Source organism: Phocoena phocoena, chromosome 15, assembly GCF_963924675.1.
Source record: "Phocoena phocoena chromosome 15, mPhoPho1.1, whole genome shotgun sequence".
Lineage (NCBI taxonomy): Eukaryota > Metazoa > Chordata > Mammalia > Artiodactyla > Phocoenidae > Phocoena > Phocoena phocoena.
Window position 1 is genome coordinate 37,417,227 of NC_089233.1, and position 117,722 is coordinate 37,534,948.

The window sequence follows — 117,722 nt, forward strand, 5'->3', positions numbered from 1 at the left end:
GGGGGGTGGGCCTCCCCAGGGGTGGGCTCTGGGGGGTGACAGGGGGAGCATGGAGGAGATCAGAGTTGGGGGCATGTGTGTGTGGGGGGGGACTGTCTTCTGCAGCCCTGGTGACAGCTGAGTAAAGGAAAGACCTATCCACCGAGGACATGGCCTGTGTCCCATGGCACTCATCTTCCAGGACAGGCACAGCCACCCTACCAGCCATCTCAGAGAGAGAGAGATGCTCCTGTCCCTGGACTGTTGGTCCATATTCTCCAAACTACCTGGAGTTCAGGGTCCCTGTAATATCTGGGACAGTGTGAACAGAAGGACAGAGGACACAGCCAGTGCAGGACCCTCAGGGTCTCCACCAGGCATGCTCCAAGCGCTGTTCTCGTGAAGAGAAGAGATGAAGAGGCTCTGCTGTGTTGGTAGGGGAGCTCATTCCGTGTGAGTGTAACATGTGCTCCAGGCCGTCTCCATCTTTCCGAATCTAGCCCAGTGAGGTCAGTAAGGATCCTCCACCCAGGATACCTGCTTCCGGCCAAGATGGGGTTACAGGGGGCATGTGCAACACCCGCACTGTAGGCAGCTAGACGCTGGGGAAAGTACACGAAATAGCGGTTTCAGACATTGGGCAAGGGGCAGCGTGGGACCGCCCCTGAGAGAAGGGCAAAGGGTGAGGCGAGAGCCACAGTGACCACAGCGCACCTGGAGGCAGCTGTGAGGGGGTGGGGAGCCCCAGGCGGCCAGAACTCTTGAGGTCGCGAGCCAGGGAGGAGACACCTGCACACAGTGAGTTCCAGAGGCCCCTGGAGGGGTCCCCTGGGGCCCTGCCAGTGCTTGAGAGGAAAGCGTCAACACCAGGAACGAGGTCAGGGACAAGAACCATCTGAGGGGAGCAGGCAGAGGATTCTGGGTGCTCACACAGGCCTGGGAACGTCTCATGGTCCCCCAGCTGATTGGAGAAACCTCGTGATACCTGGCTCTGGCCAAGTCCCATCAACTTAGCAGTGGAGTGAAGTTAGCACAAGAGTGACCGCTTCTCCAGACCCACCCTGACAAAGTTGACGAGCAAGCCTCAGAAGGATCTGGCAGATTCCAAATGACTTAATGGCATTCAGGAACACAGCCCCAAACGTTTGAAGTAACATAGCAAAATCCAGCCACCAACCATAGAGTGTGCACAAGGTCTGGCGTCCAATCAAACACTACTAGGCACGGTCACAAAAAGATGAATTCTGTATGACTCTCCTTGCATGAGGTCCTTAGAGATGTCAAATTCATAGAGACAGAAAGTAGAAAGTTGGGTGCCAGGGCTTGGGAAGGGGGAGGGGGGTTGTTTAGTGGGGATGGAGTTTCAGTTTTACAAGATGAAAAGAGTTCTGGAGATTGGTTTACCACAATGTGAATGTACTTTACTGAACTGTACACTGAAAAATGGTTAAGATGGTCAAGTTTATGTTATATGTATTTTGACACAATTTAAAAAAATAAGTTTTTAAAAATTACCAGGCATGAAAAGAAATTTTATGAAAAGATGACCTATAACCAGAAAAAAAGTCAGTCACTCTAAACAGATCCAGAAATGATGGAGTTCACAGGCAGGGATGCTGAAAAAGCTGTTACAAGTATGTTCAGGTAGAGGAAACGTGAGTGTGATGAGAAAAATGGAAGCTGTAAAAAGACCTGAATGAAACATCTAGACACAAACGATAAAATCTCTACATTGAAAACAATACACCCTAGATGGAGTTATTGACGGATTACACACAGAGGAAAAGAACAGTAAAATTGAAGACATACTAATAGAAACCGTCCAAAATGAAACACAGAGAGAAAAAGCCAGGAAAAAATTAACAGAATCACCTGGGAGTATTGAACAGTCTCTCATAAATTATCTGGGGCCCCAGAAGGAGAGGAGGAGGAATAAACTAAAATGATATTTGGGGAATTAATGGCCCTGAACTTTCCATATTTGATGAAACTATAACCAGAGATCTAACCATCTCAATGAATCCCAAATAGAATAAACCTAAAGAAAAACATGCCAAAGCACGCCGTGTATTGCTGAAAGCCAGTGAGAGAGAGAGAAGATTAAAAACATCCCCAGGAGGAAAAACACAGTACACAGAAACAAAGACAGGGGAATTCCCCGGTGGTGCAGTGGTTAAGAATCCGCCTGTCAATGTAGGGGACACGGGTTTGATCCCTGGTCTGGGAAGATCCCACATGATGCAGAGCAACTAAGCCTGTGCACCACAACTACTGAGCCTGCATTCTAGAGCCCACAAGCCACAACTACTGAGCCCACGTGCTCTGCAGCAAAAGAAGCCATCGCAATGAGAAGCCCACACACTGCAACGAAGAGTAGGCCCCACTCGTCGCAACTAGAGAAAGCCTGTGAGCAGCAACGAAGACCCAAAGTAGCCAAAAAAAAAAAAAAAATCTGAGGGGGAGTCATCGTTAAATCAGTAAAGAAAAAAAGAAAAGAGAAAAAGAGACTATGTACATTGAGTTATTTAACCAGAGTAAATATCGTTCAAAAAAGGAATGTGAAACAAAGTTTTTCAGTCAAACAATGGCCGAGAGACTCTATTGCCAGTGTACCTGCACTTCGAGAAATGTAAAAGGATGTTCTGGAGACAATAGGATGTGATAGCTGAGGAAAACTCTACAGCTGGACAAAGTAAGACAAGCTCTGGAAATGGAAATGCCTGAATAAGAAGACATTTTTTTTTCTCATTTAAAAAACATTTAAAGGATAAAAGTTACTATTTTAAAGCAACAACTGAAACAGTGTACCGTGTGGTTTATAGCGTACTTGGAGGTAAAGTATGTGACCACAGTAACACAAAAGATCTGCAGACATTTAAAGCCTATTGTTATGAAGCGAAGTTGTATGTGAAGTTGTATAATCATTTAAAAGTAACTAAAATTTTATTTTTTTTTTTTGCAATACGCGGGCCTCTCACTGCTGTGGCCTCTCCCGTCGTGGAGCACAGGCTCCGGACGCGCAGGCTCAGCGGCCATGGCTCACGGGCCCAGCCGCTGCCGCGGCATGTGGGATCTTCCCGGACCGGGGCACGAACCCATGTCCCCTGCATCGGCAGGCGGACCCTCAACCACTGCGCCACCAGGGAAGCCCCTAAAATTTTATTTTTTAGAGCAGTTTTAGGTTTACAGACAGTTGAGCAGAGAGTACAGAGTTCCGATACACCCGCCCCCACAATTTTCCCATCATGAACATCTTGTGTTAGTGAGGTATATTGTTATCATTGATGAGTTGGTATTTTTTAAATATTTATTTTATTTACTTATTTAGGCTGTGCCAGGTCTTACTTACGGCATGCGGGGTCTTTAGTTGTGGCATGCGAACTCTTAGCTGTGGCTTGTGGGATCTAGCTCCCGACCAGGGAAACTTGGGCCCCCTGCATTGGGAGCACAGAGTCTTACCCACTGGACCACCAGGGAAGTCAGTCCTGATGAGTCAGTATTGATACATTATTATTAACTAACATCCACAGTAGACATTAGGGTTCGCTCTTGGTGTTGTATATTTTATGGGTTTTGACAAATGCATAATGACATGTGTCCACCATTACAGTATCATACAGAAGCGTTTCACTGCACTAAAAAACCATCTGTGCTCCCCCGATTCATCTTTCTCTCCTGAACCCTTTGCAACCCCTGATCTTTTTATTGTCTCCATAGTTTTGCCTTTTCCAGAATGTCTTAGAGTTGGAATCATATGTATGCAGTCTTTTCAGATGGGCTCCATTCACTAAGCAGTATACATTTAAGGTCTTTTCATGGCTTGATAGTGCATTTCTTTTTTATTTTTGAATTTTATTTTATTTTTTATACAGCAGGTTCTTATTAGTCAATATATGTCAATCCCAATCTCCCAATTCATCCCACCACCACCACCATCCCCCGCATTTCTTTTTATCACCGAATATTCCACTGTCGAGATGGTCCACAATTTGCTTATCCATTCACCTACTGAAGACCCTTTGCTTGCTTCCAGTTTTTGGCAATTATGAATAAACCTGCTATAAACATCTGTGTGCAGGTTTTTGTGTGGACATAAGTTTTCAACTCCCTTGCGAAAATGAATACCTAGGAGCGTGATTGCTGGATCGTAGGGTGAGAAACTGCTAAACTGTCTTCCAGAGTAGCTGTTCCATTTTGCATTCCCACCAGTAATGAACAAGAGTTCCTGTTGCTTCACATCCTCGCCAGCATTTGGTGTTGTCAGTGTTTTTGATTTTTAGCCATCCTAATAGGTGTGTAGTGGTAGCTCATTGTTGCTCTAATTTGCAGTTTCTTAATGACGTATGATGTTGAGCATCTTTTCATGTGCTCATTTGCCATCTCTATATCTCCTTTGGTGAAGTGTCTGGTTAGGTTTTTTGCCTATTTTTGTATTTGGATTGCCTGCTTTGTTATTGTTGAGTTTTAAGAATTCTTTGTGTATTTGGATAACAGTCCTTTACGTGACTCATGTTTCGCAAAGATTTTCTCCCATTCTGTGGCTTGTCTTTTCATTCTTTTTTTTTTTTTTTTTTTTTTTTTTTTATGCGTTACGCAGGCCTCTCACTGTTGTGGCCTCTCCCGTTGCGGAGGACAGGCTCCGGACGCGCAGGCTCAGCGGCCATGGCTCACGGGCCCAGCCGCTCCGCGGCATGTGGGATCTTCCCAGACCGGGGCACGAACCCGTGTCCCCTGCATCGGCAGGCGGACTCTCAACCACTGCGCCACCAGGGAAGCCCCTTGTCTTTTCATTCTTATAATTGTGTCTCTTACAGAGCAGAAGTTTATAATTTTTATGAAGTCCAACTTATCCATTTTTTTCCTTCATGGATCTTGCCTTTGGTATTGCATCTTAAAACTCATCACCAAACCCGAGGTCATCTAGATTTTTCTCCTATGTTATCTTCTAGAAGTTTTATATTTTTTCATTTCACATTTAGGTCTATGATCCATTTTGAATTAATTTTGGTGGAAGGTCAGTGTTAAGATTCATTTTTTGCATGTGGACGAGCAATGTTGAGCACCATTTGTTGAAAAGCTTGTCTTTTCTCCATTGAATTGCCTTTGCTCCTTTGTCAAAGATCAGATGACTGTTCTATATGAGTCTATTTTGGGGGTCTCTATCCTATTCCATTGACCTATTTGTCTATTCTCTCATCAATATTATCATAGCTTTATAGTAAGTCTTGAAGTTGGGTAGTGTCCGTCCTTTAACTGTGTTCTTTTTCTTCAATATCATGTTGGCTATTTCGTGTCTTTTGCTTTTCCACGTAAACTTTATTTATATTTTTAAACTTTTTTAAAAAATTATTTATTTATTTAACTTATTTTATTTTTGGCTGCACTGGGTCTTCATTGCTGCATGTGGGTTTTCTCTAGTTACGGCGAGTGGGGGCTACTCTTTGTTGCGGTGCATGGGCTTCTCATTGCGGTGGTTTCTCTTGTTGAGGAGCATGGGCTCTAGGCGTGCAGGCTTCAGTAGTTGTGGCTCACTGGCTCTAGAGCACAGGCTCAGTAGTTGTGGTGCACAGGCTTAGTTGCTCCACGGCATGTGAGATCTTCCCAGACCAGGGCTCGAACCCATGCCCCCTGCATTGGCAGGCGGATTCTTAACCACTGCGCCACCAGGGAAGCCTCCACGTAAACTTTAGAATCAGTCTGTTAACATTCACAAAATAGCTTGTTGGGATTTGGATTGGGATTGTGCTGGACCTATGATCAAGCTGGGAATGTTCGGCATCTTAATAACACTGTCTTCCTATCCATGAACATGGATATCTCTCCATTTATTTAGACGCCTGATTTCTTTCATCAGAACTGTGTTGTTTTCCTCATATAGATCTTGTACATACTTTGTTAGAGTATTCCTAAGTACTTAATTTTGGGAAGTGTTAATGTAAATGGCATTGTGTTTTTAATTTCAAATTCCAATTCTTCACTTCTGGTATATAGAAATATATAAAATATAACAACTGACTCTGTAATATTAACCTACCCTGCAACCTTGTTACAATACCATATTAGTTCTAGGAATTTGTTTGTTGTCTATTTTTTGGGATTTTTCTAAATGGACAGTCATGGCATCTTCAAACAGAGAAAATTTTATGTCTTCTTCCCAATCTGTACACCTTTTGTTTCCTTTTCTTATCACATCATTGAGGACTCCAGTAAGATATTGACTGGAAGTTCTTCATTTCTGTTACAGTGTTCTTAATTTCTAGCATTTCCTTTTGGTTCTTCCTTAGAGTTTTCATCTCTCTGATTACATTACCCATCTGTTCTTGCATAGTGTTCACTCTTTCCATTAGAGCCCTTAGCATATTATCATAGTTATTTTAAGTTCTCAGTCTGATAGTTGCCAATCTCTGCCTTATCTGAGTCTGGTTTTATTACTTGCTTTATCTTTTCAGACTGTTTTCCTTGCTTTTAGCATGTCTTGTGATTTTTTTGGTGGAAACTGGCTACAGTGTACTGGCTAATAGGAGCCGAGACAAATAGGTCTTTAGTGTGAGGATTTGTGTTTACCTGGCTGGAGTTGGAGTGTGTTGACTGTTTGTGAGGCTTCAAATTCCTCTGGTGTCCTGGTCCTTTCTCTTCTGTTGCCTTTGGTTTCCCTAGAAGCTCCTCCTTAAATAGAGCTTATGTCCACAGCCCTCTCAGTTGTGATCCAGTGTTATTATGCTGGAGCCCTGTTGATTGGGTGGGGGAAAGGTTCAATAATCCCATGAGTAAGTCTCAGTTTTTTAGTGGGCTTACAGGAAGGCTGGAGGGGACTGAGTGGCCTACCTGTCCTTCCCCAGGTCTGGTGAAGTGGTTTTCCTTGAGGGCAGGCTTCTGTCACAGACAACAGAAAGCTCTGGGTGCATTTCTAGTTGATTATTTCCACTCTCCCTGCTTGAAACCTGAAGGCTTTTTTTCTTGGATCTTCTCTCTGAGAGCCTGGTGCAGCTCCTGCAGGAAACTCTCATCAAAGTGCAAGCACGCCCAGGACTGGTGCCCCAGGAAGTTTTAACGCCCAAGCTCCCAGGCTCAGTGTCCAGCAGCCACTCTGCACGTGTTCTCAGGCTCTGAAGCTTCTGCTCAGTGGGAGCTTCTCTGTAATCATCTGCCTGTCCAGTGTGGGGACAGAGGTTTGCCCTGTGACCTGGATTCTCCCATGGGACTTCACTTGGCCTTCAGTTTGCTCTTCACTTCCTTGTTGTGAGGATGAAAATCATGACTTCCAAACTCTTTATGTGTCAGAGCAGAAACCGGAAGTCTATAGATGTATATTTTTCTGAGATAACGCTAATATACAACAGAATTCACAGACTGTGAGACTCCAGTTCAATGAAGTGTGACGATTGTAACACCTGTGTGACCACCACCCAAAACAAGACATATCACCTGGAAGGTTTCCTCACGTCTCCTTCTAGTCAAGACCCTCCTCCACCCTCAGAGGCAGCCGCTGTCATGATTTTTGTCACTGTAGGTTAGTTTTGCTGATTCTAACCCTGCACATGGAAGTGTCACATGTGCCGTGTGGATGTCCTCTGCTCAGCGGAATGATGCTGAGTTCCACCCAGGTGGTTGTGTGCATGTGGAACTGACTCCGTTCTGTGGGTGAGAAGAACTCCATGGTACTGAAGATACTCTCCTGTTTTGTATAGAAGCTTCATTGTGTCAACACCCCCGTTTCACATAAACCCATCGTGAATTAAGTTTTGTGTCTGATGTAAATGGGGCCCCAGTTTCACTTCTTCCCACACGCTTATCTTATCAGCCCAGCACCATTGATTGAAAAGGCCACCCGTTCCCCATTCAATATCAGTGACATCATGGTCGTTAATCAAGTGGTCCTGCAGTTCTGGGATCTATATCTACTCTGTTCTGTTCCTTTTATCTTTGTGTGCATCCTTCCCCAATGCATGGTCTTGGTTATTACAGCTCTAGAGTATGTCTTGATGTTGGAGAGGATGAGTGAGCCATCTTTGTCTTTTTCCTCTAAATTTTCCTGGCTATCCCAGGTCCTTTCCATTTTCATATTAACTTTAGAATCAGACTGTCAATCTCTGCAAGAGGTAGGGCCGCTGGCATATTGATTTGGATTGCATGAGGCTATAAATCAAAATGGATATAATTGATATCTTAACAATCCAGAAACATGACACATCTCTCTTTAGGGCTCTTAAAATGTCTCTCGGTGACGTTTTGTACTTTTTGTTGTATTGACTTTGCACACCTTTCTTTAAATGTATCATTAGTGGGTTTTGTTTTTTTAAAAAATTCTATAGGAAATTGTTTTGTGTTTTTTATTTTCCAATTACTGGTGGATGATATTTAGAAATACAGTAATTTTTGCATATTGATTTTGTGCCTCACAGCCTCGCTGAATTCATTTATTCTGGTGTTTGCAGAAGATTTTTGTTTTTCTATGCATGTGATCGTGTCACCCACAAATAAAGTGGATTTATTTCTGCCGCGAGCTCAGCTCCGTCCGGAGTCCTGCAGTTTCCCGCGTGTCCACCAGAGGGAGCGCCTGGCTTGAAAAGCAGAGGCCCCGTAGCACCTGCCGGGCAGGGCTGGACAGATGCTGGGACAGGAGGGACTCGACGCCCGGCCACCCCTTACCTGCCCACTGGGTCGCGGTCGCAGAGTGGAGGTCCGACTGCAGCTGCGGCCCTGGCCTGGGACCTCCGAGGAGCAGGCGGCACTGCGCGTGGGCGTGGGAGGTGGACAGCTGGACCTGGAGTTCTGGGGTCTGCAGACTCTTCTACGTGTGACCTTGGCCTCAGTTCCCACGGGGAGAGGATGATGAGCTGGGCCGGACCCAGGGCTGCTGCAGTGGTTCTTCCTCCAGGCCCAGCCTGTGGTCTGTGCCCTCCCTGCCAGGAAGGGTCATGGGTCAAGGGTCAGAGGGCGGGAGGGCAGGAGAGCCTGGGATGTGGGTCAGTTAGGGTGGCCAAAGCCCTCACTCAGTTCACCACACCACCTGCAGTCAGGTACTGGCCGACCAAAGGTCCTTCAGGTTGTCCTGGGGGCAGGGTGGGGTTAGGACCAGGATGCCAGGGAGTCAGGGAGTCCCCATCCTCTGCCTCGCACGCCTGGGCTCGCCTGGCATGCCCCCCCAGGCCGTGGGGACACAGCATGTCTGGCCAATTAGGGCTGCCCCCTGGGCCGGGTATTCCTGGCTGGTGGTCTCTGCGGGACAGTGGGGGAGGCTCTGGGGTAGGGGACAGGCTGTAGGGAAATGGGGGCAGCAGCCCTGTGCTGTGGAGTCACCCAGATACAAGTCCACACATGGGACCCCAGGCACCGACTCACAGCATGGATTGCACACTGAGCCCTTGGTGACTTACTACAAAGATGCAATAACCATGGGAGCGTGGTATTAATGGAGGGTAATGTACAGATCAATAGAACAGTAGCCCAGAAAAAGACCCACACGTACATGGTCACTTGTTTTCAAGAGAGGGTAAGTGTGGCCTTCTTAACAAATGTTTCTGGAACAACTGTGTCACCTGTGTGGGAGAAGACAAGAGACTTGATGCTCGACTTGTAATTCATTCCAAATGGATCTTACACTTAAATGTAGAAATTAAAACTGTAAAACACCCAGAAGAAACCATAGCAGAAAATCCTCATGACCTGAAGGAAGGCAGAGGGGACTCAAAAACCACTGAAAGAAACAAAAAATTGGTAAATGGGACTTTGCCAAAATTTAAAACTTACACTTAGAGTGACACTGTTAAGAAAATGAAAGTACAATCCCCTAACTGGAGAAAAATATCTGTAATGCACGTATCTGATAAAGGACTTGTATCCAGATTTAGAAAGAAAGGAGGGAGGGAAGAGAACTCTTACAACCCTCTGAGACAACGCCCAACATGATTTAAATGGGCAACAGCTTGTGTAGATACTTCCTCAAAGATGAACCACGACCAAGAAACACCTGCTCACTCATCGGCAAAGTGCAGATGGAAGGAGACGCTGCCACACACCCTCTGAAATGCTGGAAAGTCACGGGCTCTGCCCACAGTCTCCCCCACCTTCCTCTGAGCCGTGCAGTCCAAAGCCTGGGCTGGGCAGATTTGGGTGGGAGTTGTGCTCGCCCGAGAGGGGGTCACGCTGCAGAGAAGAGGCGAGGGTGCTGCTGAGCGAAAAGGCTTGTGCTCGGGAGAGGGTAACGGGTGGGAGATGGTGACACGTGAGCACTACCCAAACAAGTTGAGGGATTAGGGACTGGAACCGGGTTTCACCTGCCAGAGAGGGCTGCCGGTAGGTGAGGGGATTGCAGTAAACCCCGCAGTGTGGAACTGGGACTGGGGAGAGCTGGTGGTTTCAATATAGATACTGAACTGTGGATGTGAGGTGTAGGAGCCCGTGTGTGCTCACGTGTCAGCCCGTGTGTGCATTCCCTAGCTATATCCTGGGAAACCCCAAGAGCCTCAGCGTCACCCGTCACAAGGTTCGGTTTCTAAGCACCATTTGCCCCCGAGGCGCTGGGCTCCCTGGAGAAGTGACGGGAGGGGCCTGGAATCCTCTTGTTCAGGGAAACATTCAAAGAGAGCTGAGACCTCCACAAAAAGACTTGAACAGCACCGTTCACAGCAGCTCCATGTTCATGCCCCCGACAGGAAACAGCAAGAAGTCCCCCCGCAGGTGCGAGATGAACATCCTGAGGTGCAGTCCTGCTACCCAAGTGCAGACGAGGCAGGACAACCCACCGTTCACGAGTGTGTGGAACCACCTCCCTGGGCACCAGGTGCCGCCTGGGTCACCCTAGGACTGAGTGGGACCGTGAGACTAAGGGCTAAGGGGCCGCACAGGGCATGCACTCTGTTGATGAAGTCAGTTCCCATGGGGTGCCGTCCAGGCTGGACGTGAGCAGCTGAGGGACGGGATGGGGACCCGAGGGAGCCAGCTTCTCGCCTGGGTGGGGGGTTCCAAGTCAGCAGGGGTGGAGGCTGGAGTGACCCCTGTGCTGGTGCATCCAAGGTGGAGACGTGAGTCTGAAGCCGAGTGTAGCTTCACGTAGATGCAGGTGGATGCATATAAAGGTACCACGGCTACGAGGATACACACCAGTCGGTATACACACAGCCTGGCTCTGTCAGCCGTGGGGGCCTGAGGGCAATGACACCCCAAGAGCAACGAGCACATCCTGTGCCCGGATCTGGGTCTCTAAGTCCTGCAGTAAAGGGAACTGGTCTCCTCGGAGAAATGATGCTGGCACAGATTCTGGGACTGAGGCAGGAAATACACCAAATGAGCCTGGAGACTCTGTCCCAGCCCAGAGGGGCCCAGGGAGATGAGACAATTAAATGTCACGTGGGGCCCGGATGGGGGTCTGGGACAGACAGAGGACACTAGGGGAAAAGTAAGGAAATGTGAATAAACTATGGACTTTAGTTAATATAAGGCATCATATTGGTTCATCATTATAACAAATGACTCATACCAATGGAAGATGTTAACAAGAGAGGAAGGGACTTCCCTGGTGGTCCAGCGGTTAAGACTCCGTGCTCCCAGGGGGCCTGGTTTCGATCCTTGGTCAGGGAACTACTAGATCCCACAGGCATGCCACAACTAAGAGTTCGCATGCCATAACTAAGGAGCCCTTGAGCTGCAACTAAAGAGCCTGCCTGCTGCAGCTAAGACCCAGCAAAACCAAATAAAACAAAAACAAAACAAGAGAGGAGCTTGGATGAGGAGTACACGGGTGCATCTACACTAACTTTGAAATTTTTCTATAAATCTAAACTTGTTCTAAAAAATCACATTAAAAAAAAAAAGAAATACAGAATACAGTTTGAGGCCCAGACTGAGCCCAGTGGAGATAGCTCAGGCCCTGTGACTGGAGTCTCTGTGCCAGCTCGCCCCCCTGCCCAGTGTCCCTGTCCCCCCACCTGTCCCCAGGTCCTGTTGTCTCCATCACAGATCAGTCAGGCACAGCACCAGCTGCCCAGCTGCCCTTCCTAACCGTCCTCTGTGGGCCAGGGCCTGATAACAGAGCTGATTAGGGCCTCTGGGAGGGGCCAGGACTTTCCCAGCTCCCAGCCTGGCTCCTAAGCACACGCTTGTGGGTCCCTCTGAGATCTTCTAGGTCAGCCACCCCCTCTTAGGTGGGGGGAAACAGAATCACGGGGTAGGGTGGAGAACTGCCTGATGATCCACAGGGTGGGGGAGGGGGGCACAGACTTGTCTGCTTCCCGCCAGCACCAGGCCTGGAGCCGCGGCTAAAAAGCGCATGCTCCACGTTTGACCCGGTGACAAATACACATAAGGATGACACCACTTCTGTGTACGGGGCCTGCGCTGAGCCTGTGAGGACCACACACCTGGGAGGGTGGCCTTGGGGGAGGGGACCTGTCCCTATCAGCCAAGCACGGGGTGGGGGAGGGAGGAATCAGAGCCCAGGCTGCCCCTCCTAGGGCCCAGGAGGCCTGGGGTCACCCTGTGTGGAGGGTGGGGGCAGGTCTGGAAAGACCCAGGTCCTCTGACTCTGGGACCCCCAGTGCCATCCCTGGGTCCCACTTCAGGGCCCTCACCTGTCCCGGCTCAATTCACTCCAGCACTGGGGACCCCACTCCCCACCTGCACCCCATCACATATGTGGGGGGCAAAAGGATGGCCCCTCCAAGATGTCCTCATACTAATGCCCAGAACCTGTGATCCTGCCAGTTTACAGGGCTTCGCAGATGTGCTTCTGGTGATGAGATGGGAGGTTACCCTGGGTTACCTGATGGGCCCAATGTCATCATGTGAGTCCTTAAAAATCACAGACTCTTCCCCAGCTGTGGTCAGAGGAGCCAGGAAGAAGGCCGCAGTGTCAGAGAGCTGCACCACGTGGCTTTGAAGATGGCAGAGGAGCCAGGAGCCCAGGAACGCAGTGCCTCCAGAGGCTGCAAAAGTGAGGAAACACATTCTCCCCTGGAGCCGCCAGGAAGAGCACAAGCTGCTGACACTTGACTTTAGCCCAGAAGACCCATGTCAGACACGTGACCTCCAGAACCATAGGGTAATAAACGTGTCGGTACACGACAAAGTTTGGTAAGTCCTTCCAGAGGCCATGGGAAAGGAGCACACCACACTCCCCGCAGGGCTTCCCACCTGCAGGGTTCAGGCCTGCTGCCTGGAAGAAGCGCCACAGGCACCCATGGTGTAATCTGGGTGGGGTGGGGGAGGTGGCAGCACAAACTGAAAATGCAGGGCCCCTTGTTAAAATGATTCCAGATCCCAAAATGGTGACAGCAGAGCAGTGAGTGGGCACGAGGCCTTCTGAGTGTGGGGCCCCAGGTGGTAGCACAGCCCACGGGCCAATGAGGCCATCCTGGCACTGTTGTGTGGTCCCCTGGACATGGTCTCTGTGACATGGTGCTGTTTCTGTCCCCATTTGAAGGCAAGCAGGCGGAGGCACAGGGAGGGGCATCCTGGTCCCAGCGATGCCCTCCTGGCCTGGGGGGGGGTCTCCTGCAGCCCATAAGCCCGGGGGCCCGGAGTGCAGGGCCCTGAGCACCCAGGTGCCATCCCCTAGGGAGGATGCTGGTTCAGCTTGGCCCCTCTCTGGGGTAGAAGCGCCTCCCAGCCCTGCCGCCCCTTTCCAAGGCCCAGGGTGCCCCCGACGTAGAGAACCCACAAAGCGGGGATGCTGCTTGCCTCAGATCTTGCTCCAGTTAGGAGCTTCCTCCAGGAGGCCACCATCTGCCCATCCTGGTGGGGAGCAGCCTGGACGCCGGGAGGGGGGCTGGGGCTGGGGCTGTGCCATGACCCTCTCCTTCTCCCTCCCCCAGGCTTCATCCTGCTGTGACTCGGTCTCTACTAAGTGACCCTGGGATCCTCCAGGGCAACAGCAGCCTCTTCCAGCCATAGAAGAGCTGCAAGGGCTCACTCAGGATGGGGAACCCGGGGGCCCTCAGCACCCACCTTGCCCGATGGACCCTGGCCCTCCCTACTCTTTGTCCCAACATTCCGGGAGCCCATCTGCAGGGACCTTTGTCTCCAGCCCTCAGCACCCCAGGCTCTTTCTCCTGCCACCACCCCCTGCAGTGACTGATCCTCCTCCATCTGGCTGGGCAGGGTTCTGGTGATCAGATCCATCAAGGGCCATCTGCACAGAGGTGGATCCTGAGACAGCAGAGCCCTGGGGCCTGAGTTTGGTTGGGGTCTGTGAGGGCACAGGGCCAAGAAGGAGGGCAGGAGGGGTCTGGAGAGGGCCAGGTGCCCCTCCCCCTGCCCTGTGGTCACCCTCGAAGGCCTGCCAGCAGCGGGAGCATCAGCGTGCTTGCCTGGTCACTCCGAGGCCCTCACGTTCTCCCACCAAACTGTGCAGCCATGGCTGTCAGTGGGCGCGTTCCGACCCAGATGAGAGGATGCTGCAGGAGACGCAGCCAGTGTGGAGGGGGGGCAGGGAGTAGATTTAGAGCCTAGGCCTGGGATCCTGGTGTGGCAGGAGCTTGCCTTCAAGACTAGACAGGGGGGACTTCCCTGGTGGTGCAGTGGTTAAGAATCTGCCTGCCAATGCAGGGGACACTGGTTTGAGTCCTGGTCCGGGAAGATCCCACATGCCGCAGAACAACTAAGCCCGTGTGCCACAACTACTGAGCCTGTGCTCTAGAGGCTGCGAGCCACAACTACTGAGCCCATGTGCCACAACTACTGAAACCCACACACCTAGAGCCCGTGCTCCACAACAAGAGAAGCCACTGCAATGAGAAGCTCGCACACTGCAATGAAGAGTAGCCCCCTCTCGTCGCAACTAGAGAAAGCCCACACACAGCAATGAAGACCCAACACAGCCAACAATAAATAAACTTATTAAAAAAAAAGACTAGACGGGGGCTGCGCATGCAGAGAATGAATTCATGTGCTGGCTTCTGCCTGGGGACCTCAGACACTCAAAAGAGCATCACTCTCACCATTAAAAGAAAACAAAAAGTCAGACAAACTGCAAGCTCACAGCTTTTCTTGAAGCCTCAGGAACTGGGGCTGCAGGGCAAGCAACCAACCTGAAATCCAAGGCAAGAGAGAGACAGCACGGGGCTTGCTCTCTGGGAAGTGACAAAGAAGAACCCAAGAGCCCAAGAGCTGGCTCTTTGAAAAGAAGCAAAGTGGATTAAACGTCATCCAGACTATACTAGAAAAACAGAGAGAAGACACAAACCCCAACGCCCGGAAGCAAAGAGGGGCGTCATTGCAGACCTGCGACATGTCCAGCCAATAATAAACATTGTCAATAATCCGTACCCAGAAATTTGAATTGAACTAAGTCCTTGAGAGATACAAACTACCACAAAAACACTTAAGAAGAAATAGATACACTCAGTAGTCCTATGTCTATTTTTAAAATTGAATTTCTAGCCCCCCCCCCAACTGCCCAAACAAAACTTCAAACCCAGGTGGTTTCACTGGTAAATCTACCAAACATTTAAGGCAGAAATAACATCAAACCTACATAATTTATTCCAGAAAATAGAAGAGGAAGAAACGTTTCCCAAATGATTTGATAAGGTCAGGACTACTCTGTCTACCAAAATTAGACAAAGACGTTATAGAAAGGAAACTACAGACCAATATCCCTTATCAACATAGATACAAGAATTAAACAAAATATTAGCAAATTGAATGCAGAGAAATACAAGGGAGATAATACATCATGACCAAGAGGAGTTTTGATAAGAAAACCAGAGACATTATAAGAAAAGAAAACCACAGACCAGCATCTGTCCTATAAAGAGACACCAAAATAATTAATACAATTTTAGCAAATTGAGTTCTTAAGAATATAAAAAGAATGACAGATCATGGCCAAGTACAATTCATTGCAGGAAAATAAGGTTAGTTTAACATGTGAAAATCAATCAAGGTAACTCACCATATTAACAAACTAAAACAACAAAAGTATTATTGCTTCCTTAGATGCAGAGAAAGAATTTTACAAAGTTCAACACCCATTTGTGGCGAACAGAAATTCTCAGCAAACTAATCTCAACAGTGCGCTCTAGTTAAAATGAGCGGAACTGGAGAAAGCCTGAAATAGACGTACACAAGGCCAGGTGATTTGTGAGAAAGATAACAAGGTAATTCAGTGGGTAAAAGGATGGTTTTTTCAAAAATGTGTTAAAACAGCTAGACACCTTGATGGGAAAATCAGAGCCTGGGTCTGACCTAATATCATACACAACTCAGAGACTCAGAGATGTCCACAGCCAGACAGAGCATTGCTCACACCCCAGACAAACTGCAAATCAACACACTTTCTTGATCCCATTAGAGACCCGAGGTTACAGGGCAAACAGCTGACACAAAATCTGGAGGGGGCAGGGCTGAGCACTTGGTCACCTGGGACGGATTCTGCTATAGCCAGGGACAGGCAGGCCCCAGAGCCAGGTTGGTGTCCTGGGTGGGGACAGGGCAAGGCTCCCTTAGGGCACAGGAGGAGCCACTTGGGTGGCGGAGCCGGGGGTCCAGGATGCCATAGGGTGAGGAGGTGGGCTGGAGGCCCTGGGTGACGAGCAGGCCCAGGGGAGAGTAAGGAAGTGGGGTCGATGGACGGACAGGGACAGTGGTGCTGGGTCTGGTGGGGGAGTGTCCAGGGAAGGCTGGTACTGGCCTCTCCTGTCATCTCCTCTTTACTTCCCTCTGCCTGTCCCTCTGCTGATGGCACTCAGATCACCAGATAACAAGGTTCCACTGATGGCAGAGTTAACTGTTCGGATAACACCCAGAGATGACTGTTGTCCGACTTCGCAGAGGAATCGGGTCTGCCATCTGGGGCGGGGGTTGCAGGGCCCCTTCCTGGCCAGAGGGACTCGGGCACTGGGTCTGAGTCATCCACTTCCTCCCTCTGGATTGGATGACCAGCATCCCTCCCCTGACCCTGTCCTGCTCTGTGAGGATAAGAGGCAGGGAGAGAGGGCTGGGCAAAAGCAGCTGGACACGCCAAGGTGAGAACCCCCAGTGGGAGCCCGACACCTGGGTGTCACCGTGGAGCAGGATGGCTGAGCCTCAGATCCGGAGCACTGAGGTTCCAGACCCTCTGGCCTGGACAGAGCCCCTGATCACCGGGGCCCCCGACTCCACCTACACCCCACAACCTGCACCCCATACCCTGCAGACCCCACACCCTGCAGACCCCGCACCCCACAGACACCCCACCCCACAGAACCCACACCCCACAGACCCCCAGCCAAGCTCCAGCTGCCCCTCCGCGCTCCTTCCAGATGCTCCATCTGCCGGTGCTGGCGCTGCCCCTCCTGGTGAGCCTGGTCCATGCGGCCGCTGGTGAGTCCTGACCCTGGGCCCGTTCTGTCTCTGTCCACTCACCCCACCCCCCACAAGCCCAGGGATGGGTGGGTGAGTTCAGAGAAGCCCAGGGTGGTGCTGGCACAGGGAAGGGCTGAGCCCGATGGCTGGGTCGTGTCGTGTCCTGAAGGCACTTCCTGCCCCAGCCTCAGACCAGGCCCTGCAGCGAGCAGGCATCGTAGGGGGACGGGAGGCCCCTGGGAGCAAGTGGCCCTGGCAGGTGAGCCTGAGATTCAGCACCCAGTACTGGAAACACATCTGCGGGGGCTCCCTGATCCACCCCTGGTGGGTGCTGACCGCGGCCCACTGCGTCGGACCGTGAGTCTCCACAGGGCCTGGCGGGTTGGGGTGGGCCTGGGGCTCTACTCACGCTCCTGGGTGTCCCGGAGGTGGCTCAGCCCCTGAGTAGGTGGCCCTCTCTCTCCCCAGGCAAGTCCAAGACCCCGCAGTCCTCAGGGTGCAGCTGCGGGAGCAGCACCTCTATTACCAGGACGAGCTGTTGCCCATCAGCAGGGTCATCCCCCACCCCAACTACTACATAGCTCAGAACGGGGCGGACATCGCCCTGCTGGAGCTTGGGGACCCCGTGAACATCTCCAGCCACGTCCATCCGGTCACCCTGCCCCCTGCCTCGGAGACCTTTCGCCCGGGGACTCGGTGCTGGGTGACAGGCTGGGGCAACTTGAATAGTGGACGTGAGTGTCAGGGACCGCTGGAGGGGGACTTGGGCACATCACGGCTCCACCACCTGGGGTTTCCTCTGGGGAACAGGGTCCCAGCCGGCCGGCTCAGGGCGGTGATCCCACACTCTCCTGATGCAGCATCCTTCCTCTCCTCTCACCCCCAGAACCCCTGCCACCGCCATTTCCCCTGAAGCAGGTGAAGGTCCCCGTCGTGGAAAACAGCATCTGTGACATGAAATACCACACTGGCCTGTACACAGGGGACAACATCCCGATCGTCCGGGACGACATGCTCTGTGCCGGGAATAGCAAGAGGGACTCCTGCCAGGTGGGTCTCGCGTCCCCCTGCAGCCCCCAGCCGCCCAGGCCTCACAGCCACCGCTGACCCCTCCCCTCCCCAGGGCGACTCCGGAGGGCCCCTGGTCTGCAAGGTGAATGGCACCTGGCTGCAGGCGGGTGTGGTCAGCTGGGGCGACGGCTGTGCTCAGCCCAACCGGCCAGGCATCTACACCCGCATCACCCGCTACTTGGACTGGATCCACCAGTACGTCCCCGAGGAGGCCTGAGCCCGGTCCCCAGGGTTGCCACCTGGGTCAGCGGAGAAGCCAGTCCCCTCCTGTCCCCACACCGCTGCTTCCTGCTGAGGCGGCATCCTTCCCCACCTTCCCTGGCCCCCTGCCCTGAGCACCCCCTGTTGACGCTCCTGCCCCGAGCCCAGGGAGCGGGCAGTGGGCACTAACGCTCATTAAAGATCATGGAAAGCAGACGTGGTCGTCGCTGTGTTTCTGGCTGTGGGTGTCGCTGAGGGAGAGGGAAGGGTCCAGGGCCCAGCCAGGTTCAGCCACCGTCTCTGTGGGTCCCTGGGCCCTGAGCACCTGCCTTGCTGTGGGGATGGCCCTCACCCTGCTCCTTGTGCCCAGGGCTGACTTCTCTGCACACTGGCTTGTGTCTCTTTTTGGTGAGTGGCATTGTGGTTTCGGGACAGATAAAGAAACACGGGCCATTTAGATGATTCTTGGGGTACCAGGTACCCAGCAATGGGGTCAAGGGCCGGAGCATCACCCCCCTCAGCCAGGTCCCTCCATTTCGCTTTTGCAGCCTGTCCCCTCCTCTAGCGCCACCCCACCCATCCCAAGACCAACAACCAGGACTACCCAGCCCAGGGGATGGCCCCCGGGGAGGGCTGGCAGGCAATCCCCGGCATGCGAGGCTGAGGATGGGGACTCCCCGACTCCCTCTGCCTCCAGGATGACCTGGAGGGCCTCTAGTTGGCCAGGGGCCAGGTCTTGACTGCAGGCAGTGTGGTGAACTGGATAGGGGCTGTGCTCCACATCCTTGTTTCTACACAGAAACAAGTCAACTGTCCCATCCTCCTGTCCTCTAACCCTTGACCTATGACCCCTCTCTAGCAGGGAGATTGCAGGCCAGAGGCTGGGCCTGGGGGAAGAACCACTGCCGCAGCCCTGGGTCCGGCCCAGGTCAGCATATTCTCCCTGTGGGAACTGAGGCCAAGGTCACATGCAGGAGAGTCTGCAGACCCCATCACTCCAGGTCCAGCTGTGCCCCGCCCCCAAGCCCACACCAGGGCCGCCCACTCTGGGAAGCCCTGCAGTTCCAGAAGCCTCTACCAGAGGGAGCCCTGGCACCTCCTGTGAGGGGCTGAGCAGGTGGGGAGTGGGGGAGGGGCTGGGCAGGTGGGGAGTGGGGGAGGGGCTGGGCAGGTGGGGAGTGGGGGAGGGGCTGGCTGCAGCCCTGGGTCCTATGCTGGGGACTCACTGCCCACCCGTGTCAGAGCAAATAGGTCCCGGCCTCAGCCAGGTAGAGCCCTGGATGGCACCTCCCACCACCTAGGCCAGCCCAGAGGTGGCTGAAGAGCGTCAGGAAGCCTGCCGTCCCAGTGTCGCTGGGCTCCTGCTTTGCTGCATGGAGAGAAGGGCTTGGACCCTAACCTGAAGCCAGCTCTGCGTTGGGCACAGCCCCCCACTGTGTTCACAGCCACGGTCTGTGAACTTGTGGAGGATCACAAGTTCTATCCTGACCCGGCCCCCTTCTGTACCTGCTCTCACGGGGAAGGGGTGGGGGGGGTGGGGGTCTGTGCACTAGGGCTGTGGCCGAGAAGCCAGCAGGGCATGGGGCAGGTCTAGGGTCAGAGCCTTCAGGTAGGGAGACAGCAGAGAGGGGGGTGGCCCCTGCAACCCCAGGTGACTGCCCAGCTGGGAAGCACTCCCACGGGGACCTGGCCCCTGCTCCCACAGCACCCATTCCTGCTGGAAGCCCTGGCAGAAACTTATTCCTAATTGGATCAGACCTTGTTTCTCCAGTGTGTGAATGATATCACATGGTTCTGGCTGCCAAGATGAGCTCTACTTTTCCAGGGAAGGAGGGCTTTCTATCTGCAATCTGCCCAAGTGGGGGTGGGGGGGGAGCCTGCAGGAGGGCTTTGTGGAGCCCCATGCCGCTGCTGGTGGTGGAGGCATCACCCAGGTTGGCCCTCACCAAGGCCATGGGCTTGCCACCTACCCACGTGAGGGACCGATTCTGACAGTGGAAATCCAACGCATTTCTTAAATAAGTTAATATTTATTCCACTCTGCTTTGCCCCCCTCCCCTCCCCTTGGCTTGAGAAGCCGAGTTTTCTGCATCGGATTATTGCAAATGTTTAACCTGAATTTATAACAGAAACAAAATGAAACAAGGGGGCATCAGCTGAAACTCTCGGCCCAAGCCCCACGGGCAGTGAGGGTCTTATTGCATGGTCCCCACTCCCTGGTGACCAGCTGTTTCCCAGAGACCGGATTCAAGGGCATTCTCCAGAATCCTGAGGGGGACAGAGCGGTGGGCAGTGGGTATTGGAGGGGGGATGAGACAGCAATGAGCAGTGGAGACAAATGGATGAGAACTCAAACTGTGAGCAACGTGAAGCGTGACCACGGTGGCCTTGGGGATGAAGCTGGAGGGCATAAACGGCCCTAAGCATGTATAAAAATAAGCAGATGTGAGAATGGGGCTCTGCTAGGTGGCCTCTGCCTTTCTACTTTTGGTGTTCTCTGGTCCTTGTCCCTTGGACATAGCTCTCGTTATGGGACTGCTGACCAGGCTACTGGCACGTCCTGGGACCATGGCAGCAAACTCAGAAATCCCAAACTTTAACTGAGGCTTCGGGCTGTGGGTTCCCCCTGCTCCACTTTGCCCACAATAGCATCTGCCTCCTTCTCCCTGGGCTGACATCCTTCTGGCACCTTTGCCTTCAGTGGGGCCGGACCCTTGGTCCACGCGTAACCCTGCCTGGGCCACCACCCTGCTGGGTGCACCCCAACCCCAGTGCCAAAGCCTGTGGGCACTGCACCCCGAGCTACACGGGCTTGTCCACACTGTCACCCAGGACTGGGGTGGACCCTTTCTTCGGTGGGCTCTCAGGGACTGTGAGGTGCAGCCCCCACCCCTCCTCTGGGGTGTCTCCCGAGGCCACTGGAGGCTCCGTCTGCTGGGGTTCGGGAGGTGCCGTGATGCCTGAGGAGGAAGGCCTGGGCTCTGGGGCGACACCATGGCTACCATCCAAGAACAGGTCCCCCCTGGGGCCCCCCACATCCAGCGGCTCAAAGGCAAAGTTCGGGATGGTCAGGTGTTCCGTGCGGCAGGGGACCTGGACCCGCCGTTCCCCCTTGGCAGCAGTGTCCAACCCTGCACTGTCTGTGGGCTCCAGGGGGTCCCTGTGGGGCACAGCCTCGCAGGATGGGGTTCTCCGCCGCAGGGTGGTGCTACCGCCCTCCGCTGCAGGGGCCCGGGCCGCACCCTCGTCCTCCGTGGGGGGCTCTATGGAGATGCAGGGGGGGCTCATCTTCTTCTTCCTGCGTGCCCCCAGGGCCAGCTCGGCCTCCAGGGCCCGGGTCTTCACCTCCTCGGCCTCTGGGCGGCTGTCCCCACAGCCCTGCTCCACGGAGGGCCGCCTTTGCTCGTCCGCCCAGCCTGGCTGGTCCAGGAAGCCCTGGGCATTGACACTGTAGAGCCTGTGCAGGTCTGGCTCACCGCCCACCACCCCACGGGCAGCAGGTGAGGCCGAGGGGCTGTGGGCAGAGCTGGTGATGTGGCTGACCTCCTCATCAGCTGGGTCTGGGGCCTCGGCCTCCTCTGCGCCCAGGGCCGGTGGCCGGCTGGAGACGTAGTTCTGTCCCAAAGTGTGCTTGCGGATGCGGATGCTGGGGGGCCGCGGGGGCGCCTGCCTCACAGGGGTCTTCCCACCAGGCTCTCCCCAGCCCGGGCTGCTGTCCCTGGGACTATCGACCTGCCCTTCTAGGGACTCTGTGCAGACTACCTCCTGCAAAGACATGGAGTCATATGAGACCAGCCAGAGCCCAGGCAACAGGGACCCCTCCCCCCACCACAGGCCAGGATGACCTCGTGACCCCCAAGGCTATGGGCCAGGGTGAGATGGGGCTGCGAGACACTGGTGTGGAAGCACTGTCCCCCAGCCCTAGTGTAGGGGCCCCCACCAACACTGGTCATGCTGGGGAGGGGCCGTGAGGAGCAGAAGGCTGGAGCCCAAGCTTCCATGGGCAGAATCTGCCATGGGCCTCTGGAGACCCGATGGGGCACAGAGCCAGGCTGCAACCACTGCCTGACTGGCACCACCAGCTCAGCTTGACACCTCAAGGAGGGAGGAAGGGAGAGGGGCCGAAGTCTCAGGTGAGAGTGGTCTGTGGGTACATCCAGGCCCACAGGAAAGGTTGCTGGGGGGGCCTGAGGGAGGGCGAGGCTGCCGCCTGAGGGGACACGGGTCCCCATGGCCAGGTGCCATCATCACAGGCTCCAGGGACACAGCGCCTACTTCCCCAATGTCCCTGTCGCTCATCCTTCAAATGGGGAGGGAACCCCCACGGAGCCCCCAGGCCTCAGCTGAGGACCGGAAGTCTCCTCCTACCTGTGTGCAGAGCAGCCGGCTGAGACTAGGGGAGCGGGCTGCACCCAGAGGGGTCAGGGCACGGTGGGTGTCGCCGCCCCTGGCCGGGGAGGACATAGCCGACGGGACCTGGAGGGATGGGCAGGACTCCACAGGCGGCAAGTGGGCGGTGACTGGGCCTGGGGCAAGAAGGTGCCTGAAATGTGCATCCGCCGCTGGCCCCACCCCGCCCCTGCCGGCCCTGGCCGGCCCCGCCCGCCCAGGTCCTGGCTGTCTCCACATGGGGCTGTACCCGAGGTGCCCGAGGCGCCCGCGTAGGTCTCCATCTCCACCTCCTGCAGCGGGTGGGGATGAGCGGCTGCAGCGGGTGCCACGGGCCGGAACATGTAGCTGTCGTTGGGCAGTGAGAGCATCCTGGACACAGACACCTTGCGCACGACCAGCAGGTTGGGGGCGTCCGGCGAGGCACCCGGGCTCGGCGGGGCCACGGGCCTGGGGCGGGCGGAGGGCCCCTGCGCCATCTCCAGCTCGACCTCCGCGTCCAGCTCGGCATCCTCGCGGGCCTCCTTGTTGCTCTCCTCCAGGTGCTTCATGAGCACGGCCACCACCACGTTGACCAGCACGAACTGGGCCACCAGCACGAAGGTGACGAAATAGATGGGCGAGATGGCCGGCAGGTAGCTGAGGCAGTGCCTGTCCTCACGGGCACACTCCCGCAGCGTGTCCTGTGGGTGGAGGGCGGCGGGCAGGCTCCCACCTCTGTCTGCGGGGCCTCTCGTGGACTCCCACCGCCCCGCCCACCGCGTGGGCCGGTACCTTCATGATCCCGTTCCAGTTGTCCCCCGTGGACACGCGGAACAGTGTGAGGAAAGCCATGCCAAAGTTGGAGAAGGTGGCGTGTCTGCTCAGGCCCTCGCAGGGGTTGTCCTCACCGCACTCTGCCGGGAGGGGCCTGGTCAGCCCGCCTGTCGGGGCCAGTCCGCGCACGGGCCCTGCCCTCCCATAGGGAGAAAGGCGCGCTCCTCTGGGGTGCAGGGGCCCTGGCAGGTGGACGCCTTCAGCACAGGCCCAGCTCTGCGTCAGCATGCCCCGCTTCTATTCTGAGGAGTAACAGGGCTGCCCTGGGCATGAGGCGGCCCAGGTCCAGGTTGTGGGGCACTAGCTGCTGGGTCTGAGGAGTCCCCTCTGGGCAGACCCTGGAACCCACTGAGCCTTCAGTGACACCCAAAAGGAAGGGCGCTCCCACAGGGTCTGGGCTGCCACGAAAGGTCCCCACGGACCCCTGCCCGGACTAGCCAGAGCCTCACGCCTGGGGGTCTGAGGAAATCCTTGGTGACAGTTAAGGACTTGCTGCAGCATGTCCCCTGGGGACCAGGTGGAGTTCAGGTCACACCTGCGTGTGGGCACGTGCACACGCTCGTGCAGCTCTGTCCTCCTGGCCTGGGTATGAACACATGTGCGTGTCTGTGTGCACGGCATGCGTCTGTCACAGCACTTTTGCATGTGCCAAGTCACCTCACAGTGAAGGGCTGACAGGAGCAGGGGCCAGGGCCTCAGCTTGGCCAGCACCCGGAGCCGTCCGCGGGCTGTGTGCTCATGTGTGATGCTGCGCCTTCTGGGACCCCGTGTCTGGAGTGTGGGCCACGGCGCGGCTGCACTCACCGAGCCTCCCAAACAGCTCCACTCCCAGGGCAGCATAGATAAAAAACAGGAGCATGAAAAGCAGGCCGAGGTTCCCTACCTACATAGGAGAGAAACAGAATGAGGTCAGTGGGGCCTCAGTCTCACCCCACCCCCTTTACCCAAGACCCGCCCAACAGGGCATCAAGTTCTTGGGGACTCCTTGAGCCCTGTTCTTAATCCATCCCTCTTGGCCTCGGAGCTCCTGTGGCCCCCAGGGCTCCCTGTCCTGCCTGGTGCCCAAGGCCCCTCCGCTGGCCTCTGCCCCTGCTTGGCTCCTCATGCCCACCCCGCACCCAGGGTGCTGCCTCCAGCTCCCCTGCTCCCCAGAACCTGGGAGGCCTCCCGAGGGCTCTGGTGGACTCTGTGCAGGGCCTGCCTCCAGCCTCAGGATCCCCACCTCAAGGTGAAGGCTGAAGCTCTGCAGACAATGAGGTCCGGTCTGACCCCTGCCCGAGGCTCTTCTGTGAACTTGCCGCCCACCCTCCCAGCGTCTGCTCACGCTCACTCTGGGCTATGGGGTGGGGGGGCGGCGCAGGGGCACCCTCACACGCCTCCCTCACCCTGATGTGGCTGCTCCCCCTCTTCTCCAGCACCTGCTCCAGCCCCCAGAGGCATGGCACTGGGGCGTGGCCAGGCCCGGGTTTCCCATCCTCCACCCCCCACCCCTTCCCGTCACTCCCACAGACACTGGGCAGGCTCCAAGGAGAGCTGAGTGTAACTCAGGTCTGAGGAATGCTGCTAAGGGGACCAGTGGGGGCTGGCTGAAGGTGGAGGGCATGGAGGGCTGGAGGGTTAGTGGGCAGCTGGGGAGGCAGCTGGGTGGATAGAAACATGCTGGGCTGGTGGACAGACAGCTGGCCAGGAGGGCTGGACGCTGGACACCTGGTAGATGGGTGGACAGACAGCTGTGTGAATGGATAGACAGATGTGTGGGTGGCTGGGTAGCTGGAAGGCTAGTTGAGAGGGCTAGATCCATGGCCAGATGGACATGTGGATGGATGGCTGGTCAGGTGGACTGGCAGAGGGACTGAGTACTGCACAGATGGGGAAATAAGACTCTCAGCTCAAGAGACCACAAAGGATCAGTGTGGTGGCTGTTGGGCACAGGACGCGAGGTCGCAGGGCCTGAACTGGCTCCAGAGGAGAGAGGCCTGTGGCCAACACCTGAGCCCTGGGTGTGGTCCTCCAAACTCGACAAGCACACCTTTGCCACAGGCTCTGCCCTCTGCCCAAATCCCACTGCGTCCAGAATTGCACTGGGGGATATGGGCACTGGTCATTGGTCTTCCCCAGAGAGACTAGACTGAGGCCCGGAAGGCAGGCAGCACACCCCTCTCACAGCACAGCCCAGCAGCTCAGTTACTCCTTGCACCCGGCAGGGAGGGGGGTTGGTAACTGCAGTTGCCACGAGACGGGGCGACCAGGTGAACGAGTGCCGACTGACAGTGAGTGAGGCCCTCCCTGCAGCCTGTCCTCTTGGGGGTGTCTGTGATGCCCACCCTGGGAGCAGGGAAGCCAGACCCAGGCCCAGCCCCCGAGCTGCCGACCTACCTGGGGCAGCGCCTGAACCACGGTGTCCAGCAGGGCCCGCATACCCGTGGCCATCTTGAGCAGCTTCAGCACTAGGGCCGGGAGCCGAGCATCAGCGGGGAGGGGGTGGGGCTGGCCAGACCCGGACCACCCGTCCCCCCACTTCCCGTCACCAGCATAACGCACCAGTGTGGGTTGAGGAACGACACGGGGTAGGTGGACACCTGAGCCCTGTCTACCTGCCCTCCTGATAGCCCGGAGACCCTGGTGGGACAGGCGGGTGGCCTACCGCGGGCGATGCGGAGCACACGCATGATGCGGATGATGGTGGGGTTGATGGGCAGCGCCGCGTTCATCTCTATCTCCTCCAGTGTGATGCCCATGATGGACAGCAGGACGATGGCCAGGTCCAGCTGGTTCCACCTGGGCCGGGCGGGCAGGCATGATTCAGTGCTGGCCACTGCTTCTTCCCCAGCACCCCTAGCCCTTCAGAGCACCAGGAGTCCCCTCCCTGTCCCCTGGAAATGTCCTGGTGTCACCACAGGGCATCTTGCACCTCTACTCAGCACCGTCACCTCTGCAGGCCTCAGGCCACGCCTCTTTCCCGCCCCTGCTCCACACACCTGTCCTTGAAAAACCTCCGGAACCCAAACGCCACCAGCTTCAGCAGGGCCTCAAAGACGAAGACGATGGTGAACACATAATTGCAGTACTTGAGGGCCTCGTCCAGAGACTGGGGATGGAGGGTCAGGCTCCTGAGTGTCCCCGCCCGGCTGCCCCTTCCCACCCATCCTCCTGCCCCCTTGCAGCACTGGACGCCCCCCGCCGCCGCCGCCCCCGCACCTGTGCCCTGTCCACCCTGCTCCATCTCTCTCCTCTGCTGACCTGGGCATCTCCTCAGATACGCGACAGGTCTCAGCTATTACTGGATGCAGGTCTGTGCTGGGCTGGGGAGGGCCACCTGGATTTACCCTCGCGGCATTCTGGGGACAACTCTCAGGTGGGGGAACCTGCCCCTCGGAGCCCAGACTTCTGGCCTTGCCTGGACCAGAGCCACCCACAGCCCAGGGCAGGGGCCAGCCCTCCGGATGGGCTCAGCTTCAGCCAAAGAGTCAGAGGCTCTCTGCTGTTCTAGGAGGAGGGGACGTTCCCGTCTTTAATGAAATGGTGGCGATGCGATCGGAGGACATCTCCCTCTCTCAGTCTGGCCTTTACTGGACTGTGAAATCCACAGTCTGGGAAGCTGCTGGACTCGGGGACACTCCCTTAGCCAGCATTTTGGATGGAACTTCTCATGGGGTTGGGGAGGCCCTTGGGGCAGATGTGCCCTGGGAGTTTCCACTGGCTTTAAAGGAAGGAGGACCCTTTGTTCCAGCCACACATCCATGTACCCCATAAACGCTGGTGAGGGCTCAAGCACTGCTGCAGACCTGGGGCCCCCAGTTCTTAGTGTAGCACCACCTCACTGAGCAATGGACCCCACCCGCGGCCCTCCCTGCTGCAGGCCTGGAGGCAGGGTGCGTGGGGTATCCAGGCAGCGAACCCCACCTTGGGCTGGTTATAGTGCTCCATGGACATGGTGATGACGTTGACGCCGATGATGAAGGTGATGAAGAGGTCCAGATAGTGGCTGGTGCACAGAGAGTGGATGGAGCGACGCGTGGGTGAGTAGTCCGCATAGTAGGGCCGGCGCTGGGCCTCTGTGGGAAGAGGGCCATGGTGAGGGGGTGGGTGGGGTGGGGTGGGAGGGCTGCCTCCCAGGGGCTGGAGGGTAGAGGTGCTGGGGGAGGGCCCAGGCTCAGACGTGGGCCTCAGGGGCAGGTCACCCACCGACCTACTCCACCAAGAGGGCCCCAGCCCCAGGGCAGACCCCAGAAGTGGGCCTGGAAGCTGAGACCCCACCTGCGCCCTGCCCAAACCCCGCCCTGCCGGGAGCTCCCAAGCCAGGGCCTGTGTGATCTACTCTCCTGAGCTGGCATCAGGGTTCAGAGACACCTCAGTGATGAAGGGCGGGCAGATGGGAGCTTTCTTGGGGGGCAGGGTAGAGTGGCTACCACACCCCCATCTTCCAGGCTGGGCATGTGCTGCCTCCTGGCCCCCAGGCCCAGAGTCCCTCCACTCCCTGTGCTCCAGGAGGCCAGTGGGCAACTGCCCGCTCTCTGGTACATCTGAGGTTGATGGCCATGACCTGGGTGGCGGGGGGAGGTTGTGTATCTCCCAGCAGGTCTGTCTGCACTAAATGCTCCACCTGCTCTAACTCTTCAGGGCAGATCGGTGCCCACTGAGCTCCCACTGGGTGAGCGCATAGCTGCCACCACTGCATAGGGGACCCACCTCGGCCACAGAAGCCCGTGGGCAGGGACCAGGTAGAGCAGGGGCCGACGGGAACCGACCCCTCCCTGGGGCCCGCATGCTCCTTGGTCTGGCATGCGGTCACTAGAAAGCTTGGCTCAGCTCTTGCAGCCAAAGGGGCCCGTGACCAGTTGGGCCAGGCCAGCACCGAGGACACGGAGTAGCCACCGGCCGGCAGGCTTCCCAGAGTGCAGCAGAGAAGCAGTCAGGCATGCAGGCCGGGCGGAGGAACACACACGAGCTTAAAGGCAGCAGCGTGGACGCCAGGCAGGCGAGCCAGCAACCCTTCCTCCCGCTGGAGCCCGGCGCCCACCCCAGCCGTCCCGTGCCCACCCTGCGGTGGACCCCAGTGGGCTTGGCACCCGCCTGCGATGTCCACCCTTCCCTGTGGCAGTGGCAGAGGGATGGAGGTCAGGCCAGTCCGCAGCCCTGTGCAGTGGCCTGCAGAAGTGGGGGTTAAGGCATGCAGGGCGGGGGCAGGTACCTGGGCTGGGGAAAGTGCCTGGAAAGACAAGGAGATGGTCTGAGCTGGCCGCGGTGGGCAGGGCTAGGAGACTCCACCGGGTGGGCGGGCAGCTCAGCAGCCTCTCCTGGAAGAGGCCCTCTTTGCTCCCCAGCTGGGTGGGGTTTTCTAAGACCCTCTCTCTGTCCTGGATGGCTCTGCCTGCTCCCCCCACTGTGGCGTGAAAACTCATGGGGTGAACCTGCCCTTGCGGTGGTGGGGGCTGGGAAATGGGGCCTCATCCATCCCCTGTACCTCCTGGGAAGGGACCCCACCTCCTGCTGCAGCCATCCTTCTCTGAGGGCAAGAAGGGCAAGCGTGCAGAGCCACTCGGTGAGGCCGGAGTTGTGGGTGGGGCAAGGGGACTGGGGCCAGGTAGGGAGCTCTGGGGCCAGGCTGCTGAGCTGCTGCCTGGGTGCTGCCTGCACAGCCCTGCGCCGAGCACAAGGGAGACCCGGGCTTAGGCCAGCAGCAGCCGGGTCTCAGAGCCACCCCTTGGCTGGTCCCCTGGTCCCCCGGTCCCCAGCCACCCTCCCACAGGCGAAAGGGGGGCCTCAGGCAGGTGGAAGAGGCTGGGGTGACGCGCAGGTACCGACCCGCCACCGCCACCGGGAGCGCCTTACTCCTGCGTTTCCTCTCCAGGCGCCGCTGCCGCTTCTCTTCCCGCCGCCGCGCCTCCTCGGCCTCCTGGTGCTGCCGGCACTTGTGGAAGTTCTCCACCACGACGCCCACGAACATGTTGAGCACAAAGAAGCTGACGATGAGCAGGAAGGAGATGAAGTAGAGCAGCATCCAGGGGTTGTGGTTGGGCACCGGCTGCGGCACATGAGTGGCACGTGGGTGCCTGCCCACAAGGGCGTCCCTCCCGGGCACGGCCTCTGCCTGCAGGGTAGCTCTGACCCCCGACGTGGAACTCTCCAGAAGTTCTCAGAGACCAAATGCGGCCTCTCGGGGGACATTCCCTGAGATGACCAAAGGACACGGGAAGAAAGGTCTGCTTGGAGGAGCAGGGCTGCCCACCGCCCACTGCACCTGCTGGTCTATGCCCACGGCGTCCAGCCCGTCGTACATGATGTTCACCCAGCCGTCCTTGGATGAGAGCACGAACAGGGACATCAGCGCCTGCGAGGCCAGAGCAAGGTGGTTACTTCTGGATGTGGCCTCCTGCTGGGGAGACGCCCCAAAGGACCACACCCCCTACCACAGCCCCACGCACAGCAGACCCACCCACGACTCGCAGACCCGCCATGCCGCTCCCACCTTACAGATAAGGACGAAGTTACGTGAGGTCACCCCCGCCAGGCTTGCCCCCCATCCCGACCACCAGCCCACCCCCCAGCCCTGCCCACCTGGCCCAGGTTGTCGAAGTTGTACTTGCGTCGCACCCAGCGGTAGTGTGCAGCCCAGCACTCGGCTTTAGTGGAGATGTTCCTGGTGTCAGCGCCCTCGCAGTAGTAAAACTTCCCCTTGAAGAGCTGACCAGGGCGGGGCAGTCACCCAGAGGGCCAGGCCTTGCACCCCACGCTCCAGACCCACCCCCACGGGGCCTCCCAGAGCAGCCGGACAGAGAGCAACGTCTCTCTCGCTGCCTGCCTGGGCCTTGGCCCTCCCGGGGCTGCTATGCTGCTGCTGACCACAGACCACCGTCCCACAGACAAGCAGAGCCGCGCACCTGCACCCCTAGGATGCCGAAGATGATGAAGAAGGCACAGCAGATGAGGACAATGTTTCCGATGGGCCTGAGTGACGATATCAGAGTCTCCACCACCAGTTTGAGGCCTGGGGCACGGCTGATAACCCTGCAAGAGGAGCAGAAGAAATGTGCTGTTGAGCCCACCCAAGGGAGCTGCCACCAGACAGAAAGCCCAGCGCTGCAAAGACCCCACCCCCTGCCGGCCCCAGGCCCTTTCCCTCCCCAGCTCGGCCCCACCCTCTGGCCCCACCCCAACCAGCCATAGCCCCGCCCATTCATACCCTTCCCTTCCCCAAACTCCACCCCATCCTTCCCCAGCCCTGCTCCGATCCCCGATTCAGGCTCTGCCCCACCGCCCAGTCTGCCCAGTCTACCGCAGGGGCCGCAGTGTCCGCAGCAGGCGCAGCACACGCAGGATGCCCAGGATCTTGGCACCACCGGCCGACGCCATGGCCACGATGATGTCAACCAGGGACACCAGGACCAGCAGCCCATCCAGTATGTTCCAGCTGCTCTGCAGGTAGGCATGCTCACCAGAGACCAGGCCCAGGGCCACCACCTAGTGGGTGCAGAGGAGGGGCTGGTGGAAATATGTGCTCCACATGGGGCCAGGGTGGGGCCACTGGGCAGGGCTGTGAGGCCGGATGGACAGATGCCTGGGCTCCCCTGGACACCCTGTACCTTCACCATCATCTCGGCCACGAAGATCGCCGTGAAGACGTAGTTGGAGATGCTGAGGAAGACGCGCTCCTGCAGAGGACAGGATGATGGGAGGGGCCAGCCGCAACGGCGGGACCCCACCCCTCCCAGGCAAGGAGGGCGCCTCACGGTGCTGCCGGGGTCAATGTCGGGCCTCTCCAGGGCGATCGTGATGCAGTTGAGGAAGATGAAGACCAGGACGACGTGATCAAACATCTTGTGAGCAATGATCTTCTGGCAGGAGATGCGGAACCTGGGGGCCGGGGGTGGGGGTTCAGGGACAGCCCTGGCCAAGCCCTTGCTTCCCGTCCCCAAGGTCCCAGAGGAGGAGCACAGCGTTCACCACGTGGTAGGGACGCAGGGGCCCAGAGGGAGGGATCAGCTTTCCCAGGTTTCTCCCAGGTGTGCCCCATACCTGTTCTGTGGGGAGAAGAGGTACAGGGCCCAGGGCTCGCGGCTCCGACAGCACTCGGGCTTGTAGGGCTCCAGCACTTTCTGCAGCCGGGAGCAGCAGCTCTGGGGAGGGCGGGGGGGTCCTCAGGGCCTCTCCTGCCTTCAGGCTCAGCCCTGTCCACCCACCCGGGCACTGGGTGAGGGATCTACGCTGGGAGCTGGGAGTCCAGGGGGGTGCCGGTAAGTGGCCATCCTCAGATCCCTGCCCAGGTGGGCCTCCCAGCAAAACTGTCCAGGGCAGCAGAAGTGCCTAGCTGAGAAGGTTCTGCTCTCTTCCCCTCTCCTCCCGTGGGGCTCTACTTGGCTGACCGACTCCAGCTCAGAGCAAGCCCTCAGCTGGAGGTGGGGCTGACCCTGGGGCGAATCCCACTCCAGAGCTCCCTGTGGATCAGCTGAAGCCACACCAGCCGGATCAGCTCCTGCCCAGCTTGTCCTGCTTCCCTCCCCCGTCCCAAGGGCCTCCCGCGAACGCTGCTCCCGAGTCCCCACCTGGGAAACCAGCCCACGACAGGGGCAGGCGAGGGGCTGACGTGAGGCCCACCCCCACTCACATCCTCCACATCATCGTCAAACTCGGCCGTGTCCTCCTTGTGGCTGTCGATGCGCAGGAATAACTCGCTGGGCAGGGCCAGCCCGTTGCAGTCGTGGAGCTTGGTGGGCAGCAGGGCAGCCGGCCGCAGGGGCCGCAGGTCAAGCGTGCTGCGGTGGTCCAGGGACTCGGTGCGCCGCAGCAGTGTGGTACGTGTGTCTGGAGAGGCTCCCACACCAGGCCTGCTGTCCTCAGCCTCCTCGTCTGTGCTGCCGCTGCCCTTGCCCTCACCGGATAGCAGCGACTCACGCTCCCCGCACTGGCTCCTGCGCTTGAGGCTAGGTGCGCGGCCCAGGCTGTTCCAGCTGGAGCGCCGGCTGCTCCAGGCGCTGTTGGGGCCCCAGTGGGTGCAGGGCGAGCTGCGGAGGCTGGACTGCGGGGAGGGGGCAGGAGTGAGCAGGTCGGATGCCTCACCCCAAGTTACCCCCAAACATCCTGGCCTCAGGGGCACCTGGCACAGGGACCTTTCGCATCCAATGGCATCACCATTGACAGCCACGGGTGACATCTGTATGTACATGGATCATCTCCTTTAACGAGCAGATAGCCCTGCTAAGGAGAGACACTAGCGGCACTGAACCTTAAGTGGGGCACCTGTGGCACACAGTGGGTCAACAGCTAGCTGGAGAGACAGCCAGCAAGCGTCAAGAGCACTGAGTGGACCTCCTGGGCCTGCTCGAGGACCAGAGGGTGGGCGATGGTTATCAGCGGGCCTGGGACCAGCCACGGACCAGGAATCCTCAGATGCCACCGAGCAGCTGAACTGGATCTCTGGGGAGGGGCCCCACATCAGTTTCTAGTTGGCAGACTCTGGACTCACAAAGAGAAGCCGGGTGCTGCTTATCCAGGAGATAAACTGGACTGTGGTCCGGGGACTTCACCTTTGCTGCACCTACCCTCTTTGCCCTTCATCGTTTTCACCTCAGGGGTCCAGCAGGAGCTGAGCTGGAATCCTTGCTCAACAGCCCTTGTCCTCCTCCCAGAGAGTCCTAGCAGTTTGGCTGTGATGCATCTTGTTGCTAGATCACTCGGCCCACCCAAGGCTCAGCCCTGCACCTTTTCTGTTACCAACACATGATCGTCCTGCCTTGATGGTTTGCCTGGACTTTCCTCCAGGTTCATATCCCTGTGCTTTCTCTCCACGGTTAGCTTGTCCTGTTCTGCCCACCCCTCCCGGGCCCTTCTGAGAAGCCCAGAAGCCGGCTCTGGCTGTGTCTGCTGGGGGTGGTGTTTTCTGGGTTTGTCTGGAAACACCCTGTGGGCTCCAGCTCCACAGGGTGCTATTGGTCGTGATGCACGGAACTCTCCGCCCGGCTTCTGTCACCTGCTTCACATCCTTAGTTTTTTTTTGTATTTTTATTTTTGGCTGGGTTGGGTCTTCACTGCTGCACGCAGTCTTTCTCTAGTTGCGGCGAGAGGGGACTACTCTTCCTTGCAGTGCGCGGGCTTCTCATTGCGGTGGTTTCTCTTGTTGCAGAGTACAGGCTCAGTAGTTGTGGCTCGCAGGCTCTAGAGCGCAGGCTCAGTAGTTGGGGCACACGGGCTTAGTTGCTCCGCGGCACGTGGGATCTTCCTGGACCAAGGCTTCAACCTGTGTCCCCTACATCGGCAGGAGGATTCTTAACCACTGCGCCACCAGGGAAGTCCCACAGTTTTTTACACCTTTTTGCCATCCTTCTCCGTTTTCCCCATCTTGTATGCTGTGCGCTTTGCCAGCTTTTATCTATGATTGCAAATTGGAAGATAAACTTCCGGCCTGACAGTCTACTCGTCTGTTCATACTCCTCCCATAAAAATGGCAGCTTCTGGCTCCACTTACAGAAAACAAAGCACTCAGGGCCAAGGGATTCCAGGGGTATGACTGGGGGTGTGTGTGTGCGGGACCCTCACTCATCTCTGGGGAAGGCCTAAGGAACTGGGTGGGTGGAGCCTGAAGGTGCCCTGAGGCCAGGGCGGGGGACCATCCCTACCAGAGACTTCTGGTCCCCCAGTTGGGGGTCCACGGAGCTGCTGCTCCCACGCCGTGAGTCCAGGAGGCCAGGGGCCGCATCCAGGTGTGGGGAGCTCTTGGGGGTGGGCATGGGTGTGGCTGCTGTGCGCATGATGAGGGGAGGGGGTAGGCTGGCCTGGCCCTCCAAGTGCCCGTTGGGGGTCACCGCCAGCGAGTACATCTTCATCTCTGGGTGGGGGGAGGAGGCCGCTTGAGCCTGCAGGGCTCCCAGGAAGGATAATCTGCCCGCCCAGGACCCGCCCACAGGAGTCCCAGCTGTGCCCGGACTGGCAGGCAGCTCCCTCTCCATCCTTTCCCTGCCCCGCCCCCTCACCCGCATGCGCACCTGTGGCCCTGAGGTCTCTGAACTTGTCCAAGTCCTCCTCCAAGTGGGTGGAGGTCTTGTCTTCATCTGTGTCGGACCTGGTGGCATCACCCTGTGCCCGAGGAGCACACAGTACACGTGAGGCTCCCCTCAGGTGGAACCCCCCTACAGGAAGGCCAGGCCAGCACGGGGGCAGGTGTGGACGGAAGGGCCCAGTGGGTGGAAGATGGAATTCTCTCCATGTTGGTCTGCCCAATGTGCCTGGTTCCCACTGCCTCCCCTGGAAGCCCCCCTCACCTCCGCCTGGAAGCCCTCCACAAGGATGGCCACCAGCAGGTTGAAGAGCACGTAGTTGCCAAAGGTCATGAGGGCCACGAAGTAGAGGGCAGCCCAGGAAGAGGTGGAGGCCATGCCGTTGTAGAGGACAACGTTCCAGTCCTCCTGGGTGAGGATCTGGGGGAAAGGGGTGGCGGGGCAGAGTGGGCCCAACATGGGGCCGAGGAGGTGCCAGGACGGTGGGTCTGGCTGTAGAAATGCTGACAGGCCCTTAGGACCAGAAGGAGCTCTGGACAAGTGAGACCAGGTCCACCACCCCAGGGGCCAGAATCAATGTCCCTGCTGCTGTTCACAGCTTGTCACTCACTGTGGCCTTGGACAGGCCTCGGCCCGCTCTGGGGCTGTTCTGAGCAGGGCTGTGGCTCTCCAGGGACTACCACGTACATGAGGGGACGGCCCCACCTGGCTTTACCTGGAACACGGTGACGATGGCCCACAGCAGGGAGTCAAAGTTCTTCCTGTCAGGGACCGTGTCTCCAGTGTCTGTTTTCAGGCTGAATTTGCAGCCAAACAGGTGCATTCCGAGGATGCTAAGGGCGGCAGACAGGGATGCGGTGAGTGCGGGGGATGAGGCACAAGTGGGGGGACATGCGGGGTGCTGCCTGGTCACCTCCACACCCAGCAGCTGTTCCTCTATACCTCCCCCCGGACCCCCAGCCTTCTGATTTGCAGGGGTCTCCCAAGTGCCCACAGCCGAGCTGTTTCCATTGTATAGGGGGGAAGACCAAGGCCAGCTGTAGGAGGGACAACCAGAGGCCACTCTGGCTTCAGGCAGCAGCCAGGACCTGAGGTGCCTGTCTCACCCAGCCTACCTGGGGCTGCCCTCTGCCCCAGCCCCCTCCCCAAGGCCTGAGGCCCCGGGCCAAGCTGGCCCACGGCAAGGGCTCAGCAAACAGCAGCTGAAGCAAGAAACTCCAGCCTGGCTGCCCCGCCCCTTCTCTGCCTCCCTCATTCTTGGCTTTTGGGGAGGGCACAATCCCCAATCCATCCATCTGGGGGCTGGTCCCATCACCCCACTCAGCTATGAGCCGTGGGAGCACAGCCCAGTACGCCGGTGCCTGGCACAGAAGGTGCCCAGTCAGTCCTGTCGAAAGGAACCAGTGACTGCGTTTCTGCTGCCGCTTTGAAGCTCCTGGCACCCCGGGCCCCAAAGCCACAGCACGGGGCCAGCGCGGTGGGAGGGGCCTCCCTCGGGGGCAGGCATGTGCTCAGCGCCCCAGGCCTCGCCCACCGGGCGCGCCCACCTGAAGATGAAGATGAACAGCATGAGCAGCATGCAGAAAGTGGCCACGTTATCCATGGTCTTCATGAGCACCACCAGCTGGCGCCGCAGCGCGGGCAGGAAGCGCACCAGCTTGAGCACGCGCAGCAACCGGAAGGTGCGCAGCACCGACAGCCCGCCGTCCGCCTGCCCGACGATCTCCCACACGCTGTGGGCAGGCCGAGGCTCAGGAGGGTCTTCTCTGGCCGCGCACCCCTGTGCCCACCCTGACCCTGGGATACCCTCTTCCCAGAAGCAGGAACACCAGCCCGGGAGCCACCGTGGCCTCCGCTCAACCCCACTCTGGGAGCAGGTTCAGCTGCATGAAGGCATCGACAGGGCTGAGGGATGGCGGTGACATCTCTGAAGCCTCCTAGTCGGCTGCTGTCCTGCCGGCTGCCCGACCCCCAGAAGCTGCCCAGTCAGAAGCTTCTCGAGTGAGGGCCTTTCCCGGACCTCCGCCTTTCAAGCTGTGTCTGGCCTGTCTATTCTTGTTAGGGTGGGGGATCCCTTGACTCCCGAGGGAAGGGAATTCCCCCAGATTCTCCAATTCATTTCTGTGTTGATTTTGCGGCAGCAGACACCCCTCAGGCAAGCTGGCCTTCCTCAAAGGTTCTGAGCCCTAAGTGGAGTCCGGCTGTGAGGCCGAAGGGCCACTGAGTGCCCACTCTGTTCCTGCAGGGAACAGCTCCACTAGGTTCTACAAACTTCCATCTGAGATGCAGCTGACATACCTGTGTGTACCCGACAGTGCTTGTGGGGAGGGGTGGGGATCCTGCCCCAAGACATCCCATCCCATGAAATGCTGCTGGCAGGGTCTCTCCTGCTGGCTAGGGCTCTGCTATGTGTGGGGGGGCTGTCTCCTGACACTGGCAAGCCAGAGCCTCCCCGGCCCCTGTGGGCTCCCAGGAGGTGGGGACCCACCTGATGACCACGATGATGCCATCGAAGATGTTGTAGGGATTCCGGATGTAGCCCAGCGGACCAAAGGCCAGCAGCTTCAGCAGCATCTCCAGGGCAAACATACTCGTGAACACGATGTTGCTGATCTCCAGGGCGTTGGTCAGCTCGTCAGGCTGCGGGCAGCAGAGACGTCATCAGGGCCCGCCCACGGCTCCCAGTGCCCCTCAGCAGGGGTGGGGGACTGCTCCACTGAACTAGGAGCAGGTAAGTCTGCATCAAGGGGCCAAGGGGCTGTGGCAGCATCTCAGAAGGAGCCCAACTGGCTGCTGTCTGGAGGAGAAAACAAGGACCCCAGCGATGTGCCCTCCAGCTGGACCCCAACCTGCCTGGCCCTCCTATCCTGACTGTCCCTGGCCCTCCCCAGGCCCTGCCTGACCTTCCCACCAGCATGTCTGAGAAACAGTCCACAGACTTCCCCAGACCCCACAAGCACAGGCCATGGGAAAAGGGGCTGGAGCATCTGCCTCAGGGTTCCAGGGTGGGCATGTGGATGCACTGGGTGCAGGGCACACAGTTGGTGCCTCCCAAGAGCTGCCCTGATCCCTGGTGGCCTTGCACACCCTTCCCTGTCAGCAGAAGGCCCCAGAGGTCCCTCTCTTACTGGGGATGTGCTGGCCCGCCTGTGTGTGTGCACACCTGCACCAGTGTAATTGCTGGTATGTGTGTGTGCCAGTGTGTGGCCTGTTTGTGTGCACATGTGAGTTTGCATGTACCTGCATGTGCCGTGCATGTGCACAGGGCCTCCCACGTGTACACATCTGTACACATGTCCACATCTGCACAGGTAAACCTTGCGTATGTGCGTGTGTGCACGTGCGTGTATGTATACACGTGTGTGTGCAGAGGCTCTTCCTTGCCAGGGATTCCCTCCAGCCTGCTGCTGTCCCTGCCTAGTTCTCACCCTCACAAAGAGAACCTCCCTGCCGGGGCTGCTGGAGGCTAACACTGCTGGCATTTTCCCTGAATTGCTCTAGGATGAAAGAACATAGCTTAAATGACTTGAAAAGCCCAGAGGGTGGAAAACGAGGAAAGCAACTTGGTCATTAAAAAGTGAACTGGCCGCGGGGCTTCCCTCGTGGTGCAGTGGTTAAGAATCCGCCTGCCAATGCAGGGGACATGGGTTCAAGCCCTGGTCCGGGAAGATCCCACATGCCATGGAGCAACTATGCCTGTGTGCCACAATTACTGAGTCTGCGCTCTAGAGCCCACGAGCCACAACTACTGGAGCCCGTGTCCCTAGAGCCCGTGCTCCACAACAAGAGAAGCCACAGAAACGAGAAGACCGTGCACTACAATGAAGAGTAGCCCCTGATCGCTGCAACCAGAGAAAAAAGCCCACATGCAGCAATGAAGACCCAATGCAGCCAAAAAAGAAAAAAAAAAAAAAAAGTGAACTGGCCTCGGTCCCCAGAGTAGACGTCCTCTCCCTGCCGGACCCAGCCGCTGCTCCTCCCTGGTGAGGCCCCAGTCCCAGGCAGGGGCTACTGGGGGGCCAGGCACCACCCATACAATTCCTCCTCTGGGGGCCATTCCATACCACTGGCCTCTCCGGGCCACCCAGGGGCATTCCAGTGGGCACATTCTGGCTCATGTAAGGGGGGGCCACTCTCTGTGAGAGCTGGGCTGTGGGAGTCCCATCCTGAGAAGAGCACTGGGTGGCCTGGTGAGCGCCCTCAGCCCCCTGCTGCCTCTGGGATTGTGATTTCAAACCCCCACCCCAGACAGGAGGACCTCCAGGCGGGAGCCACAGTTTCTCCATTCACCCCTCAGCAGAGGCCCAGCCAAGGAGAAGCACGAGCGTTTGCTGAGTGGCTGATAAAAACTGCCACAACAGCTGACATTCAGCTCTAACGCCATCCCTGTTCCCCAACCCCCAGAAACCCCTCTGTGGGGCCCTGTAAGAGACTGAAGTCTCAAGGAGACACGAGGAACGTGCTCCCCGGGGGTCGCTCCGAGGGCTGTCCATTCAGGCCCACTTCACCTCTGGAGGGTGCACCGGGCCGCCTACCTGCTCATGGTACTCGATGCCCATGCTCAGCGTGTTGGTGAGGATGGCTACCATGATGCCGCGGTTGAAGTATTTGCTGTCCACGATGCGGCACAGCTTGCCGCTAAAGGAGGCCCAGATGCGGCCCAGCCCTCCCTGCTCGCCTGCCACCGCCCGCCGCTGTGCCCTCCGCCGCGTTCCTCCTGAGCCTGGCGTGTCCGCCACTGGGGGTGGCTGCATGGGGTCACGGCGGTCTCCATGCCGCACATCCCGTGTGAATTCGTAGACCCCGTTGCTGTCCGAGTCTCCGCTGTCTGAGTCGCTGAACTCCAGCTCGGGGTCCTCCAGGGCGCTGGTGCAGTACGGGCAGCTACTCAGCTCACAGGTCAGCGTGCCCGCCTGGGGGCTGGGCAGGGGGCAGGGCACGCTCAGGCCTGACAGACGGCTGGGGGCCTGGCCCAGTCCTGCAGGGAGAAGGATGTGGGCAGCCTCAGGCCGCTCAGCTGCAACACCAGGCGCCTGGGACCCACATGCACAAGCAGGCTGCCATGGGGTGAACGGTGTCTGTGTAGACATGCACATCGTACACATGCACACGCCTGGGCACTCACACCTGGGTATATGTGCACATGTGGGAACATTCATACACACCTAGGCACACGCCTGAGCACATGCACAGACACACATGCCCACGCCCTGCACAGGTACTCTCTGTTCACTCAAGGATAAAAAGAGGCAGAGAGGCTCATCCACCAGGGGGCCACGCCATCCACAGAAATATGACGTGAGCTGCTTTCCAGCAGTCACGTTAAACGGATGATGTGACTGTGAACATTCCAGGTCACGATGCGCAGGAGCCATTGTCGCTCGGTGCTGCCTGCCCGGCTGAGTCTCTGGGGCGCAGGTGACTGCACCGGCGGCGGCGGCTTAGACTCCCCACAGCCAGGAGCCCTGCGGGGCCAACCTGCCCCAGTGGGCAGTGCAGGACTACAGGCATGTGCATTCTGACACACCCCGGTCACTGTGTGAGGACACACACACCTCTACCCACTCCAGGCACCCTGAGGGCTACTGCCCGCGCATGCCACCTGGGAGGGCCTCAGTCTGCATGGGACGCCAGTGTCTGGGGTCACAGTGTCCTGTCCGTCCCAGGTGGGTGAGGCCGGCACCTCAGGTGGGAGGACCGAGAATACCGGGAGGCACCCCGGCCCCTCTCTCCTCGGCCTTTGGGAGCTCTGTGACCTCGGCTTTCCCTTCCCTCTGCCTCAGCCTCAGTCTCCCCACCTAGAAAGGGGGCCGGCCACTCCTCCTGAGAAATGACCAGGCCATGGACAGGTGGTTCCTCTCAGGGCCAGGCGTGGGCAACGGGGCACAGCCCCAGGGTTTTTTTTGCTAGCTTCAGAATTCTCATTTCCACGTGGCAAACGCTCAGGGCTACAGGATGGATGGAGGTGGGGGGGGCACCTTCTCCCATCTGAGGTGCCCAGGACCTCCCCCACCTTCTTCCCTTCATCCAGGGCTCCAAGGGAGGAAGGCTGAGCTCACGAGAGTTCGCACACAGGCGGGGATGTCCCAGGAGCCCATCCCCCCACTCCCCACTGCTCCCCACAGGGTGAGGTCCTTACCGTGCTCCCCAACCAGATGCTGGATCTTCTCGCAGGGGTCGGGGCTGCTCAGGCTCAGTGGGCTGTGCCCCCCGGCTCCCAGGGGTCCACCAGGACGCTTCCCCTTGGGCCCGGGGCCACCTTTGCCACTGCCTGCGGCCGAGGGCAGGATGGTGGGGTAGTTCATGGTGCCCAGCCCAGTGGCCAGCTTGAGGCTGGCGGTGGCAGTGGCCACAGCATGTGCCGCCCGGGCCCTCTCCTGTGGCCCCTCCACGTGGCAGTCTGCATGGTACACGCTGTGCACTGACTCAGCGTCAGGGGGCCCATGTCCGGGCGAGGGAGGTGCTCCGGCCCGCACCAGCCTGGTGTCACCGCCGCCTGGCTCGGGGCCTGGCCGGCGTGGGCTGCCATGGCTGAAGTGGTAGTGGTGGTGGTGGTGGTGGTGGTGGTGGTACACAAGATGGTGGATGGAGGTGGCGCGCCCTCCCGCCCGCCGTGGCCGCCACCCAGCGCCCTGGCCGTGCGGCACGCCGCTGGGGTCCACCTTCTTGCGCCAGCGGCTCTGCCAGCGGGCATAGAGGCGGAGGCCACGGCGCTTCAGCTTGCGGCACACATGGCCCACGTACCGGAGGAGCTCCTCATAGCAGCTGCCAGGCTCTGAGAAGCTGGCCAGCGTGCTGTCGTTGGACAGGTAGCGGGCCCGCTGCTCCCGCATCAGCTGGCTCTCCCGTTGCTTCGTCTCCGAGAACTGCGTGGCGATCACCACTAGGCACAGGTTGATCATGAAGAAGGAACCCACCTGTGGCGGGCGGGAGGCAGCGAGCTCACCGGACGAGTGCCCCAGGGAGGCAGGGAAGCGGGGACACTGGGACCCACCGCCCTGGGCATCGGACTGGGCAGGGCAGGAGACCAGGACAGCAGCTGTGGTTTCTACACAACAATCAAGCCCCTGATGAGAGAAATACTGAGCCCCACTGTGCGCTGTCCGTTCTAGGGGCCCGGGATATGGCCCCCGGGTAGCCGGCGGCGGCAGGGCACCCTGTGATGGGCAGGGTCCTTGCTGATCCGATGTTGAGCCCCAGCATTTGGGATGGGTGGTGCAGGGTAGGTGCTCCTTGCCTGTTTGTGGACAGTTGCAGGACGTGTGGGGAGACCCGCCTTCCCGTCATCTGTGTGGTTTGTCCCCTCATCCTTCAGCTCTGTCCCCAGCCACTCCCTCCCGCCCGGGTCAGGTCTTCCTCAGCCCCCACGGCTTCACTGTCCTCTGTGGCAGGGTCACCGGGTGACACTCTGCTGTTTGTGTTTATGGTCTGAGATAAGGCACGACAGGTGCCTGGTTTAATTCACGGCTGGTCTTTTCAAACCCCGCCCCAGGCACCAGGGGCCACTGAGAGAACCAAGTGAGGGCCACCCCTGGGGGCCACAATCCCTGTGGAGGGCCGTGCCTGGGGGAAACACCTATACTGTGGAGAACTGTGCTGAGAGCCCATGTACACTGTGGGGGGACTGTGACCCCAACAGGTGATCCTGACTCTCCTGCAGCCTCCTGATAGGACCTGGCCATGGGAGGGCCTGAAGGGCTGTCTGAGGTCTCTCTCCCCTCCCCACACACACAGGCTTCTCTGTCCTCCCAACCCTGCCCACCTCCTCCTGGGGCTGGACAGAGTCTCCCCCCAACTCCACCAAGGGCCCCCACCCACCTGCCCTGTACACGACGGCCCTGGGTCTCTGCTGCCCCCGCCCTGCCCTATAGCTCAGTCAAGTGCAGGGACCCAAGAGGGCCAGCAAAGGCCAAGATGGCGCTGCACCAGGGGCACAAGCAGGATCTCGCTGGACCCCGGGGACAGGACGACGCCTGCTAACAGAGGAGGAGCTTGGGATCTGAGAAAGGGCTGTCGCAAAGTGGGGGCGCCCCCCCCACCCCTCGCCCCGTGCATCCCACTCTGCCCCTGCACTTACAATGATGAGCAGGATGAAGTAGATGAAGTTGTAGAAGGAATGGGCATCCATGACGTAGTACATGATGTCCACCCAGCCCTCCAGCGTGATCACCTGGTGGGGGGCAGGTGGCTGGACACACGGACAGCCCTGAGAGGGCGGTGGGCCCTCCACGCCTGCCTGGTACCAGCCCCCAGGCCCCGCATGCTGGGCGCCCAGTGCAGGGGAGACCCAGAGCCCACCTGGAAGATGGCGATCCAGGCATAGCCGATGTTGTCGAAGCTGATGGCCCCGTTGTGTGGGTTGGAGTCGCCCGAGCGGCACACATTGTAGTACTGGTTCCAGTTGATGCAGGTGTGGTGGTCCGTGCCACCTACACCCTCGGCCTGTGGCTGCCCATAGGCCTCCCAGCCCAGCGTGCACTCCACGCGCAGCTCGCGGCGGCTGGGGATGTGTGAGCACTTCTGCATGCCGTTGTCCCGGCGAGAGGAGCAGATGAAGGGGTTTTCCTCACCCTCCTCCGGCTGGTAGTATGGCCGCAGGAAGCTGAGGTTGCTGTTCCTGAAGGCACAGAGATGGAGAGACAGAGAGAAGCAGACAAACAGACACAGTCAGACAGAGGTAGAAACACACATAAAAACCAAAAGTAACAGAGACAGACCCAGGCCCACCAGTGCTAGTGCTGCTCCAGGAAGGGTGTGTCCCTGGGAACAGGGCCTGGAGGGGAGGAGCCTGTTAGGGGATGAGCCTGGAGAATGAGGAGACTGTTGGTGGAAGAGCCCGTTAGGGGAGGAGCCTCTGGGTGGGGAGGGGAGGGGCCTGGAGGGGGAGGAGCCTGCTAGAGGAGGAGCCTCTGGGGGCAGGCCCTGGGAAGAGCAGATTCGGGGCATCTCCTGCAGGGTGGGCAGGGCCCCTGCACCTGGCAAAGGTGCTGTCCAGGAAGCAGCGGTTGCGCAGCAGGCCAGCCCAAAGCTGGACACCCACGATGCCGAAGATGAAGAAGACAAAGAAGCAGAGCAGGAGGACGTTCCCGAGCATGGGCAGCGTGTCCAGCAGCAGCGTGACCAGGATCCTCATGCCTGCAGGTGGCAGGGCAGCCGGTCAGTGCAGCAGAGCCCTCCTGGGAATCCCTGAGGCGCCAGGCCCTCCTGGGAGCCCTGAGCCCTCTGCCATTCACAGATGGACATCAGCACCTCTGTGGGGGACATGAGCTGGGCCCCCCCAAGTCCAGCATGCCCCAAAGGACAAACATCTGCGGTAAGACACCACAGAGGGGAGCAAGGCCATGGCCTGGAGGGGCTCAGGGCGGGAGGTCCCTGATCCTTGCGAATGCCATATGGGAACACACTGCAGCCAGGCAGGCCCCCAGGGTGACCAGACCAGGAGTCCCGCGGCCCCAGGCTCCTGCATGCGAGCAGCAGCCTGGGGGTCTTGCAGCAGATACTGGGTTCAGGAACCAGCGTTTCTTTCCATTCTCTGTGAGAATCACATTGAGCAGAGCCCTGCACTGGAGGGGAAGCAGGGGCTATGTGCACCCCAGGGCAGGAAGCGGCTTTTGAGAGGCAGTTTTGAAGCTCTTGCTCCTGGGTGCAATGGGCTGCGTGTACACCGATTATTCGAGGGAGTGGGTCAGCCAAGCCCCATGCGCCCCTTGGTCCCGGGCCTGCCCCCGTCCCAGACATCAGTGAAGATAAGACTTGTTTCCAGAAACAAGCAAGAGCTGACCTAAGGGTACAGGCAGAGCCCTGGGCCAGGGGGCCTCGTGGAGAGCACCCTGGAGCTGTTGGATGGCAGAGGTGGGACCTCTGGGGTCACAGGGGGGAATCACAGCTGGGAGAAGCACTTAAGTTTCAGAAATGGCCAGGAGGAAGATTCATCAGGGACAAAGTGAGCACCACCCTGGCCAGACAGCAACTGGCTCAAAAGGCCACATGTGATCTAGCGTCAGAGTGGACCCCAGGCAGCCAGAGTGAGACACTGGGGGCTCACTGCGAGGGGCACATGGTCCTGTCTGGGGAGGCACCCTGTTTGGGACCAGGGCATGTCCCCAGAGCGAGGCCAAGCTGCTGGCATTTGGTCTGAAAAGTGAAGATCTGTGTTGTGAAAGGGGCTGTATTATCACTTCACATACTGAAAGGGGGTCCAGGTGAGCGGACTGAGTGCCTGATGGTGCTGGGCACAGAGCCAAGAACCACACGTGACACCTCACCTCAACCCACAGCCATCCTTGAAGAGGGCCACATTCAGAGTTGGGTAAACCGAGGCTCAGAGAGGTACAGTACTTGCCCAGGATCACATAGCATCTGAGCCCTGTCTGATCCCTGAGGGTATAGCCAGGTGGCAAGTAGAAGGAAGGGCCAGGGGTCTCACAGCATAAACCTCACCCACCTGCCCTTTGGTGGAGCTGACAGCCCCAGGGGGAGGGAGTGACCCACACTGGGGGTGTATGACTTCTTGGAGGGGCCGCAGGACACACCGTGACCACCCGGACTTCGGTGCTGAGGCCACCAGGACCCAGGCCAGGCAGCCAGAAAGGCTGTGCGCACCTACCCGGCACACACAGATCCACATGCACGTGTGTGTATGCTCACTCTACAGTCACACGGGCATCACCCTCACACAACCCCAGGAAAATTAACAGCTGAATTCGATCACATCCCTGAAAACTCTGAAGACATAGAAACTCCCAAACAGCCCCATGTGGGTAGATGACCTGGGTCCGGACAGACCACATTCCAAACGAGCAGCCACGTGACCCCCTGGAAGCTTCTCCACCCTTCCCTGAACTCCAGACCCTTTGGCAGAACTCAGACCTGAGAACCAGGGTGGGACAGACAAGAGAGCAACCAAGTCCTGCACAGCTCCCGGGCACGACCCCAAATGCTGTGCAGATGAGGAATCTGAGGTTCAGGATGGCCCCTGTCACTCAGCAGCACTGTGGGGAGTCGGGGCCCCACACAGTCTGACTGCGCATCACACCCCAACTCGGCCCAGGGCTGCTCTGTCCTCCCCAGAAAAGCAGTGGCAAATCCTCAGGTTCCTATGGCGAGTGGCAGGAGGCCAGCCTCTCCTACCCCGGCACTGGGGTCTGGGCTGGGGCCAGAGCATCCAGACGCCGTACAGGCAGTGTGGCCTACTGGTCTTGTGCCCCAGTGGGTCCTCAAAAGCTCTCATCAGGGCTGGCAGGACACGCCTGTCCCAGGCCCGGGTGTGAGGGTCACTTACTGGGCACACGGTTGATGGCACGGAGGGGCCGCAGCACACGCACTGTCCGGATGGCCGAGAGGCTCACGTTGTGTCCATCCAGAGAGTACTCCATCATGCTAGGAGTGGGGCAGAGGGGACGGGTGCTCAGGCGGCCGAGAGCCAGGCCAGCGGGCACACGGTTCTCTCCAGGGCACCCTGCCAGCTGAGGCCAGGAGGCCCAGGGCAGGTGAGCACATGCCAGAGGCCTGGTCCCCACACCTGGCACCCAGCCTGGCTGGGCTCCAGGGCAGGGGAAGCATAACCTTAGGTTACCACTGGGGGCTCCTCACCACTCACAGGCCAATCCATGCACCCTGTGTCTGTCCTGCTGTCCCTGGTGCTGGTAGGGACAAGTGTCCTGCCCCTGGCACCCCAGACCCAGCACCCCCTAAGTACACCTCCCCATCCCTCTTCCTGGGGGACCCAGGGGCTGCCATGGGGTCTGAGGGGGGCAGGGCTCCCAGCCAGGCCTGGCCAGGCACAGGGGCCGCCCTGGTCTGGTCTGCGGTGGGGCAGGGCCATACCCCGCCATGACGATGAAGAAGTCCAGCCTGTTCCACGTGTCGCCCAGGTAGCACTTCTGCCCGAACAGCCCGAGGGCGATCATCTTGATGACCATCTCCACCGCGAAGAAGGCAAAGATGAAGTCGTCAAACGCCTGCAGGAGAGGGGCCTGAGAGCTGGGCCTGCACCCCTCACACCCAGCCCAGGTCACCTGTGGCCAGTCCCGCCCTGCCTGCCCCGCCCCGCCTGCCCCGCCTACCTCCAGGATGCTGCAGCGCTCCGAGCGGCACTCGACGTCCTCGCAGGGGCGGAACATGCCCAGGGTCACGCAGTTGAGCATGATGACCAGCATGCTGACGTGCTCGAACCACGTGGGGCAGGTGCCGAGTTAAGGGTCCATGTGGCAGGTGGGGGAGCCCCAGAACCCACCCCCAGTACCCCCTACAGCTGCCACAGGGACAGTCCCTCAAAATCCGCGCCCCCGTGCCCAGGCCATCAGCTGGGCAGTGAGGGACAGACCCCCAACACCGGCCTCTGGACACTGCTGCCAACCCCTCATGTACAGCAGGACCATGGATGGAGGCGGGAGGCCAGCCACTGCCCCCCTGCCAGACTCCCCCAACTGTGATGCCCTAAACTGAGATCAGCCTCTCAAATTAGCAGTCTCACCAGCACTGTCCAGCTGGGACCCCAAATACCACAGACACCTCATGAGGGCAGCCCTGAAGACCCCTCCCCCTGGCCCTGCATGAAACGCTCCGTGACCCCAGCAGAAGGAGAATGCCCTGACCACAGCGATGGGCGATGAGCAATGTGGACTTGAGCCCAGCTCAGTGCCTGGGCCCGGAGGACCCACAGCCCTACTGTGTGCCCAGATGAAGGGGGCCGGGACATGGACGAAGGACAGGTGAGTGAGGACACCCTCCGCCCCAAGTTAGTCCTGGGAGTGGAAGCCGCCTGCCCGTGAAGGGTCCTGTCCAGAAGACTCTTCCCTTTGGCAGGAGAGTATCCAGCCAGGACTTCAGGGCGCCGGGCCAGCAGCCAGGGCTGCATCCCCTTGTGCTGTGTGAACCTGGCCACCCTGTGAGGTCGCCGGCCCTCAGAATGAAAACTCACCCAGGATCCCAGAATGCTCAGCCATTCTAGGAGTGGCCACCAGGTGGCACCGTGGCTCCACAGAGGCCATGGCATTACTCTGGCTATGACGCCCTCAGTGGCTGTCTCCAGACAGGGATGCACCCCCATGTTCGCTTCCTTTGGCTCATCAGGAGATCGGGGAGCCCTGTGGTGGGCCGGCCGTGTCATGTATGAGGAAGGGACCCACACCCCAGGTAGGTGACCCAGGGGCTGCCCGATGGGGGATAGACTGCGTGGGGGGGATCCCCGGCTGGGGGACTGGGGCTTCACCCAAACTCCTGGATGCAGGTAAGTGCCCGTCAGATGGGAGGGCCCTGGAGGCATTCCTTGTACCCCACACACCACCCCCACGTCAAGAACCCCCTCCCACCGGGACCCACCCCCACCCCCCAAGGCGGGCTTTCTGTGGGGCTGCCTGCCTGTCCTGCCCTGGGCTGGAGAGAGTGAGGGTGTGAGCAGGAGGCCCCCAGAGGTCTTCTCTGGGCTGGTGTGGGGTGGATGGGGGACTTTCCTTTAAAGAGAGAGAAGTCGGCACTTGGAAAACACCGCGTGTCAGTAGACAGCCTGAGAAACCTGGTGTTGAGACCCTGTACCTACCCACTTGGGGACCACCCCGTCCTGCAGTCCCCACCCTGCCCTGCAGCCACCAGCCTGCCCGGCGCTGAGGGGACTGAGGCAGGATGACAGGGACAGGGCGTCCACCCTCAGATTCCTTGGCTGCAGCACATACTGGCTGTGTGACCTGGAGCCTTGGTGCCCCTCCGTTTCCCCTGTGCTCCTCCAGCTGGGTAGGTGGATGCGTATCTCATGGATCAACAAGGTGACCAAAGCAGCAGGGCCCTGCTCCCCAAAATGAAGGTCAGTCCCAGCGCCATGAGTGCCCACTCCATGCTCCACCACATGTGGACACTGGGCCAGGGGTCCATGCGGCCCCACCTGTGAGGGGCTCTGATGCCAAGGGCACCTCACAAACTGGCAGAGGCTGTGCTGTGACTGTGTCAGGGAAGGACAAGGCCTGGGGAGGTTCAGGGCCTGCATGCTTATTCAGGTGTACAGGCCCCAGGATCAGGGCAGGAGGAAGGCCAGGCCATGTGTGTCCTTCCTTTGTGGGGCCCGGCAGCCTGCCCAGCCCAGACCCCTCTCCCTCTGCCTCCCTGCAAGGGCAGGGCCAACAGTTGCCGCTCTGAAGCCCCTGGCCCTTGGCACACTGCACAGTGTGGCACTGGGCCACCAATATAATTACCCGTTCCCACTGAGAGCACCATAATTACACTTAATGGGTTCAGCAGTAACAAGTGCCTTTGCTGTGATTTGGCTGCAGAAAAACAGAAATCAGCGTCCTGCTAAGACAGCGCTGAGGGCCCAACCCCGCAGGCCCGTGACAGCGCAACGGGAGCTGGCCGAGAAGGGCTGGCAGGGTAGCTCGGTGCACAGTCGGGGCCTGTGGGTGCTGCAAGGTCCCCGTGGGTGGGGTGGGGGGAGGAGAGAGCTGCAGCTGAAAGCTGCTCCAAACACCCATAGTGCACCTACTGTGCGCCAGCCCACGGGGCAGCCACAGTCCAGCCCGCCCTGCACAGACTGGGAGCTCTGGTGGCTCGCCCGGGGGGACCGGGCGTGGGTCCCAGGCTGTGTCACGGGATGCTGAGGCCACACACTGAAGCCAGTCCTAGGGCACCGCAGCTCTCCCCGGGTCCTGACCCGCTGGCTGCAGCCCCTGGGAGCTGCGCATGGCTCCTCTGTCCTTCACTGCTGCAAACAGCACCTCTGGAAGAGGGGCTGCAAGGGTGTCATTGTGTGTCTCCCAGGAGCAGGGGTGGGTTCTCAACACTAAAGCTGTGGATAACATGCCTGAAGGACAAGCACCCCCAGTCCCACCAGCGAGGACACTGCCACACAGCAGGGAGCAGGCAGCTCTGGGTCTGGGCGCGCGATGCTCAGATTCTCCCCAGGCCTGGCTGGACCCTTGGTCTTGCAGGCACGTGGCCTCCCCAACCCCTGCAGGGAGACAGCACAGAGCAGCCTGGGCCCTCAGTTTGCCCATACAGGCAGTGGGGGTGTGGGGACTGTCTGGTCCTGGGACCCTCCTTCCTTGCCCCACTTCTTCGAGCTCTCCCCTGACCCCGAGTGCTTCCGCCGGGCCAGCTCCCACCTCCCACATGGCGAACATCCTGCTCCATCCAGGAGCAGCAGGGTTTCCAGCCCAGCCCAGCCCGCCTCTGAGCCCTCAGCTCTTCCCTTCTTCCACCAGCTTCATGCCCCTCATCTCAGACTGATGTCGCGAGCCTGCTGCCCGATTTCTCCCAGGCCCATGCCCATGTTGACTCTGGGATCACCGTAGACACCGGAGCTGGCGTTGAGTAGAGCTAAGGACCTTGGTCCTCAACGGTGCAGTGCATGTCTGGAGCCCTGGGCTGGGCTGGGCCACGACCCATGAGACGTTACTTGATCAGGGGCTAGGGGGGCCCAGTGTCCAGCAAGAGCCACAAACTAGGCTCCCAGCAACTTGCAAAGATAGCCCAGCTTGAGGTCCTAGGCCGGGGTCCTACCTCGATACCTTCCCAAACCACTAACAAGCAAAAACCACCCACCAACCTCGGCTTTCTCCTGACCCCGCTGGCCCCATGGCCCCACCTGCCTCCCCTGCCCTGGAGGCAAGCCCTAGGGGCTCAGGACAACCTCCACGGCCACAGTGACCCCGTGAGGCAGGATGAGCACAGGTTTGTGTGTGAGGTGGGGACACTGTCCATGTGGCTGGGGTGACCAACCTGGTCAGCACGGCCCAGAAAGTTCCCTATCCATCCTCATGAGCACGCTCCCTTTGGGGTTACTATTCTATGATACACCCCAGCCCCCCTCCCCCACCACCCCAAACACCCTGGGAGGGACGAGCTCCTGGGGTCCTGCTCATCTTTCTGTGCAAAGTGCACACAGGAGAAGCACTTAGAGCCACCCTGCCCAGGGAGGAGCTCCCCACGCACAGGGTCCCACTGGCCCTGCCCAGAGAGGGGATCCGCCAGCGGTGGGGGGAGGGCTCCATCAGCCCCACACGTCACAGCCGTTCCCTGGTCACGCCTTTGTGGGCAGCTGAGGACAGGCGGTGCCAACCGGACTCTCATCACAAGGCCACTGACTTCCGGAGGCTTAATTACACAGATGGATTTTCTGAGTTTTAATTCAAAATCCTTTAGGTTTAGAACCAAATTCTACAAATTAGAGTCAATTTCCACTGCGGGTCCAGAGAAGCCAGGCTGATGTGTGGCTGGGAAGAGGCGGCTGCGCCAGCACGGCAGGGGGGCTGTGGTGCTGCCCGAGGCCTGGCCACACACAGAGGGGCTGGGGGCATGGGTCTCTCCATGGGACCCCATAGCCAGGAAGGCTCTGCCCAGGTCCAGAGGCTGAAAGAAGGGCAGAGAGGCCCCTGACCCATGTTCCTAGACCACCCTAGGCCTTGACCCATTAGGACCCAGGGATGTCCCCTGGCCTAACAGGCCCCTGGTGTCCAGCCTGGGCAGGGTGGGGCATGGAGTGACTCTCCCTGGGGCAGCCTGTCCCACACCCAGGCTGGGGACTTGTGAGAAACTGGTCCCCAGAGAGGCGTGGAAATGAGCCCAGAGCCAGGGCTAGAGACCCGATCAGCAGTGGGAGCAGAGGACTGGTCCGTCCAGGGACCCCTCAAATGCTGTACCCCCCCCGTGGATCCCACACTCCACCCACAAAGCCCTCCCAGCATTTGGCCGACCTGTCCCAGAAACAGCCTCCTTCCCGTCTCCTCCCTCCTCCCTCCCTTCTCGTTTCTGCAGCCTCGGTGGGGCTCAGCAAGGACTGGCCCACCTTCACACCCCAGAAGCCATGCCTGTGGGCCAGCCTCCCCCAGTCAGTGCAGAGCAGGTGCTGGCTCCATGGTCTCCCAGACCATGACAGCAATGCACCCCAAACAAATGCGATGCCTGGCCCCGAGGGCCAAGAGGCCAAGAGGGATGGTGGCCGCTGTCCGTGGTGCTGAAGTGGCCACGTCCCAGCAAGCTCAGGGCTGGGGAGAGGCACTCGCCCAGCAGCCAGAGGGCCTGCTCACCCAGGGCCTAGGTTTTGCTGCTAACCACTCCAGAGTCTCTAGTTCCACGTTCTTTCTTATTCCTGGACTTTCAGATGGTTAAAAGCACACCAAGGCTGCTTGGAAGATGGCGCTGGCCCGTCTGGAAGACAGCTCGGAAGTGGGGCCACCCCAGAGGGCAGCAGAGCAGACATGGTCATCTCTGCACTATGATGCCGCGAGGTGGGGAGCTGGCGTGCGGGGAGTGTGTGTGGCGGCCAGAAGGGGCTCGAGGCCAATCAGCACACGTCAGGGGCTGCCAGCACCCCACTGGCAGCCATGCCACTGTCTCTCACCAATGATGGTGGCCTCCAGGGTCCTGGAACAGGGTGGGGGTCGCCGAGGCCTGTGTGGTTTAAGGTGGTGTGGCCCAAAGGGTGGTCCTGGACCCCAAACCAAATTCTCATTATTACGCAGCTGCCCACAGCCCACCCAGACCTGCTGGCTCAGGGTCTCTGGGGCCCACAGATGGGCCATCTCTCACTCCATGAATCCGGGGATGAGAACCCGACCCCCAATTCTACCACCAGCCACCCCTCACCCTTTCTTAGCCTGTTTCCCTACCTGTAAAACGGGGGTGACAGCAGTTACTTTTCAGATGCTGAGATTCTCCCAGACCCACTTCTATAAAGTATCCCCCATCCCGTCCCTCATCCTGATGAATGCCACCTCGGCCCCTCCCCCTGCTGGTCCCAGACACGCGGAGGGAGGGGACGTTATGTTTTCCCCATGCTGTGGATGTGAGGATGCAAGCAGGATCTGCGGGACGAAGGTCAGGATGCTGTCACCAGGAGACAGCGGAGCTGGGCGTCCCTCATCAGGAGACACGGCTCCAGGACCCAGAGCCACAAACCAATGGGGAATACAATGGCTCGAGGGCCGCAGGGAGGGGTCTCCAGATGTGGCTGAAGTCAGGCCCCCCCCCAGGGCTGTGTAGGGACGAGGCCTTGACCCCACAGGCCATGCTCCCCCCATGGCCATCGTGAGATCACGCAGAGAGGCAAAGCTCTCAAGAGGATGAGAAGGCCTGAGCTGGCTGCCCCCCATAGCAAGCTGCTGGGCCAGCTCAGCTCCCTTAGGCCCACCCAACCCGCGACAGTCCACGTGAGCGTCCACGTGCCCAGGCCAGTGATGCAGCAGAGGGATCCTGGCAGCAGGAAAATGGGAGCCCAGGGTAGGGTGGCCCAGAGTCCCCGACTCAGGACGTCTGGGTCAGCACCTGTGCCCTCCTCACCATGGCCATGGCCAGCACCCAGGCAGGCCACGGTGGCTTGAGCTGGGACCACTGTGGCAACCCCCTCTCTCCCCCTGCTGTCTGCCCTATTCCCACAGCAGCCGTCCAAGCCCCGTCCTCCCCACACTGCCAGGGCCCAGGACACACATACGAAAGAGGTGGCTCTAGGTGATTTCGACCCCTAGCAGACAGGCAGGACCAAGCTGGACACACCATATGGGAGGCCCTCGGGGCTGCTGTGCATGGGTGGGGAGCCGGAGATGGCTGGGCTTCCAAACCCACCCCGACATCCAGCACCGTGACCTCCTGTGTGGTGTGGATGAGCTGCCCCAACGAACAGGGAGATGTGAGGACCAGCTTGAAGGGTGGACACCAGGCTGGTCCTGGGGCTCCCGACCGGACCTACACCAGACCTGCCTGTAGACACACAGCCCGGGGGGGCAGGCCCTGGTGGGTAAAACCTTCCCTGCCCTGGGGGAGGGGGCCCTGCGGCCGCCCCTTCCCTGCTGCTCTGCGCCCGGGCACCTTCAGCCGGCACACCCACGTGGCCCCAGGTTTCATCTCTGGAAGCACTCAACCTTGCGCTTCCAATCTGCTGGAGGAAAAAAGCACATGTTTATTTATGGGGGAGGAAGCGCTGTCTTCCTGCGTCTTGCGGAAGAACCACCTGGACCACTGAGGAGGGGGCATGAGTGCGCCCCATGCCCTAAGGCTTTGGCTGAGGCAGAATGACAGCCCCGGGGCCCCGATACCCCACGGGGCCCAAGCCAGCCGCGATAGAGGCTCAGTGGGAGGCATGGGAGACCCCAGGACCGGCCCCCTCCTGGCACAGCATGGCCCCCAGAACTGACCCCTCTGTCCACATGTTCACCAAGAACCGGACAATTCCCGGACCCACCGAGGCTGTGGGCCCAGATACCCTGAGGTCCACAGCCCAGGTGCAGGGGGCCCACCACACACCAGGCAGCAGCGTCTGCGATCCCAAGACCAACACGTCGAATGTCTCAATGTGAGGGAGGCGGCAGTGCTGTCCTATCGGCACAAACACGTCCTGTGATGAGCAGGAAAAGCCCGCGGTGGGGAACAGGGGACCCATTATGGAGAATGCCCAACACAGGAGGCTGCTTTGCAACGTGCACGCCAAGCTCTGCAAAGGTCCAGAAGACTCACTCCAGGGAGAACGTGGCCCGCTGCGGGTGAGGTAAGATGGAGCCAGGGCAGGGGAGAGGAAGGGGGACACTGCATTGTTGGCGCAATGACAAAGGTGAGGTGTCAGGAAGTCCAGGCGCAATGACAAAGGTGAGGTGTCAGGAAGTCCAGGCGCTGTGGTCCGTGTGGGCTGTTGACAGACCAGTTTCCTGGCTTTAGGGCTACCCACCCACCCAGAGCAGACACACTTAGCCCCATGCTCACCAGGGCAGCGGGAGACCACGGGCCTCCTGCTCTGCCCCTCAGGCGGTGACCCACATCTCCCAACGTTGCCACGGAAGGAGACTCACAACAGCCTCCCCTTGCCAGTATCTGAACAGGGAGCTGCGTTGTTGTTGTTTTTTTTTAATCCGATACACACACCACTAACAAGAGAGGATCCCCTAATCAGCCTCACACTGGCAGGAAGCCCACTGAAGGACTGGTGGCACACACCCCAGACCCACGACCGTGGCCCTGTGATGGCCTCCGCCCAGGCTGTTCTGAGCACCCCCCAGAGGAGCAGGCAGGATGGTGGTGACAGCTGAGCTGGCCAGCAGGGCCCTCTGTGGACCACCAGCTCACATAGATCTCAGAAGGCTCCTGGCAGGACCTATGGCCACCGTCCAAGTGCAGCTCCCACTCTGGACACCCGGGAGGCTGGGAGATGAGGAGTCACCGCCTGGAAGTTCCTCAGACGGCTAAGCCCTAAGTCCCCACACAGTCCAAGTTCACACCCAAAAGACCTGAAAACCAGTGATTAACACACATACACACGCATTCACAGCAGCCAAAAGGTGGGGACAACCCCAAGGTCCAAGAGGCAGATGGACAGAGTGTGGTCCATCTGTGCACTGGAGCGTTACTCAGCCATGAAGAGGAGTGAAGTACCGACACCTGTGACAACACAGATGCGCCTTAAAAATGTGGTGAGCGAGAGACCAGACACAAAGGCCATGTTTTGTATGGTTCCATTTGTATGAAACACCCAGAACTGGCAAATCCTGAGGCAGTGAATCAGTGGGTGCCGGGGGCTGGCAGAAGGTGGGCGGGGGTCCCTTTGAGATGAGAAAATATTCCAGAATTAGGGAGACGTAGTGATCGGCCACATTGCTAATGTACTAAATGTCCCTGAACCGTTCACTTTATAATGGCTAATTGTATGATATGTGAACTTCATCTTGGGTGATGCTGTTTGAAACGTGCCTCCCATGGGCAGGCCCAAGGGCAGTGCAGCCTGTGGGAATGGGAGGGGTGGGGCAGGGCGGGGCATCCAGTGATGGACGCATCCAGAGCTCAGGGCTGCCCAGGGTCAGCAGCTCACGGGTGTGGATGAGACGGGGCTGGGGCTGCAGTTGATGCCCAACAGGCAGGGGCTGAGCCTGACCAAGCGAGAGCAGGGCTCCTTGGACATGGGGGACCCTCTGCCGCCTTCAAAGGCAAGGCAGCAGCTGCTCATGTGGTGCTGAGGCCATGCCGTTTGGCATCCACCCTGGCTGTCAGCATGGGTATCCCCAGGGCTGGGCCTGGCCCTTCGTGCACCCCCCAGGTCCCAGCAGGGCCCAGGGCTCCAGGTCTGCACTCCAGGGCCTCAGCAGATCCCCACCTCTGGGGGTCTCCACCCCTCCCTCTGCAAGTGATGCCCAAACCTCCAGGGACTCAGGCTGGACCCTCAGGCAGGGATCTGCTCCCTGGTCTCAGGGCCCTGGCAGGTACCCTGCCCATGTGGCAGCCTGGGGGCTTCCTGGGAGCCTGGGACTGAACCCCCTCAGCACTGAGAGGTCAGAGGGTGTGCATGGAGGCCTGTGTATACCTGCCTTCCCCCGCCCCAGGGTGGGCTTTGGCCCATTTCCCCGCTGCCAGCCTCCACATGCAGCCAGAGGGTCTAGGCAGAGACGGACCCCTGAAGCCTGAACGTTTCTGCCCTGGCCTGGGGGTCTGGTCTCACTTGTAGCACCAGTGCAGCACCCCAGGGCACATGCACCTTCCCCAGAGGCTGGAGACAGTTCTTCCACAAGCACTCTTGGCTAATTAGTTAGCGAAGTAATTCATTAATTAAGATTCCTACTACAGTGATGGGGCCCTGCCAGGGGCAGGATGTTCTCCTGCAGATTTGGGGGTCTCCAGACAGTGGGACAGAACAGGCATCTGGGTCACCTGGCACACGTGTGTACACACGTGCACATGTTCACGCACGCTGGACTGCAGACAGGGAGACAGGCCAGCATGGCCAAGACCGGCAGGTTGAAACAAGGGGATCTGGGTGGCAAAGGGGCCCCAACACAGCTGTGCTGCGTCCACCAGGAGCCCCCCAAGTGGACACAGACATCTCTGCAGCTACACCCCTCAGCTGCAGCTTGGCGGGTGAGCCAGGCCAGCTGCCTTCATTCCCTGGGGGGTGCCCAGGCCACTACCTGCAGGGACATAGAAGCAGGGCCCCTGCCCCTGAGGGTGTGCTGATCCTCCTAACGTGGAGGGGTGCTGACTCCAGGGCCTGGTGGGGAGCAGGTGTCTGCCCCCAAGGGCTCAGAACAAAGCCAGCTGCCAGGGACTCAAGCCCACTGCGCCATCTAGGACCTGTCTCAAGAGTGAGATGACAAACCCAACAGGGTGTGGGAGCGACTGGTGCCCGAGGGACTTCCAGAGCAGGGCCTGAGCACGGCCATCCCAAGGCCAGGAAAGAGCAAGGTGGGTCTCCCAAGGGGCCTCTGAGGGGGAGGGAGGGGGCAGCTCAGGACATGATAGAAGGAAGTTTCCCTTTCCCCTGATGCCGTTGCCATGATGACAAGCTGCTAACAGATGAGGGGGACCTGGGCCAGCTTAGGGCTGGCGGGGTCTCCCGCAGCCCAGAGACCCCCTCAGTTCAGCTCCCAATCTCCACCACCTGCCCACAGGAAGCCACCACAGGGCTTTAATTGGGGGAGGGGGTGGGGTCCAGAGGATCCTGTTAGTGTCTGAGAAGTGGGGAGGGCAGGAGGGGGGCCCAAGGGACCAGTGAGGAGCAGGGTGTGTGGCCTCATGGCAGTTGCAGGCAGGGTAATTTGAAGTTAGAAATAAAAGGGGCCCGTCGGCCCCCTCCCTGCCCACAGCAGCTCTGCACATGGAAGGGCCCCAGTCTTCCATGGGCAGCTCCAAGTTACCCCCTCATCCACACCTGTGAGGACAGACAACTGCCAGTCCCCAGAGGCCACTCGTGCCCCTCGGAAGCACAGGTCTGCCTGCCTGTCCTAGAACTCCCTGGACGCAGCTCACCCAGCATCGCAACAACAGGATCCATCCAGGCCACCGTGGGGCACAGTACCCCACTCTCCTCCTGCTCCGTCCCGGGGAGCCAGGGGCCTGCCGTGGTCACGCGGGGCAGGGGTCTGGGTCAGGAGCAGACTATGAGGACCAAGGTGGGCGAGGGTCCCACCTGAGGGCTCTCCTGGCCCCTGTGCCCAGGCGGCATCCGCTGGCCTCCCCCGACTGTCCCTCTGCTCTGACCCCTGCTGCAGGGATCCGGCCTCCCCACACCCTGGTCCCCCCACCATGGTCTGGGCCCGTGTGACTCACTAGTTCTACTCAGCCGGGTGGGGAGCGAGGAGAGCCAGCCAAACATGGAGCTGTTTGTTCTCAGCTGAAGATCGAGGTCATGCGGGGTGGACTTGGGGCTGAGCTGTCCCTGGGAGGGCAACCTCCCTGGGAAGCTGGGGGGCTGCAAGCCCACTCCCCACGGGAGCCCGCCCCCCCCCCCCCCCCCCCCCAGTGATGGGAGCTCACCGCCCCACGAGTGGCTGGCCAAGGCTGCTGGAACGTTCTTTCTCCTCCTGGACCCAAGTGTGTTCCTGAGAGCTTCTCCCTGGGCCAGCGGCCCTAAGAGGCTTCCGAAGCTGTGCCCAGAGGCTCCTCTGGAAGCCAGCTCTGACCCAGGTCTGCACGGAACCCCTCCCCCAGGCCCCTGGGCACTCGGGCCTGCAGGACGTGACCCGGGTCTCCAGCACCAGGACACTGGGTCTGAATTGCCACGTCATCCTGAGCAGCTTGGGCGCAGAGCCCCCACCCCCACCACCTGTGAGATTTCTGAACTAATCCAGGCAAAGCACTGTTCTCAGCCTGGTGGTCCGCACCCATGTACCACGGGAAGGGCAAGCAGGGCAATGGGACAGTGGGCAGCCCCTCGACTCCAGTCAGGTAGGGCCAGGGGGCGGGTGCAGCCCACAAAAGCCAGGCCCCAGCAAGAGCGAGCCTGTGCCCCTGGCACACATGTGCTGGGTGTGTGCATGTCTGTACTCTGCCTGTTCCTGCGAGCCATACACGGTCCAGGCGTGCATCCGAGCAGGACTGTGCATGTACACGCTCACACATCTGTACACCAAACACATAATCACGCACACACACCATCACACACATATACACATGCTCTTGCACACACACACACACACACACACACACACACGTGCTCATCTTCCAGGTGGTGGCCCCGAAGGCCTAGTGGTCATATTTCTCAGGGAGGAAGATCCCCACCCCCAGGACTACAGGACACCTAGGAGCCGAGCACATGCCCACAGCTCCCTAATTGCACCGGATTCTAAGGACCATGCTAATTAGGAAGAGTGCTAACGTCTCTATTCAGCTCTTAATAAAGAGCTGGATTCCGGATTTTTTCAAGGCATAATTAAGTGGAAAAGTGCCCTGTCTCCACCTCCAATCACCATGCCGGCAAGAAGCCCCTGTGTAGGCCATGGAACCTTGTGAAGACCCCGTCAGCCACTTGGTGGCAGCATGCACAAGTGCCCTGGGGGCCCAGAGCCGCCGCCGCCCCCCCCAACCGCCAAGTAATGTTTCTGCCTGAAAGTGAAGCCAACCCCCAGCCCCTATTCTCTCCCTCATTTCCAGCTTTCTTGATGGAGCTCCAGGTCATGGCTCTGGCGTGGCTCCTGCTGGGAGCAGCTGAAGGTTCGGGAACTGTCCCCCCAGGCTGCCTCTGTCCTAGGATCTGGTGAGGCCTCCTTCCAGCCACACCTCCGCCCATCTTGGTCTCTCTGTGGGGGGCTCTGCACAGCCCATGGACCTTGGAAGGGAAAGGCGTGGGCAGGGGGCACAGAGCCAGGAGGGGCCAGGAGGGGCCCCTCGGGAAGATGACCGCCCCGCTGAAGGGACAGGCTTGTGGGGCCTGCTCTGGGCAGGAATTCTCCAGGCCAGAAATAACTGCCTCAGCGCCACTGCACAGCTGCCCGCGGCCTGAATTAGCGACCCCGGGGGACTGCTCGCTCCTTCCATGGGAACATGGTCTGGAGTGCCCTGCCCCCCAGCCGGCAGGCCATCCCCAGAGAGGGGGCCCAGGGTCTGCAGAAGGCTGGCTACAGGAGGCTCCTTCCCACGGGGGAACTGGGGTGAGCGCACCTGGGGCCCCCCTGCTGGGCCCCCACAGCCCTCTTCATCCTGGCCTCCCCCTGCTCTGCCTGCCAAGCGCGGGACCCCCAGCAGCTGAGTCCCTCATGCTTCTGCACACTTGGACAGTAACGCCACAGTCTGACTCTCTGTGTAAGACCCAGCTCACACCCGGGAAGCCTGGTGACCGTGGTGGGAACACACTCAAGTGTGGACATATATCTGCACACGCAGTACCTGGTCACCCCAACAGCAGGCACCCGGGCAGCTCTGCAGCAGGCGCCAACCCTGTGCCCACACCCCACGCTGGTGGCTCTCTGCAAACCCAGCTTCCCCATGAGTGTTGCCCGGCAACCGGGCACTTATTAAGGAGGAGGAAGGCCAGCCCTGGCCTGCCAGGGGCCTGCCTGCTCTCCCACAGCACCTGGTACATGCCGGGTTCACCCAGGCTCCCTGCGCCGAGGGCTGGGTCAGCCAGGGCCTGTTCTGGGGTGGGGGTGGGGTGTGGAACAGGAGAACGGCCCCTCAAGGCTGAGGTCAGGTACCCTGGAGCCCCCCACGCCCCACCACAGATGGGACCAGACACCTTTACCACCAGCCCCCGGGCACCTTTCCAAACTTTCTGTGGTCAAGATTCCCCCAGGATCTTGGGTAAAAATGGATAGAGCTGGGATGCCAGGTGTCCAGCCTCAGCCCTGCCTCTGTTATTAACAGCAGTGACATTTTAAAAAGAAGACCCAAACCCTCAGAAAGTCAATTTCAAAATGAAAGTAACTGGACCTGGGCTCAGTGTCCCAGTACTGCTGTCTCCCCGCACCTCCCAAGGCCGCTGCCCCTCCAGGGCCACCGGGTGCCCCACTGCTCCCCCTCCGCCCAGCACCTGACCATGACATTTACACACTACCGCCACCACTGGCATCCTTGGAGATCCTGCCCAAAGTTCAGGGCCGGTGGTCCCCTGCTGTGCGGGGCTGGGGGGTGGGGGTTGGACAGAACAGAGCACAGTCCTGACCATGGGTCTGAGTCACGTTTACCTCAAGTGTGAGGGTCACGTTCTGGCCCAGGTCGCGGTCACCTTCCCCGCCTGGATACCCCCATGGGCTGTTCCCTCTCACTTGAGACGCCTCCTGGCCCCGGCCCCCAGCCCGCCCTGGTGTGAGCTGAATTGTGGCCCCTCCTAATTCATACACTACCCCCAGGACCTCAGAATGTGACTGTTATTTGTAGATGAATCTGTAAAGAAGTGATGAAGGGAAAATGAGACCATTACGGTGGGTTCTAATGCCATCTGACTGTACCTTATAAAAAGAGGAGATTGGGACACAGATAACTACTGAAGGAAGGCCACGTGAGGACAGAGGAGACGGCCCTTTACTAGCCTAGAGAGAGGCGCCTCGGGAGAAACCAGCCCTGATCTTGGACGTCCAGCCTCCAGGACTGGGAGGAAATAAACATCTGTTGTTTGAGCTGCCCTGTCTGTGGTGCTTTGTCACAGTCACCCCGTGCAGACAAATACACCAAGTGCCACCACATACTTGGGAGACCCTTCCTGTCCCCTGGTTGGTCCTGCCTCAACCCCTGGCTGGGAGCTCCTGGGCGGGGGGTGCGGCATGGCTGTGATGCCCTGTCCCATGAGCTCCATTAGCTGGGTGAAGAGACTTGGCTTAGTGGCTTGGTGGGGGAGGGGGTTTCTGGTCACCCAGATAGACAGCTGGACCTTGGGGACTCCCCTGCTGTGGGGGGCCCTCCCAACACTGAAGTTTTCCCAGTGGATAAACCAAGGCTCAGGGCACGTCACCTACCAGGTCACAGAGAACCCAGGCCTGGCCCAGCCCCAGGCCCGGCCCAGCCCCAGGCCCCAGTGGACATTCAACCCTGTGTCCCTCGTCCCAAGCTCTTGTGTCTGGAATCATTCCCAGACACACAGACTTGGTGCCTGCTTCCTGCTGCCTATGACTGGGGGCCACCTGCCCCACTGAAGACCCCACCCTTGGCCTCCCAGAGCAGCTGGGCCAGCAGTCTCTGGTGTGGCCCCACCCCACCCTCAGTGCCAAAGCTGCCTTCCCCTCATCCCACAGGAAGTCCCAGCACCTTGGGTCACACACACAGAGAGGGCTCCCTGCGCTGCCAGAGGCAGAGGTGGCCGACCGCCGACTCTACAGGTACAGGTCCCCGGACCAAACAGAGACCCAACCCAGGCAGGCCACGCACAGCTAGGCCCTCAGAGCTTCCAGAAGAGCCACGAGCACAGGCAGGTGGGGTCTGGGGCTGTGGCGCTTCCAAAACATCAGCACGTGCTCAGCCTGGGACCCCCAGGACCCCCACACGCTGAGACAAGGGAGGGAGACATTCGGATGGGGGACGGGATGGCACTGCAAGCTCCATCAGACGCTAATTAGAGGTGTGTGTGTGTGGGGGGGGGGCGCGCTCAATACCATCAGAGGGGCGGGCCCCAGCACAAACATTTCAAATGGCACAGTATTTGCGTTTAATGGGCTGAAATTCTTTAAGCTGAGAACCCAACTGAGCCATTTTGTTGGACAATTTGCAGGGAAGTGGAAAGCACCAAATGGGAGCCCACGAATGGGGCATGCCACTTGACCAGAGGGGCAGCGGCCCAGCCACAGGGACACCATCCCCTGGACAGCCAACAGGATGTCCCTGAAGCATGGTAGCCCCAGGCCAGGTGTAGACAGAGGACCCAGGGGCACAGCCCAGGCTGTGGGGGGCGGGGATGATGGGGCAATGGGGAGGACCCAGACCCTTTGTGACGCAGTGGGACACACCTGCCTGATGTGACCTCCTGGGTCCAGTCCCAGTAAGTCTGTTGCCTGCAATACCCATCTACCTTCCTGCCTTGGGAAGACTCCTATCCATCCCTCAAAACCCATGCTGAGGGCTCTTCCTCCAGAAAGTTTCCTGAACTAGCCCAAGAGCTCCTCTGCCTCACTCAATCTTCTACTGAGCAACTACTGTGTGTAGGGACTACTCCAGGTCCTTGGACCAAGTGAACAGACAGGGGCAGCCTGCCTGGAGCCAGGCAGAGGGCAGTGAACAGGTGATGCCTCAAGCAGCTACATGTGCCAGCAAGGAGACCCATCTGCGGGCACTCCAGCCCCAGCCCAGGCCTGTAGTGGGAGTGGGTGGGGGATGACAGAGCAGCAGGGACAGGAGGGCCCGGGCAGGCAGAACGGGGGCCAATGACACCAAGTCACTGAGGCAACCCCTCCTGACCACATTCCTCACCCGCCCCCCACAGCATCGGATAATGAAGAGCAAGGGTCCCGTGGGACACCCCCTCCCCACCCCACAACTGGGGCTTCATGGGGTGCGCACACACCTGCTGGGGGATGAGGGGCCCTCCTGGGCCTCCTCAGAGCACACCCTGCTCACCCCCCCAGTTACGGGCAGCCCCTCAGGAGACCCCTGCACACAGCAGACTTCAAGTGGTAGGTACACCTGTGCACACAGCAGGGGTAGGGCCTTACTCCCAATGGGATCACACACTCAGCAGGACCTCAAATTATAATACGCGGGGCTTGGATTTAGGTCTGTGCGCACAGTAGGAATTCACGCTCAATTATGCGCACAGTAGGGCCTCACATCAGGTGGGGCTGTGGACAGAAGCTATGCAGACAGTAGGACCCTTGTCCTCTGAGTCACGAACAAAGGGGAGCCTCATCAGGACACGCATGTGTGCAGACATACACGCATGGACCACACGCACAGGAGGCCCTGGTCCCGTGGCCCCACCTCCCACCACAAGCTGGAGGCCGGGCTGGTGGTGGTGACCACCTTCCAACAGCTGCCACCTGCCCAGCAGCCCCCTGAGCGCAGACCTGGGCCTGGGGAGCTCACGGCCGTGCAGCGTGCTGATTCGCCCATCCTGGCTCCCCTCCAGCCGCCGCATCTGCATCGATCCTTTAATGACTCGATCCATTATGTTGGAGCAGAATTCTTGGAAACCGGCAGGAAAAGGAAACCAACAATGGGGTGTCTCTCCCCTCCCCCACACAGCGGGGCTGTCCACTCTCACTGCTGCCACCGCCGCCACACATCCAGGAAGGGGCTGGTGCCCCTGCTGGGGGAGGGGGCCAGAGGTGTGGGTGGGGAGGGGCCGTGGGTGCAGTGAGGGAGGGGCCTGACGTCTCATCTGCAACGCGGGGACCCCAATGGCACCCCCACCAAGAAGAGGACCTTCAGAAGGAGCCTGGAGAATCCTCCCTCAGGTGAGCACTGCTGCCCCAGGCTGGCTGTCCCTGGTGGGGCAGGGGCCCACCCCTCCATTGCTGGCGCCCCCGGGCACGCGGAGCAGAGGATCGGCTGTCCCTGGTTCTTCCATCAGGCCAGGCAGTCAAGAGACCTGCAAAACCCTAAATACGGCCCTTTTCCGGATGAATTTTTACATTTCAGAAAATACAGACATTTTTCATAAAAGGAAATGCTATGTTAATAACTAATGAGTTCATTCTTGTTTTAAATGAATGACTAAACAGCAATTTCTAAATCTCTTCAACTCTAAATTCCAAGAAGATAAACAGCAAGACAGAGCCCCAATGCAGAGACTCCCTGGGGGCTTCAGTTAATCACAGGGCCCTGGAGTTCAGGAACCTCTGTTTCAGGGGCTGAAGAACAGGGCAGCTGGCAACCCCAGGGTCTGGGTGCCCCACCATGCCAGTGGCTCCCACCCTCTGAAGGATGTCCCCTCCCCACCCCTGCCACCTGCGAGGCCCCCCCAGCCCCCCCCAACAGGGGGCTTCCTTCTGGGCCCACTGGGCCCGCCACCCCCAGGTCCTGGACCCACTGCCTCTCATGAATTCCCTATGGCGCCCTGCCCCTCCACAGGTCACCCCTGGGTTCCGACCCGCCCCAGGAACAAACACGCCCCAACACCCACAGGGGACAGAAGCATTTCCGGCCACACAAAGGCCCATTCCCACACCCAGTGTGGGTCAGTGGCCCTACCCCGTGCGCCCCGAGGTCCCCCCTTCCTGCATCTGCCCAAGGCCTGAGCAGGTCCCACAGGGCTGGCTGGGGCCCAGAGTATCCCAGATGTACCCCCGCCTGGCCACCCAGGGCTCAGCAGGCCTCTCTGCGGGGAACAAAGCCCACCCTTCCCACAGGTGGACCCTCCCGGGGCAGGGACCCCCACAGCCCGCCCTGCCCCCACAAGGCTACATCTGTCTCCGTGGCTACAGGAAGCCCCAGCGGAGGACGCCGGGCGCTTTCATGATAAATCCTTTAATTAGGAAATCCCCGAGCTCCCAGCACGCAGGTCACCTGCTGCTCCCATGTCTCGGGTTCCTGCCATGAGCCGGCGCCACGTGCTGCCTGGGGGAGGTGGACCAGGCCCCACTGCAGGGATGGGGGTTTGGAGGGTGGCCTGGGGGGCCTGGCAGAGCCTGGGGTTGCAGAAGAAGCCCCAGGGGGTGTCCTTCACACTCCGACACTGAAGGTACGTTTCGGAGCCCCTCCCCCATTTCTGGGAGCTTCCATGAGGCCAAGGATCAGGGGTGTGAGGGTTTGGAATTTGGCAGCTGGCTCTGGATGGGGTGGACCTGGGGGCTGCAGCCAGCAGGTGGGCCGAGGGGAGGCTTGCTGCCTGGAGGGGCAGCTGTGGGGTCTGCAAAGCCTCCAGCAGGCCAGGACTGGCTCCCCCAGCCCAGATGGCCTTTCCAAGAAAAGCTGTCACCAGCCCCCCAGTTTGGACCTCACCCTCATACCCCTCTATGACCGCGTGGACACCTGATGCCCCACACTGGCCCACGCAGCCCCTCAGGCCCTCAGGCCCCCAGACCCCAGGGTGACCACATGCTGCTGCATGAGGGGTACACTCGGCCCAGCGACCTCCCAGCTAAGTTCCCACGAGTAGTAAGCATTTCACAGGCACCCGAAGGCAAGGGGACACCACAGCGACAAAGACGAAATACAGAGGTTCACACAGGAGACAAGAGCAGGTGCTTACTGGGGTCCCCCGCCAGCAGAGGGGTCCCGGCCCGGGGCCTGCCAACCCCCTGCCCAGCCCCCTCCACAGAGGATGTGCGGGAGGGACGTCAGAAGGGGTCCAAACCCAGTCGGCATGGCAACCAGGAAGCCAGCCTGGCCTTAACCAGATTGTTAAGGCTGGTGAAAGAAATGTATTTTCTAATTAAGTGGGAGAGACAACACTGATCCTGGGGCAGTCGTTAACAAGGTGGGGGGACCTGGGTGGGGGGTGATGCAGGCTTGCTTTCCCCAACCAGGTTTCCTCCTGTGCCTCCCCCCATTTCTCCAGTCCCTCTTTTACTCTTTCACGGTAAAACTCAGACGAGGCCACAGCTGAGTCTGCCTGGCCTCAGATTCCTCACAACTCCTAGAGAAAGGCCCAGAAGGCGTGGGGAGGGGGCCGTCCCTCGTGGAGGGCGGGTGGTGCCCAGCTGACAGTGCAGAGATGGCCGTCCAGGAAGCCACCAGGGGACTGGCGGCGGGGGGGGGTGTCCAGAAGCCAGCCCCCCACCCATGCCCACCAGGCAGCTGGAGCACTTTGGAGGTGGGAGGCGCCTGGGAGGGGTGAGGCGGGGCACTGTCTCTTCGGCCCCGCCTCCAGAGCTCTGCAGATAAACAGTCTAAATTAGGAATTAAAACACTGCTTGCTCCCACCAGCCTGCAGGCCGGCCGTATTTCAAACGTGCAGGAAACACCCCGGCCTCCTCCTGAAGCCCCGAACTTCCCAAAGTGGTTCTGCAGGATTGGGCCACTCAGAGGGGAGCAGGTCAAACACCGCACAACCCGCTCACCCCAGGCCAGGGCCAGGTTGAACTGGCAGGCACAGAGTGGGGGCTGGGACACCAGCCCCCAGCAGAGTCATGCCACCCTGTCCGGGCCTCCTGAGAGCCCCTGAGAAGGAAGCTGGGCACACGGCAGGCATGGGGACCCCTGCAGCTGTCGATGGGTGTGTGTGTGTGTGGCTCTGGGAACGTTGAACACCCTCCCCACTGCCCTGACCCTGGCCCCGGGAGAGGCCTTGGCGTGTGCTGGGCATAGAGGTCCACCCTCAAGCACTGCCTGGGGCCCCGTGGAGGGCAGGGCTGCACCCCCTGCCCCAAGCTCCAGGGCTCACCTCCCCCAGCTTCCTGCCCACCCGCTCCCAGGGGGACTGCGGTGGGTGGGCCTGCCTGGAACTGGGTGCAGCCCTGGGACAGAGTGCGCTCCGCGGTGGAATTCCAGGCATCAGACATTCAACAGAACTTAGGGGCTAATTCCTGAATTCCAGCCGCCAGGCGTGGGGCCAGAGGCTGCCCGCTCCACTGTGGGTCAGCCTGTGGGCCAAGCGGCTGGTCCAGAGGACGCCACCTTCCTGCGGGGGTCCAGAGAGATGACGTAGGACCAAGGCCCAGGTGGGAGGAGGTGGCATGTCGGGAGCTGGGAGGGCCGAATAGCAATGAAGGGTGGGGGGGCGCTCCCGAGAGCCCCTCCCCCTGCACAGTGCCCCCTGCACAGCCACCATCTGGGTCTGCCCCAGGCCGGGAAGGAGATGCTTCCCTGGGGTGTCCGCTGCCACGGGGGCTACTCCAATCCCTGAACTGACACCCCCACACAGGCCACCTGTCTGGGGAACAGTGGCCGAGAGATCCGCCTACTCTAGCAGCATGCAGAGGAAGTCACTGGCCACTCATGGGGGCACCTCGGGCCCGTGGTCCCCCCCTCCACCCAGCCACAAAGGGCCAGCAGACATGAGCCCGGCCACACCTCAGGGCATAGCTACTGTGAGAGTGACAGAGGGCCTAGGAGGCTGACCCGCAGAACCCAGATGGCCAGAGTGGACACTGGGCATCTGACCCCAAACACTATCCAGCCTGCCTCTGCCCTGTCCCGCCTTGGGCTGGGAGGGCCTGCAGACACCCCTGGAGACACCCCTCCACAGGCTGTTCACCCAATGTCTCTGCTTGGACGCCCCGGCCATGAGGGAGGCACGGCCGCCCAGCTCTCTTGCCTCTGGTCAGCACCTCCACCAACAGGTGAGATGACATTCCTTCCAGAAGGAAACCTGACATTGCTGGAGCAGTTGGACTAAGACCTCGGCGGCCACACAGAGGAATGGGGGCCCCGCACACCCTGGGCACTGCTGGGTAACGAATGAGGTGTGGATGGCTCCGTGCGGGGCCGCGGTCACTCCAGGCATTAACCTGTCTGGCTCGGGGACTCTGGGGAGCAGAGCAGGAGCACGTGGTCAGGAGGGGCTGCTGTGTGACAAGCCCAGCGTGGCTACAAACTCCAGGGGACAACCCTCCAATCCAACAGCTGACCCTCGGCCTGTGGTGTCAGCCCAGGGAGGGGACACCCTGTGTGTGAGATGGCCTGGCAGTGAGCACAAGACACCACTCAAGCTTCGGGGTCTCACCCTCCGCCTATCTATCCGTCCACCTGCCGCCGCTCACCGGAGGAACCGGAACAATTTCCAGACCCCACCCCACCACCCAGGACCCCATGAGGCTGTAGCCCTGTTCTCAGGGAGGGACCCCAGCCTCCTCTCCTCTCAGAACAAATGTCCCGTGGCCCCTGCCTCCCCTCCACCAGGGCTCCATGGGGCTGTGGCACAGGACAAGCACAGCTCCGTGGGCCTTGTTTCAGGTCTGTGGTTCAGACCCTCACCGGCCAGGTGCTTCAGAGTGGGGTGCTGCCAGGGGTCCCAAGGCTAGCAGCAGAGGGCTAACCAAGGGGTTGTGGCTGGAGGCACCCACGAGGGTTGGGAACCACTTGTCGGGAGGGTGTGGGGGAAGCTCCCCTCTGAAAGAGCTCTGCCTCATGCCCCAGGGGGGCTGCCTGGGTCTCAGAAAGACCAGAGAATCCTAGAGATGAAGCAAGGGCCCAGCCAGTGCCTGGGGGCCTCTGGGGAGGTGCTATGGGCAGAGTGGCCTCCCCTGGAAATTCCTATGTTGAAGCCTAGCCTGCAGGACCTCAGAATGTGGCTGTATTTGGAGCAGGGGTCTTTAGAGAGATAAAGTAAAACGAGGTCAATGGGGACTTCTCTGGTGACGCAGTAGTTAAGAATCTGCCTGCCAATGCAGGCGACACAGGTTCGAGCCCTGGTCCGGGAAGATCCCACATGCTGCAGAGCAACTAAGCCCGTGCGCCACAGCTACTGAGCCCATGAGCCACAGCTACTAAGCCTGTGTGCCACAGCTACTGAAGCCCGTGTGCTTAGAGCCCATGCTCCACAACGAGAGAAACCACTGCAGTGAGAAGCCCGCTCGCCGCAACTAGAGAAAGCCCGTGCGCAGCAACGAAGGCCCAACGCAGCCAAAACTAAAATAAATTTCTTAAAAAAAAGAGGTCACTGGGTTGGACCCTAATCCAGACCATGTTCCTTGTAAGAAAAGATCAGGACCGACACGCACACAAGGTCACCATGTGAGGACACAGGGAGAAGACAGCTACAGGCCAAGGAGACAGGCCTCAGGAGGAACCAGCCCTGCCCACGCCCTGCTCTCAACGTCCAGAAACATGTTTGTGTGGTTTAAGCCGCATGGCCACCTGAGCAGGCTAATTCAGAAGGCACGGCTCAGGGTGTCCCAAACGCCCTGGAACAAGGCAGCTCCAGACTAAGGGGGTAAGGGAGGGTGTGCTCAGTTCACGGGGTTTGGTGCCCCCAGCAGACCCCTGAGCTGGCGTTGGAGGGGCTCTCAGGGTAATCGGGGTCCACAGACATGCTGGGCATCACCCTGACTGGGACCCTGTTCTTACCCCACTGCTATCAGGGCTCTGTGGAGACTACCTCCTCCGGGAAGCCCCCCTCCCACCTGCAGCTATAGGGGGTGACCAGGGAAAGGGCCACCTGCCTCCTAGCCAGCACTCACTTGGGCAGTTGCAAGGTGCCCAACAGCCACGGGAGAGAGACCCCAAACCCCAAGTCCAATAGCCTCCCCACCCAGGTCGGTGGGGGGGTCCACAGTGCATCCCAGCATGGCTGACCCTGTCCTAGATCCGGGCCCCCAGGGAGACAGAAGGACCACTGAGAGTGGGATCCATGCACTTCCCATCCCCGCGCCAGCACCTGCCACACAGTAGTGCCTCAAATACTCGAGCAGGAGGAACAAAACAGGAAGGTCTTTGATGCCCACTGCAGACGCCCACTGCGTGCAGCCCTGGGCATCAGGCTGGCATCCGAGCAGATCAGACCATGGACTCCTGGGAGTGGGCTGAGGGTGTGGACGGTCACCGAGGGATCCTTCCCATCACATGACAGGGTGGACTCCACCTTCACCTCCCACCACACACCCCAGGTTCTGGTCCATCGCTCGGGTACAGGAGCCCATGCTCCTGCTAGAACGTCCTCCCTTCACCAGGCCTGGGGCAGACAGAGGCATGGGTACTGGCCCTGGGGCCCCAGGCTGCCTGGGAATGAGGCAGCTCCCAGCCATGAGCACTCCACCCGCTGGTCTCCCTGGCATTCAATGAGCACCTACTGGTGCCAGCCCCCGGGCACCGCACACATGCTGGACCAAGCAAAGATCCGACCCTCCATGGCTTCTAACAAAATGCCAAATGCCACGGGCTCTGGCGCCTCCATTAGAATTCTGAGTCTGGGGAACCGTAGGGATGGCCCTTGTTAGGAGGTAGGACGGCGGGCAGCAGGGACACCCTGCAGACTGGTGTCCAAGGCGCTGGGTGGGGGGGGGCCAAGGGGTCTCTAATCCTGGAGCAGCCCTCAATGTGCTAAATCGCTTTATGTAACTCAGGCCAAGCCAGTAAACCAGGAGCCCAGCTGGGGATTAGTGACAGGCGTTGCCACGGCAACCTGATTAGGTGGAAACATGTCGTCTTTGGGAGCGCGGCTTGGGCCTTGAGCTGCTCTGCAGAGGTAAAAGGAAACCCCAGAGATTCATTAGCAACAGGTTCCCATGGCAACCGCGCCAAGCTCATTAATAATTTTTTTTTATTCCTGGTGTGGGTGTTGAAATTCTCCAGAGGGCTGTTGGAGGGATGGATGCCGGGCAAACACACACCAGCTACTCCCACCCACAGCCTGGCACCACCCAGCCCAGGGCTCGGCGCCACCCAACCCGTGTGCCCGCCTGTGCGCCAGGATGTGCAGTGACTGGCAGGCCACGTGGTTCCGATGGCCCTGCCTGGAAGGTCCATCGAAGGGAGATCCAGATCAGAAAGGCTGCTCAACCCAGGAGGCCACCAAGACCCCTCTTCTGCCCGCCTCCCAGGGGGACACCCCAGGAGCATCTTCAGGAGGTCAGGCGGGGGAGTCCTGCTCACTTGTGGGCTCAGACACGGGCTGGGTGTGGTGTCCGGTGCCCAAAGGCTGCCTTCTTGGGGACTACCGTGAAGGTTGCTGCAGACCCACTGGCTCAGAGACCCAAGTCCAGGGCGCAAAGGGGTAGGAAGTAGGCAGTGTTTCAGAAAATGCTTTGGCATCTCAAGCAATCTGATGTGGTTCCGCATAACCGGGCAATTCCGCTCCTGGGTACATGCCCAACAGAACTTGGACACGACCGCTCACAGCAGCCCCACTCACAGCAGCTGAAAGGTGCAAAGAGCCACGTCCACCGACGGGTGAACAGGAACACAACGTCCCACTGCATCAGCCCTAAAAGAAGTGACGCACCATCGCACTACAGCCTGGATGAGTCCTGAGGACACACACTCAGTGAAGGACGCCAGACACACAAGGTCACTTATGTGAGATTCCATTTCTGTGAAACATCCAGAGCAGGCACATCCAGAGACAGAATGCAGGCCAGTGGGTGCCAGGGGCTGAGGGAGGGGGTTGACTGCTGATGGGGACGGGGTCTCCTTTCGGGGTGATGAAAAAGTTCCCAAATTGACTATAGTGATAGTTGCACAACTCTGACTATAACAAAGACCACTGAACGGTGCACTTTATGTGTGTACATCTCAACAAAACTAAAAGAAAGCGGGCGCCTGGGTCAGCCTGCCTTGAGCTCCGAATCCTGGGGGCCATGCAGGGATCCACTCTGACCCTTAGTTTCCTCATCCATAGATAGAACTCAGGTGCTGAAGTTCCCCCGCCCAGGGCTGAGAGAGAGTGAAGGGCCCCCCACGGCAAGTGCGGTGAGCCTCTTCACCACTGTTCCTCTGCCCCAAGGTCAGAGGTGAGCAGGTGCCTGACCCAAAGGCCCCTTCCATCTGCTACGTGCAGAAACGTGACCCAGAGCCCAGCATGGCCTTCCAGGGCGAGGGACATCCTGGGAAGGACCTGGCCACCCCATCCTGGCCACACTGAATGGCCTGCCCACCCCGAGTCCTGGTGACACCTGAGAGAGAAAACACACAAACGCGGGGAATCCCTATCACTCAGTCCAGGTTGCTTGGTTTGAATCGGGGGATGGGACACATGGCCTGGTGGCATCTGCAGGATGGCCGAGGAGTGGTCGCAGCATAGGAAGGTGACAATGGGTGACGAGGGGCCCCAAGGCTTGTTCTGAGCCCCTCACACCCGACGAGGGTGAGGGAAGCAAAAACGTGGCCAGTCACTCACTTGGGAGCCACACCGAGGAAGGGGCAGGTCAAGCTCCGAACCTCAGGAAGGAAGAGAAACCCCAGGAGGCAGGGTGCGGTGCAGACGCCCCCGGGCCCTGAAGCCAGGCTGGGGGTGGCGAGAATACTCTCAGGAGGAGCCCAGCTATCCCGGACACACCCCTTCTCTCTGCCCCGGTGCCCAGTCGACCCCTCCCCAACACCGATGCCCAGGAGTCTGCTGGACTGTGACCAGCGCTGAACGGAGCAGGGGAGGGGAGGTTGAGGCCAGACCCCCTTCCCCGAGGGCACCTGCTTCTGCCCGCAGGTCCCTGAGCTGGTTCTGCCCTCCCGTCCTGTTCCAGCGACCCAGATTTCAATGGTAGGTTTTTTAATGGCTCTGGAACAGCAAGGAAAGAATGCCAGGAAGCCCAGCTTCTAAAACGTAAACCCGCGGCCCAGGGATGTGCTTCGTGTGCTTTGCCCAGGTCCACTGGATGGCCGATCCTAACACTGCTTCTAGCTTCTAGAACATTCCTCAGGACAATGGTGCCCACCCCTGCCCCTGCCTCCAAGCACTCACAGTACTGCGCTCTGCGAATGGGGGGCTAGGTGGGGTCCGTCCCAGGAACCCCGTGTCTCCACATCTGGCCAGCCTTCTTCCCCCTCAGTCCCACCCCAGATGGCCTGCCCACCTGCTGCTAGCTCTCATGTCTCCTGCCCCCCCTGGGGGCCCACCCTGCACTCCCTGCCCCCTCCACGGTCTGCACCCCTGTGTGGGGCGTCCTTCACGTCCTGGAACCCCCACCGAACCACATGACCCTGAGACCAGCGCCTGGAGGGTGCTCCCACAGACCCGGAGCACCGGGCCCGTCATGCCCGAGGCACAGCGCACGCTGGCCAATGCGGCCAGTCACTGGGACGCAGCAGACCTGTTCCGCGGCCAGAGCCGGGAGGCTGCCCTGCCAGCAGGACCCGGGACATGTCCTCGTCCATCTCGACGAGGCGCTAATGTAGGCTGACTCATCAAACTGCAGCCGCCTGGCGGCTACTTGAAAGACAAAGGGACGCACAGGGTGAGCTACATGGCACGCATCTGGCTGGGAGAGGCCATCGCCACCCTTGTACTTTCCCGCAGGCTCCCAGGCTCACTCCTGGCCCTGTGGCAGGCGGGGCCAAGGCTTCAGAAAGCAGTGGGCACAGGTCAGAGGCTCCATGGACCCTCCCGGCTTCCCCCTTCTCAGGAGAGCACCCGAGGCGCTCCTAGGCCCCGAAACTGTCCACATCAGCTGCCCCCCACACCTGTCTCCTTGCCTCTACGCCACGTCCCTGACCCCCACCACCCTTCAGACAGGCACCCCGGGGCCCACCCCCACTGCTCACACCCACCCGCCTCAGCCTGCATGCCCCAGTCCTGGCAGACCATCCCCCAGGCCCGCCGTAGTCGGCCTCAGCCCTAGCAAGGCCTGGGTCTCATCTGTCTGCGTGTCCACTGCCTCCCCACCCCCACCACCTCCGCAGCCAAGCACAGCCCCAGAGCCTTGAATAGGCCAGAGCGGGTACCCAGCTGGGAATCTGGCCCATCGCCCGCTGTCCATCCCTGCTGCACCCTGCAGGATGCCCTGGGCCCAGCCAAGGGTCTCAGATCAGAGCCAGGTGAGGCTGGACGCCAGGGACTCCCTCTATAGCTGCTGCACTCGCGCTACCCCCAGGAGCAGCAGGAAATCCCCCAGAAGCCCCCGGCAGCATAGGGTTACTGGCTGAGTGAGGGTCCCAGACTCCTGCAGGAACAGGATGTCAGCCTCCATCCAGCAGAAAAGACCTGAAGGCCCACATCGTGAATGGACACCTCCTCAGGGAAACCCCCCAGCAGGGCAACCCCTCAGGAACCCCAGAGACACAACGGCTGGAGGTCTGACCAAATGACCAATTTCACGGTTGGTTTTCCCTCTCCCCAGGAGGCCCTTTTCCTCTTGGAGAGGCAGACCCGGGATGGCTGACATGGTTTATCCCACCAGCCTGTCCCCATCTCCTGCCTCTTCCTCTGGGGGTACAGCAGGGGGCAAGCCCGGGTGTGCAGCCCAGGTGTGTGAGCTAGGGAGGTGCCCCCGAAACAAAGCACCACAGACCGGGGGACCTTACACTACAGGAATTCTTCCTGTCACGGTCCAGAGGACAGGAGTCCGAGATGAGAGTATCAGCAGGCTGATCCTTCTGTGGGCTGAGAGGGGGAATCCATCCAGGCCTCTCCCGGCCTCTGGTGGCTTCAGGAGCCCTGGGCTTCCTGGGCGTGTGGCTACCTCACCCAGCATCCACCTCCACCTTCACGCGGCTTCTCCTTGCGTCCGTGTCAGCTCCTCTTAGGAGGAAACCGTCATCAGCTTGAGAGCCACTGCAGCCCAATCTGACCTCATACTAACTTGACTGCAGCTGCAAAGAACCCACCTCCACGTGAGGTCACATTCTGAGGTTTGGGTGGACACGAATTGGGCACACTCCAGCCAGTGCACTAGCCTACATGTGCCAGTTTGTGAGGACGATGGGCACACGCACAGCCACACCCTGGATGCTGCAACCCCATCCCTGACACTCTGTCCACCCTAAGTGCCCACCCTGCCTGCTCCGGCTGCTCCTGGCCCCCCACGCCCACTGCCCTGGCTGCTCTCCTGGGGCCTGCAATGATGCCCCCAGCATAGGGCAGGGGGCCCCAATGCTGCCACGCTCACGTCTGTTTTTCTCCGTCCCCTTCAGGGGCTCCCCAAGGCCAGAAAGGACCTGACCCCACCCCACCCCCGGGCCAGCACCGAGGGCAGAGCCCGGGGTGTGCACACAGCTCCAGAGGCCTGGGCCACTCCACACGGGGCTCAGGGGACGTGGGTGTCCTGACCCACTGACAGGTGGGAACCTCCTTATGGTCATAGGAACCACCAAGATCAAGGCCAAGACAGCCAGCGTCTGGCCCCAGACCTCCAGGGGTGCCCAGCTGGGGCTCAGAGGTCACCCTACAGGCGCCAAATGGGAGACCCAGGCCTGGCACCTGAGAACCTGAGGGGGAAGCTCCGTCCATAGGCACTGCCCAAAAGCCGTCGGTGGCCAGAGAAGGCCCAGAGGGGTCCACGAAAGCCCCTCCCCCAAGGAGCCCAGGCCCACCAGCCCAGCTCCTTGGGCATCCTCCTCCCACAGGAGAGAGAGGCGCTCAGGCCACGGTCCAGCAGATGGTTCCCAGCTGCCTGACCTCCCCCTGGGCAGGTGTGGATGGGGGTGCCCAGCTGGCACTGACTGCCCACAAACAACCACAATTAGAGGCATCGAGGGGCACAGGCCTGCCCCTCAAATCAGAAAACCGAGGTCCAGGAGGCAACTCCGTCCACCAAGGCCCCTCAGTTTTGGGGTGGTGGCCCTAGTGGCCCCAGCACTTAGGTACAATGGGACCCCAGCCTCTGACACCCTGACAGGGCCCAGAGCCCACCGCTGCTTTGCTGCATCAGGCTTCAGGGACACAAATTCAGCCCACCTCAGAAGCTCTACCACCTTCTGGAAAATCCCCCAGCCTCTCCCTCCCTCCATTAATGCATCTGACTCTGCACACCCTCTGTGTGGGCTGGGGCTGGGGGACCCCGGGCCACTCTCAGACCTGGGGAGGGGGCTGTGTCCCTGTCAGGCCTCCGGAGCCTCTGCTGTGAGACCCTCTCACCAGCCCGGCTAAACTGGACTAGGCCCTTCAGCCCTCAAACCAGGGTGCCCAGCGAACCCTGCTCTGTCAGTGATGAAAAGGAAGAGGTGACATGAGGGAGAAAACAAGGCACGTGAGGGGCCACCACCCAGGCTGAGGGAGGGGCCACAAGACCCTCTTCCTGTGACCAGGAGACCCCAGTAATCCCAAAGGTCCCGGCCTAACCTCCCGGCGGGGGGAGGGTGGTCACTGACGTCAGGGGCCTTGCCCCCTGAAGAGGCGTCAGGGTGCCCCCACCACAGTCCTCAGGCCAGCGAGGGCCCGAAACATGACCACTCCCAGCTGGGGGCTCCGCCAAGTGCAGGTGGGGAGCAGAGAGGCCACTGCAGCCCAGAAAAGGGGCACTGGCAGAGCCCAGAACAGGGAGAGGACAGTGTGACCAAGCAGGCCGGCTGCCGCCTGCCAGGTCTCTTGGCACCAGTGCCAGGTCGGGTTTTGCCCAGTTCCAGGCAGTGGATGCGGCCCGTGCCCACCCAAGAAGACTGGCCTGTTCCCCAGGTTCAAGCAGGTCAGGGGGTTGTTGGCCTCCTCCCTGCACTGCCAGCCTGGACGCCAGCCCTGAGCATCACCGCGCACCCGGCCCACCTCACCCAGACACGAGCATCTCACTAACATCAGCTCCCTACGTGCCTGAGAGGTTCAGGCAACCGTGCTGGACGCCGAGGCTGAGGCCTGGCCGGGGCCCCATGCAGGAGGGAGAGTTGACCCCAGACACGGCTGGGTACACACCTGCACCGGTTGAGACATAGTGGGGGCAGGGGGCCAGTTTCACCCAGGCCGCCCCTGTGGAGGGGGTTCTGGGTCCTCTCTGCCAGATCTGTGCCCAACTTTGGCAAAGAGAGAAGCTACGGGTGAGATTGTGAGGTGGGGGCTGCTCTGGGACATGGCCTTGGTCCTTGTCAGCATCCCACTTAGGAAGAGGGGTACTCCCGAAACCCCTTAAGTCTGCACGCATCCAAGAGCTGCTCAGGGTCATGGAGAGGCAGGATGCTCACACCACGATGCCCCCTGATGGCAACGTCCACAGAGATGGCAACGTCCCCACCGCATGCTCTAATTGAGCACATCCATCAACTGTCCACACTAAACAGAGCTCAGGGCTCTGCCAGCACTGCCGACACGCTGCTCCTCCCAGCAGCAGAGGAGAAAGCATCCCAGAAGCTGGGGACACTGGGGTCCTCCCACCTGTCTGCTGGGCCAAACGGAGCAGCACAGCCTTGCCTCCCCTGGAGGAGGAGTGTGTGTGTGTGTGTGTGTGTGTGTGTGTGTGTGTGTGTGTGTGTGTGTGTGTGTGTTGGGTGTTTGGTGGGGCCCTCCTTAACAAAATGACAACGAGCCGCTACTCACTATGTGAAGACAACGCAGCCAAGCAGCCCCCATCTGTCATCCGCGGCGGGCGCAAAGCTCTGGCTCTGGGGACGGTGCCCGAACTCGCTGCCAACTTGCAAGGGCTGGGCTGCTTCTCTCCAAGACCGGTCCTCCCCAGGCACTCCCCCATCTCCCCCCCGGGGAGCCGGGCCCTAAATCACTCCTGCGGCTGCCAGGATGGGCGCCTGAGGCCCACGTGACTCAGAGGTGTTCCCAGTTCTGTCAAAGCTAACCGTTGAGGGGAGGAGAGAGCAACTGGTCTTTTGTGTCACTGAGTTAAATACCCACTTGCAAGGAGAGAAAAGAAAATATTCCTAACTCAGCCGCAACAGCTGCCACCCCTTCCCGGGCAGTCTCTGTGCGGGCGGAGGCGGGACGCATGTGCAACACTCATATAAAAGAAGGTAACGTGTTTCCCGCCCGACCTTGACTGCTGGGGCCAATGTCTAGACTCTGCAGCCAGAGACGGGCTGCTTGGACTCATCCCTCGAATGTTTGAAAGGCTGGCCCATCCCCCACATTCCTTCACATCCTGACCCTGGAACCAGGAGGGAGCCGCTGCCTCTGCCTGTCTGCGCCGCCGGAAGGCGCGGGGAGCACCCAGACCACCTCTGAGCGCTCCACTGTGCCAGGGAGGGTGCCCGCAGCCTCCCGCAGTCAGGACAGAGTTTGGGTGGTCAGAATGTGACACCCACTGCATCCACGAGCTTCCTTTGAAGGGGTGGCACTGGCCATGTCCTCACCTCAGGCCTCTGCCCCTGAGGTGCCCTCCACCTGCCCTCTCCTGACTTCTCCCCAAACCTGGTCCCAACACAGCCCCTCCCTCACGAGCCCCAACCCCAGGTGGAGACAGACCCACTCCCTGAGCCTCCAGGCCAGCCCATCACCTGCCCATCATGCTCACAGGCCTTTCCTGGTCTCCCTCCCCACGACCCACCCTACCCTTCCTCCCCCTCACCTCACACACACCCCCCACCTGCTCCAGCTGCAGGGACACATTCTACCCGCCTCAGGGCCTTTGCATGTGCCATTCCTCTGCCTGGGACACCCCTGCTCCACATCCACCCGCCTCCAGCTCTCCTCCCTCCACAGATCCCTGTGTCCATCAAGCAGAGTCTCCCTGACTCCCAGCCCCCAACAGCCTCCATGTGGCCCACCCAACCCACCCACCCAAGTACCCCCACCACAAGCAGGATAGCCTTGCTGGGCACACGGTGGAAGCTGGCCGAGTCCCAGCGTGGGCCTGCTGGGAGAACCTGGTGGGCCCAGCACAGATCTCAGGACAGGAGAGGCTTGTATAGGGAAGCCACCCCACAGCGAGTGTTTGCGGGAGCCCCCACCCCTCACTGCACCGCTCTCCCCACCCCCACGACATTCCCAGGGTCCAGCTGGGCAGCAGATGTGGGGGTGGGGGCCACACTCGGCCTCACCATGCCACACACACAGGGCACTTAATCAGCACTTACTGGTCTCTGCCTACTAATCAGGCCACCAGTAAGCTGGAGGGACACCAACTGTCTGCCCAGATCAGGGCTCTGTGGGTACCTGGTGGGGAATGGCTAGAAGTCCAGGCCGCTGGGGAGGAGGTGCAGGGGGCTCAGCCAGGACGCTTCCTGGGCAGTCTAATGACACTGAATGTGACACGGACACAGCCAGGGCCCTCCCGGGCAGACAATTCCCAACTCACACGAATTCCCCCTTCTACACCCCCCTGCCCCAAGGCCTTCCTGTTACTTCTCATATCCACCCAAACAGCCCAACCCAGCCTCACCTCCTCCAGGAAGCCCTCCTGAACACATAAGCCAAGAGGATGACACATCACAGCCCTGCTCCAAACTCAGGTTCCAATGGGAGCCCAGGCCCATGTCCAGGGACCACAGAAGCAGCCACCCCAGGGACGGGGCTCCCCCAACCCCACCTCCTGCAGGTGCTCAGAAATCTGCCACTCCACTGTTGCCCTCCCCAGTTGTCAGGAAAATGTTCCTCCCCAGGAAGCTCTCCTACTATGGACTCCTATCTCCACTGCTGGGAGTGTCTCTACTTCCACTCCCCTCCCCACCCCAGGGCTCGACATAGGCCCTCGGAGCGTGGGGCGGGGGCAGATCCAGAGACACACGGACACACAGACACACGTACTGCAACCCCTTTCCTTTCCAGTCAGAGGAAGTTGGGGCGGCCTCATCCGTCCCAGAGCCCTGGGGAGCCCAGAGCCCCTTCAGACACGTGAGCCCGGCCGGCCTAGGGCCGCGAGGCTCCCAGTCTGGGGACCACGGCCCGGGAACTCCAGGTCCAGAGAAACAAACACACACTAGCATCAAGGTGAGGGGCCCAGGAACAGGTACTGGGGGGTGTGTGTAGGCTCAGAGGAGGGAGTGCCCCCGGGCCTGTGCCCACACAGTGCTCAGGGGTCACGGCCACAGGGTCAGGAGGCTGAGAAGGACACAAGACGGTCTGCTCATGTCCAGTCTGTGGAGCCAGAGGGGACTGTGGGGGGCAGGTGAGGGCAGATGGTGGCCCACCCTTTTCCGCATCAATGCCCTGTGTGTCCTCGCTGAGGCACCCACGCCCGCCAGGAGCCCAGGTGCAGGCAGCAACCACAGAGCGAGCGGCATGACAGTTTGGGGCATTGATTTTTACAAAATGCCTTCAAGGACCTGGATGCATCAGCCTCACCTCCCTGCCGGGCAGGGCCCAGCCAGATACTCAAACTCCGTCGGGCCAGGCTCACCCAGCTCTGTCCTCCAGCAGCCGTGTGACCTTGTCATGTCCTTTGTCTTCTCTGAACCCTATGCTCAGGGCATTCGGTGCCCATTCCCTGGGACACACCTCCTGGAGGTGTCCACCATCCCCAAGCCCCAAAGTGCCTCCTTGGCCACCTCCTAGTCCCTAGGCACCCCAACGGGGCCACAGCCAGCCCCTGTGGCTCACGTGGCAACCGCAGCAGGGCCCCCTTCCCAGCCGGCACTCCTGGGAGGCCCCTCCTGGCCTGGGTGCTGGGACGTGGCAGCTGCATCACAGGCAGCACCAAGTCAGGAACCCCAGGGGAGCCCGGGCAGAACACAACCCAGCCTCTCGGGCTACAACACATAGATCCCACCCACCTTCCTCTATAAATAAACCTGTGTAGGAGAAACAGCACTCGCCCCAAAAGTTCTAACGCAATTATGTTTTCAAAAAGCAAACTAAATCACTATTGATAGGTGCTGTCCTTGGAAGCTCCTCTACAGTGGATCGGGTATCCCTTAAGGCAACGACAGAACACATGTGTTCATTTGTGTGGGGGGCCGTCCACCCGGGGGTTCCGGAAAGTCCGAGACTTAAGTAAGGCCTCTTCCTGTGTTCCAACTGCCTATCTCATCCCTGGCGGACCAGCTGGGACTCTGCCAGCGTCCAGGGAGCGAGGAGTTGCTTTACGAAGTGTGGGTTCCCAGAGCAAACCCAATTATCCCATTTCCCTCTCCGAGTTTACCCTCCACAGCAGTAAAGCCTCCAGGAAAGGATGGTGGGCGCCGCCAACACGACATCCACCTGCAGGGCAGGAGACCAAGGCCAAGGCACACACCCTCGGCCCCAGGACAGACAACAGGCAGTCCCTAGAAAACCACAGGCCGCCCTCTAAGCTCCTGCCTCTCTCAAGGCCGCCACTCCCGACTCCCAGGAATCTGAAGCGCTCTGGAAAGCCTTGCTGAGGCCCACGGGCTTCCCCGAGGGGGCCAGTCCCCACCTGTCCAGGCGGGCTGGCTTATTTTAGGCTCTCCCTGCGGCCGAGGCACCCCAGCACCAGGGCCTGGCATCTGCTGCGGGTCAGCAGCTGTCCCCACACGCTGGGGGCCTGACAAGCCCACCCCACTCAACAGATGCAGCATTTCCACGGCCAGGCCAGGGTAAAATGATCCTGGGACCTGAGCTCCTCCACACCCCTGCCAGTCAGAAGGGGTGCTCTTCCCTGGCTGAGAGCTCCCCTCCTCCTGCTCTAAGCACCCTCCTGCTCCTGGAGTCATGAGAAGCCCAGGGACAGGGACACTGGCAGGTGGCCCAGCCAGTCCCATCCCCCCTCCCTGGGCCTCATGCCACATGCATGTGGTATCCCCCCACATGCATGTGGCATCCCCCCACCTCCCCTGCACTAAGTAACACAAACAACCTTGTTAGATGTCCTGAAGGACGTAGCCCGCCAGGAACATCCAGAACACAGGGTCAGGCTGGAAGACTCCCTGGGCTGAGAGGGGACAGAGCAGCCAGACCAGGGGCTGTCAGGAAAGAGAAAGTGCAGGCCCACTGGGATCCTTCCCTATCTGGTCTCTGCGTATGCTTGGAAAAGACAGACACGCAGAGAGGGCAGCCTCAGGTCCCAGGGCCTTAGGTAACCCACCCCATCCCCTACCACCTCACCCAGCCAGGCCACCTTCCCGCCAAAATGAGGTGGCCTGGAAATGGCCAGGGTTCTAGAGGGAAGACTAGCTTACAGCCACCCTGCAAACTCAGCCTGGCAGCTGCTCCGGGGGAGGGGGGGCTGCCAAGCCCACCGAGGGGCTGCGGGACAAAGGCAGGCAGTGGAGCCTGCTGCCACACTGTGGCGGCCCCCGGGCCATCACCCTCTACCCAGGCCACAACGACTCCCTTCACAACCAGGGGGCTAACCTGACTCAGCCCATGTTTGAATTTCAGAAAAGAAAAAAAGACACGGTTTATTACTTTCCTGATACAAATTCCTCTTCGTGTGTGATGTTTGTACAGTTACACACACACAATAGGAAAAATATATACACGCATCGCTCATTCTGCCTGTCTCCTCCACACCAAAAAAGGGAAGTTCACGTGCAAGGTCTTGCCCCTGTCAGCCTCCTCTCCTCAGCACTCCCACCGTGCTGTCACCCAATCCCTCCAGGCCGGGGGGAGGGAATGCCTGACGCCCACAGCCCAGCCACCTGGCAACGAGCTCCACAGGCCAGTGGGAGAACCAGCTGGGACACAGGGCCTGCTGACAGTCCTCAAAGGCCACCTGCTGGGGGCTACCAGACTGCTACCTGCGTCCCAGAAATGCCCCCTACTCGACCCACCTCTGATCTGGAACCTTCTCTGAAAGTCTGTATCCATCTCACCAAGAGCAAAAGGGGGGAGCCCCTTCCTCTCCAGCTAGGGAAGCACAGAGAGAAGCGACACCAGTGTGCCCGAGTGTGGTGCCAACTGCCTCCCTGCCCCCCACTCCCCAGCTGCGCATGACTTAAATCAACCCCAACACCGAGTTCAGCCTGAAAAGGCGAGTTCACAACCAACGTCACTGCCTGTCTCCACGGAAAAGGACCAGCGAGAGCGCACCGCTTCCCGGCCCCCTAGGGTCTCCTAGGCTCTTCGAAGCGCAAGGAACAGGATGAAAACTTTGCTCTCTTATTGAGGTCCCGCCGGCCTCCTCCTCCTCGCTAGGATCCTGCCTCAGGCTAGACGTTGTGTAAACCCAGACGAGAGAATTCCCTTCCTGACGAGCACCCATGGGGGCGCACGGAGTTCCGCCCACCCCTTCCCTGCCGATCCCTCTCCACTCCAAGCCCGCGGTGGCCTCGCCTCTTCTCTTCCACCCTCTCCGTCCCGAGCTGGCTGTGAAGAGGGAACACCCCATTCGTATCAAGAGAGTCACCCCTGCCGCCCCGCAAAGCGCGGCCCGGGGCCGCCTCTCTCGGAGGAGCGCTGCTCTCGCGCCCCTGCCCTGCGTCCCCAACGCACCCAGCCCGCGCTGAGGCCAAAGAGCCCGAGCGTGGGAGGCACACGCGGAGGAGGTCCCGCGCCCCGGACCCCCATGCCCCGGATCCCCGCACCCCCGACGGCCCGGGAAGGATATGGGTTACAGACCAGCCGGAGACACCAGCTGCGCGGCCGCGTGGTCTGCCCGAGGCAGAAAAAGACGGTGGCTGCCAGTGCCGGGTACGGGACGGGCTGCTCCTCGTCGGCGCCCAGCTCCGCGCCGCGCTTGGCCGCCGGGCTCTGGGGGGGCGACGCACCGGGCCTCGACCCCCGCTCCGCCTCTGGCCCCGGGGCCCCAGAGCTCGCCGGGGACGCCCCCGCCGCAGGGCCCGGGGCTGGCGCGCCCAGGGGCACTCGGACCTCGTCGGCCGCCTGCACGCTCTCTGTCATGGTAGCGACGGGTAGCACCTGCGGGGGACAGCCGGTAACCGGGTCCCGAGAACAACACCCTCGCCCGCCTCGGGTGGAGCGGGTCCGAGGAAACAGCCACGGCCGCCGGGATGTCTTTGTCTTTTCTCATTAGAGACAAATGCGCCCCCCGCCCTCGCCCGCCCCCTCCCTCCGGCGAGGGCTGGGCGGCCCCTCCCCCACCGCCGGGGCGGGGGCAGGCGCCCCAGGGGCTCCCTCGCCGGCTGCCTCAAGTTGAAGAGGGTCCCGGCGCGCAGTGGGGCGCGCGTCCTCGCCGAGTCTCACCTCGCTCCGGCGGCCGGCGGCGTCCCCGCGGGCATCGCCCGAGCGGCGCGGTCACCGCGGACCTGCACGGCACTCGGCCCCGGCTGGAGTGCCGCAGCCCCCGGCCCGCGCCCCCGGCCCGCGCCCCCGGCCCGCCGGATCCCGCTCCTGCTCCCGCTCCGGCTGACCCGGCAGCGACGGCGGAGGCGACCCGGCGCAGAGGGGTCCGCGGGGCGGACGGGCGCGGGACGCGGGGGGCGCGAACCGGGCGGCGGGGCGGTGAACGAGCCCGGAACCTGTCCGCACTCGGCGCAGGAAACTTCAGAGTGAGCTGGGGGCTGGGCGGGGGCGGGGCGTGGCCGGGCCGGCGCGGGGGGCGGGGCCGGGCGGGGGGCTCGGGGAGGGGCCGCTCCGCCCAGAGACGCGCGCACGAGCCGCCCCTCCCCCGTCGCGGAGAGCGCCCCGCCCCCCACCCGGGAGGGCGGAGCTGGGCCCGCCCGAGCCCCCCACCGCGCCCCCACCCTCCCACTCCTAGCCAACGGGGCGCCAGGGGGCGCTGGCGGAGAAGCTTGGCGGGGGCGGGGGAGTGGCGCCGGCGTCTTCCCCGCCCCCAACTGCGGGGGCGGCCGGAGCCGCAGAGGCCGGCCCTCCCCCTCCCCGCAGCAGGGCTCACCCCCCTGCCCCTCCGCGCCGCGGGCGGGGGTCGGCGAGGGGGCGAGGCTGGCGGGCTTGGGCGGCGCGCTGAGGCCTTGACCGCGGGCAGCGTGCCCCTCCCCCTCCGCATGGGTGTCCTGGGTGTGACCGCGCGTGTGATGTGCTGCTGTATCCGTGGGTGGGATTCTGGGTTCTCTTGCATCCGCATCCCCCCAACACACGCGCGCGCGCACACAAGCGCATCTACGGAAGCTTCTTTGAACTTGTCTCTCGCCTAGCCCCCTCCTGGACCGACCGAGACCTGTGGGACCCTGGGGAAGGGGCCGGACCCTCCCGTAGCCCCCCACTCTCACACTGAGACGAGGGACAGAGCACCTCCTCCTCTGCTCTGGGGTCCCTCCCGGCCCCTTGGCCCCTGAGGATCTGCAGGGCTTTCCACTTCCCCACGACCACAAGTCTGCTGGCTCCGGGTGTGACCTCACTCCTTCCAAGCCTACTCTCAGCGCTGGATAAAGAGCGGGGCGGCTGGTCCACACAGGCCGGCCCTCCTGGGGCCTCAGGCCTCACCCATTGCTCGGGTGGATGGGTGGGTGGGAGGGCCCACGTGAGGACCCCCAGACCTGGAGAGGCTCTGGCAAAGTCACTGCCAACCCGGGCTTCACCACCTGCGCAGTGGCTCTGCAAAGAGCGCATCCAGAATGGGATGGACGTGCTGTTCGGGGAGAAGGGAAGGCCCCAGGAGGCCCTGTGCCCTCCTCTAACGCTGGGCCCTGGGGTGAGGAAGACAGGAAGGCAGGACCATGGCAGCTCCCATGCAAGACCCAGGCGGTGTCCTGCGCTTGCCCATCACTGCTCAGCAGCACCTCCTCTTGTATATGTGAACTTTTCAAGAAAAGGAAAACATTTACTCTATCTTAATGCTACTACTTAGAGATGGAGGGCCATGACCAGTAATTAAGGCCCTCAAAGAGCAATTAGTGATCCAGCCACCTAAGAGAGGGACTGGGAGAGCCCTGGGCCTAGGATGGAGCCCTGCAGGGAAGCTTGCAAGGGTGGGGTAGACATGAAATCCTCAGCAGGATCCTGGGCAGGGGTCACCTGGACCTTCTGATCCTTTTCACAATGCCCATCTCATTAAACGTTGCTCAAGATTGGTTCTAGCTGGGGAACTGTTAGTGATTTGCTGGACAAAAATTAGTGGGAGGTCGACAGTGTGCCAGGCCCTGCGTGGAACTGGGGAGGCAGTGGCGGTGGCCAGTACAGGCCCTATCCTTGTCCCTTGGAGCTTCATTCCAGCTGGGAGGCAGCCACAGACAAATTTGTGGCTAGAAGAAGAAAATAGTTAAAAGCTGTGTTAAGTGCCATTCAGAGCTGAGATAGGGGGCAGAGGATCTATTTGAGGACAAGAAAGCAGCTGGAAGAGAAGCAGGGGGTTCTTCCCAGCAGCAAGAGCAGACTGTGCAAAGGCCCTGTGGCAGGCAAGAGAGAGCTGAGGAGCAGGAAGAACCAGAGATAGCCTGAGGTGCCCTGCAGGGACCCCGCCATGAAGTGGGGTGGTGAGGGCGGGCAGGGCAGGGCAGGGGTTCCCACAGGGCCCCATGGTGCAGGGAATTCTAAATGTGACAGACTGTCACCCTGCTCTGCGCACTCTGTCCTTTGGACATCTGCGGAAGGGACAGGGCATGGAGTTTTAAAATAGGTGTTATTTTTTAAAGACAGCATCTCTAAGCTGACAAAGCCTGTAGCCTTCAGGTGTCCCATGGCCCATTTATAGACCGGTGAGGCTGCACAGACTCTGGAAGGGCATTATCCACCTGAAGGTCCTGGAAGGAGACCACCTCCCACCACCTCCGGCTCCAACCAGCACAACTGAGAACCTTGTTCTTGAAGGCGTTGAGTTCCCTGGACTGATACTCACTGACTCTGTGTGTGTGGCATCTGATGGCACCCAGCCCGCGTGGCAGGCTCAGCCATGAGGCTGAGGGCGATGTGTCTCAGGCCTGAGTTGTTCAGCCAGAGGGAGACTGCACCGTGTGGGGAACAGCTCACCCTGCAGACGGGAAATGAGGAACAGATCATGGATTGGTATGAGACGGGAAAATAGCATTAGAAACAATGAAGCAGTAATACATTCACATCGCTAGAAAGGAATGTTGGAGAGATGAAGCACAGGACAATTTGGAAATTGGCATTAAAAGTATTTAATTAAACTGAACAGAGCGTTCAGATTTTTTTTTTAAATCCTCCTGGCCTCTGGAAAATTTGGTTCTGCTTTTTGCTATTTCCTCTTTTTTTTTTTTTTTAAGGGCAAAGCTTTTTCTTGACAAAGATGGGGGCGGAGGGCAAATGGCCCATTGGTTCAGTCAGCAGCAAGTAGAAAATAGACCCCTCCCCAGGAGTGGACTCGTACCCTGGGGGCACATGGCTGCAATGGGGGGGGTTCAGGCTACCTTGGGGGCCCTCCACCTTGGCAGGCTGGGCCGTGGGGCAGTGGGTAGCATGATCACCTCCATCAGGACCTGTGGGTGCCTGCCCAAGCTCACCACCCCCACCCAGCCACTCTGCTCTGTGCCCAGGCACCCCATTCCCCCTCAGGCTGGCTGAAGCCCACAAGACCCCTCACATCACATCGGTCCCTTCTCCTGCCTTTCAGGTGGCCTCCTCTTTCCCTCTCCAACCGTTCCCCTCCCCTCCACACACCCTTTTCCATCCAGAAGACCCCACTGGGTCAAGCCTCCTCAAGTTGGCATGACCCACTTCCATCCCACTTCCAGCCTGTCCTGCCCCACTGTGCCTTTGGACCACAGACCCACCAGCCAAAGTCCCCTCCAGGCCCCAGCCCTGGCCCTGCAGTGCCCACTGCTGGGATGCTCCTGCCTGGCCCATGCTTAGCCAGCGCCCTTCTGCCAGTGGTGCCTGCTCCAGGGCCTCTCAGACCCCACATACCTCCCCCACAGCACTCACCTTGTGGTGTTCAGGCCAGACTGGGGCTCCCGAGGGCGGCCACGATGTCATGTTTAATGTGCCTGCGATGCCTGGCAAGTGCCTGTCCCGGAGGTTGGGGGGTGGCCAGGAAACACTGAGCGGGTGCATGAGTGGCAGGAGCGGTGACCTGAGCGAAGGCTGACAGAGGTGAGGTGCTGGTTACCCAGCAGGTGAGCATGTCCAGAGGAGTGGAGGCTGAGCCTGGATCCCTCCCAGCCACTGCCAGGGGTTCACACCTGAAAGGCAGGGGCCTGGGGCTTCTGTAGGTGGCCGATCCATCTGTCACTCCCCCACCCCAGCCTTTCTGAGCCCACCTTACACCTCTTGGACCTGCCACCGTCACCAAGGAGCAGGGCCCAGCTCGCCGCTGCCTGGAAACCAGGCCCAGAGGTGCTTCCCTCGGCGTGTGTGGGGCTAGAGGCCAGGCTCTGCAGGGAGTGGCCTTCAGGACAGGTGGCAGGGCCAGCACAAGCCTGGACCCCTGCCCAGCTGAGACGCCTCCAGTGACAAGCACCTTACTCCAGATCCATGCTTGCCTGGGCCCGAGCATCCTCGGCTGTCACCCTAGCTCAAGGGGTGACATGCTGGACACGGTACCCCTGCCCCCAGGATGAAGCAGGCACTAAAGGTGAGGCTTTTCTAAATTCTTACTTGAAACTCACAGCACCGATTGACACAGGTGTCCAGATGATGCCACTTGTTGTAATGCACAGTGGTTTCCTTTGCACTTTAGTGTCCTGTCCATTTTTCAAGCTGTTCCTGCAGAATCAGCCCATTCTGCCCCTGCCAGTCTCCCAGACAAGCCACTCCACTGCCCCCACCCTCCCTCCCCATGGCCCTGGCTCCTCTGCCTCCTGGGTCCCCACAGGGCAGTACTGGACCAGGGACAAGAAGGAGAAGGTGTCCCAGCCCTCAGGCCTCCCTCTGGTCTCTGGCCGCAGAATGGGCACAGTCCACGCTACTCACAGACATCTTCGATTTAGCAGATAAAAATACAGTTTGCCCAGTTAACTTTGAATTTCAGACAAACATGAATAACGTTTAGTATAGGTATATCCCATGCAATAGTTGGGATATATTTATACTTAAAACATTTGTTTATGTCTGAAATTCAAATTTAACTGGGTGCTTTATATCTTATCTAGTGCACCTACTTGGGATGGCACGACAGGTCTATGAAGGGCTAGGAGGGAGGGAGGGAGGGAGGGGGCTGTGTCCCACCTGAGCCAGGTGCCTGCTGCAGGGCTCTGGGGTGAAATAGCAGGTGCCCGGGGAGGGATTGTTAAACTGGGGTGGGGGGCACCCCAAGTGTGTATGCCTGCGTGGCCAGCACCCTGCAGGCTGGCCCTCGCTCGCCTGCCTCTGCCCATAGAGGCTCAGAGGGCTTGGTCCCCACCCCCGGCCAGCCAGCTCAGGTTCCCTAGCGTCAGTGTGGGAGGGAAGGGGGACTGTGGGGTGTGGCCTTTGAGCTCCCAGACTTCAAAAGCAGGAGAAAGCGTGGTAGGTCACCCTGGAGCATGGAAGCTTCTAAACCTTCATTCTCCAGCTGCATGACTCCATGGGGCTTTGGACACAAGACCCTCGAGGGTGGGAGCAGTGAGTCTCCTTTGCTCAGTGCCTGACATACAGTAGGTGCTAAATGAATGTGTGCTGGCTGGACAGCGACAGGGGCTTGTGCTTGCCTTGAACTACAGCCCCCCCACCCAAGTTGTGCTGGGCGGGGTGATCCCCCCCCATGGTGGGCAGGGGCCTGGAGACTGCCAGGCGGTAGGCACCCAGCCCCCAGCTCACAAAGGGGGCTGCCCTTTTCCCAAGGACCTCAGATATTGCCTGAAATCTTAACTCAGCAACAATTTTTTTTTAAAACAACTTTTTAAAATATTTATTTATTTATTTATTTATGGCTGCGTTGTGTCTTCGTTGCTGTGCACGGGCTTTCTCTGGTTGTGGCGAGTGGGGGCTACTCTTCGTTTTGGCGCGCAGGCTTCAGTAGTTGAGGCACGTGGGCTCAGTAGTTGTGGCTCGTGGGCTCTAGAGCGCAGGCTCAGTGGCTATGGCGCACGGGCTTTGTTGCTCTGCAGCACGTGGGATCTTCCTGGACCAGGGAGTGAACCCGTGTCCCCTGCATTGGCAGGCGGATTCTTAACCACTGTGCCACCAGGGAAGTCCCACAGCAACAATTTTTGAAAGTTTCAATATGAAATGCCTAAGCCTTAACAGTACTGAGTGCAGAATCCTACCGCCTAATTACAGCAAGGCTCAGGGCCTTTCTCAGGCTCTGTAACCACAGGACCAGGGTTCGAATCCCAGCTCTGCCACCAACTGGCTGTGTGGCCTTGGGCAAATGTCTTGACTTCTCTGAGTCTTAAGTTGCCTCCTCTGGGAAAAAAGACCTGCATCAGGTGAAAAGTGTTATTGAACTGGTAGTTCCTGTCAACGGTTAAACACAGAGTTACCAAGCCACCAGCAATTCCACTCCCAGGTATGTGACCAAGAGAAGTGAAGAACTACATCCGGACACTTCATATGAGAGTTCACAGCAGCAGGATTCACTGCAGCCAAAAGGTGAAGCTACCCAATGTTGACAGACCCTCGGATGAACTGCACGTGGTCGGTGCATGTAGTGGAGTCCAACTCAGCGACGAAGAGGAGTGAAGCACAGACACAGACGAGTCTTGAAACCATGATACCGAGTGCCAGCAGCCAGACACGAGGTCACGCGGTGGGGGATTCCACAGACGTGGAATGTCCAGACCTGGGAAATCCATAGATTGCCATGGGGTGGAGGGAGGGGAATGTAGTGGAGTGTCCTTTTGGGGTGATGAAAATGTTCCCAAAGTTGACTGAGGTGGTGGCCGCCCCACTTGGAATATCCTGAGAACCCCACCCAATGTGGTAACTGTGTGGCGTGGGGACAACATCCCAACGAGCTGGGAGTGGGACAGGGAAGGTACAGCACTGGATGAACACCTGTGACCGTGGCCATGGCCGTTTTAATTGACCCTGAGACGGGGGTAGGGGGGGAGATGGGCAGTCCTCGCGGGGCTGCCCCAGGATGGAGATGGGCCCGAGGGGACCAGAGCCGGCACCCTTTGGGGTGCCCGCCTGTTCCTCAGGGTCCTCAGGCATTGAGGACTCTGGAGGGCCACCTTGCAACATCATGGGGCCAGGGCCGAGGCCTCACAGCTGGCCAGGGAGGGGGTGCACACATGGGAATTCAGCCTCCGCCCCAGTAAGTCAGGGCAGCCTCCAGGAACTCCTCCTAGGGGGGTGTCTCAGCCTTGAATCTGGGGGTGCAGCCCCCTCAGGGTGTGGTGGAATGGGTACAGCCCCTCCAGCCTGAGCTGCTGAGTGCCCCCCGACAAGACCGCTCCTGAGGGGGGAGGGACGAGGGCTGACCTGGGGGGAAGAAATGGGGGGCGTTGAGCCAGCCTGGGTGCTTCCAAAGGACCTTGAAGGGGCCATGGGAAAGCAGGAGGCTGGATGCAGATGTCAGCCCATCTTCTCCCCGCCAAACCCTGTTTTCTCCACAGCCCCCCCCCCGGCTCCACTTGCCCACTGCCTGCAGGCAGATTCACTCACGGGGTCCCTTCTGAGGTTTGGGACTTTAGCAGAGGACCAGCGGCAACTCCTGGCTAATTCCCAGCTAGGAGGGAGGTCCTCTGATTCCTGCCCCCTCTTCACACTGGGTACCGGTACATTGTTGATCTTTTTGGCTAAATGGGTTAAGTTGTCAACTGCCCGTATTCAAGCAGCCCCTCCCAAGGGACGCCCCTCCAGGTGTGAGGACGGTGGGGCAGCCTCCCCATCTGCAGCGTCAGGGAACTGCGGTAGCAGATGTGGCGCCTGCACCCGGGCCACCACCAGGGCCTGGCAGAGGCGGAGGCTCCAACAGCATTAACATAATTTATTGTAAATCGTTCCTGCTTTGTTTAATGTTCCCTTGATTCCACTTAATACTACCTTCTCCAGTGCCTGCTGCTGGACATTGCAGGAAATTCACGTTTTCTGAGCAGGGGAGACACTCCCAACGCAAGACGCTGCCGTGACAACGGGCTGCCAGCCCACCAGAAGCCATGGCCATCTGTGCCTCGACCACCCAGCACGCCCGGCGTCCCTCCCTGGACGGGGAACCCCTGCCTCCCCCGGAAGGAGTTTCAGATTGTCTGGTGGTGGAACGCTAACTCCTGACAAGCCTCAGTCTGGCTGCACACGTTGGGACCCCAGGGCTTTGAGGAGATGGCCTGGGATATATGGAGGCACACAGCATGGCCAGCCCCTCAGACGGGCAGTCAGGGCTCATGGAGCTGAGAAAACATGAGCAGAAGGTGTGAAAAAGGCCCGTTGGGTCCATTCCAGCCCAGAAGTGGAGGCAGGAGGCACCACCGGCCAGGCCACCACCTCCCAGGAGCGGCCTGACCCACCAGGACCGGGAACTGTCTCCGTGGGCCCCAGGGGCACCTTGAATTCCCCACCATCTCGTTCTGAAAATCTGAGTCCTTGAAGCAAAAGTGGGTGGGCTGGCACCCAGAAGGATTCAACCCTAAGTGGAGACTTTGGAACCTTCTGGCTTCCAGACTGTGGGCCATAGGCCTGGCCAGACCAGCGCCAACTCCCGGCTAATTCCCGGTCATGTCTACAGCCCTCCCCACTTTGCCGCTGATCTGGGGACCCTGCCGTCATGGGCCTAGCCGTGGGGCCTTAGAGACTGTGGGTGGAGATGGAGGCCCAGCCAGGCAAGGTCTCTTGGCCACATCCTGGAGGCTGGGGGAGGACACCTGGAGGCAGGGTGGCCACAGACCTCAGGGCGAGAGGACAGAGAAGGTCCAGAGTGGCCCTCTGGGCCCAGCGGGCAGCATCCTCCTCTCTGTGTCCCCATCTGTCCATGATAGCGTTGGCCCCTCTCCCCTCCCCAGCTCAACAGGAAGGGGGAATGTCCAACACTGGATGAGCACCTGTGACCATGGAGGGGGAGGAGATGCCCAACTCCAGAGCCTGTGCTTAGGGTGGCGGGTCCCCAGAATTCCCGGGGGGGGCTCCTGAGCAGATGCAATCTGATGGCCATCCAGCTCGCCTGGGTCCCTGGAGGTGGCCTGCAACCCCCAAATTAGTCTTGTTGTACCCCAAAGAAATGGGGCCACTCAGACCGCGCGGGGTTAGGGTCTGTCTGCCCGGAAGTGCATTTGTGCAGGTGAGTGGGCCAGGTGGGGACAGCGGGGGAGGCTGCAGGGCCGCAGGTGAAGGGCAGGCAGTGCTGGGAGGCAGAGGGAGGACACGACCTGCATGGGGGCAGGGCCTGGGGTGGCCTTCCGAGGGGCTTGGTGCAGCCCCAGGATATACCAGGACCCTGACGGGGACAGGGTTCCTCCTGAAGGACCCAGGAAGGTACCCAGCCCGTAGAGACCCAGCCTGGGGAATTTGGGGTCTCCCTCACAAGCAGCAGCAGGGCCAGGCCTGACTGAGCCTCTGGGCCCCAGGACTGACCCCCTGCAACATGGAGTCCTGGCTGGTGAGTTTGGGGGCTGCCCACCGCAGCACTGATCCTTCTTCCCTGCCTCCAGTTCCCTATTGCACGGTGTTGAAGCATGAAGAGACACAGCCTTTCTCCTGAGTCCTTCGAGGCTCTGAGCCCCCAGGCCTCCAGCCCCTGCTGGGGTGGGTCCTGTCTCCCCATCACTGGAGGGGTAACCCTCACAGCCAGTTCTCCGAGAGGCGTTTCCCTGGCCAGGTTCCAGGCGCAGCCGGAAGCTGGGGAAGGGTGGGACCAATGGCTCAGTGTTCCTGGCTCCTGGACCAACCCTGCAGTCTCTGAGGCCACAGCCACACTAGCAGACCCATGCCAGGCCCCACTGTGGCCCCCAAAAGCCATCTTGTCACCAGCATGCTCAGGGTACAGCATGAAGGGTGAGAGGGCAGCCCCAGCTTGTCGAGGCTCAGAGAGTGCCAGGCGGTGCCAGCCTTCTTGGGGGGTGTGGCTGGGGGAGCAGCAACCCCGTGGGAGCCACTGTAGGGCTGGGACACAGGATGGCCAGGAGATAAGGTCCCTCAGAGTTACCAGCCTCCAGCAGCCTTGAAGGCACCTGCCTCCCAACCAGTCAGAGAGATTGGCACCCAGAGAGGAGGGGCCTGTCCACGAAGGGCGAGGGGCACTCTCACAGCACCAGCCTTTGGGCTTGCCTCCTTCACCCGCTCCAGATATGAGCTGCCCCTCACCACCTGCCAATAGCTGTGCCAGCCTCGGAGGGTAACCAGGAAAGACCCCCACCCAGAACCTGTTCCCAGCCTGCCCAGTCATTCTGAGTGTCTCACCTACCAGGGTCTGTTGCCAGCTGCAATGTCATATTCCCAGTGGAAATGGGCACTCCAAGGAGCTGTCCTCACCGCCCCCCCCAGTGAAGCTAGCATTGATGGTCAGTCATCGACACTTTAGTATGAATTAGTGTGTCAGGCCGTGAAGTGGTGGCTCAGAGGCTAGGGATGAGGAAGAGGTGCTGGAGAAGCTGGCCTGGTTGAGGGTACAGGGTGAGGGGGAGGCTGTCAAGGTGTGAGGTCAGCCCAAGACTGAGGTCCAAGCAAGCATGTGTTCCTTCTCCATGTACCCAGGACCTTTGGTGAAGGACTGTGCAGGGGGTGGGGTGAGGACGGCTCCAGGTCTCTGGCTGGGGTGGGCAACACTGGAGCAGAAGGGCCGTGCTGAGTGGATGAGGCAGCCTCGGAGTTTAAAGGGCCTGAGAATAAATCATATAAAATGACAGGTTCTGCCTGAGAGATGGGTTTTCTCCTGGGCAGCTGGACTTTCCATGGGCATCCGGGCCTCAGTCCTGCTGGGCCCCCACGGATCGGGTAGATCGAACCCCAGAGTCATCCCCTGAGGGGCGAGAGAGGGCGGTGTTTGTCCACCTGCTCCTGTCACCACCGTTGGGTGCCTGGGTCTTCTGGCCCCTCCCTGAATTGCTGGGTGTCGCCCTTGCTCAGCCAAGCCTTCCCGGGTTCTTTTGCCTGCCTGTTTCTTGAGCACCTACTGTGCTCCAGGTGTGACTGCCCCAGCACTGGGTGCCTCTGAGTGCAGACCTCAACGCTGTTAGACCCTACACTGTGCCCCCTCCACGCCCGGGCTTTCGGGAGGTGGGTGTCAGAGCCCTGCCCTCCTCCCCAGCACACAGTAGTAGGTGCTCAGCTAGCAGCTCCATGAGCCCAGGGGAGGGGGAGGGATGGAAAGGCTGCTGCGGGCGTCAGGGGCTCCCTCCTGTGGGCCCTGATGCAGGTCTGAGCGATGACTCCAGCTGGCCTTTCAATCACCATCAGGCTTCAGACAGCAAGGAGAGAACCGAGGCTTTTTTCCTTCCTGTGTTTATTAGTAAATCATCTTCTAACTGTTGTCAGAGCAGGTGAAGGTAAAAGAAAACAGCATCATTTGCCGTTGTAACAAGTGTTACAGCGGCTGTGATAAGGCGGACGTCACTGAGCTGGCATGGGCCCTCCTTGGCTGGCCGCCATGGCCTGGGGTACACATGTGCCTCGTTGATCTCGTCCACACCTCTGAGGGCCACCAGCATGCCCTGCTAAGTTAATCCAACGCAACCCCCACCGGCCACCAGCCTACAGGACTCACGGATGCCTCATCCTCTCCTGGAGGGAGGGACTCACAGTGAGTGCGTGGAGCATTGGAAAGCCTTTCCCCTGAAGTTCCAGTATTGGGTTAAGCATTGCCCCACTTGGGCTCTTCTTTTCAAAAACCACATCCTTCTGGGAGGGGCTGTGTCATGCGCTGTAGCAACCACTGACATTTTAGTGTGAATTAGTCTCTCAAATCCTTTCCCCATCACACCAACAGTGATGAGAGGGGTGATGAGGGTGGGGAAGGGCATAGAGGTGCTGCTGGGGTGAGAGACAGTTGGGGCCGAGCAGTCTGGGGATTGGGCAGCCCCAGTCCCCGAGGAGACCCACTTCAGTGCAGAAGTAGGGCCTGTTTCAGGGTCACAGGGTGGGTCTGCAGAGCTAGGCGGGATCAGGCCTCCCAGGGATGCTTTTAGGGGATGAGGGCTTGGGGGCAGCAGGGGTGGACTGGGACGCACAGGGGTCCAGCTGGGGACTTGAGCCAAGTGCTCCCAGGGGAGGGGGCTCCAGGGGCCTCTCCATGTGAAGTGGAAGTTCCCCTGAGAGCAGCCCACCACCTGGGCCTTGGGGAGGGACGCCCGCACACCTGGACTCATGCTGGGGTGTAGCGGGGGGTGGGGGCGAGTCTGGGACTGAGCTTTGGACCCGTGCTGGCAGCTCAGCCCCTCGGGGTCCCTCTCTGGTCCCCAAGCCTCTGTGAAAGACCTTGCCTCCACAGGCTGGGCCTTGGGACAGGGCCCTGGACACTGGAGGTCCCCAGGCTAGTCCAGGAGGGTTTGTGTGTGGGCTGGAGGCAATGACCGCACGGCCTCTCCAAGCACCCCGCCCAAGTGGCAGGAGCCTCGTCCAGCTCCTGCGCGCCTGCCTGGCCAGAGAGCAGCTGCAGGAGATGGGGATTCGGTCCCGCAGATGCCGATGCTTTAATGTCCCTGGATTTATAGCGGGTTCTGCGGCTTCATCACCAAGATAAGATGGAGCCCATCACTGTCAGGCTCCACTCGGGATGTGCAGCTGCCCTGCAGACCAGCACTGATGCTGTGCATCCTGCACAGGCGGCAAGCGGGCCCCTGGGCCTCAGGGCAGCGGCCAGGGCCTGCTGGTCACCTGCTAGGTATCCTCCCACTGGGGCCAGAATAGCAGACACTTCGTCCACCTGACCAAGGCATCTGTGAAAACCCCACAGTGGACCTCACAGTCGATGGTGAAAGGCTGGAAGCTTTTCCCCTCAGATCAAGGATGAGACGAGGATGCCCGCTCTGCCCACTGCTCTTCAACACGGTGCTGGAGGCCTAGCCTGATTTTTTGTGGTTTTGTTTCTTTGGCTGTGCTGCGTGGCATGTAGGATCTTAGTTCCCCTACCAGGGATTGAACTCATATTCCCTGCCGTGGAAGCACAGAGTCTTAACCACTGGTCCGCCAGGGAAGCCCCCCTAGGCCGTTTAATTAGACAAGAACAAGAAATAGAAGGCTGAAAGTTTGGGAAGGAAAGAGTAAAACCGTTTACACAGACATCAGGACTGTCTGGAAATCTTGCAGAATCTGCCCCAAATCAGCCAGAACCAATATGGAGCTTAGCAAGAGCACAGAACCACATACAAGAGTGTGGATCGGCACCAAACAGCAAAGTAACATTAGAAGCACTTCCATTTAAAATATCACAAAACAGGGACTTCCTCAGTAGTCCAGTGGTTAAGACTCCGTGCTTCCACTGCAGGGGGCATGGGTTCGATCCCTGGTCAGGGAACTAAGATCCCACGTGCCACACAGCACGGCCACAAAAATAAATAATCAAATAAATAAATTAATAAATAAATAAAATATCACAAAACATAAAACATGTAAAAATCAATTTAACAAAAGATGTGCAGACCTCTGGAGTGAACTGAGAAGCAGAAACTTGCTGCGAGAGGATCCAGATCTCAACAGGAAGAGGCGCAGATTTCTGTCCACAATCAGGGGCCAGGAGCCTTGGTGTCACCAAGCTGTCACCCCTCCCACGTTGCCCTGTGAGATTTGGGACAACCCCAAACAAAACCCCAAGGCTTTTTTGTAACAATTAACCACCTGAATCCAAGATACACATGGAAATGCAGAGAGCATGGAAGAGCTAAAATAACCTTGAGAAAGACGAGCAGAGTTGGAGGACTCACACTCAACTAACCATGATCTGCGGGGAAGCTTTGGTGATCAATGTCACATGGATGCCAGGGGATGTGCAGAACTGAGGGCAGACGTGGCCTTGATGGAGCCAGGGGGTGGGGGTGGGGGGTTCAGTGGGAGAAAGGAAGTTTCTCCAAAACTTGTGCCAGAAAAACTGGCAAACTCAGCAGGAAAATGACCCGGGGACACACGAGACAATTTGAAACAAAGCATAGACCCCACATAAAACCTAAAACTATGACGGTCCGTAGAAGTTCTGGGTGAATATCTCTGCAACTTTGATGTGGACAAATATTTCTCAAAGAAAACACAAAAACATAGCCATAGGGCTTCCCTGGTGGCACAGTGGTTGAGAGTCCGCCTGCTGATGCAGGGGACACGGGTTCGTGCCCCGGTCCGGGAAGATCCCACATGCCGTGGAGCGGCTGGGCCCGTGAGCCATGGCCGCTGAGCCTGCGCGTCCGGAGCCTGTGCTCCACAACGGGAGAGGCCACAGCAGTGAGAGGCCAGCGTACCGCAAAAAAAAAACCACAAAAAAACATAGCCATAGAAGAAAAAATTGATACATCGAGCTTCATCAACTAAAACCAGCCCATTAGGGACTTCCCTGGCGGTCCAGTGGTTAAGACTCTGTGCTTCCAATGCAGAGGGAGGGGGTTCGATCCCTGGTGGGGGAACTAAGTAAGATCCCATATGCCATGCGACCATAAATAAATAAATAAACAGCCCATCAAAAGAAACTCAAAGGAAGATACAGACTGGGAGTGGGCATTCACAGTGCAGGTCCACAGGAAAGGCTCACATCCAGGATGGATAAAGAAACACCAACATTCACATTAAAATGATAACCCAATTTGGAAATGGTCAAAAGGCTGCAATAGACACTTCACCAAGGAAGACATGCAGATGGCAGAGAAGCGCACGGAGAAAAGCCCAGCATCACTAGTCACTGCGTAGATGCAGACCCAACCCGCAAACCACAGGAGAGACCCTCTTCTGTCAGGTGGACTGCAGTGGGGGCCCATCGTACCAAGTGTCAGCCGGAGCTCTCACACTGCTGGCAGGATTCAAAAGTGGTGTGACCACTTTGGGGAAGAATTTGGCCATTTCTTAAAAAGTTAAATGGACTCACACGTGCAGTCTGGTCTTTCTGCAGCTGGGTATTTACCCAGGAGAGATGAAAGCGTTAAATCTTACAAAGACTTGTCTGAAGGTTCACGGCAGCTTCCTTGTAATCCCCCGTCCCAGTCGGCTCAGGCTGCCAGAACAAAATACCACGAACTGGGTGGTTTACAAACAGCAGACATTTATCTCTCACTGTCTGGAGGCTGGGAGTCCAGGATCACAGCGCCTGCAGGTTCTGTTGTGTCCATCTTCCTGCTGTGTCCTCACAGGGTGGAGGAGGCAAGAGAGCTCTCCAAGGTCTCGTCTATGAGGACACTAACCCACCCTCCTGACCTGATCACCTCCTAAACACCCCACCTCATAACACCATCACCTGGGGGTCAGGTGTAAACGCGTGAATTTTGGAGGGACACAAATATTCAGACCCCAAATTCAAGTCCCACACTGGAAACTACCCAAATGCCCTCACCAGGGGAACCGCGGAGCACGAGGATGCAGCAGGGAGGGGTGAGTAAATGCAGATGGAGCCCAGAGCAGAGATGCTGAGGGAAAGAAGACAGACAGAAAGGGGACACACTCTACACACCATCCTGTTCACGCAGGTCCAACTGCAGTGACAGAGCCAGGTCGTGGGAGGGGGAGGGGGAGGGGGAGGGCTTGCGACTTCTGGGGAGATTGGCATTTCTGCTGTCTTGATTGTGGTGATGGTTTCACAGGCTTCCGCGTGTGTCAAACTTCAAACACGCGCAGCTCATTGCACATGAATCACACTTCACAAGAGCGCTTGAAAATATCTGTGCTCAGTGGTTGAGAGTCCGCCTGCCAATGCAGGGGACATGGGTTCGTGCCCCAGTCCAGGAAGATCCCACATGCCGCGGAGCGGCTAGGCCCGTGAGCCATGGCTGCTGAGCCTGCGCGTCCAGAGCCTGTGCTCCGCAACGGGAGAGGCCACCACAGTGAGAGGCCCGCGTACCGCAAAAAAATACACAAACAAACAAACAAACAAAAAAACCCATCTGTGCTCAGAGATAATGGCCCCCCACCTTCAGTGAATTGAACACTTTGTATCAGTGCATTTCCTCTAGGTCTCATTGTTCTCATTCATGAAGAGGCTCCCAGAGAGAGAATCACACATGCTGGAGGACAGAGGGGGAAGGCAGCCCCATTACGGGCCTGAGCACCAGGCCGCATGTCCTGATGGGGCGGAGGTTCCCACCGAACAGGGTTCCCGGAGAGATTTTGATTTCAGGCCACACACATCCTCTCTCACTCATGCTCTTATCTTTTCCTTCCCCTCTGATCCTGCACCTGAGGCAGAGGAAGCAACATCTCAGCCCTGAGGAAGGCAGCAAAGGGCTCAGGGACTTGGGATCCTCTGCCCTGGGGCCCTGTAGCCTCTAGCATGTGCTTCCTTCCATGGCCAGGGGAGGGTTGGGTGCGGCCCTCCTGGAGGACGGGGGTGGTGGGCGAAGGTGCCCAGGGACCTTGGGCAGTGGGTTTCCTCCTCCAACGGCAGCTGGGGAAGGTCTGAGGGAAGGGCTGTCGTGAGGGGCAGGCGGGAGACCCCTTCTCAGCCCCCACCTCTTGAAGGTCCCCTCTAGCAGAGTCCCGTGTATCCATCTCAGCAGGCTGACCTTGCCTTCAGGGGCAGACACCCCTCCAACCTGAGGTCAGATGAACCTGACGCCCCACTCCGTGCAGGGCTGAGTTCAAGACCCGACTCTGTCCCTGGGGCCCACATCACCAGGGCTGAGGGGCTGACCTCTGGGAGCCTCGGTTTTCCCTCTGAAAGTGGTCACTCCCCCACAGGGCCCTGTGACCGTGCACGGTCTCTACACAGGAATGCTGGGTGAGTGCCCAAAACAGCGGTGTTCGTGCTCACCAAGGGGTCTCTGTTCTAGAAGAGCCCAGTGTGAGTGTCTGGGGGCCATGGTAACAAACCATCACAAACCAGGGGGCTTAAAACAACGGGCATCTATTCTCACGGTCTGGGCCGGAGATCCAACATCGAGGTGTTGCAGGGCCATGCTCCCTCGAAGATGTGGGGGGAGGCCCTGTCCTGCTGCCTGCAGCTCCTGGAGGTGCCAGCATCCTTGGTGTCCCTTGGCTTGTGGCTTCATCACCCCCATCTCTGGCTCTTTGTCACCCAGCCGACTCCCCACGTGTGTCTGTGTCTTATCTCTCCCTCTCTTACCGTATAAAGAACTGGATTTAGGGCTTACCTGGATAATCCAGGATCATCTCATTTCAAGATCCTTAATTACATCTGCAAAGACTCTTCTTCCAAATGAGGTCCCGCTCACAGGTTAAGGGATTAGGATGGGGCCGTGTCTTTGGGGGGCAGCATTTGTCCCACGACACAGCCAGGTGGGGAGCAGGTCATGGGGCTCTCTCCGAGGTCCCTACCCACATGACAGCCCATCGCCTGACCACTGAAAGAACCCCCAGCATCCACCACCGACTCCCCTCCGTGTTCAGCCCTCCTTTGCCCGGTCACCCTTGGAGATCTGGCCGCATTCTGACTCATGCACAAGCCTCGTTGTGGCCTTGGGGGAGACCTGGGCTGTCCCAGGCATCCCCGGGAAATGCCCTCCACTGTCACATGGGTCTCCTTTGTTGCAGCTTTTTGGCAGCTTTATCAAGCAGCCGCTGCAGCCGCCTAGCCAGTCCCCTCCCGGTGGTGCCAGACCTGGCCTCCTTGCTCTCTTTTCTTTCCCTCATCTGGAACGTGGACAGTCTGTGTCTAAGAGCCCCGCTGGGAGGAGGACAAAGCCTGCTCTGTGTCCCCAGAGCCCACACTGGCCACTGGGTACCTGTCTGAAGCTGTGGACTCTGCCTCCCTGTCTTCAGGGGAGCTGGGGTCTGGCCTAGGGGCTCCAGGCTCTGCAGGCATATACAGGACGGACCCGGGGTGTCCCGGGCAGCAGCAGTGACGAGAAAAGTGTAACCTGAAAATCCCAACCAATGACACCGAGAAATGCTGCAGAAACTACAACAGACTTTAAGGGCTACTTTAAGGGCTTAGCTGGGCTCACCAGGAAAGAAAGGGGATAATAAATGAAGGGGGTGTCATGGTCGCTTGGGCAGCTGTAACAGAATGCCATACTGGGAGGCTTATAAACAGGAGAAATTTATGTCTCATAGTTCTGGAGCCTGAATGTCCAGGACCATGTGCCAACGTGGTCGGATTGCTGACAGCCAACCTCCCTCTGTGTCCTTATGGGGAGGAGGGGCTCTGTGGGGTCTTGATTGTAAGGACACTAATCCCACCGTGAGGCTCCACCCTCACAACCTGGTCACCTCCCGAAGGCCCCATCTCCTGACACCATCACCTGGGGGTCAGGTTACCACACATGGATCTAGGGGGACACAGACACTCAGACCACAGCTGAGGGTGCGAAGAACCAGGTGATGAGCCTGGAATCTGCATCCACAGTCTGGATTAGGGGCTGAAGCAGCATGAGTTCCTGTCTCCTAACCAGGGGATTTGGTGCTGACTGCCATGAGGAGACAAGGCTTTGCGTCCAGGCGAGGCAGGATTGGAATTGGGGTCCCAGGAGGCTGGAAAGATCCAGGCACAGGCATTGTCTGTGTCCGCCTGGCCCCTGGGCGGGAGAGAGAGGTGTGTCCTGGAACTTGAAACCACAGGCTGGCTTGACACAGGCCCTGCTGGTCTAGAAATCCTCCAGCCAAGGCATGACATAAAAGCCGGCCAGCGACACCCCAGGCCCTTGGACCACATGCTGTCAACTCCTCTGAAGGGATAACCCTCCAACCAGGTCCTGCTGGGGCTCAGTTCACAAGGAAACCAGCACCGTGAGCTCAAAAACGTGAGCTGGGGAATCCCCTGGAGGTCCAGTGGTTAGGACTCTGTGCTTCCACTGCAGGGCGCATGGGTTCAGTCCCTGGTCAGGGAACTAAGATCCCACATGCCTTGCAGTGTGGCCAAAAAATAAATTAATTAATTAAAACAAAACATGAGCTTACATAATGTCAGAGACGAGCACCAGCAAGAGGGTGTCAAAGAGTGTGAAAAACACAAAAGAAGGAGCCAATACCCAAGGGAAAAATGAGACATCATGGGAAAGGGGAGTGGAACTCGGAGATGTGAAGACGACCTTTGACAGTACAAAGTGCACGGCAGGGTGGACGGCAAACTGGGCAAAGCTGCAGAGAGAATTAGTGAATTGGAAGAGAAAGGTTTGGGGACAACCCTGAGTGCCCCACAGAGGGGCCGAAAGACAGAATAAATGAAAGAGAGGCCAGGAGACCAGGGGTGGTGACCGGGGCTGCGTCTGCCTTCTCGCCCCCACTCCCCGCCGTCTTTTTACTGGAACCAACCTCACCCAGGAGTACACATGTTGTGAGTCAAATAGTTGACAAAGACACTTGGGCCCATGAAGCCTAAAATACTTCTGATCCCTGCCCTAGAAGGAGCTCCAGAGGAGACAGAAAAGAAAGGAAGGAGATGCAAGTGTTGAAAGGATACAGGTGAGACTTCTCCTAAAACTGATGAAAGCTAAGAAGCCTCGGATTCCAGAGACACAAACATGGGTGAATATGATGAATAGGAGCAAATTCCCACCGAGGCTGGGCCAGGTGGGGCTGCAGGACCCAGGTGAAGACAGGGTCCTGGTGAAAGTTGAGAGGGGGGGTTTGGTGATTCATGGAACGGCCAGAAGACGGACAGCAGACCCTGGAGACGATGGAACAGCATCCCCAAGGTTTGGAGGGAGGAGGGGCTGGCGAGACTCTGCGTGTGGCCACCAGTCAGTGAAGACGTGAAGACACTTCAGACAAACCTGGACCGAAAGGGTTTCTACTCCCTGACTCCTGCTGGAGGGACTGCTGAGGGAGAGGGAAGATGCTCATGACAATTACGAAGAAAACAATAAGAAATGTTATTCAAAGATATAAAAGAAGATCTAAAAAACTGGAGAACTATGATGTCCATGGGTGGGAATACTCAATATGGCAGAGATGGTAATTCTCCCAAAATTAACCTATAAACTCAAGGTAACTTCCATCAACAACCCAACACCTGAAGCCACGTGATGCATGTGTGTGTTTAATCTCCAAGGAGTGTCCAGGGTTAGCACTGTTATTTTCTGAACTTTCTAGCAGTTTGGAAATATCTCACAATTTGTTTTTGTTTTGTTTTTTTGGCCACTCCATGTGGCATGTGGGATCTTAGTTCCCTGACCAGGGATCAAACCCTTGCCCCCTGCAGTGGATGCACGGAGTCCTAACAACTGGACTGCCAGGGTGGTCTCAATATCTCACAGTTTGAAACTGGTTTTAAACAGAGGTTGGTTTTGGTTCCCAGGGTCTCCCTTCCAGATGGGATTCCCCCATGCCCCATCTCCTGGGAATGTTTCCATCCACTTCCAGCTGTGACCAGGAAAGCAAGAGAGTCACACGGGTTTGATGATCCCTGCTCCTGGAGCTCAGGGCTGACGCTTGCTTCGGGCTATAGAGAAACCTTCTCTGGTGTCCCAGGCTCCTTGGGAGCTGAGGGAGCCAGGGAGGAGCACCAGCTCCTGACCCTGGTGGGTGCTGGGTGGCACTGCTGGGCCGAGACAGCACCTGTGGGGCCAAGGGCCGCCCTCGCCATGAGGCCCTCAACCCCCAACACCCCAGGCCAACCCGGGCACCAGGAGGCAGAGCGCCAGGGAGCAGCACAGCCATAGCCCCGAATCGATGTGATTATAACTGGGGCTTGGAAGAGGTTTAATATTTAACAGGATTAAATATTTAAAAAGGATGAGTTGACAGGGAGCGCTGTAGCCCCGGGAGACGGCGGGGACAGGTCCTGAAGATGGGGGCAGGCCTCAGACACCCAGGCCCGCCTTCCAGGTAAACAGCAGGAGCTCAAGAGTTTCCTTTCAGAGGGGATGATTTGGTCCCAGCTCTCAGGGCTGACCAGAGGAGGTTTGTGCTGGCCACTGGCTGGGTGAGCAGAGGACGTCTCCAGCCCCCTCTGTGGAGCCCTGTTTATTGAGTGCCAACTGTGCCAAGCAGGGCTGGGGGTTGGGACTGCCTTGCAAGCACTCCTGTGACAGTGAGGCACTGCCTCCTCCGGGAAGCCCGCCTGGACTGGGCCAATTCCCACACACTGTCACCTCCTGCACGGGCCCCTGCACCCTGCCATTTGTAAGGACCCCAGATGCTGCAGGGTCAGCGGTACCTCTAGCGCCCTGCGCGCAGTGGGTGCTCAGTTCCATCCTTGACTGAGCAGCTCCCAGCCTGCGGCACGGGGGACCTAGCCAGAGGACATGGCTACGAGGGAGGCCCAGCCCAGCTCCCCACCGCCGCCAGCTCTCTTGGGGCAGTGCCAGTTAGGGCTTCCCGTCTGGGGTCCCAGTGACCCACCAGAGTCTGTGACATGGGGGCAGGGGGTGGAGGTGGGGGTGGGGGGGTGCAGTGGGACCAGACTTGGTTCACGTCCGGCGCTGTCCGGCTGGGGAAGGCTGCCTGGGGGTGGGCGGCTGGAGGGACAGTCGCAGGGAGCAGGGTGAGGAGGACACAGGGCGTGTGACTCTCCTGGGGCTTCCAGATGGCCTGAAATAATGGACGCTCATCCTCCCACAGTCTGGAGACCAGAATCCTAGATCAAGGAGGCCCCAGGGGCTCTTCCTGCCCCTCCCAGCTTCCTTGGCTGGGAGCTGCGTCACTCCAGCCTCTGCCCCCGTCACCACATGGCCTCCCCGTGTGTCTGACTGTCTAAATCTCCTCTCTTATAAGGACACCAGCCGTGGGACTCGGGTACCCCCAGTGACCTCATCTGCAAAGACCCTATTTCCAAATAAGGTCCCATTTGCAGGTACTGGGGGTTAGGACCTGGACTTATCTTTTGGGGGACACAATTCAACCCAGTACCCATGGTCACTTGCACTGAGGTGGGGGCCCAACTGTGTGTGGCCCTAGTCCCTCGATGTGGATTGGCAAGCATGGCCAAGGACGTGGGCAGAGGTTCCTGACTCGGAGTCCACAGAGGGGGCTGAGACCAAGGAGGGTATGGGCTTGTGCTGGGGAGAGCCGGGACCTTCAGTGACCAGAGACATCGGTCTGTGCCCGCCACCCCGCCCCCAGACACTGAGAACTACCCCCTCCATTCAATCTTCCTTCTGAACTGGAAGGTTTGGTCTTTATCCCCCAAGAAAGCACTGGTGCCGCCGGAACGGTTGTTCTGGAACTTCCAGGTGGCACCGTCCTCCCCGAACCCCATCCCCTGACTCCCCCAAAAGGTGTCAGTGAGCTGAGCACTGGGATGGACTAGACAGCGGATGGCGCTTGGGCGGAGCTCCTGGGCCTTCAGTCTCCAGGCCCCAGTGTCCCCGCATGGTCGGCAGGAGGCAGCCATCCAGTTGCAGGGCCCAGGGTCCCCACAGGGCTCTCAGAGAAGCCCTCACCCCACGAGGCCTCAGCGACTCCAAGGGGTCCAGCAAGACCTCGCGGCCCTCTGCACCTGCGGGCCTGTGGGCGGCTGCAGACGTTGCGGCCGGTGTGCAGGAGGAACAAGGTTGGAGGGGTGCCAGGTGTCTGTCTCAGCCCCCGCCCCCGCCTGCTCGCTCCCGCCCTGGGGGGAAGCTTCCCACATGTAGCACCCCACGTGGCCAGCCAAGCGGAGTCTGTGGAATGTCAAGGCCGCACAGAGGAAGTGAGCAGGGCGGCCAGCCCCTCGTGATGTCTTGCAGACCCTGGGAACCGGGAGAGACAGAGCCCACACCGCAGGCCAGGATGACGGCCGTGTTCCAAGTGGACCCAGAGCTTCCTGAGGCCATGCAGGTCTGGGGCTGGACCCGAGGGCATGAACAGGGCTGAAGGAGACACAGAGCAGGGAGGGGGAGGCCCAGAAGGAGCCTGGATCCTCACAGGGGGCAGGGGGCACTCGTGAGCAGGCAGTCCCATCGCACGTCTGGTCTGGAGACACGTGCAAACCTGGCTCAACCCTCCTCTGGCCACTGGGAGGGGGTGTGGGCTCAGGCCTGAGGCCTGGCAGGGACGCTGTCTGGGCACTCTGCCTCATGGCTATGCGACTTGCCCCCTGAGCCTCCATTTCCTCATCTGTAAAATGGGTTGGAGAATCGTGCTTGCCGCAGGGTGGTCACAGGGCTGTAAAATTAACAAACAAAGCACTAAGGCTGGGCCCTGGTTATCTGTCAGAGTTTTCCGCCAGAGGGAGACAGACACACAGACAGAGGGAAGCAGGACAGAGCCCAGGAGGAGTGGAGGCCTGTTGGGAGGTGGCAGCCAGGCCGGGAGAAGACTGTGACCCAGATTCCCCCGCCCTGCTGCTCTCAGGCAGGATACTCAGTTTGCTCACCTCTCACCCCCCTGCCACTCTGCACCCTGACTCCGTGCTTTCGACCCTCATTCTGGGCTCTGCCCTGCTCTGCGGGCTCCCCATCCGCGGTGGCAGTGGGGCCCTGGGCCCTGTGGTCCAAAGGGGGCAACACTGTTGGGGTGGCAGGCAAGTCAGGGGTCAGGGGTCAGGGTTCATTGAGAAGGACCTGGGAACGGAGCCACTCCCCTCACAGATGTCAAGTGGGGCGGGAGCACTGGGGCTGCAGGGAAGGTTGTGGAGGGGGCACGGGAGGAAGAGACGCTGCCTGCCTCACATCACCCTGGGTGAAGGGGGCCCCTCCATGCCCAGGGGCCCCAGAGCCCATGAGATGCTGTGTGGCGGGGAGCAGGCTGGAGGCGGAGACCAGGCGGTGACGCAGCTCCTGGGCCAGCTCTGTGTGAAGGCCGTGGGGACAGTGGTGGGGGTGGGGGTGGGGGAAAAGGGCCCCTTTGCTCTCCCAGGAGAGGTCTTCAAGCTTCACGCGCAAAGTTGTTTGTCTACTTGGCGGTGACTGGAGTGTAACAGATGTTGAGACCTGGAAGAGGCCAAGCAAGGGGTTTAATTAGCAGCCTTTTCTTAGTTTCAGCAAATCTCTTTTGTAGCTCTGATAAATGGGTGACCGTAGAAGCAGCATATAGCATCACTGTTCCCTCATGGTTCACATCAGCAAACTGACCTGCTGGGACTTCCCTGGTGGTCCAGTGGTTAAGACTCTGGGCTTTCGCTGCAAGGGGAGCAGGCTCAATCCTTGGTTGGGGAACTAAAATCTCACATGACCCGCACATCGAGGCTCATCCCCCGCCAAAAAAATTGAAAAAAACAAACTGACCTGCTGCTGGTCAGTCTTTCTAGCAAGAATGTCCTTCCTCGTTCTGGCCACCAGAACAAACTCCTATTCAGTCTTCAAAACCCCATGAGATCTGTACTCTTAAATTTTGAGCTTTTCACTGCATGCAGTTATTCCTCAATAGAGGTAAAGACCTCGGAAAAATTAGTGAAGTAGGAAGTGCCTTCTGTTTCCCTCTCTGGGAGTCGAGGTCGAGTGGGAAGGTGTGGACAGTGTGGGCCCCTGGAAGAAACCTGTTGGGTTGACCGTGAGCCACCACTCCTCCCTCTGAGAGAGGTGGCTGGGGGAGGCGTTATTGTCACCACAGGCGTCCCCACCAAGAGGAGCTGGAGGGGGTCCTGCTTTCCTGTTGGACTGCTGCTCCCAGGGTCCTGTGCCGAGTCCTGAGTTCTGCCTGTGTCCTGAGGGACCGTGTGGACTCTGGTCTGGCCTTAGTGCCAGCTCCTGCCCCCTCTCCCCTCAAGGCCTCGCTGTGTCCATCTCTGCCTCCATGGCCATCCTGGGAGTGGCCGGGGGGGTGGTCTCCACGGAAACATCCATGACGACCAGTGGTGGGTGGCTGCGGAAGGCCTCCTGACGCCATCCAGAGGCAGAAAGTTGGCCAGAAGAGGCCACGTGGGGACCTGGTGCCAGAGTTTGGGGGTATCGGCTGGCAGGCTGCAGGGCAGGGGGGGGAGGCCTGGGCTGGGGGCTGAAGCTGGCAGGCAGAGCTTGGCTCCCTCCTAATGCAGCCCCTTGGCCCCCACATCAGCCTGGTGGTCCTGCAGTGCCCAGGTGCTCCCCGCCCAGGTGGCTCCAGAGGGCAGCAGTGACAGCCCAGCAGGAGGGGCCAGCCTGGGAACGGGCTGCTCCGGCCCCCCGCCCCGTTCCCACCACCGACACCCCCCCTCCCCACCCCTGCCCGTTGCTGGCCAGCTGGGCCTGGGGAGTGTCCCAATCACGTGCTCCACCTGGCTGCATGTCCAGACACCACAGAGTTCAAACACCTGGCAAGCAGCAAGCAGGCCACGCCCAGATCAGTTCCCTCCACAGCCCAGGGCTGAGCCAGCAGAGGCAGAGGCACTCTGAAGCTGCGTACAGAGCAGCATGAGTTTAGGGAGGCCCACACCGCCCTTCGTGGGATCCCTGTGCCCCGGCCCCACACTCTGGGGCAACAGCACAAGTGATGAGCAGCACCAGCCCCGTGGACCCCCTGTGTCGCTCCATGCGTCCCACCTGAGTGCCCGTCACCCAGTGATGAGGTGGAGACCCCACCTCTGACTCCTCAGCCTCCCCCAGACAGCCTGATGGGGTTGGGAGGCCCAGGGGAAAGAGTGTGCTCGCCCCGGGGCCGTCCAATGTTGGGGGTCCAGAGAGCAGAGATGGCTCTAGAGGCTCCTGGAAGTCAGAAGTGTGCTGGGGAGGGGGAGCTCTCACCTGGATAAATGGACCCCATGAGATGTGGGGGCTCCACCCCTCCTCCCAGAGGGGCAACTGAGGCTGACAAAGGCCAAAGTCTCGTCTGGCATCTTGGAGCCCAAGGTGGAGCCTCCTGGTGACCTGATCCCAGCCCCGACCCTGGGTTCTCCCAAGGAGGGTGCATGGCCAGCTGTGACTGCTGTAGGCCCCAGGGACCGAAGACCCTCTGCCCACACAGTTCATATAAACAAACTGTGCCTCCGGTCTGTGGGGGTAGACTGTCCAGTGCCCCAGGGAGTGGGCAAAGCTGGCCTCTGAGGCAGAGGGCTAGACTGGCTCAGCTAGAGTCTGGTGGACAGTGGGGCAAGAGGAGAACTTGGGCTTCTCAGGGGCTGAACAGAGACCCCCGGCTACGGCGCCCTGAATCACTCCTCTATTCCACAAGCACACAGTGAGTGCCCGTGTGTGCCAGGCACTGCCTGACTGCCAGGGAGCATGGTGATGAGGACAGACAGGGTCCTGGGGACAAGGCAGAGAAGCAGAATTGAGCAAGGCAGGACGCCCCCCTGCCCCCAACAGGAAGTGCAGGTTGGGCGGACCTCAGGATTAGAGGTTACTACTTCCACCGGCAATCCCTGCCAGGAGGCTCCTAAAACCGAGTCTCAGGACATCATCCTGAAGGTTAAGTAAAATAACACCCTAGTAAATGTATTAGCACAGGATGAGCCCGGGGGGTTCTGAGGAGCAGAGTGGGAGAAATGGACACTCAGTGAGCCTTAGAGCCACTGGGCCCCTGAGAAGAGGGTTCAGGTGGAGGCTTCCAGGAAAATCGTGGGGGCACAGGCCAGGTGCAAAGGCCTCGGAGGGGACCCCAGGAGCCCTGTGGATGGCTGGGGCTACACCCAGTGTCCCGGTCAGGCGCTCTTAGGGGCTGTCCCCCGAGTGTGTGGGTAGCAACCCCCCATGTCTAGAGGATCACCGTGAGGGGACGGGGGGACCAGGAAAAGGTCACAGGGCACCACCGGCCAATGGGAGTGTGGGTGTCCCCACTTCGCTTCGGGGTGGGCACTCAGAGATGCCAGGGACCCTCAGAGTCTGTCCTTACCTCCGCCCCAGACTGGCACTGGGCATCTGCTCGTCATGGTGCGTGAGGTCTGATCCCCAAACAGAATACTTTGTTTCCAGGGTTGATGGCCTTGAAATGCAAATATTGCTTCTCTGTTTCCAACAAACAGTCACATTTGGGCTCCTGGAGCCCTGAGCTGGCTCCTGGCTGAGATAACCAGTGTCCGCTGGCCCTGCCGAGAGCCAGGCAGGGGTGGCCCCTCTACCATCCAACAATCTGGAAGTGGTGCAGGACCCCACCACCGATTTTGTGGGTAAGGAAACGGAGGCTCAGGCCCCAAGGGCCAGAAGAGCTCTCAGGTCTGGGTGGGGCCAGCCTCGGCTCCTTGAGGTTCACTGGGACCCCCAGGCTCTCAGGAGGGGCCCACACTGGAGGGGGCTGCCGGTCCCCAGGTGCTTCTGCCCAGTCCACTGGTCACACTGGTCTGTCTTGGCCAGATGACCCTGCCAGAGGCTGTTCACAAGTGGGCAGGCGTGGGGAACCACAGACGGCAGCTCAGTACCGCCTGGACTTCAGAGCCAAGACAAGGAGGGAGAGAGGCTGCCGGGGTGGGGGTGGGGCTGGGGCTGTGCACTGCCCTCGTGCCTGAATGGGTGCGAGCAGGGATGAGCACCCACCCCACCCTTCCCCTCTAGGACCCAGAGGCCAGCACACTGCCTGAGCACGACTGGCCAGAAGCCTGCTGAGGGCAGAGCTCAGCCCTGCGCAGTGGGTCTGGGGGCACAGAGGCCCAAGCCTGCTGGGGCCCCCCAGCTCCTCCGTTCTGTCTCCTCACATCCCATCTCTGCCAGCATAGCCACCCTGAGCCCGCACTGCTGTGCTGTGCTGTGCGTTCCAGCCCCTCCCCACACGGTCAGGGCAGCACAGGGAGGGGCTGCGTGTGGATTAATCCGAAGACCCTCAGGCACGTGGGCTCTGCAGGTGAGGACTCAGGGACGACACAGAAGTTTCGCACCGAAAACCACGCTGTTTTCTCCAGAGGAGACCAGGGGAGTCTGAGGCAAGTTTAAGTGTCGAAATCTGCAAGCAGGTGTGGACTTTTGTTGTCCTGGCCCGGGGCGGGGGTGGCGTGGGGTGGGGGTACCTGCCGAGTGAGATGAGGCAGGAAAGGCTGCTTCCTTCCCACTCAGGACCTGCCAAGAGATTCATCTCAGAAAAGCGGAACTCCTGGGCTCCTCAGCTCCAGCCCTGCTGGCAGCCCCTGAGGGATGGATGGGGGCAGTGGCAGAGGCACAGACCCCACCCGCAGGGCCCTTCCCTGGGCTGTCAGGAGATGGAGGCTCCTGGAAATTCCACACACCCCGCTCCCTGTGCTGAGGCCAGGAGCCCTCAGGGCGGCTGCATGGGCCCTGCCCCTGCCTGGAACACCTTCTCAGGTGCCGCAGAGAGGATGGGGCAGGAGGGCCCAGGCTGGCCTCCCTCCCGGCCCAGTGGAAAAAGCGGGGGACCCCTGGGAGGACACCAGGCCCATTCAGGCACTCTCCACAATCTCCCCAGGACCTGAGGTGTCCTGCACAGCTAAGCCTAAAGAGCCCCTCAACCTCGTCCAGAGCTCAGACATCAGAGGAGAGATAACACATGGGGAGGTGCGTGTCTCCGACACGGTGGGTCAGTGGGGCTCAGGCAGGAGCAGCCTGGGCCCAGCCCTGCTCTCCGATCCTCCATCCCCCAGAACAACCTGTGTGGCCCCAGAGGAGAGGGCCGGCTGGGCCCCTCCTTGCTGAGGGGACACAGTCTTGGCCAGGATGCAGGGAAGCCCTGGGACCACGAGGGAAGAGCTGGTGTCTGTGGTCAGCCTGCCTCCAGGTAGACAGCAGCAAAACCCCCAGACCTCTGTCGGAGTGGGGGCTGCAGGGAGGGGAAGCCCCAGGCCATGGGGGTGGGGGTGGCTGGAGGGCCACCCAAGGGCTTGTCTGGGCACCCGGGGCTGGGGAGGCCCTGAAGAGAGCAAATGGCATAAAGGGGTGGGGAGAGGGCTCCTTTGTTCCCAGAGCCCAGGATGTGTGAGACATGGTGGGCCTGGGTCCCAGTCCCCGCTCTGGCCCAGCGTGTGACTTCGGGTGATGCAGGGCATGAGGGCTCCATCTCCAGGTGTGATGGGGCTGGGGGGCGCCTCACCCTCTCACTCTGAAGATGTCACTGGCTCTAATTGGGAGCATCATACCCTACCAGGTGAGCTCAGATCACACTTCACATGTGAGGGGTGGGGCACATCACCTGCCGGCCTAAAATCATGTTTCCACTTCTCAGAAAAGCCAGTTGGCCTCCGACTGGGGCCAAGCAGCTTGAGACCTTGGCCCAGCACCGCTGCTTGGCCTCCGTCTCCTGGTCTGAGGCCACCCCAGATGCCTGAGTGCCAGGGATCACTCGGAGGCTTAAGGACGTCCCAGGTGCTCCTGGTGGTTGGGGCCCCATTTTCTCTTCCTTTTCCGGGGATTGGGCATCAGACCTTGAGCACAGAGGGTGGACCAGCAGACACCCCCATCAACCAGGACCCCTCCCCCCGGGGCCTGCAGCCCAGAGCCCTGCCAGGTGACAGGGGTGAGGCTGTCTGGCTCATCTGCAGAGAGGCCAACCCCGGCTGAGATGCCGGGATGTCCCCCGTACACCATCCCCTCCCTCACACTGGCCTAGCTGGAGGTGCTGAAGGAGGCAGGACCGGCCTGTGTGGGTGTGGGGGCACGGCGCTGGCAGTGGGGTTGCCACGCAACTGCCACATGCATCCGGTTGTGTCTGGGCTCCGTGGGGTGGAGGAGGCCCAGGTTCCAGTAGCCGTGCTTAGCCACTTGCTAAGGTGGCAGGATGGGACCATGTCCCAGATGCCCTGGGTCCCTGGAGAGAACGCCCCACGCCCCCAGTCCTGCTCTCAGGAGAGGGTCCCAGAAGTTCTCCAAGCAGCTTAGAGCTGCAGGCTGGGAAGCTGTGACAGTGGAACTCAGGCCTGAGGCCTTGCTGCAGTCCCCTCTGCCTGGCCGCAGTGAGGGACAGTCCCAACCCGGGGCCCAGCCACTCCTGGTGGCCCTCAGCGCAAGTGTCACACCAGCAGAGCCTCCCCAGCGTGGTGCTCTGAGCTTGACTCCACAGCTGGTGGGGGACCAGGGAGTGGTCCCCAGGTTCCCAAAGCCCCGGTTTTCCCATAAGTGCAATAGGTGTCCTTGTGGCCTGGTTGTACCCTGAGGATTTGGGGTGACCAGAGACAGCCCCTCCCTGGAGGCCCAGCACTGCCCTGGGGCACTGACTACTTGCCAGGCTTCCTGGGGAGTGAAGACTGAGGGTAGTGGGGGTCTCCATCCAGGCTTGGGGACAGCAGGACATGAACACTGCCTGCCAAGTTTCCAGCCTGGTCCACCCCAGTCCACTCCTTGTGGCCAAACCCCAGCACCTGGCCAGGTGAACTGGACAGTCCACCCTGCTGGGTGTCTGGGTTTTCCAGCACCTTCTGTGGTCCTGTTCCATTCCGCACCCGGGCCTCCTGCCAACCCAGGGTGGGGCTGAGGGTGGGGGTGGTCCCTGCTGGCACATGGGGAACGTTGGGGGCCGGATGAGGGAGGAGGCTAGCCTTGTAGGAGGGTTCCACTGGCTGTGACCCTATCCATCCGTGGGCGCCACCGAGGAGGACCACCCCCCACCCTGCAGGCGACACAGAGCCTTGGTCTCCCCACCCATCATGCAGGCCCCACCCCCTCTAAGCAGTTTGGAGGTGCCCTGATATATGCCCCCGGGAAGCTCCCCAGGTCCTGGGCTGTCTGTGCTTGGCCACACACCTGGATTACCTCTTCCTTCCATGTCCACATCCTCACACAGATCAGGGCATCCCTGATCTGAGGGTGTCCCCTGAGCAGGCGCTGAGCGCTCAGGCATCCCAGCCAAGGAGCGAGGCAAGCAGGGCCACTGGGGCCTGGCTGCAGGCTCTCCCCTGCTTGCATTCAGCATCCCGCCCAACCCAACAGTGGGTCTGGTCCAGGCCACACAAGCCCGAGGCCCTCCTGTAGGTCTGGGAGCTTCAAGGAGAGGCAGGAATCAGGAAGTGCCAGAGGGAGCAGATGTCAGTGTGTGTATGTCGGGGGCTTTGAAGGGGGAAGTGACGTGATGACCCCCTTTGCCCTGGGGCTTCTAGGTCAGCGCCTTGGGGGGTAGGGGATCTCCGTGCCCCCCCATGCGGGGCCTCGTTAACAGGTGGCCGCCTCTGAGGTCCATGTGGGGGTCTCTGCATCACGGGGACTCTCAGGTCTTAAGGATTGTCCAGGCACCGATGGGGTGTCGCTCAGTGGGGGTCAGACAGCTGAGTCGACAAACTCTCCCTCCAAGGGTCCTGGAGGCACAGCCCTCCTCACACTGGCTCAGGGCGGCCGGGTATTAGGGCACCTGGACACCCCAGGCCTTGGTCTGTCTAGAGGCTGGCAGCCTCACCTGAGCCTCCCTGAGGGGTCCTGGGTTTCCCGAGGCCCAAGGACTCGCATCTCCTGGGAGGAAGGTCCCTCCCCAGCCCGTGAAGTCGCAGTCCAAACCGGCAGATGGATGTGGGCTCAGGAGGTGGGGCCGCCACAAACATGCAGATTTACACACGTGAGTCAGACAGACCTTCTGTTTGTTGAGCATAAAACGCATACATGAGGTTTCTAAGTGCAGCCCTCCCTCCAGCCTCTGGATTGGGGAGGCTCACAGCTCCTACTGTCCCTCTGTGTAAGGCCTGGCTGCCATGGGTTTATTATTCCTTGGACAAACGCTGGGCTTGTCCAAGGCCCTGGGAGCAGACTGGGTACACCAGAGACCAGACACTGTGGGGCCCTGGAAAAGCTGGTGGGGGGAACCCTGGGACTGACACCCCGATAGCCGGGCCTCTCCGAGGGGCATTCAGAGGGAGACAGGGCCAAGCTGCATGTCCCCATCCCTCTTGCATCCAGGTCTGCTCCCCATTTGGTGGCTCTGCTCACACAGGCCTCTGGGAAGCCTCTGTAGAACCCCCTGCACCTGACAGCTGGGCCAGCCCTTGCCCCTGGGGCGGAGGATTCAGTGTTTCCGTCCAGGCTGAGACACTCCGCTGAGCCCACCCTGGAAAACATGGGGCAGCCCAAGCCTCTAACCTGATGGAGGAGGTTAACCTGATGCACACCCCCACGTTCGGGGTAAACCAGCCCCAGCATCAGGCCACTTCACACACTTGTTGGTCCAGCAAGAGCTGCCCACAAGCCTGGGAACCCTGTTTCCTCTCTCAGATGGTCACTCTGCCCCATCAGTGCCTTCCTGGTACCCACCTGCCTGTGTGTGTTTGCACGCCACACTCTGAAGCAGTTTGTTTTAGTGTTTCATTGACCTGGCAGTGCAGAATCTCGAGGCAGAGGCCATGGAACCCCTCTCCTCAGCTCCACGCAGACCCCGGAGTCTCTGCCTGTCACTGGCACCTCATGAGGAGGGCGCCTTTCGTGGGGGCTCTGAGGCCTTTGATGCCTCCAGGAGAATGGGAGTGGCTTGCAGACAGGTGGGTGGGGCTGCAGGCCATGGTGGTCGTGGGACACAGCCAAGCTCTCCCTACTCCCAACTCCACAACTCTGTCCTTCCAGAAATGATTTCCCAGCCACCAAGTCTCTGGAACCTTCTGGAGTGTTCCAGGCTGAGCTCGGGAGACAGCTCGGGACTGAGGTGGGGCCACTAAACCCTGACTCTCCCTATTGATCCAGGACAACTTCTGGATGGCAAACCCCATTAGGTCCTCACGCACCATTAAACAATTTAAAAGTAACACTTTATCACTGATGCCGAGGCCAAAGTTCAGGGCAGGATGCTCTGCGGCTAATGGTGAGGGTGCCACTCTGGACGTGGGGGAGGGGATGTTGCGAATCTGGTCACCCCTGGCTGCGGGGGGATCTTGTCTCCCCGGGTAGTCGGGAGGGGCATACCTTCTGCTTGGGAGCTCATGTCCACTCAGGGCCCAAGAAGCTTTGCTCTAACCAATCCCAACCCCCACCTCATGGGTCCCGGGAGCCCTGGATGCCCAGTAAGCAGGGTGTGCTCCCTGCTCAAAGATGGGGGGACTGGCTCAGCCCCCACCCCCTCACCCCATTCCCAAGGCCTGGTGAGCAATTCTCCACCAAGACCAGGAGGCCCTGTCGCCATAGAAACGGACCACGTTCCCAGAGTAAACCACCGCCATCTGTGTACTTCTCTGGCCAGGGCTGGGAGTGGGTGGGGACAGGTGGCCTCTCCCCACTGGATTTGTTAATGAGACAAGTAGGGTCAGGTCTCCGCTCGCACGGCCCCCCTGTGCCAGCTTCCCATTATGCAGGAATCAATCCTCCCCCTGACCCCAACTCCCCTGTTCCCCTGACGTGCCATGCTGGTGCCAGCCCCCAGCTGGCCAGCAACACGCTGAGTCCAAGCCCATCCTGGGCTCAGAACCCAAATTAGCCACAAGCCAAGGAACACCAGGAGCCCCCAGAAGCTGGGAGAGGGGGGAAGGATCCTCCCCTGGAGCCTGCGGAGGGAGAACATCTCCGAGACACCTTGCCTTAACAACTTTTGGCCTCCAGACTGCGAGAGAATGAATTTCTGGGTGAAGCCCCCAGGCTGTGGTCCTTTTTCAGGAGAGCCCTTGGAAGCTAACATTCTACCTTAAATAATGGTTATCATGGTACTCTCCAACATGGACAGTTACTGTCTCATGTAGAATATGAACAACGCATCTTTACATCTTTTGGTGCTCTTCTTGGTTTGTAATATACAAAGGAAACCTTGTATACTCAAGACAGCCCCCCCGGTTCCCCCAGGACTGCAGTGCCAGCTCTCCGGGAAGCAGTGATGCTCGGGTGCCTCCGGCCAGGGTCTCCCTCTATCTGTGACGCCGTGCGGGCCCATCAGCTGGCCACGGGGTGGCCGGGGCTTGGCCAGCTGGGCCAGGCTGGGCTGGTGGCTCGCCCAACCCACTCCAGGGCGGAGCTCGTGCTGGCCAGTGTCCGTCCAGCCAGCGGTGGCCCCTCTGGCAGTGGTCACGATGTCACCTGGAGGAGGGACACTGGCTCAGCCTGGTGGGGTCCCTCCACTTAGTCAGTCCGTATACTCATGGGGCCACTCGCTGTTGGAGGCAGAGGTGTGGGCAGACGCGGAGGCCCAGCTGGAGGCCCAGGAGGAGCTGGGGCTGCCTGACAGCTTACTGGAGGAGGGGTCCCAAGGCCGGTCCTGAGGATGGAGAGAGATGGGACGAAGAGCAGCCTGGGGGAGGCCTGGGGGCAGAATGACCTGGGCTCTGAGGAGCCACGAGGTCAGCCTGACCAGCAGAGGGGCTGGGGCTGGGGGCTGGCAGGCGCCATTGGGGCGGGGGTGCGGGACAGGGCACACAAAACCCACCAGGAAGGAACTTTCTGTAAATCAGGAGTAAATGGTGTTTGTGAGGACGAGGCGCCAGCTCCCTTACAGAGGCAGGGTCCCCAGAGCACCTTCCCGCTCTTCTCAGGAAAGCAAGATTTACAATAATGCAAAGTGCATTAGTGCGGCGGGGGCGGGAGGGGGTCTGGTCCCACCAGCTGGTGGCTGGGCTTCCTGACTGGCCTTTGTGTTGGCAGCGGGGCTGCGGTCGGTCGATGCCTTGGCTGACGGCTATTTAGAGCTGCCCAGGGTTGTGACGGAGGGGCGGCGCTAATGGGGGGCTGGGAGCGGGCAGAGGCTGCCCCCCACACCCCGTGCCAGTGCGCCCTCCCTCCATGGGCCTGCCTGGTTGGGGGAGAGGTCTTCCCCCCTCCTCGGAGGCCATATTTGACCTTACCTTACCCACAAAGAACACCCCAAGTCCCAAGAACCTCCTTGCCCTTCTTGGGGGACCCAGAGGGTGGACGTTAGCTGGGTTCGTGGTCATGAGGCGCCAAGGTGCAAGGCAGGCAGAGACTGGGTCTCTGATGGGCTGGTGGGGTCAGGCCCGTCCAATCCCTCGCTAACTC

The 117,722-nt window shown here is 59.7% G+C and overlaps 2 protein-coding genes across 2 annotated transcripts; one reads left to right on the forward strand and one right to left on the reverse strand.

Annotated features, from left to right (window-relative positions):
* Positions 1-17,219: 17,219 nt before the first annotated feature.
* LOC136134375 (tryptase-2-like) lies at positions 17,220-18,665 on the forward strand. The gene is made up of 5 exons (XM_065891861.1): positions 17,220-17,264; positions 17,432-17,619; positions 17,731-17,996; positions 18,149-18,312; positions 18,386-18,665. The coding sequence occupies exons 1-5, from the start codon at positions 17,220-17,222 to the stop codon at positions 18,548-18,550; spliced, it is 828 nt and encodes a 275-aa protein (XP_065747933.1). The 3' UTR covers positions 18,551-18,665.
* Positions 18,666-21,336: 2,671 nt separating this feature from the next.
* CACNA1H (calcium voltage-gated channel subunit alpha1 H) lies at positions 21,337-83,253 on the reverse strand. The gene is made up of 34 exons (XM_065893238.1): positions 82,961-83,253; positions 46,796-46,907; positions 46,557-46,690; positions 46,012-46,109; positions 43,706-43,865; positions 43,029-43,347; positions 42,808-42,900; positions 40,870-41,647; positions 39,266-39,708; positions 37,219-37,370; positions 36,278-36,463; positions 35,446-35,563; positions 34,995-35,150; positions 34,719-34,809; positions 34,353-34,561; positions 32,345-32,755; positions 31,756-31,856; positions 31,470-31,593; positions 31,323-31,391; positions 31,016-31,200; positions 30,621-30,747; positions 30,298-30,423; positions 29,981-30,070; positions 29,572-29,764; positions 28,931-28,948; positions 27,643-27,794; positions 26,718-26,827; positions 26,384-26,517; positions 26,116-26,186; positions 24,544-24,622; positions 23,698-23,819; positions 23,174-23,606; positions 22,903-23,060; positions 21,337-22,299 (listed from the first exon to the last, which is right to left on the reverse strand). Exons 1-34 carry the CDS (start codon positions 83,251-83,253, stop codon positions 21,337-21,339), a joined length of 7,008 nt encoding a protein of 2,335 aa, XP_065749310.1.
* Between the last annotated feature and the right edge of the window lie 34,469 nt (positions 83,254-117,722).

What these genes read in the sequence shown, in the direction of transcription:
- CACNA1H (XM_065893238.1), bottom strand. Translation starts at nt 83,253, where the DNA reads ATGACAGAGAGCGTGCAGGCGGCCGACGAGGTCCGAGTGCCCCTGGGC. An exon ending in AGCGCTGCAGCATCCTGGAG is followed by an intron (nt 46,691 to 46,795) that starts GTAGGCGGGGCA and finishes CCTCTCCTGCAG; the next exon opens with GCGTTTGACGACTTCATCTT. An exon ending in TTCTTCATCGTCATGGCGGG is followed by an intron (nt 46,110 to 46,556) that starts GTATGGCCCTGC and finishes CCCCACTCCTAG; the next exon opens with CATGATGGAGTACTCTCTGG.
- LOC136134375 (XM_065891861.1), top strand. Translation starts at nt 17,220, where the DNA reads ATGCTCCATCTGCCGGTGCTGGCGCTGCCCCTCCTGGTGAGCCTG. An exon ending in GCGGCCCACTGCGTCGGACC is followed by an intron (nt 17,620 to 17,730) that starts GTGAGTCTCCAC and finishes CTCTCTCCCCAG; the next exon opens with GCAAGTCCAAGACCCCGCAG. An exon ending in GGGCAACTTGAATAGTGGAC is followed by an intron (nt 17,997 to 18,148) that starts GTGAGTGTCAGG and finishes TCTCACCCCCAG; the next exon opens with AACCCCTGCCACCGCCATTT.